This window comes from Dermacentor variabilis, chromosome 7 (assembly GCF_050947875.1).
Source record: "Dermacentor variabilis isolate Ectoservices chromosome 7, ASM5094787v1, whole genome shotgun sequence".
Taxonomy (NCBI): domain Eukaryota; kingdom Metazoa; phylum Arthropoda; class Arachnida; order Ixodida; family Ixodidae; genus Dermacentor; species Dermacentor variabilis.
In genome coordinates, this window is record NC_134574.1 from 157,397,942 (window position 1) to 157,515,802 (window position 117,861).

General features: G+C 48.0%; 3 protein-coding genes across 3 annotated transcripts in view; 1 reads left to right on the plus strand and 2 right to left on the minus strand.

The window, feature by feature from the left end:
- The window catches only part of LOC142588908 (uncharacterized), a 2,519-nt gene extending 88 nt beyond the window's left edge, over positions 1-2,431 (plus strand). Inside the window, exons 1-2 of the mRNA XM_075700718.1 lie at positions 1-263; positions 851-2,431. The exon at positions 1-263 is cut by the window's left edge and continues 88 nt beyond it. Of these exons, the coding sequence (XP_075556833.1) occupies positions 1-263; positions 851-1,612 (1,025 nt within the window). The 3' untranslated portion in view covers positions 1,613-2,431. The remainder of the gene's footprint in view (positions 264-850) is intronic.
- A 53,847-nt stretch (positions 2,432-56,278) lies between these two features.
- LOC142588909 (kelch-like protein diablo) lies at positions 56,279-86,722 on the minus strand. The gene is made up of 11 exons (XM_075700720.1): positions 86,466-86,722; positions 83,829-83,939; positions 83,260-83,479; positions 81,375-81,524; positions 79,254-79,332; positions 77,916-78,115; positions 74,310-74,464; positions 64,047-64,225; positions 59,446-59,565; positions 57,833-57,946; positions 56,279-56,484 (listed from the first exon to the last, which is right to left on the minus strand). The coding sequence occupies exons 1-11, from the start codon at positions 86,720-86,722 to the stop codon at positions 56,471-56,473; spliced, it is 1,599 nt and encodes a 532-aa protein (XP_075556835.1). The 3' UTR covers positions 56,279-56,470.
- A 7,115-nt stretch (positions 86,723-93,837) lies between these two features.
- Positions 93,838-114,222, minus strand: LOC142587229 (kelch-like protein 10). Its single transcript, XM_075698099.1, has 12 exons — positions 113,811-114,222; positions 111,152-111,371; positions 109,041-109,190; positions 107,175-107,377; positions 105,849-105,927; positions 103,592-103,791; positions 102,884-103,052; positions 100,988-101,142; positions 100,153-100,331; positions 97,598-97,717; positions 94,884-95,009; positions 93,838-93,920 (listed from the first exon to the last, which is right to left on the minus strand). Exons 1-12 carry the CDS (start codon positions 114,062-114,064, stop codon positions 93,907-93,909), a joined length of 1,869 nt encoding a protein of 622 aa, XP_075554214.1. The 5' UTR covers positions 114,065-114,222; the 3' UTR covers positions 93,838-93,906.
- Positions 114,223-117,861: the final 3,639 nt, after the last annotated feature.

Consider the following 117,861-nt stretch of genomic DNA (forward strand, 5'->3'; position numbering starts at 1 on the left):
GCGCGCGATACGACGACCTGTGGGAGCGCGTCGCGGCCACGCTGCTTCGCCGGAGGCTCAGCTTCTTCACGCTGCTGCACGAGGGCGACGTCGGAACGGCGTGCTCCGACGGGGCGTTCATCGACGAACTTCGGTGGCGCCTCGGGCTCGCCGAGAAGGCGTGCCGACGACCTGCTTCTGCCATCGTGTTCAGCTGCTGCGAGAAGACCTACGAAGCGCGTGCTGTCGCGTCGTGCTTCCCCGACGGTGCGAGCGTCGCCCAGGTAGGGATCGTGTGGGTATACGGCGATCGTATACTTATACAATCGCCCAGGTACGTACTTTGCCCAGGTATATGGCTCAATCAATGTCAACGCTACTAGAACGAAGTCACTAAAGCCAGTGAGGAGTTGTGTATACATTCTCTGACTTTCTTGTCATCTCGGCTTGTATTGTTTGTTTATATCTATATTTCGAACATTCATTGCCTTTGTTCTTTTTTTCCCTCCACGTTAATTGAAACATCTTATCTGAATTATAGCAAGTCCTTGTATATAGCAGGCCTGACGTTTCCAGCTTTCGTTAGGCTCTTTGTCTCCCAAAACAGTGCCAGGTCATGAGAGGAAGCACAGATAGACGTGATTACAGTGACAGCACCATGTGCAATGCTCTGGTCACGTAGTACCAAGCTTCTTTTGTAAATTCCTGTCGTGAATTCGGCAGGGTGCATTCAGCCCTAATCCTTGTATAGTTTGGCATCTTGCCGAACAGGAATGGCGCACATAGCGGAGTCCGCGCGTTGGACTGTCGCCTCTGACGCTGGACTCCCGCTTGAATACCAACGAGACTACAAATCGCCATTTTCACCCAGGTGGATGTCCTGTGCCCCATCCGCTTCCAGAGGCGAGGTGTCCTGGAGAGGCGCGTGGCGCGCCTCTGCGTGCTGGTGTTGTTCGAGAGGCCCGGCACCGAATTCCAATGCGAATGGCTCCCATGCGTTGGCGGACATTCGGTGGAGGGCGTGGACACAGAATTAGCCGTCTCGAGGGAGGCGGCCTCGCTAGTCATCGCCAGGCGTAGACGCTGTCACTGCGGCCCGAAGAAGGTGACGTACCGTCATCACAGGACGGGCCAGCCGGCACGGTTTGCCCTCTATGCCAGCAGCGCCTTCAATCGGAGAACGTTTCGGAGGCCACCCAGCTTGTACCACGTGGCCAGCTGCGTCCTGGGCACGACACGAGTCAGGGTGCTGAAGCACTCTCCCGGAAACCGCTACGGCGTTCCAGTCTGCTGGGGCACCGCGGTGTTCGGGAGCAAGACCAGGGCCGCATCTGTCAAGTACCGAGGGTCCGCGACGGACTTTCAGGTGTCCAGACACCTGTCCGGCGTTAGAAGTGAGTTCGGCAGCGTCGAAGACGCCCTCGTGCTTTTCTTTCAAGAGGAATTGTTGAACGCTCCCGCCACGGAAGTCATCTGGAGCGTTTTCAGTGAGGCGGCTGCCGTTCTGGGAATGGCGGCGAGTTCCTTGGCTTTGGACGTGAATCGTGTGGCATTCAACCTCGAGCCCGTCAGCGACACCGAGTTGTCCAAAAGTCTGGGGACACCCGTCGTCGTAGCCGTCCTTGGAACATGACTGCTTGACGTTTTGTCAAGTTGTGCAAGCACTCGTCGATGACGTTGGTGGAACTAAACCACATGCTACTACAAGTTGGGCTCTTGATGCCTGCTTGGCTTTCGTGAATCCATTCTAGTCGGGCGCACATGACGTAGGCATGAACAGCATTGGTCACTGCAAACAGTACCTGAAAACAGCTTGTGGCTGTCGTAGTCACATTTACTAGTTTCAAAACACGCCAAGTTATCGTGCATGTGTTGGTGATCAGTACGACCAATTTGTTTGCTATACGACGAATCAACCTATAGAGTTCCAGGTAATTCCGCATGAGAATTTCTCACCGGACACACGTAACTTTAATACTGATAACCAAGAGTCAGGGAAGTGAGTCTGGCGATTTGGTAGTACAGGATTTCTGATATGTCTTCTGCAATTACCACAGGGACTCTCAATCTCAAGCTCCATACGAAGTGATTGGCAACCGTATTTAGTCTGACCAGTCTTATACCACGAAGTAGTTTCCTCCACTGCCACTAATATATGTAATTTTTGCTGAACGCAAGTGACGCGAGAACATGAGAGCTCAGTAAAAGCAATGACTGCGGGCCTTTGGATTGCTTGAAGACCCTGGTTGAGGTACAACATATCTTGAAGCCAACCAGCTGGGGCACACAATATTCGAAACACAAGAAATCCCTGAAGTGTGTGTTTTGACAAGTCTTCTTGTTTGAAATCGGTTCATCTGTGACAGCGGCGAAAATGTAAATTGGAGATGGTTGTCGCCAGAAGTACAAGCTCTATACCACAATAAAGATTCAATAACCAAAGAAAATACCAAGCAAAATCAAAATAACGTACTCGTTTGGATCTTTCTAATGTTTCATTCAGAAGTGATGTTTCTGAGCTGCATTGTACGAGTCAGACTAATACGAACCAATCCTACATTGATGCTTTAGTGAATGAAGAGATGCCTGATGCACATTGTCGAGGCGTGGTGAACACAACCTTTCTGCGTTGTCAGGATTGGGGGCTCAATCCTATCGTTCGTAACCCGTTGTCAGGATTGGAGTCCGGCATGAATTAGAAGGTAGCTGGCCCATGCCGTCGTCCAACTTATCCACGCTGAGGACGTTGATGAAGGGCAGGACTGCTTCTCATCGAGAACGAGGATTATGGGTTTATTTAGAGTACAGGCAGTTCATCAGTCTAGCATGACTGCGAGAGAAAGTACGTCAGTCTAACATGACTGCTTGAGCGAGTCTCGCGCATCCGCACAACAGCGGTTTATAAACACTCGGTCCCTCCCCCCCCCCCCCGATTTCAAAGTGACGGAAACGTTCGTCCAGTCGTCGTAAACAAGCCGCCTCTCCGCGGGACGGTTTACACACACACACACACACACGCACGCACACACAAACACACACACACACACACACAGACACACACACACACACACACACACACACACACACACACACACACACACACACACACACACACACACACACACACACACACACACACACACACACACACACACACACACACAGGTTCACGGTCCGAAACCGACATCACACGGACTTCGTAGAACTCGGAGCTGACCCTCGCAGCGCGGCCAGGTAGCCAATGTCTTGCGCCTTGGTCGGCGCGTGGGAAAGGGTCCCCGACGACGTTCCCGCGGGAGCTCCCCCCCCCCTCGTAGCAGATCAAGTCCGCGTTGGTGGGTTCGGTAACAATAGTTGGCCCGCCGAACGCATTCAGTCACAACGGCGACGAGGCTAGAGCGTAACGGTGGCGTTCCTTGAAAGTTGACGCCGCCGTCGTGGCAACTGGCTGGCAACACTTGCACCTCAGCTGGGCCGTTCTTAACAGCGTGCAGAGGATTGTAACCACGGAATCTGCAGGCTACACAAGGCGTTGTTTGAAATAGACTCTCGCCTACGTCTTTCTTTTCCACTAATTACTGGCACTCTCGCAGTTTTTTTACCAGTATGATGAGTACGTGTATAAAAGTTCTACGCGCATATATTAAATGTTGGCAGCGCGAGACTCGCCCAGACCTGCGCAAGTGGTTCTCTCCTCTGGCGGAGGTCAGCGCACGCGTAAGAGTGAGCAGTGATACTCGGACCGTGGCCACACCCGTCACTGGCACGAAAAGCGATTCGTGCACTAGTACAATGTTTGAAGTGCGCCGGCTTAAGAGACCGTTTATAGTGTCCCTGTGCATCCTGCCACACGCACTCAGTGCTTACTCTCTCCCTTCTTCCTCTTTCCTTTCCCCCTTTCCCCACCCCCAGTGTAGGGCAGCAAACCGGGTGCTCTTCTGGTTGACCTACGCGCATTTCATGTCCCCCCCTTTCTCTCTCTCTTTCTCTCTCTCTATTTAATCCTTGCCAGCTGCTAACCTAAGATGTCGTATAGCGCAAAAGCGCTGCAATGGCACTACGACACGTTTTGCAAGACATACGCGTTTAAGCTAGAGTGTGTCGAGAATTAAGTGTCTTACACAGCGCGAATCGTTCTAAATCACCCATGAAAATGCCAATCTTCGAGTGCATATGCATATTCTTATGCCTACTCAGTATTTCATGATGATTATAATGACAATGACGACGACGGCGATCATGATCTTCCAGTCTATCCAAACTATCCACTCAGGAGTATCGACAAAGAATCGAGCGGCTTTCGTAAATGTCTACGAGGGATAAGTACAAAAATATGTGACAGCTAAAAGAATGCAAGAAGAGCAGAGGCATCTTTTGCTCGAGCAGTCAACTTGAGTGAACAGAAACAAAGACACGTCTAGAAAAGAAAGACCGAAGAAACAAGTGACAAATACGATTAACATACAGTTGGGTAGCTACGCTCATCGTACGCATATATTCGGGTTCCCCGCAATTTTTTTTTTTCCAGGCGGCTTTGTTTCCAACCCAAACGTGCGAGAAGCGGCGCCTTTCTTTCGTTCCTCGCTCCACCTCCCTCTGCCCACGCCCTCTGCGGCATTGCCACTGCAAACGCGAACGATTCCACAGCGTCTGCAACTTCTTTCGTCTTCTTCTCACGTCGAAGGCTCGAGTTGAGGCATCCACTTCGGTTTTGTATCTTCTCGTTTCTATGCGCCCTACGCGTCCGTCAGGCCTGCATGCCGTGCCGATTGGGACACGCATGCGAGCGTCTCGTCGCCGGTGAAGGTCCCCTCGCGTGGCAAGAGACACCTGGCGCTCGCAGAAAGCAGGACGCGGGCGGGAGTGGGGCACGTCTTTGGCTCGCCCAGGGCCTCACCCGACTGTGGCACACCCCGCGGGGGGTTGCCGGGCGGAGGCGCCGGAAACGAAAGGGCGATAGCGATCTCGGTCTTTTCTTCAGGTGGCAGCGCGCCGAGCTTGTGTTGTTGTGCGTAGCACGCAGCGACCACGAGACCGTTGGCACTTGGCCCCGCAAGCGTCTACACCCATACTGGCTAGCTATAACTGTCGTCCTTAAAAGGGACGCCAAATAATTTGAGCCGTATTACCAAAATATCTTTGCGCAATACCAAAACAAACAAAAAATAATAAAAAAAGAAAAGGTCGCTCTTACCGTGGGAGAACGCACGGTATAAGCCAGAAAAAAAAAATAAGCAAGATCGAAATACGGGTGCATGGCCGTGCTGTTATGCATAGTTCCCGCATGGGCCCATCATGACGCCACTGATTTTCATTGAGTCTGCCTGGGCGCGGTTGATCTTCAGTCGTTAAAGATGCGGCCGCATTGTATTCTAAAGGAGAGCCATAAGTGTGAAATCAGATAAATCTTAGAAGCTTTTACTCAGCCACAACGGCCCATATAAGAAAAAAAAAATGAAATGATGACGCCATACTGACTTTCCGGTTTTATGGTTTTGTTGTGAAATTTCCCCAGAAATGGAACTTCGACTTCCTATTTCTCCCCCAATAACGAACCTATTACGCTCAAAAATTAATGGAAATAGAGTTTTGCAGTAATGTTTTATTAGTCTATACCGGGTTCATGTTTCCCTTTCGTGTGCCCTTAAAAAGGCAAAGGAGCCAGCGCATAGATACATAACAACAGGGAAATCCTTTCAATGGGGATCCGAAGCATCGAATTTGGTTAGTTCTGTTCCGTTGAAACGAATAAGTTGAAATATACCAAATGTAGGGATAAAATTACTTTACATTCTGTCTTTGTTTTACAAGGTTATTGTTTAATGTTAGAAATTTAAGAAAAGTAAGGAAACTGAAATTTCAAGGTAAGTAATCTCTAACTCTGCGGCAAAAACAATATTTATAGGAATGTTATGAAAGAAAATAACCAATACAAAAGAATAAAGGAAGATATCAACGAAGAGAACGAAAGGGTGAAGAAAACGCCTTGAATATTTCCCGCGTTAGTTGGCCGCGGCGTCATAGATTGTAATAACTTATGGTCGCACGTATAGTCTACCTTCTAGTGAAGAATGATTTATTTAGTAGCTTTGCATCAACGAGAATTGAAGCTCAAGTAAATGTACGAGGCTTTCCGTGCACAAAGGCGAACTTAATATGCCCGCCTGCATCAAAGCGAATGCGATGCGAAAGGGCACAAGGATGAAAGAGAGAGGACTTACGAAGAATTAGAAGATTAAATACGTAAAAGAGGAAAACGCCAACGGTATCATTCATTCATCAATTACTTTTCTCTTTCATTTCTGCATCTCATATAAAAGAGATTTAGAGAACAGGGACAAAAAGAAGTTTGCCATACGGCAGCTTGACGCACGAGGCCCATGTACCCGGGTACTTGCCAGCATACAGCGTATAGAAGTTTTCATTCGTGACACAAGGGGCAAAACATGACGCGCCGCATCAAATAAATACGAAGGTTACATTACGATGCGCACGGATTACAATATCGCGCATCAGAAGCTTAAAAATATATTCAACATTGCTGCGCGCACTAATGCACATTGAAATATGTTGTTCCAAAAGAATTAAGGAAATCCAATGTGAGATCTCCTTTAATAATAAAAGATTTGGCTACCCTCGAGGACATCGTCATTTAATAGCCTATACCTATGCGATCTTAGATACTGGCATTTCAATTTCCGTGAAGGTTGTCGGGAAAGCACTGAAAGATCTATACCGCGCGGTAATGAGCCTACAAAAGTAACCAGACCACCTCAAAAAGACTGTTTTGAAAAATGAGCCATTTTTATTACTTCGCCGACCGAATGCAGACTCGGTTCGGAGGGAGTTCCCGCAAGAAAGATGTGAGCGTCGGCAACCGCGGTCGAAAATACGATCCTTCGAACAGATCACTCAAGAATAAATAAAGATGGGTGCACCACTGCACTTCATGTTGCGGCCGACTGTTTTTGACTTGTTTTCTCTTGACTTATTTACAGCCCTCTGGCGCACTCCGCGGTCTCCCTGTCGACCGCCAGCCGTCGCCAACAAAAACTTTAGGGCATGCACGCATGGACCCTCAAGATAGGCTTCGGTCTCATTTCTTATGTGGTGGCAGAATACTTACTGTGTGCCCTCACAAAGTCTTATTTATGGTACAGAAATAAGCACATGCCTGAAAAGGATGGTAAGCATGCATGGTTTAATAAACCCCCCCAAAATTAGACGAGAACAAGAAAGATAAACCAGGCAAACTTGATCTCCAAGCCAACTTCGAACTTGCGCGGCACCTTCCTCGGCTGTTTACGAGACTGTTGCGGCTTGGGGTAGCGTTAGGGCAAGGAATCCGCCAAGCCCATCGGCTGCTACGTCATCTTGTAGAACACTGACGGGAAAAGAGCTTATTAGCTTAGTTACACGACTCCTGTACGGAAGCCCACTTTATGCAGGAGCAAATTAAACGTCCGAGTTCACATCAGGGCCCTCTGTTCTCTCGCGCTTTTTCTCTTCCGCTCTTTCTTTCTTCTAGCGTTCCTTCTCTTCTCTCTCACATTCCTTCTCTTCCTTTTTGCGACATATCTTTTCCCAGTAATCTGTGAGCTCGTCCTCATAGAAACCCACTTCGTCAATCGCCGTACGAGTTACGGGCTTTGTCAACCTATGGTTATTCTCCATATCGAGCTCTGCTGCTAAGAGCCACAGCTCCTATTTTTTCAACACAATAATATCCATGCTTTTCGAGAGTTGACTACTACTTCCCCTGTATTGCCCGCACACCCGGTGGCGTTGAATCACAGCTAATTTCCCGATAGAGCCCTGTCCTTATCGTCCGGCAAAACGTAGTCGCTCAAGCACTCACCTAAAGTCGAAACTCGTGTCTCCCGGAGCCACGATCCCAGGTCCGCCGATCCCAGATCGTGGAACTGCCTTCTGCTGCTCTTTCTTCAAGTTTCGTCGGGACGTCCAAGACTCCACACCATTACTGCGATGGTTGTGCCTCCCTGAGCCGCGAAGAGGAGGTCCGCTGATCCCGGATCCGCAGAAATTGCTCTTCCGTCCGTCGTTTCCGTCGATCTTCGAAGTTCGTGTGTCCCGGAGCCACGTACACAGGTCCACCGATCCCAGATCGTGAGGACTGCCTTTCTGATCTCACCGCCACCAACGATTTTGTAGCGGCTTAGAGTGGCTAGAGGAATCTACCGGACTCTTCGGAGTCGATGGGCTTGGTGGACTCCTTGCCCTAACGCCACCCTAAGCCGCAACAAGACCCACTAATATATATGTCTTAATACCGTCGTCTTCGTTTGCATGGTTTCTGCGCAATAAACCATACCTTGCGAATTATACACCTTGCTGTGCAACCCACATAGGTAGTAAGTGCATGAAAGAGTGGGTAAGTGAGTGAGGGCGTGTGTTCTGTAATAAGGTAGAATATGATTAATTGATTGATTGATTGATTGATTGGTTGAGTGAGTGAGTGAGTGAGTGAGTGAGTGAGTGAGTGAGTGAGTGAGTGAGTGAGTGAGTGAGTGAGTGAGTGAGTGAGTGAGTGAGTGAGTGAGTGAGTGAGTGAGTGAGTGAATCGGTCAATCAAGTTCCCACAAGTCAAGTCAAATCAGATCATCAGTGAGCCACGCGCGCACTAATTCGTTTACTCATTCTTGCAGTCAGTGAACGAGCGAGCAAGATATGCGAAAGTAGAGTTAGCATTTCATAGAGTCCCCCCGCCCATAACGGCCTCGTGTCACCTCAATACACGCGTACACTGGCAGCTCCAAACGAGCCGCGCATATATTAAAGCGCGCCACTATACGACCCAGTGCCACGCATGCTCCTTCGGCTTCCAACCCGCGATCGCCTTTCGCACAAACGGGGCCTTCACAAAGCCAGCCACTCCCTCATATATACTATATAACCTTCGACTCCCTCATGCTATAAACCACTCGACCATCTAAAAAAGAAACTATACACTATAAACAAGCTCGACAACGCGAACCGCGCTCCTTTCGCGATCCTCGTCCAACCGCGCCTCCTCCCGTTATTTCAAGCCACACGAGCCCCGTGGTCGATCGCCGTCGCCAAGAAAAACCCCTCAGCGACACGCATGAGCGAGAGAGCTATCCCACTCGTCCGCCTCGTTGGCTTCAATTGTGCCGCAGAGCTTTCCGCGAACTGACGCCGAAGGCAGAGTCGCGTTCGGAGTTTATTTATACGGCCCGGGCTTTATATTTCGCCTGTATGCCCCCCCCCCCCCCCCCCGTCCCTACTGTGACGACGGCCGCGAACGGCACCCCAGCTGGAGTGCCGTCGCACGGCCACGATTGCATCGCGGGCGACCTTTCTCTCCCACCGCGTCCGTATAAATACACCGCGATGGAGGGGTTACGTGTGACGTGGCGTCTTGAGCGGAGCATATCGTCATCGCCCCACGCCCCCTCGCTCTCTCCGAGGCTTGTTCCGTGTCACTGTGTCTCCGGGGCGAAACCAGCCCCGCGGCGAGAAGCGGCTTGCGTGCCAAGCCTTGTGGCAATGGCAGCATGCCCCTTGCCGAGCCGATGCTGGAGGGGAGGGGGGAGGTTGGGCTTTCACATACGAGAATGTGCGCACCCGTGAATGAGCGGTAAACCTCTTTTCATGACCTTGGTAAAGTTTAATGAAGAGCGACAAAATTTACAAAGGGAAACAAAATGAGCAAGGAATTTCGCTATATACGTATGTATGCCGAACTGTTCCTGCAGCGCAACGGTACCATGAATCAGCAGCCGGAAGCTGCTAAAGAATATATTCTGGTCAACAAATGAGTCTTCATGTTTCTGTCATGATGGTATACACATATAGCATATTCTCCACCGTCTTACACCGAGCTGCGAGCATCTCTGGGTAACGTATACAGTGCCGTGACTTTGAGAAGACTCGTTGAACCTTGGTCAACGTGACATTGTCTGGGGCGAAACCATGGCTCTGTGGCGAGCAACGGTTTCCACGAAAATTCTCTCTTGGCAATGGCGGTATATATGGCCTCGTGCCGAGTGGACTATGGCAAGTGCTTATTTGTACATGCTTCCCAGCATCGCGAGTGTCGCAGTTTGACTTTAGAGTGCCCCACGATGTGTCCCCCGTTGACGTACGAAAGCGCACCGGTGAACCTGCGACAGCTTCCATTTTTTTTTTCTCTTTCTTCATCAGCCTTGTCGGAACCGAAAGCGGGATTTAGTACAAGCTTTACTGCAGCGTTTGCGAAAGGAAAACAAGCTATATGTTTTTTTTGTTGATCTGTCCCCAACTTCCAGCAGTCCAGTGAGAGCGCCAAGTCTCACCACTGAAAGGCGTAAGAAAATTATATATTCTGGTCAACAAATCATTGTCCGTGCCCCCATTTCACACAGAACTGTCGGCATCTCTGGAGCACTCCACAGTACACCTGTAGAGCAGACTGGGAAATCAGCCTTTTAACGAACCTAAGTTCCCGGAAACCTCGCCTCACGCCAAAAAGCCCCGGTGCCGGTGCTTGTGCAGTGCAAGGCAGTGGACCAACGAGCCAAGCACGAAGCCGCTTTCGCCCCAGGGACACAGTGAAATGGAACGAGCCTTGGATAGAAAGTGAGAGTGATGACGATATCCTCCACGCAATATGCGACGTCTCACGTGACCTATTCATCGGGGTGTCCTTATATGGACTGCGGTGGGGAAGCGTCCCTCTCCTTCTCTCTGTGACATTGGTGGAGATTGTGGGTCTGGATGTACCCAGCGTCTCCACCTCCTCAACAAACCCTCCTTAGAACATATGCTCGAACTAAAAAAAAAAGAAAATTAAAGCACCCGATATGCACATCCCTCCTCTAGATTTCGCGACTTGCCGTATATGGCTTGTTTTTTTTCATGTCCCACATTTTTGCACGTGCGCTTTCTTTAACTTAATACCGGAGCTCATTTTATCTTACTCATCCGGGTTCATGCCTATCACGTTTATTGCACCACTCGACAAACAACGACAGGGAAGATGACAGGTGTAACGTTAACACCATAGTGAGAGTGAATGCATAATTGGGCAGATGATATTCTATTTCAGAACAGCATGTGAAGTCTGGCAGATGACGTAATACATACACATTATATAAGAGCACAAGGCAAGGCAAGGAAACCAAGAGGCAAGAGGCAACAAAACAGCATTACACTCGTAGTTCGACTCACGCTCGTCTGGTTGACCTCCCTGCCTTTCCTCTCCTTGCTCTCTCTCTCTCTCTCTCCCTCACGCTTGGAGAGGCAGGAGATATTTGGCCCGCGGGGAAGAACACCCTGCGCGTGCTTAAAGCATTCGTGGTTTCTCAACGGTCGATCGAGTGATCGCAATGATACATTTCGAATAGCTTAAGTGTCTATATGTGAACGTCCGTGGCAGTACGCACCGTTCACGTGTTCGTTTGATGACTGTGTAAAATAGTGCCTTTAAAGCGACCCCTACAGTATCCCGTTAGGCCCCAAGCTAGACTAATATCTCAAGCTTCCCATGAACGTGAAAATCTCCCTCCGCGTCTTTCACGTATACGTCATTTTTGCGTGCTTTTCGTAATGTCTACCTCGAATCTTTACTTATAAACTTTCTACAACACCATCATTTCGCTTATTCCCTTGCCCACTCGCCGTCTAACACCCCGATACATTCGTCGCTTCCTATGAGCGAGAGGCATTTCGTCGCTTGTTTGTCAGGAACGTCACCACTTTAGTCCCTCTCACCTCGCCCCACACTGAACCCCCCCAGTCGCTTATAGCCCTGCTTTCGTGAACACGTCACGATCGAAATTTGACACGCCCTAACCTGTCAGCTACGCCACATTCGTGAAACGAATTTCACAGCTCAGTTTTGTAACGTTTCGTGTTCCTTCATGCCAGCATAGCAGTTTTTAGGCTGCATGTCTCTGACACGAATCTGTTAATAACGCTGCGTTGAGGCAATATGGATGCATGAGCAGACATGAAAGAGCGCTACATCGCACAGGCATCGCGATCTAATTAAAGGAGAAAACACACACACACAATGCATGCCAGCCAAAACAACCCCCCCGTCCACATGCTCTCACATACAACGGTGACAAGAGAAAGAAAGAAAGAAAGAAAGAAAGAAAGAAAGAAAGAAAGAAAGAAAGAAAGAAAGAGGAAAAAGGTTTTCCCCCTTTCTGTGTCTGTTTACGAAACCTGATGAATATCCTAAGTGGGCTATTGACATTTCTAATCAGGCACGATTGGATCTCGAGAGTAATCACATCTCCTTTCGCGTCGGGGGGCGGAAAAGAATTGAGTAACGTGCAGAAGGTAAATAAACGCGCGGCCTCTCGGCCTGTTCCGCGGGTTCTGGCTCAGAGTCGTCGCTCCCCGTCCAAAGCGTTTGCTTCTATCCTCACTGACACGGGAGCACACACAGAGACACGCGAAGGTCCTTGCGCCATCGACATTCGGCCCTGGAGCAGCACAGCGGCTCTCTCTCACACAGCGGGCTCGCGTTTTCCCCGAGACCCATGCGTCCCAGTAGGACACGGTATGTTGCCGTATAGCTTGTTGTGTTCTGCTAATTGCGTGCAGCGAAGTGAAGCTCTACACTCTAGAGATAGCATTTGTGAAGGTTAACGTATTCGCCTTTAAAATGCCTTAGCATTAGAAGTGTCAAAGTACAAGAAGAAATGTGATGTGTGAAGTTTGGTTGGGAAGCCGGTCACGTCGTGTTAGAGATGGAGGAATTCACACACACACACACACACACACACACACACACACACACACACACACACACACACACACACACACACACACACACGCATAATATATATATATATATATATATATATATATATATATATATATATATATATATATATATATATATATATATATATATATATATATATATATATATATATAAATACATATATATAGATATATAGCCGATGCTCTTCTACTTCAACAACAGTAAAGTGCGCTAAGTAATGCTAATTCGCCCTAAGTGACACTATAGGATATGCACTTGTTATGTAAGGCCTTAATACCAGTTTAGGACCGGAGTAACTTGAGGCTTAAAGTTTATACATTAAACAGAAAAACATTATACAGAAACTCCTAGCTGTCCTCCAGCGTAGAAACAAAAATTAAGGATTAGTGGTTTAAAGAAAAATATGCGCACATATATGCTGTTCGCTATTTGAACGACATATGCGCAAGGTAACTTATGTTATGGTCATTGCGTTTCAAAAACAATTCGGGGCTACGACAGGCACAGCGTTGCATCTACATTTGATGCCGAAATAACACATCGATTTTCACCGCCACTTGTAAATTGTTGTCAAATCTACTTAACAGCTTCGCCGTAAGATGGCCAAACTATTCACTACCACACGCTAAATTGTCGTTGCTTAGGCGAAGGACTATACAAATTTGAAATTATGCACCATTACGACGCTGCCATCCTCAGGGCTCATTGCTTGGGACCGCCAATGAGGAAGGTGGTTGTTGACGACGCATCCTATCCCTTGTAATATAATGTCGTAACAAACGCAGTATAAATGTCGCTCATTTCCGTTTGTGCCCAACAAAACATTTTGCGTGAATTCTTTTCTTATACACAACTACTCTTGGGCCCTAATGTCGTACGGGGTCAGGATGTTGATGTGACAGAGGGCACGATGCAGCTGCTGCTTATATATATAGAACACCGTCCGACGAGCTACCACACAATGCTACGCCTTGCTATCGCTCTAAATCCCGTATTACTTAACCTAACCTAAGCTAACCTAACACACGCCTCCACTACAGCATGCTCTGGAAGTTGCAGACGGTTGTACTAAACATTGCTTGTTCGTTCTATAAGTACACCACTTTTGCAACATCAGCAGCACATAGCGCGCTGTTTCTTCATTATACCGGAGGTAAAGTCGCCTGGATGAACACTGTAGAACTCGGGACTATCCTTTCATCGAAGAACCACTGAGACTGCCTGGGACCCTGCTCGCAGCTTCTGCAACGCTGCATCCTTTCAGCGAGGCCAAGTACACACAGCACACGATCAGTTCGTGGCAAGGGTACCCTCTCATCTCTGGTCTTCGTTAGTTTCTTTCCCATGCAATTTTTTCCCCTCGCATCGCGCATGGTTTTCATGCTTGCATGGTTTTCTTGCTTTTATAGGTCCACATACTGCCAACATTATTCTCCCGACCGCCCGCGCCGTCCCCATGGAATTGAGGCATTACCCCATCTGTTCTTTGTGGTGCTATATGCGTCTGCACACAGTTGACTGTAGTAGTGCGCCTTATTGATGCTCTCCGGAGGATTGTATCGTCTGATGAAGAGTTGCGAGGTGCTGTCTGCTAGAGGCTTCTGGAACGACAATTGCACGGTGCTGTTCCTCTGAGATGCCAGTGCGCGTTCGGCCCTGGGTTGAAGTGTAGCTGATCGAGATGCTTTGTCTGACTCCCCTAGTGTCTATACTTCTAGATGAGCAGCTGAACGAGACAACGGAGCTGAGAAGAAACTGCATGGACCAAAGGGACGCATCAAGTGTCGGGCTCTGTGGGTTTAGTTTGAAGCGAAGCTTTGGAGGACTACGTACCTGGGGTTTGGCGTGCCGTCGTTTGTCTCGCTGAGTCGAACTGAGCTGCCGCTCATTGAGACAAAAATCACGTCAATAAAGTCGAGAAATAGACATGACAAACAAGAAGTGCCTAAAGCGACCAGCAATTGCACTTCGCACCCACCCCGTAAAGACAGGACGGGCGTCGAGTGAAGGCCTGAGCAAGACTTTGCAATGGGGTGAAAATGGTTTAAATCATCGATCCGAGATCTCAGAGAGGTGCTACGTAATGCAAATGCATTTCTCTCGCATTTGCCGCTAACACGCTGCTTTCCTTTTCTTTTCTTAAGCTCTTTTACGCTTGCGATGGTAAAGAACTACAATAGTGCAAGCGCACGTGCTGATTGCCCCAATGCACTAACCGATGATGATGATGATGGTGATGATGATGATGACGACGACAACGACGACGACGACGACGACGCCTTGGCTTCTTTCTCATCTCGCGCACCATTGAGTAGCGACGCTTGCAACGCTGGCGGTGGCGCTCGTCATCATGCCCCGCATTGTCAGCCGTTAAATAGCTGCCAGGGCTGAGCAGCGCAGCAGCTGCCTCGTGCGCTGTGTCACGCCAACATCCTGAGCCCGCGTTTTCTTATAGAACACCGTCTCACGAGCTACCGCACAATGCTACGCCTTGCTATCGCTCTAAATGCTTTTCCACAAGTGTAAATATCAAAAAGTGTAAATTTGCACTTTGTAAATAATTTGTGGCCACTATGCGCTGCCCCATCCACCACTGACTACCTAGTGACTGAGGGTGACGGGAAAGCTGTTGTATACAAAGCTACAAACATACATACCCAGATATACAGCCGTCAGAAAGTGCGTAAAGTACCCGAAGAATGTTAAGGTATTGAAATAAATCAAGAAAGAAAGATAGGGACAATGTTCCAAAACTCAACCCACCGAGTGAGCCACATCGCCCTCATAGCCGATGAGCAAAGCTCAAGCCCCGATCTTGGCTTTGACAATGAGTAAAGCTCAAGCTCACCTCGGCTTGGTCGAACCTGCGCGAAGCTCAAGCCCTGACCCTTGCTTCGGCCAACCTGGTATCTACATGCCACCGATGACGGGTGCTATGGGCTATATGTTTACGGATTCTCAATTGTTGAATAATAAAACAAAAGAATTGCGGCTGCAGCTATCTCGCGATAAATGTCGATGGTACTTCGTCACCTTTAAATCGGCATAGCCACACAGCGTATTGCCGCTACCGATATGAGTTACGAAAAACAACTGACAGTCACGTTAACATGGGCTAAGAAGAGAATGAAGGCGAAAGCCTGCGTGGGCTCGTGGGTTGGATGCCCACCAAAGGTCGTGGGTTCGAGTTCCACATTCCATTCCAGATTCCCTACTCGGTCCAGCTCCCGCTCTGGCCCCTCATCGCGGCGCCATACTGCCGGTATATCACAACACATTCGGTGCCAGCGCACGTCAGTGGCGTTCCACTTGCAGCTGGCAGGGAAACATGCCACAGAGTCATTTATGGCGGCCGGTGACTCTTGCCGTACGACAAGCTGCATGTTGCATGCGTGACTGACGCGATTGGTGACTCTTGTCGCACGACAAGCTGCATGTTGCATACCTCACTTACGGCACTGGTGACTCTTGTCGCACGAAAAGCTGCATGTTGTATACGTCACTGACGGGATTGCCGGACAACGATTTCTCGTGGAAACAGGGAGAGAGGTCAGCGTCCTTCCTGCCGAGCGGCTTGATCGGCAGCGTGAAAAAAAAAGAAAAGAAAGAAAAACCGCGCCCCTTCAAGCAGCCACCAGCTCCTCTAGTTAACTATGTCCTAATTAGATTTTTCTTAACTTCGCCCTAATTAACACAATAGGTCGTGGGTTCAAGTGCCTTAATTTCCTCAAGCTTAGTTATCTGCGCGCTACTTAACTTCGCCTTTCAACCACAAAGCGTTACCAGCAGAAAACGTAGGCACAGTTAAATTAGGGTAGCGTTAATTCGGACACCCGAATACTTGACGGGAGTCATTTGGTGGGTCAGGGGTCTACCGCTGATCGCCCATTGACCCAGGTAGGCGGGAAAACGGTCAAATACAAACGTACAAGCATAGATACTTAAACTATATACCGACCCCGGAAAGATGCGTAAAGGACCCAAAGGAAGCTAAGGCACTAAAATAATTCAAGAAAAAAGAAGTGGCGATGTTCTGAAACCCACCATACCGTGCGAACCGCTTCGCCCCGTACCCGATATGAGAAGCTCGTGCCCTGATCTTTGGCTCTGGCGAAATCTGTTCGAAGCCCAAGCCCTGGACGCCTCCTGCGCACAGCCTCGGCTGCACATGCCACCGGTGGCGAGCGCCGATTCTTCTCTCAGCGCCCGCTGCCTACCAGGCCATTGGTAGCAGCTTGATGCGTGCGGCCACGGCTCCGGTGATTGAGCTTCGATTTAAACGGGGTTGTATGTTTACGCATTCTGAATTTGTAAATATTTAATTTTTTTTCTTTCAGACTTCTTTTCTACTTTCTGCGAATGTATATAGGTACAGTCGGCAGCAGTATGAAAGGGAACATATTTCCTTTCTTTTTTTAGCGACGATAACTCGCGTTGCGCGGGTTCTAACAAACAAACACATAAAAAATAGTTGTCCTGTTGAACATTTAGTCTCATTGAACACATTTATGAAAGGCACGTGCGTTTCGACCCTGTACGGTAGTTGGAGAACAAAAAAAAATGCTGAGCCCTTTCATGTCGTTGTCGACTGCACACATAAACAAAGGGCTGCAAAATTAAGATATAGCACGGTAAGAAGGAAAAAAAAAATTTCGCATGTACGTTTCAATGTACAGTGACAATATGATGAAGCAAGTTTCCCTTTACCTTCTCTTTCTCTTCCTTTTTTCTCTCTTTTTTTCTTTTCACTTTCACAACATCGAAGCCGACTGTGTGGCTTTCCAGTTATCTCGAAGCGCTCCAAACGCGCGCGTATGTATACAGCTCGTAGAAATATCTCAAATATTCGAAGACTAACATGGAACGGGCGACTTTGTGGAGCCGGGATTAATACTATACGGTGGATGGCGAGGTAGCCTGTTTGCACGAGAGATGGATATATGTGTGTGCCTCGGTGGATATAACATATTCGTGCCGCCAAAGATAAAATGTAACTCGGCCGCGGTATTCGAAGAAGCAGGCACACATCGCTTTCGATCAGCGAAACGCGATATTCGCGCAGTCTGCCCGACGATCCGGTTATCAATTTTATGCCTCGGAGCTATGTGCATACAGTCTGCAGGCTTGCCGGTACCGTGTACCTTGTCTGATTGTTTCAGTCTGGAGCGATGTGTCCCGGCGGAATGAGAGACGCTTGTAATTAGATTTCGTTTTAGAAGATCGCCGTTCGTGTCTCCGCACGAGCATGTTTATTTAAAAGGAAAAAAAAAATGCGGGCGACGTATTGTTTCTTGGTCTTGAGTGGGGCGGACAGGGAGACAGCCAAGCCTTCTGCAGGCGTTTCATTCCGTGCCGCCCACATGCTAAGATGCTGAATAAAGATTTATTTATTTATTTTAGAGCTCCAATATAGCTTCCTTCCAACCTACACTGTTGGCGTTCACCCGCGCACGATGCATCAATGACAGTGAAACTTACATTTAATTATTTATTTAGATTACTGTAGTCAACCTCGAGCAATTACTGCGAGCGAGATACAAACATGATGAACTGAAGATACAAGAAATTAAGTGACGGGCTTCCTGCACGTCACTTAATTTCGGCACTTGGTTCTGCAAGCTTTCTTGTGGTAATAAATAACCACTGAATTGTGTCGTAATGGGGACCTTCGGGTTAATTTTGACCACCTGGAGATCTTTGCCGTGCCCCAAACGCACGGGAGACGGGCGGTTTTTTTTTTTTCATTTTACCCCCATCAGAAATGCGGCCGCTGCGACCGGGATTCGATCCCGCGACCTCGTGCTTATAGCAGCGCAACCCCACAGCCGCTAAGCCACCACGGCGGGTAATAAACAACTGCCGCAACAAAACACGTGGAAGCGCTAGAACGCGTTGTCTTCTTCAAGTTGGACTGAAAAAACACGTGTCGGTTCCTGCCGCTCCTCCGCAGCAATAATCTTATACGGGCCCCCCGCAGCCATTGCTTCTTTACCGCGGCTTTGCCGGTTCTGGCCCAAGTAAATGGGCGACTGATCGTCACATCGATAACGAGGACCGCCGGCTTTCAGCCCAACTAGAGTTCTCAACACCTATTGAACATTACCTGTCCGGCACGAATAAGAGGCTTTAGATAAACTGGAACCAGAAAAAGAAAAGAAAGGAAGTTGCGGGGAAGAAGCCCACAGAAAGGTCGACGACCACGCAAGCACGCCGCGATTATAGCTTACGGAACCACGTGAGTGTGGAGAGTCCACTACACCGACTGCGACAACAATCCGCAGCTGCTATACGGACGCAAGAAAGTATAGGTCCAACGTTCTTGCACGCGCGCTTGGAAAGCGGTGGAAACGTGTTTACGCGCACCATAGGGGTGTTGACACTGCCGATCTGCGCGGCTTCCGCGATCGTATTCGCGGGGACCTAGCAGCGGGTACGTACTTCCTTTGTCCCGTGCCAGGGCGCCCCTACGTTCGCGAACCATATGTGCGCATGCGTGCGAAAAAAAGGTCGTTGTGGTTCCGGCTCGGCCTGAAATGATCCCTCATTAGTCGCGGCGGACACAAAGGCGGTGGCGCGTAGACCGCGAACGGTTGTCCCGTCCTTACAGGATTTGCAAAGAGGACGCGCCTTATACGTGCACGTATGTAGCTCGTCCCCAGTGTGGTCGAAGCTGGTAGGGCGGTGAGAGGGAAGCGCGACGCAACCTGCTGAGAGTCGAGGTTGGGGAGCGTCTCGTAACGCGATCAGTTACGGGATTAGGATTATCTCTCCTTTTCTTTTCTCCCCATTTTTATCTCTCTCCTGTCTCTTCTCTTGCGCTTGAAAAGACGTGGACACAAAGTGGGGATGCGCTTCTGTCGTCCCCGTGCAACCGACTCTCGTCACAAGAGGGCGCCGCTGGCTGTCGCGTTCTGTGCGAACAGCGGCGGTTAGAGGGCGCCGCACGGTGAGGTCCAAGTGGTCCGTATACAGATTTTCGGAAGATTAGAACGCCGCGGACACTGCAGTTAAAGGATTTTAGCGAGCAAAAAATATACCCGCGGACCTTCAAAAAAAGAAAGCGTCAATGGCACTGCGTATGCGCTTAGACAGAACTCCTTCGTAGCACTAAAGGCGTGTGGGCAAGGTGAATGTTTGTAAACAAAACGGGCGCAGTGTCGACGTACAGAGCAGGCAAAAGTAGCAGACGAATACTAACTAGCAGGCGTCGGTGCTAGCTCCTTCTGTTTAGCTCTGAGATGGGGAAATTTGGCCACTAAAACGGCCCGGTTATCCAAAAGTTATATAGCCAAGAAAAAGAAAACAATAAGACAAAGAAAAGAGAGAGAAACATTCTGAAAGAAAACTCTTGCAACAATGCAAAAAACAAACGTAAGCGCGAACAAGTCATAGAGACAATAAAAAGCATGTTTAATGCTGTTCACAAAGAATGGATCCCTTCACTGTCCGTGAGAAGTCCTCCAGTAGAGTGTTGAGCGACCAGGATCTAAGTACCTTCTTTGCACAGAAAAATTAAATCTAAATATTCACGCCAAACACATCATACATTGCAATAAACAGTGCCTTTACCCTTTTTTCAATAATTATCGTCACAGCAAGAGCGCATGTGTGCGACATGCGCTCCGTAAATGCCCCAGTTAATCGACCAGCTGCTGCAGCGACCTCTGCAGCAAGGTTCGACAAGTTCATTAGGGTTGAATTGGTTCATTGTGTGCATTGTCCATTCCAGTCTTTTTAGTTCGTTTATTAAATAGTATTTCGTTCATCAACCACTGCTGATTCTTCCTGGGGATTACTATACCTTGAACTCCACGAAGAAGCCGCGTCGCTTTAGCGTAAAGAGTGGCATAAAAAGAAGAAAGAAAGAAGGAATGAAGAGAGGAGTTGTCATTATCGTAATAAAAGAATAGGTATTAAAGACCAATCTGAATAGCGATTACGTCCCCGAGGTATGTTCGGGTCCAGGTGGCTACCCATGAGCATTGTGACCACTCCGAAGGATATCTAACCACTGATCTTCCTGTGGGCACTCATGCACTGAGAATGTGCTATACAGACAGAATCTTCGGTCGTGTCACAGCGCGTGCACTCAGATTACATCATTTTCCTTAAAGAAGATGCCAGAAGAGGTGTGTGCAGGCTACCTCCAGGCGTAATGGGTGCTATGGGAACGTGTCTATAACGAGCTTGGGTTTAGAGAAAATGTCCACCCTTCAAAGAGGGCCGAAAATTTGTTCTGCTTGCGCTGAAAGTGACAGCAGCGCCACCGCACCTTCGTGACGTGACTGCTTGCACCGATTGTTTGTGGCGCGTGGCAATATTGTTTCTGCTCAGCACAATGCGTTGGCGGGCTAGTTGGTGCGAACCCATGAATACTTTGTTTAGCGCAAAACGACAGACACAAGAAAGACGACCAAGACAAGGCGCTTGTCCTGGTCGTCTTTCTTGTGTCTGTCGTTTTGCGCTAAACAAAGTATTCATTGTTTCTGCTATTGATGCGAAAGCATCAAATGCTCCGTTGAGCGAAAAGGCCGGCGTCTGTAGCATCAAAACGGCGCCTAAATTCTGATTGGCTGCGACGCCACGTCACGTGTGCGCCTCGACGGAGCCGAGCGGATGAAAGGGGAAAGGGAACACCAGCTGTCACGCTGGCACGTCAGATGTTGCGCGAGGGGAGGGCATCGCCACGGCGCCACGTCACCCTCACTCTCTGAAGCTTGCGTTATCCGCGTGTTCCTTGTCCGCGCAAGCTCGCGCTTGTGTTCTAAGCTCGCCTCGGTAATCGCTATCAAGAAATTGATGTATAAAAACAAGCACATTGCATTCGAAAGGGAAAACGTTGGCGGTAGTGAGTTTCTAACCTGCGACCTCACGCTCAGAAACCGAGTGTACGTCTTCACCCACTGTGCTAAACCAGCAGGCCTGTGCACTCTGCTTTATGACGTCATGCTACTTGGACCGAAATTTCCAGTGCCAAGCCCGGCGTGACGAAAGCGGTGACGTCAGAATAACCGCAGCTTATTCGGAAGCGTCCGCATTAGATTATATAGCAGTCGGGAAAGGTTGCACGACCTCACGGATCGAAGCGCACTGGTTTTTGCTATCTAGGAGATGTTGGCCAATTGTCTCAACGGGCTCGCTTGGCCGCGAGGAGTTCATAACTCGATGGACTATCGTGGCGTTCAATTGGACATTAATGCTTTCGCATCCACAACTAAAAAAAAAGTGCTTAGGTACCTTCGCATTTCTTTCTTGGTATTTCCTTAAGAGCGGACACCAAACTATTTCGACCGTCGCAAAAGGGGAGCCATCAGTGTCAATTATTGTTTGCTAATCAGTTTCTTTCTTCTTCTTCATCTTATCATAATCATCATCATCATCATCATCATCATCATCATCATCATCATCATTATTATTATTATTCTTATTCTTATTATTATTATTATTATTATTATTATTATTATTATTATTATTATTATTATTATTATTATTATTATTATTATTATTATTGACAAGATACCATGCAGAGATGTTGGCGCACAATACGACGCCTGCTACTCTTTGGTAGCACATACCATTGTGCAACCTATGTACACAACCATGTGAGTGAGTGAGTGAGTGAGTGAAGAAACTTTATTGCAGGTCCGGCGAGGACGCGAACTCGTCGCGCGCCCGGCTAGTCCCACGTCGGGACCGGCAGGTCTAGCCCACCGACCTGGTCGCGGGCACGCCGGACGGCCATGGTTTGCTTTTCTGGAGCGGGGCTGCGCAGAAGCGAGTCCCACTCCTCAGGTTGCATAACCAGGTTGCACTATGTTATGTGCACATAGGTGTTGCACGTAGCTTTTTTTTTTTTTTTTTGAGATGGAGCAGAAAAACAGTCAATGCACACAGAACGACGTTATAGGACAACAGTCAAAATAACACCAAGACATTGCAACAAAACTCTCTCAAGCAACTATGCGAATAACAACGCCATCACATAACACAGCGATAGAAATGAAACACTAAAAGCGACGATAGACGAATCACTAAATATCCCATATCACATACGCAGCGACCTTTCCTTAATTGGCATTGCTGGCTTGAGCGCAGTGTTCTGATTCATTCTTGGGGTATTTCAGCGTTCTGGCCATCCTCATCGCCATGGCCGTTATAACCATCAGCAGCATTTGCGTGACTGAGAGAAAAATTCGAAAAATTTTGCACAGTATTCGGAAATAATTCGCGTATAAAGAAGGAAGAACGACAACAATTAAATTTGAGTTTAACCTTCCAATGTAATAAACTTCATGGTGTTTTGGTATGTCTGTTTAGACATTTCCGAAATAAGCAGGTCTGATTTGTAGCGCTATCTCTCTGTAACTCATCTCGTTCTGATTGATTACCTAAAAAAAAAATGGCTGTGGCTTAGCTAAGGTTAAGCCCAGGATGCGAAGCATACTAGCCTTTATTTTAGTTGTTGAACCACTGTTTAGCCTGGTGAACTGCTGTTGCTTGGCTATATTTGGTTCGGCTAGACGAAGAAACAACTCATGCGTTACTCTGCTTCGCCTTCAAGAGTGGAACGCGACAGCGTTCCCGTCGACCCGCCAAGGGGTGCAAGACAATGGGCTACGGCGCAGCGACTACGCGCTCCGCATTGGACGCGGTGAGCGTCGAGCAACGCAGCGTTCGGCGTGGCAACGAAATGTGCGCCTGAGCAAGCGACGCACGCCTGAGCCTTAGAAACAGCTCGTTTCTAAGGCAACACCGCATTCACTAGAGGCGCTTTTGTACCGCTTTGAAGCATCGTACTCGTGGCTCAGTGGTAGCGTCTCCGTCTCACACTCCGGAGACCCTGGTTCGATTCCCACCCAGCCCATCTTGCAAGAGTTGAGCCAAAGCCACCTAGAAACAAGCGCAGCTGCTTATGTATACCGCCGCGACGCCGCGAGCGACGGCGCGAGTTGGAGCCCCGTTTCTCCTCTGTCGTGACGTCACGGTGTCACGTGGTATTGAAGGCGACACCGCCGCGCCTGAGGAGCTGGGTTGAGCTCTAGTAATATGCTTCGCATAAAAAAGAAGGGAAATGTTGCCAACTATCACGTCGGCTTCTCCACAAATAATTAATTGTTCAGTGCTTAATGATTCAGTGATTATTTGCCAGTTGCTTCCTTTCAAGAAGTAGCTTTAGCTCGGGAACTCCTATCGAAATATATAGGAACGGAGAAATCGTTTTTCCAGAAACAGATTTCTTGATCAAATTTTGATCAGGCTTGTTGCATTAAAAAGAAAAGTTAAAATATAGTGATTCTGGCAAGCAGTCTGTTTATTTAGGCCTTGACTTCATTCTTACAGAAATTGGGGAAAATGGAAAAATATGGGACGGAACTTAGGAAGCTTTAGAATTGTAATGTCGTTTTTTTTTTTTATTTCTAAGTTCACCTATCCAGTGACGTCAATGATCCTACCCCGTGACGCCATCGCTGTGAGTGGCACTGCCTAACGCTCCTCGCCCCGTTTCATACGGGATGGTAATAATAATAATAATAATAATAATAATAATAATAATAATAATAATAATAATAATAATAATAATAATAATAATAATAATAATCGGCGGCGGCAGCCGCTGTTGACTATAACTATAATGGCCTAATATTAGCCACTAGAATGATGTAGTATATAATATAAACATAATATAGTAACAACCACTACAATAGCCTAATTGATAAGTAACCGTAACCTTAATTCAGATAGGTTCGGCTCCTACTTGCGGAAGGTTTCGAGTTCGTCAGCTTTCACTTCCCCCGTTTCCAGTTATTATTTCTGTGTTTTAACTAAACATAACGGTTATTGCCCCGTATGCCTTCTTTGACTTTATTTCATTTTTACTTCATATGACTGCCACTAACAAACATAAAATCTGGCCCCTTGGTTTCCTTTATTCTTATTTTTTAAAATATGTTAGTGCCTTTGTTGTTGCGCGACTAAACTTAAGCACGAGGTCGCGGGTTCAAATCCCAACCTCGGCGGCCGCATTTCAATGGGGGCGAAATGCGAAAACACCCGTGTTCTTCGGTTTAGGTGCACGTTAAAAAACCCCCACGTGATCAAAATTAATCCGGAGTCCCCCACTACGGCGTGCCTCATAATCAGATGGTGGTTTTGACACGTAAAACTCCATATTTTAATTTTGAATTATTAAAGGATGATAAGGTCTATTTTATCTCACTTGCAGGCTAACCGAGCTCGGAAAGCGGACTATCTAAGCTATCTAATCAGGCCTATCTCAACCGTCGGCCCGAAACGTACAGGCCGCGTTATAGGTTCAACTTCTCTCTCCGAATTGTAAAAGTAAAAAAAAAAAAGAAAGAATTGCAGCAGATCCAACGTAATTGGTTGGAATCTACATGGAGCAGAGCTTTGTCGAAATGCATAAAGAGTCTAGGGATGGTCGATTAATTTTTAATTGATTATCGATGAATCATTCATCACTTTAGAATTTTAATCGATTAATCGCTTTCGATGCGGGGTTTTTCATCGATTAATTGATTAACCGAAAATTTTGCCAGGCACCTTTTAGAAAGGTTGAAACACAGTTGACTACTTTTTGAGGACGCTATTTTAATGTTTGAGAGGCGGAACCAAGTTTTAAACGAGTGTATAAGCGTTTGAAAAAGTATAATTTTTACCTTGCTAAAGACTAAATATATTTGACAGTAGGGGCTTATGAAAACATAAACAATGTATGCTAGAAAATAGCACTTCGAGCAGAGTTAAATAAGATGCGTGGCACTAGTGAACCCGTGCGCAGCACAGTTAAACAAGAAAGAAGAAAAATGGCAAAAGTGAAAGGCGAAGTCCAACCGAAATATGCAAGAAATTGCAATATGCACACGGGAAGAGGAAATTTTTTTAAAATTATGGGGTTTTACGTGCCAAAAGCACTTTCTGATTATGAGGCGCACCGTATTGGAGGACTCCGGAAATTTCGACCCCCCTGGGATTCATTAACGTGCACCTAAATCTAAATACACGGGTGTTTTCGCATTTCGACCCCATCGAAATGCGGCCGCCGTGGCCGTATTTCGATGGGGGCGAAATGAGGAAACACCCGCATACTTAGATTTAGGTGCACGTTAAAGAACCCCAAATGGTCGGCTATGGTGTTGGGTTGATCAGCAGCCCAACACCATAGCCGCTGAGTAACCACGGCGGGTGGGGAACAGAAAGTTACTGGCTTACGTATATTAAACCACGGGCTTTTTTCAAGGTCAATTTGGTGGGATGTTTGGGTGAAACCAGCACCTTCTTTGAATGGCCACACAACCAGCATGCGGGAATAGACGATCGGATGCTACAGATTCACTGGAGTCGATACGCACTCCACTTTTATGTCAAATACAGGCTCCCCCCCTCCCCCCTCCCCCCTCCCCCCAATGAGCGAAGCATATCTTCCAGGAAGACATAATTCAAATACGCGGGATATGTACGAGCGCTCTAATGACTCTTTTGACTGGTTTCACGCCCTTGATTTGGGTTTAAATTTGCCTGATTATTGACTTGTGGCGTGTTTTGTGTGAGTGCTACGCTTTCGTTTTCCGGTAATAAAGAAAAAATACGATTGTGGACTAATAGTTAGAGCGTAGGGCTTCGTGTGCTGGAGAACCGAAGTTTGATCCCGCCATCAAGCATGTAATTCATTTCTTTTTATTTATTCTGAGCTGTTCGACAGGACACAGCAGCATCCAGTAGCCACGGTAGGGGAATTCCGAGAGGGTCCGCCCCAGAGCAAGCTTCGCTCTAAAAATTAAAGAAAAAAATTAAACCGAGACGCTATAAAGAAGGCGACTGCTGGTCTTCACAATGAAAGAATGCGACCCTGGGGCTGTTTGTCAACGCATTTGCGTTCGAAACGTCACGGCGTGACGCGCAAATTGCAGCAACGATGGCAGGAATAAGAAGAGGAGTAGAAAAGCAGAGAGGGGTGGGTGGTAAAGGGGGCGCTCGCCGAAAGACGCACGGGGAGGGTCCGTCAGGTCGACCGGTTTGTCTACTTTTCGCAACCTCCCCCGCCCTCCCGCCATTCCCTTTAGACACTATCGCGCAATTCGCTCAAGCCCGGGTACGGTCTCCCCGCATGTTCTTCAACCCTCGCTGCTGGTCCAGCAGTAGCCCGGCGCTCATCTGTTTATTCTATTTTTCTTTATTTCTCAGAGCGGCTGCGCAAAATTCGCAAGCAAACAGTGTGGTAGCTCGAACGAACGAGAGACCCAAGCGAGGGAACGTGGGGCAGCGGACCTATATCGCCGCGCCACAAACTGGAAGGCGAGGGGTGAGGGGGGGGGGAGAGGGGCGCGAGTGCTGGTGTCACGCCCTCTGAGCCTGCTGGACAGCTGCGAGCGGGCTGAAAGCCTTTTCATACGTACCGCATTATCGCGAACTTAAGCGTTACCCACCCTCTGGGCACCTTCCATGAATCACATTTAAAAATTAAAAATGAAGATAAGTGATGACGGGGACCCGTATTAACAAAGAAGTTCTTACGATAAAGCTGGGTACCAGTGCCAACCAATCGTTATGTCGGACATATTGGCGAAGACGGTTCGACAAATCATGAATAACTGTTGCAAACAAAAACTTTCGTGAATTCAGCGCTGGAATGCTCTACGCTAATGCGAAAAAGAAAGTATGGAGTGCCCAATCTTAGTGCCCCATTAAATTCTGCTATGCTCGCTTGGGCGATTCATTACACGTCGATCATTATTCGCCAATTTGCCCAAGCTTAAACCTCAATCAATTGATTTGAAGGGGCTGTAGAGAGCAGTAAAACGAACCTTGTGCCCCCCCCCCCCCTCTCCTATAAAAGAAATGGTGTGTGCTTTATATTGGTAGTTTTCACGTGACGCCACCGACCGAGCTTTTCAGCGTGCCGGTGCACCAGCATGGTGGCTACGATGACGTCAGTGCAAGCCATCTACACAACAATCCGACACGATAACATGAGATCCTCTATCAAACGAACGTGTCAATATAACGTTATTAAATACGGCACACACGAATATTAACACGAAAGTTAATGTGCAAATGATAACGAATTCCTGACTGCACGTGTCACTTTAACGATCACATTAATGCAAGGACATTTAAATGCAGATGCATAAGCGCGAAGAGAATAAAATACAGAAGAAAGACAAAAGCCGTCCAGCGACTACATACGCGGTCCGTGGACTCATGGATATTCCGTTCGCATCATTGCCATACTGCCTATTCACTAAGAAACCACGGCACTGCAGCTTGTAGTAAATAACAGAGCGATCCATGTTCCTTGCGAAATGAAGAGCCGTATATTGTTCCGACTACAGCCTTGATCAGAGGCCTTGAGCGAAAATGACGGCTAGTGGGATTATAAACTGCTCGCGTGCTCTTTGCGTTGCTGGCATTATAACACGTTCGTTGCATCTCATGCCCAAACGCGGGATTGGGCATTAAATACTCTTGACAGCCTGAGAATTCAGGAGCAAATACACAGCTGTTCAACTCGTGGATAACTTCCACAGACGCACCAGCAGATTAGGTTTGTTCATTACCGTGACGTCATGGCGAAGGGCCTGAAACATAAATTACTGAACCGTATCGAAAAATTGTTGCCGTAGATTGCTCCCTGGACGGCGTTTTCTGACTTCCAGCATTATACACTTCAATAAGCATCCTATAAAACCCCTCACAGGCCAAGTTCGCAGTTTCGGTTACATACAACTGAAATTTGGGACTATAGGCCTGGCGAAGCGTTCTTTAGGAAGCTTCAAAAAAGCACGAGAACATTTAATAAGCTCAGAGCGCGACTGAGAAGAGCTCACACAAAGGCACAGCCTGTAAGTAAGAGCAACCAACAGGTAGCGCCGCATTTCACTTTACGTGAATCGACTCATTGAAGCTTAAACGTTACCGAGTGCACGTATGCAAGCTTATATGCATGCAAATATGCACACTTCTGCTGCTGCTATGGATGCGTGTCTGTGCAACACGCTTACAGTCTTTGCAAATTTATAATTTTAGTATATAGCGCGTCAGGCATCGTGAAAACTTAATCACTTTATAGCTTTCAATGAGAGACACGTAATGCGTCTATGACCGTTCTTAAAGGGACCCTGAAACGCTTTTGACGATTTTCTACAAACGTACTGAGTCGTTAGAGTAGGTCCTTCTGATCATTAATTGACACATCTAAGTGCCCCGCGTAAAGCGTGTAATTTATTATAAGGTTTTAAAGATGCACATCGCTGCCGATCGCAGCACAGTTCTCGGCGGAATTTTAAGCCGCCCCTACCCATATGACCGAAATCACCCATGCGACGTCAGTGGGGCGAGCTATCCGATTGGCTGACAAGAGCGCGTGATCGATAATTTTTCCAGCTTTATGGTAAACAAATGATCTTCATAATAGTTGGAATGTTAGCTAATTTGTTTTTATGAAAAGAAAGTCACATAAAGAGAATGCACAAGAATAATTTTTCAGTACACTTGAGCACTTCCGGCACACAGCAAGTGTCGTCTGCTTGTGTTACAACGTACTCCATTTTGACGAGAGCTCCGCGGTCAGAATCGGTCTCAGTCTTTTCGCGAGCACTTTGTTGCCGCTTGTTGAGCATTCGACTTTGTTGCCTTGTGGACTGCAAACGTAGCGAGTGGCAATGTGTCAAGCTGCGACATCGTGTCCCTCTGCAAGGCAGCGTACGAGCGAACTGGCTGCTGGGCATCGGACTGCCGCTATCCGATCGGCGCCAGGATTTGCGCGCTTGTGGCCGTCACTTTACACCGGAAGATTACTAACGCAATAGCGTTTCGCGAGTCCGGTATTAGGGCAAACGCAAGCGCAAGGGGACAGAGTTTGGCCGCTTGACTGTGCCGTAACGGGATGACCCATGAGATGAGCAGAAGGGCAAATGTGAATGGTCTGCACGGTGCAGCCACCTGGTGGCACAGAGCTCAACCATACACAGTAGCAGCAACGAAGTGTTTTCTTCTTTGTTGCTGGTGTGTATTTTTTGGAGGAGTGTAATCATCAACACGTTGTTTTTATAAATGTTTAAAATGTCTTACACTTGGTTAGATCAATATTAGCGCTGTGTTTGGCTGGTTAAGCGCTGCGCCAACAAGTGTATGGACCGTGCAGACCGATCAGGCCGCTCACGTACGTCTACGCTAAAGTTCCTTCATCAACTTGAGTTTATGCCTCCAGTCATTTGCCGAAATGACCAGCTTGCCTGTGGTTACCGCTAGTGTGTGGTTAACGGAATACCAGACATGTTCGGCGCTACGACAGAATGCTCGCAACGCACGCTGCTTCGATAGCTCTCGCTTGGGGTCGACGGCCAAGCGGCTAGCGGAGAGGTCTCGCGCGGGCGGGGGCGGGCTCCAAAACAACCGGAAGTGGACGATGTGACGTCGCATCATGACGCTGAACCACTGAAGGCGGAGCTTAGCCCTGCTCGCTCGGCGAACGAGTTGAGGAGGAAAAGCATGGCTAGGGAGGAGGGTAACTTCTAATCGCTTGTAGCTCCATTAATACGTAACGCTTCACTTAAATTGTGGTGCGAATGTTCTACTTAAGCTGAACCCTACGCGTCTACAAAATTTGTCCGAACCGTTTCAGGGGCCCTTTAACTTCAACCTATTAGCAGGGGACCTGTCTTGAGCGATAATAAAAATGCGGTGCTTAAGCGAGTAATGTACAGAAGCACGGTATATAGAAAACTGCACCAGATCGCAGAGGTTCGAGCCTGCTAGCGCAAACAAAACAGACGGCGAAACAGGAAATATAGGACATCATTGTGACAGACGGAACGGTGCTTGCCAAGCGCTTCTTCAAGGTGTCCTGTCTCTTCGAGAACAATGCCAATCCGAAGTCACAATACACCGGCATTCCCGTGCATCCCACAGCGCAGCAGTGCCGGATTTCCCTTTAAGTAGTGTAGTGAGAAACTCTATGGTTCCGTCTGTCACAATGATTCATATTCTACTAGAACTGAACGAAAAAAGCTGTTTTAGCTTTATTATTAAACAAAAACATGTTTTGTTTAACTATGAGAACTCGTTATTGCATGTACAATTATATGACACGTAAATAGTGTCAGCGGGCCGCTAAAGTTGGAGGACAGACGACAAGATTCGCGCTCGCTTTGAAGCAGTTTGTCGTCTGTTCTTGCTTTTCTTCGCTTGGTCATGCATTGTAGGTGAGTAAAAATGTAATATGCGTGAACGGACACATTTTATGAAGATATTACTTTAAGAATAACCACGTTATTTGTGTAGCCAAATCCACGTTTAGACGAAGCCTCTTACAACACCAGCCAACACAAGCCTCGCAGACACATATACCGTCGTTCCCATGACGGCACAGCGCTCCTTATAAGAAACTCCCATAGACAGTGGCTCCAGATTTCCCTCTAGGTGTTATAGTGAGAAACTCTATGCCCCCGATGGTCCGGGAAACGCGGCGTGCGGTACAGAAAGTCACGTGAGCTCGCCAAGCGCAGGCACGCCCTCGTGCCACTTCTCGCGCGCTCGTCGTCATCGTCTTCCACAGCTTCCACAACCGCTCATCGTGCAAAAATGAATAGAAAAACAGAAAAAAAGCAAAGTTAACTAAGAAAGAGTTAATTCAGGCACTCGAACCCGTGACCTTCGGTGGAAGTAAAAGCCACGACGTTTGGTGTTAAGGCGAAGTTAATTAGGGCCCTGTTAAATAATGTAGAGTTAATTAAGCCACTCGAACCCACGACCTTCGTTGGTAGCCGCACACTCGGCCTTTGTTCTTAATGAGGGCGAAATTTGTTACGTTAAAGTTAATTAAAGCAGCGTAAATTCAGGCACTCGAACCCATGACCTTTGGTGGGAGAAATGTAATAAGAAGCAACAAAGCATTCGGATGAGAATGTCAAGTAATTTAATGTATGTCTCTCGAGCGCGCAGGCTTTGGCCTTCACCCTCTTTGGCGTACGCTAAAGCGACTGTCACATTTTTTTTTTTAATGACAACAAATCTTAAGTCTTGTCGATAAGCACCATCAGCAGATTTTACTACGTGTCATGACGCCGCGATATATATGTGCAGTGTCGAACGTGCCAGGTCCCGCTGCAGCGAGACCAACGTTATTATCAAATTAAAGTAGCTTAAATGACTGTGCCAGCCTTCGCATACGGGCTGCTTGCAACCATTTTGCGTGTGGGAAGAGCGTGGTAGGGCCCCTAAATGTTTTCGAAAATGAGGGTTCAACGTAGGTGAGGTCTATAACACGGCCTTCATGACGTAATTTTAGCTCCGCGATTACTTCCGGCACGTCCAGCCAGCAAGAGCCCAGCCTGCGAGAATGGTTTCTGTTATTCGGAGAAAGCCTTCACGAAAAGAGGCGTGGACTTTGATGCCACCTATTCTAAGACTATCTTATACGCAGGTCAATGAGTGCGGAACAAGTATGAACTTCAGTGCAGTCGTGAATGAGTATTCCCACCTATAGTAAAGTTTAACTTTCTTTTGTCGCCCTACGTGGTGATGGAGAAGCTGAGAACCGGGCGTTTTACGAAAGTAGCGCAACCGCTTATTCTTTTACATCACCTATCCTTTTACCACCCGAAGGTGATGGAGAAGGTGAGAACCGGGCGGTATACGAAAGTAGCGCAACCGCTTATTCTTTTACACCTATTCTTTTGACCGCCCGATGGTGATGGAGAAGGTGAGAACCGGTAGGTATACGAAAGTAGCGCAACCACTTATTCTTTTACACCACCTATTCTTGTGACCGCCCGATGGTGATGGAGAAGGTGAGAACCGGGCGGTATACGAAAGTAGCGCAACCGCTTATTCTTTTACGCCTATTCTTTTGACCGCCCGATGGTGATGGAGAAGGTGAGAACCGGGCGGTATACGAAAGTAGCGCAACCGCTTATTCTTTTACATCACCTAATGTTTTCACCGCCCGGTGGTGATGGATAAGGTGAGAACCGCGGGCGGTATACGAAAGTAGCGCAACCGCTTATTCTTTTACACCACCTATTCTTGTGACCGCCCGATGGTGATGGAGAAGGTGAGAACCGGGCGGTATACGAAAGTAGCGCAACCGCTTATTCTTTTACGCCTATTCTTTTGACCGCCCGATGGTGATGGAGAAGGTGAGAACCGGGCGGCATACGAAAGTAGCGCAACCGCTTATTCTTTTACACCACCTATTCTTCTGACCGCCCGCTACTCACCCTCTCCATCAACACACAGGACAACAAAAGAAAGCTAAACTTTACCATAGGTGAGAACATTCATTCACGAGTGCACTGAAATTCATACTTGTTCCGCATTCATTTGACATGCGTATAAGATAGTCTTAGTGAGCAACGAAGGGTGTCAGTGGGCTTGAGTATAAATGCCTGCTCCTACACTCAATTTACTCGAGTTGGCGAGGGTGAGTGGACGAGATTAATATGTATATATATGTGAGTGAGCGCTGGTTGGTGTGAATGTAAGTGAATCTGGACTCTAGACAGCGTGACTACGCATGGGCCTGAGGGTGTGTATATATATGCTGCGAAAATATTGGCGAGTGAGTACGCGGGTGAGTATCCGCTTATCCTGCCGACCCATGAACGAACTCTGGCCACCATTTCCGCCACGTTGAGCTCCTGCTGCTGAGGCAATCTATATAGCCAAATTCCGAAAGCATTAACACCTGAGATATAAGGGAGCTTTAGAAATAGGTGACCCAAAGGCACGATATCGGCCGGGCTTGTACAAAGAGAGTACAAAAGAACCCAAAAGGCGTGCAGAGGAGTTTGGGCTTTAGGGTACGCAATGACTAATCAAGAGGCCATTTCTAAAGCTCTCTCGGCGCAGGGTAATTTGTGCGGAGTTTAGAGCACCACGAAGACTCGGAGGGTTTGGTGCCTGTGCGCGTATTTCGGGGGGCCACAATGGGCAGTACTGTAGCAGACGAAGACCACGTTGCGCGCATCACAGAAAAAAAGGAAAGAAAGAAAAGTCCTTGAGACTACGGTGGTGCTCAGCTGTGATCGACCTGCAGCTGCAGTTGCAGTGAACGGGTTTACAACATGACGAATCGTTGAAGTATCCCAATCTTTTCGCCGTGTTCTCTTTCGCGTCACCCGCCATGAGCGGGGCTTAAATCCGCTTTTATGCGGTACCACAGTTCCCCCACCCCCTTGGTCTTTCCCGGCTGCCCTCTTACGCTTCACCTCCCCCCTGTCCATTTTGTGTTTTCTTTTCCCCATCCCCAGTCCCCTTGTCATTGCTGCTCTCCACACACCTTTGCGCAGCCCAAGCTATGTCTCTCCGCACCTTTATCTGCTATCTGTTAGCGCCGTTTTCCCCACTGTTCGGGCGCGGTAATTGCACGCAAAATTGAAGGCGCGAAGAAGGGAGAAGAGTGTGAGAGATGCGGAGGGGCAGCAGCGCTGTACGCATAGCAGTGCGTATGGCGGGAGGTTTCGACAGAAGACGGGTATGGGCTAGAAACGCAAAGCGGCAGTGAATTCTAAAAGCGGGCGCTCAACATCCAACGCCGCAGTCTGTGCTACCGAAGGCAACTAAAGAGGGGAGGGAGAGGGGAAGGGGCAGAGGGCAACAGTCTGCTTCACTGCGGAATAAGTTGCGTGCATTGGTGTGGCAGCCCGCTGTGACCTCCTGCTCTGCACGGAGGGTGGGTTGCTCGTGTTGCGTTTCGCCTGCGACACGTGGTTTTGCCGGCGCGACTGCGGCGGGGCGGCAGACATTTTGGCCCGATCGTCGTCGCCGCAACGCTCATCGGCAGGTGTTTCCAGGCGCGACTGCGGCGATGCGACCGCAAAGGATCACCCTCGCATTCCAGTCATTGTGCCAGAACCAGGCGCTGCGAAAGCAGGGATCATCCTCTCATTACAGTCATTGTGCCCGACCGGCAGCGCTACAACAGGGTGCTACGAGATCGTGCTCGACATGGTGCTACGGCATCGCTACAACAGGGTGCTACGAGATCGTGCTCGACATGGTGCTACGGCATCGCTACAACAGGGTGCTACGAGATCGTGCTCGACATGGTGCTACGGCAGCGCTACGACAGTGTGCGTCACCATTAGCCCATTGTACATTCACGTGCTCGTCTTTTGAGGGGTTCCTTCTTGCCCTCAACTGCGAGAGTATAAAAACAGCTGCCCCGGACGCCAAAAGGAGGGCTCCGATTTCTTCTGTTGAGTAAAGTGCTCTCCCGTCTCTCTACTTCGGTCAACCTGACCGCCAACTCTTTGCGATGTTAAAATAAACAAGTTCTTTTGTTGTTACCAGTCGACTCATGCTTTGCCGGGACCTTCGGATGCTTCCAGTGGTACCCCAGGCCGCCAGGCCAACGCTACCCTTGGGGCTTGCGACCCAGGTACAACCACGGGCGTCAGCGCCGAGTTCCCAACAGATCGTACCAGCGGTGCGGATCCAAACATCTGGTGGCAGCGGTGGGATCGCCTCCGACTTCAAACAACTGTCTGCCAGCGGTGAGATCGCGACAACGGAGGCCAGCAGCGAAGAGATGCAGTTGACTGTATGCTGAGCAGCTCAACGACGATCCGGGAGCAGTGCAACGAGCCCTGTGTGACGACTGGTTGCCTGCAGCGGAACGACTGCGCGGAACTCTTGACTGCGAGGTTTGGTGAGTGCGGGACTTTCTTCTTCTGAGCTTTGCCAGGCTTTTGTTAGTGTCAGAAACAGAGCTGGTAATTGTGGTTGTCGTTGCTGCCGGGTTAGTTTGCGGCAAGACAATAGTAAGCAGTAGAGAAAGCAGCATTCAGAGCAGCCATGGATTTGAAGTCGTTGCGCAAACCGAAATTGTTGGAGCTTGCAAGAGAGTTGGGTCTGGATGTCTCGGACAAACTCAGAAAACCAGAACTGATAAAGGCTATTCTTGAGTTAGAGGCTGAGGATGACGAGCTGTCGGAATGCCTTGAGACCATTGAAGAGAGGGAGACTGCAAAAAGACAGGAGCGCGAACTTAAAGAGCAAAAAGAAAAAGAAGAGCGCGAACTTAAAGAACAAAAAGAAAAACAAGAGCGTGACCGTCAACACGCTTTGGAAATGAAGCGTCTTGAGGTAGAGATGGAACGCGCTCGTAATGGAAGTCAGGCACACGGTGCAGGAGAACGCGTATTGTTCAAAATGACTGACCTGATGCGGCCGTTTAAGCTTGGAGAGGACATTGGTTTGTTCCTGGTTAACTTTGAGCGAACGTGCGAGAAGCAGGGGTTCTCTCGGGAAACGTGGCCACAGCGCTTGCTCACTTTGTTACCCGGCGAGGCGGCCGACGTAGTCGCTCGCTTGGATAGAGAGGAAGCAGAGGATTTCGACAAAGTAAAATCGAGTCTGCTAAAAAAGTACCGGCTGTCTGCGGAGGCGTTCCGTCGGAAGTTTCGGGAAAATGAGAAAGGCAAAAGTGAGTCATATACAGAGTTTGCGTATAGGCTTATGTCGAACATGCAGGAGTGGCTCAAAGAAGAGAAAGCGTTTGGTGACCACGATAAAGTTCTGCAGTGTTTCGGGCTAGAACAGTTTTATAGTCGGTTACCGGAGAACGTGCGATACTGGGTCTTGGATAGGCCAGACGTTTGTACGGTGGCTAAAGCCGCTGAGCTAGCCGAGGAGTTTGTGACGCGTCGGGCTCGCGGAGCTAAGGACGGTCAAAAGGGTGAATTTGGCTCGAAGTTTGAGAGGCCGAAGTTCACGCCCATGAGATTAAAGGGGGACACGCGTAGTGCGGATGCGAGTGAAAGCAGTCCGACCAAACGTAAAGAGACGGCGGCAGCCAAACGCAGAAAGCGGTTCGAGATGAGGCGAGCGGGCGTTTGTTATACGTGCCAGAAGCCGGGTCACTTTTCGGCGCAGTGTCCGGAAACAACACCAAAAGTTGTGTTTTTTTCAATAGGCAGCACTGACGAGAACATGAAGCTTCTCGAGCCTTACATGCGAGACCTCCTCGTGAACGGGAAAGAGTGCCGAGTGCTTCGCGATTCCGCAGCTACGATGGATGTAGTTCACCCGTCTTACGTAGAACCCCATATGTTCACGGGCGAGTGCGCATGGATCAAGCAAGCCGTGGAAGCTCATAGCGTGTGTCTGCCGGTAGCAAAAGTGCTTATTGAAGGACCTTTCGGAGCGCTTGAGACGGAGGCGGCAGTGTCATCTATGCTGCCCCCCCAGTACCCGTACCTATTTTCAAACAGGTCCGATCACCTCCTGCGCGAGAAGGGGCTTTTGTTTGGTGAAGCTAGTGTTCAGGCCTTAACCAGATCGAAGGTTCGGGAGCTCGCTGCAAAGGCGGTAGTTGCGGGGCCGACGTTATCAAACAACGAAAAAGGGTCAGAGGCGCAGCAAGCTGATATTCCGAGCACGCCCGAACTGAATAAACTTGAGTCTGTAACGTTAAAGGCGCCAGATACTGGAGAGGAAACGCCCGAAGCAGGAAAGTTAGAAGAGCTATCTACTGATTTGCTCATCGCGCCTACGTCAGACGGACTTGATAGGTTGCTAAAAGTCAGCCGGACGGCTTTGATAGCCGAGCAAAAAAAGGATGGCAGCCTGGAAAACGTGCGCTGCATTGTCAAAGAAGGTATCGCCAGGAAAACTGCGCGTTTTGTGGAAAGAGGTGGAGTCCTGTACCGGAAGTATCTAGACCGCAGAGGAGTGGAGTTCGATCAGCTGATCGTGCCTCAATGCTATCGTCAGGATCTGTTGCGCTTGTCACACGGGGGTTCGTGGTCCGGACACCTAGGAGTTAAGAAAACTAAGGACCGTCTCTTGCAAGAGTACTATTGGCCAGGGTGTTTTCGGGACGCAGACCATTTCGTGAGGACATGTGACACTTGTCAGCGGGTGGGCAAACCAGGGGACAAATCAAGGGCGCCGTTGAAATTGGTACCTATCATTACGGAGCCTTTTAGACGGCTCGTTATTGATACTGTGGGACCTCTGCCGGTAACAGCCACGGGGTACAGACACATTTTGACTGTGATCTGCCCAGCGACAAAGTTCCCTGAAGCAGTGCCGCTTAAAGAACTCAGCTCAGTTGAGATAGTTAATGCACTACTGTCCATATTTGCGCGAGTTGGTTTTCCTGCGGAAATCCAATCAGATCAGGGCACAGTGTTTACTAGCGCTTTGACGACAACTTTTCTCGAAAGGTGTGGGGTAAAGCTGTTACACAGCTCAGTGTACCACCCACAGTCGAATTCCGTTGAGAAGCTCCACTCCGTCATGAAGCGCGTGTTGAGAGCGTTGTGTTTTGAACATCGAACTGACTGGGAGCTGTGTCTGCCTGGGGTGATGTTTGCTTTAAGGACCGCGCCGCATGCGGCTACGGGGTTTTCGCCAGCTGAACTGGTGTACGGTCGCTCGCTTCGATCTCCGCTTCGCATGCTTCGAGAATCGTGGGAAGGTAGGGGCGACGACCCAGTCGTGGTGGAGTACGTGCTTAAGCTCCTCGAACGCTTAAGAAGGGCACAGGAGTTGTCAGGTGAAGCAATGACAAAGGCCCAGCAGAGGGCCAAGGTTTATTATGATCGGACAGCCAGGGCCCGTCGTTTTGAGGTTGGCGATGAGGTCATGATATTGCGCACATCGCTAAACAACAAACTAGACGTGCAGTGGGAGGGCCCAGCACGAATTGTTCAGAAACTGTCGGACGTTAACTACGTGGTAAGTCTGCCAGGAAAGCGGAAAGCACAGCAAGTTTACCACTGTAATCTGCTCAAACCTTATAGACAAAGGGAAGCAGTGGTGTGCATGATGGTAAACGTTCCTGAAGAGCTTCCGGTCGAGCTTCCGGGACTAGGCTCAGTGACGAACAGGGAAGACACCGGTCAAGTCATTAGTGACCTTATCAGTAAAGCACCGCTGTCGCCTGAGCAGAAAACCGAACTACACCAGCTATTACAAGAGTTTCAAGGTCTGTTCTCTGAGAGGCCTGGTAGGACTTCGGTACTTACTCATGATATAGAACTTACCTCCCCAGAGCCAGTACGATCCAAGGCGTATCGGGTGTCACCCCGCCAGAGCGATATTATGGAGGCTGAGGTAAAGAAAATGCTACAGCTCGGTGTTATTGAGGCAGGTGAGAGTGATTATACCTCCCCTTTGATTTTAGTTGAGGTACCGGGCAAGGAACCTCGTCCTTGCGTCGACTACCGCAGGCTTAATTCCATCACTAAGGATCAAATTTATCCGATCCCTAACATCGAGGAGCGCCTTGAGAAAGTTAGTAGCGCTCAGTTTATTTCCACCCTAGATCTTGTCAGGGGTTATTGGCAGGTTCCACTTACAGAAGAGGCTAGTAGGTATGCGGCGTTCATTTCACCAATGGGAACATTCCGTCCTAAAGTGTTGAGTTTTGGTTTGAAGAACGCGCCATACTGTTTTTCAAGTCTCATGGATAAAGTGTTGCGGGGACAGCAAGAATTCGCTTTACCGTATCTAGACGACGTAGCGATATTCTCCGCATCCTGGTCTGAGCATATGACACACTTGCGGGCAGTGCTAACCCGCCTGCGCGAAGCAGGCTTGACAGTAAAGGCTCCTAAGTGCCAGTTAGCACAGGCCGAGGTTGTCTACCTCGGTCACGTGATTGGTCAGGGTCGTCGCCGCCCCTCTGAAATAAAAGTGGCCGCTGTGCGAGACTTTCCGCAACCGCGCACCAAGACCGATATTCGGTCGTTCTTGGGTGTCGCCGGCTACTATCAGAGGTACATCCCTAGGTACTCTGATATCGCGGCTCCCCTGACGGATGCTCTAAGAAAGACAGAGCCTCAAACAGTCGTCTGGGACGAGACAAAGGAAAGAGCTTTTAGCGCCCTAAAGAGTGCCCTAACAAGCCAGCCTGTGCTACGATCGCCAGACTATACAAAAGGGTTCATTGTTCAGTGCGATGCTAGTGAGCGAGGCATGGGCGTTGTACTGTGCCAACGGGAAAATGGAGAAGTAGAACACCCCGTCCTGTATGCTAGTCGTAAGCTGACCAGTCGTGAGCAGGCGTATAGCGCCACCGAGAAAGAGTGTGCGTGTCTCGTGTGGGCCGTTCAGAAATTGTCATGCTATCTAGCCGGCTCGAGGTTTATCATTGAGACGGATCACTGCCCTCTCCAATGGCTGCAGACCATCCCTCCCAAAAATGGCCGCCTCCTGTGCTGGAGCCTCGCTTTACAACAATATTCCTTTGAGGTGCGTTACAAAAAGGGGAGTCTCAACGGTAACGCCGATGGCTTAAGTCGAAGCCCCTAACGTAGGAATCAGCCTCAAAATTGTTTGTTACTGATGTTTTTCTTCCTGAGGCAGGATTTCTTTTTAACATATTGCTTTTGTTTAGTGTTTCAAAGTGATGATATGCTTTCTAGTGCAATTTTTCAATTTGTGGACGCGTTCTGAGTGATGCTAGACTACTGTAAGGAACTAGGCAGTGGTATAAAAAGGGGGAAGAGCCTGGCAGGGCTTAGTGAGGGTTGTGCCGTGCTTGCTGACTGAGCGGTTGAGTTTCAGCGTAGTTCTAACGCTTGCCGGGAACGAGAACAAAAATGTGAACTCTCCCGAAGTCACTTTGCAGTGTCCCGTGCGAACCTGAACTAGAGAACGAGGCCTTCTCTGTGCGCTGCGCTCAAGAAACGTCGAGGGACGCCCGACTTCGGTTATGAGCATCATCGAGCGACATCCCTCCGGACAGCGGATGCAGTCCCCTGTCCATCGGGATCTCCTTCCCCCGGCGGGGCGGTCTGTTGCGTTTCGCCTGCGACACGTGGTTTTGCCGGCGCGACTGCGGCGGGGCGGCAGACATTTTGGCCCGATCGTCGTCGCCGCAACGCTCATCGGCAGGTGTTTCCAGGCGCGACTGCGGCGATGCGACCGCAAAGGATCACCCTCGCATTCCAGTCATTGTGCCAGAACCAGGCGCTGCGAAAGCAGGGATCATCCTCTCATTACAGTCATTGTGCCCGACCGGCAGCGCTACAACAGGGTGCTACGAGATCGTGCTCGACATGGTGCTACGGCATCGCTACAACAGGGTGCTACGAGATCGTGCTCGACATGGTGCTACGGCATCGCTACAACAGGGTGCTACGAGATCGTGCTCGACATGGTGCTACGGCAGCGCTACGACAGTGTGCGTCACCATTAGCCCATTGTACATTCACGTGCTCGTCTTTTGAGGGGTTCCTTCTTGCCCTCAACTGCGAGAGTATAAAAACAGCTGCCCCGGACGCCAAAAGGAGGGCTCCGATTTCTTCTGTTGAGTAAAGTGCTCTCCCGTCTCTCTACTTCGGTCAACCTGACCGCCAACTCTTTGCGATGTTAAAATAAACAAGTTGTTTTGTTGTTACCAGTCGACTCATGCTTTGCCGGGACCTTCGGATGCTTCCAGTGGTACCCCAGGCCGCCAGGCCAACGCTACCCTTGGGGCTTGCGACCCAGGTACAACCACGGGCGTCAGCGCCGAGTTCCCAACAGATCGTACCAGCGGTGCGGATCCAAACACTCGGTGCAGCTCTTGCAAGACCAGGTGATCGGCCTTCGAGACTTCCATGCCTCGCTTGCTGAAGCCTGCTGGCTTAATGTTTACGCGTCTGGTGGCCATTAGGACACAGCGCGCAAAATAAGTGACGGTATTATACGCTGGGACTTATTTTCGTAGAATACTCTATAACATCAATAAGTATTAAAAGGCCAATAAAACTTTACTACTGCGACTACTGCTACTACTAAGACTACAACCACTAACTACCTCCTCACTACTAATAGACTACAACGACTACTACAACAACTACTACTACTGCTGCTACTACAACTACTCTCAAAGCGACAGCTATTTTACATATGGCTCATAGAAAAAAAAAACAGAACGAAAAAAGTGCGATATAAATAAACGAGGAGAGACAGACAGCACCACGTCCCTCTTAGTATCCCGCTAAATTGCGCCATTTTCGTTCTAAATACCATGTACCGAGTAGCTCCATAGCAAACTCTCTTGAAACAAAGGATGAAGAAGAAAAAGAAAGAAAAGAAGATGGTACAACTAGGAAGCTAAACACAAAGACGTCTAGATATAGTTGTCTTCTCGCTAGTTATATCGTCCTGGGTCATTGATAAATCACCAAGAAATGAAACTTTATTCTTGAAAAGCAATGCCCCTGGGGGCTTTACGTTTGGACTCAATTGCACGGAATAACCTTTGGGGAAGGGGGGGAGGTCAGCTAGGCTGAGAGCGCGCTATGGCGAGTGTCACATCGAGTCCCCTGTCCTCAGTGGGGGCTGTCAAAATATCCCGGGTGATGAAAGGGAGCTGGGCATGTCGCATACATTAAGGAAATATGGTTGTGCTCGATAGATGTCGCTCACGAGAGCATACTGATGAGACGTAGATAATTGTATTTAGCAGAGATGGGCGCCTGATTAGTGTTTATAGCCCTCGATCAGTTTCGATTAACCGCGTTTCAAGACATCATCACAACAGACGATGGTTCAGGCAGAGAAAAATATGCATACGCAACTGAAATGAGCCACCTACCCTCCTCCTCTTTGCCTCCCTCCCTCCCCCTCTCCCCCTCAACACACACACACACACACACACACACACACACACACACACACACACACACACACACACTTGTGATGTTTCGTCAAAGTTACAGCTCTGGTAGGCACGTCATCGTAGTTTTTTTCTTCTTGTTTTAGTGGTGGAATAAGTTTCACTTGGTAAAAGATGGGAGGAAGGGCTTTGAGGTGATGGATTTACTTTGCTACAACTATAAAAAGAGATTGACCAGAAACCACCGGTAGATGATTGTCATGCCATATAGGTTCGATAGGAAGCGAAAATTGTTAGACTCTGACCACATCCGTCGCTGGCACAGAAATCTATTCGCGCATTACTGCAGTTTCTTTTTTTTTCTTTTTTTGAAAGACAATTCCATTCACGAAGCTTCCTTTAACCGCACTTTATATATAGGGCCGCAAGCATTATTAACGTGCTTCAGAATGCAGTGAACGAAGAGCAGCGTATAAATCGTAACTAAAAGGTATGCCCATATAACGCACACGTTGGAATATATGTGAAGCGCAGCATTCGCGAAGCGATTAATTAAGGCTATAAAATTAAATGCGACGCACACGCTAGTATCTATTGTCATATCGTGCGACGCGCAGTGTCCTGTCCCGCAATGTATATATTTATGGAGTACGCAGTTCGCAAGCTATATGCAAATGCTGACCGTGCAGTTCACGCGAATGTGCACTGTCAGACGTTGACGGAGCGACGACGTGCGCGAGTACGAAAGCGATGCTTGAAGTCTGTCGATAGAAGAATGGTGAGGACAAGTGCGCGACACGAACGATGGTGGTATGAGGTTGACCACTCTCACTTCGTCGCAGCTTCTGTGCCCAAATGGAAACTTTCACGAGGACCATTGGAAGGATTGATCTGAAATTTCAGGATGTCGGAAAGTCTTATTCACCGTGGATGTCAAAATGCGGGTCCCTGAGAAGCTTGATTCAGCCTCTACAAAAAAAAAAAAGAAAAAAAAGAAAAAAAAAGATCACGATATGTTGTTGTGGGGTATCATTTGTAGAAGTGTTGTAGCCTTGAGAGAAAGTTGAGTGATCGCTGGTTATTACTTCGTAATGGAGGGTCGCAATAGCCGAGAATATGGCGATCCATTTGGTTGCGCAGTAAAATTCCCCGGAAGCGAACTAACGCAACAAGCGGAACATTTGATTCCGCATTAGTGATGAAGCCGTTATTCTGGGGAGACCCCTTTCATGGATATGTTCTCTTTTACGTAACGCAATATCTGACGCAACGCGCCTCTTCTTATTGTATTCTATTATATTCATTCGACAAACACGATACTTTGAAAGTAACGCTAACCTCAGATCCTCATGTTCGCTTCGTCAGGCCGCTTTCGCTGGATGGTCCAATTAACGTGCGCTCAAAAGTAATATCCAAGGAAGTGGTCGATGGAGAATGTGCGATCAGTCATTGAAGTATATGCATGCCAGCATAATTCCCATAGATGTAAATCAGCACTACGCCCTTACTTCTAGGATCGATTATGTTTACAAGGTGCGCTGTTCCGAAAACAACAGAAGTCGCGCACGTTTTCGAATGTACAGCGAGTTAAAACGAAACAGACGACACGCTTTTTTTTTCCTTAAAGGGAGGGAGGCCGGGAAACGTCCGAACCCAATTTAGAATACCTTACCGCGAAACAGACGCCAGAGCCATCTGTCCGCGCTTCCCGCACAGCCTCAAAGCTAGTCTCCACGGCTAGCAAACGGAACTGTGAAGCCGTGAAAAACTAACCTCGCACCTCCGTGTCGATTACGCACCGACCGTCGACCAACCAACCGTGAACGCCGTGCGACACCGTTCCGACAAAAGCGCGTTTATCGTCGCCGCACCGCGCCGCGACGGCGGCCATTGCGATCAATGCGACCTCTCGCGGGCAGAACCCGCTTTCCTTCGCAGCCGCCGCACTGCAACTCGGGGGTGCGCGCCGCATTTGAAAGGTTGTTTGAAAGGTTGAGAGATCGCGACAACGATCTGGGCACAATGAAAGAGAGAGAAAGCGTGTGCCGGAGGCGTTTCCTAGGAAAAACACGGCACTTAAAACCACTCTCTCGGCGTGGCGCCAGAGCCCCCCTTGCAAATGCGCCACGAGGACCTTGTATATGATCGCCAACACGCATAGAACACACGTGTCCGAGCAGCCAGCCGCGTGTGAGAGCAGTCAACCGTTGAGAGCTCGTGAGCGCTTGTAAAAGGACGCGGTGTCGAGCTCTCGTCGTTTCGTTTTGTGTATGCGAGTGTATGCGCGAGACCCGAAACGAATGCTGTTATGCTATGCCCCTCAACTCTCACGCCTATACATACCATGGCTCACCAACCTCTCTCCGGCACCACCTCCTCCCGGCATCCGCCTATACTGGATGTTGTGAGCGACTGTTTGACGCCCCTTCGAATTCGCTGTCATACGAACGATCCGACGCCCGTTTTTGTAGACACGCGTCGCTTTATGCGAAAAAGCACTTCCTTCGGAAGTATATAGCGAGTACGAGGGACTATATACAGGAAACGTTAAAAATCCACAAAGAAGCGGCAAACGCAGAGCAAAAATATACGCAGAATTTCCCATGCGCATCGCTTAAAGCAACCAGACAGTTGGCGCTGAGACTTCTCTTGAAAGGTATAATTCTATTTAGTTGTGTTTGCTAATTTTCGCGTTCAGCATGTTAAGCAGCTGAGCCCTCTAAACAAGTATCGACATATGCTCTGTACTTACCCCATAACTGCTTTTCTTTGCGGATTATATCGTAGCGCATCGACACAAGTTTAACAGGTACGCGCATATCGCCGTCAGCGCCGCTGCGTAATGGATAATCATAACTTTCCCCCGTTGCCGTACCGATGATACGAGTATCCTAACCTTGCACCGATAGCCGCATCGAGCAAGTATAGCATTTCGTGCGCTTTGCTGATTGTTCTCAGTTGGCCGGCAAATATAGAGGCGTATATCGTGCAAATAAAGCGAGATAATTTTAGCAGCCGACAAAACAAAGCACATGCTTTGTTTTGTCGAACGGGAAGCTTCACCTTACCGTCAGGTGCGTTTTTCTGTGAGGAAATACCTTGTTGCTAAAACTCACTAACAGATAGTTAAACCACCACCATACTGGATCAAAGCATCGCTGTACTACTGATAAGAATCACGTAGCGCGGTTAAACCTTTCTAATAATTGAGCTGGCGAGACACATCCACTGCAGACTCCCTAAAGTTTCCGACTCGCACCGTCAGCAAGACCTTAGCATGAGAAATTTTACTACTTTGTTATACGCATGTGTTTTATCCCTTCATACCCAACTATTTGAGACTGTGTGCTTTGTTTCTCAATATCCATATGCGTCCATCCTGCCAGGCTTAAAGAACGGGTCTGCAGATGTGTAAACAAATAATAAAAGTATGTCTGTATTACCACCATTACCAAATGCCACTTAACCCTAGCTGAGCATGCGCGATAAACAATGTGCATGCGTACTCGATGACAGGGTGTATCTACAAGCGTCGAACACAGGCGCTACGTTAAAAACGCTGTACTTCTGCTTGTCTGTACATATACGTGAGCGTTATAACTGACGTGTCATACCCGTGACTTTAAGCGGCCCTACCGTTCACCTTATAGAACAGCGCTTCCGAAAGTGAACGGACATATATAAAGACTCGAGGTTGCCATAGCGGCACTGCATTTAGCGGGCCACCGAACAATATAGATAAAAAAAAGAAAACCCGAAGAAACTTGAAACGGAACGCGAGAAACGGAAGGGGAAGGGCTGCGCGTTGAAAAGCGATCGGTGCTCCAGACGCAGCGTGCGTTCCCTTCGGCATATGTAGTGCTCCTGCGAGCGGCCATACCTAATGGTTTGGGTATAGATTTCGGGGTTGCACGCCCCAACGCGCCCCTTGAACGGGACGGACAATGGCCAGCTTGCGCGCGCTACGCGGGACACACCACTCTACACACCTATACTCGCACCATGAACTCACCCCCCCAACGCCATGCCCCCCCCCCCCTACCTCACTTTGCCCTACCTCACTTTAGCACCAATCCCTCGCAGAAAGCATTAGCACCGGTCTCTTTGCGCGCGCTCGCGCATTCACACACCCGCTGAGCGCGCGCGCCGGTAAAGGATACCGGGCTTGAGCGTCGACCACGCCGGCAAAACAGGCAGGAGTGCGAGACCGGACGAGATGGAAGAACTATACCTGGCTCCTTTGTAATAGTTGCGTGCACCACGATCCAAATACGGATCTGCGCGTGTGTTTGCCTGTGCGGGGGCAAGCGGGGGAGGAAAGGGGGGGGGGGTAAAAGTGGTATTAGTACACACATATAGGAGTGCCAGTCTGGGGGTCCTGCAAATTTTCGTGCCCTAAGTGCGCGGAAGCGTTTTCTCGGGAGAAACTACGCAACGAACGTCTTTTTTATGTTACTAATATATTACTGTTTCTCAAACGATCAGTGTATTGTTTTGTTTTTTAATAGAAACATAGGCGAAGTGCATGCACTTGCTGGAAAAGTTATACTCGAGTCACACGGGGGGCCCTTTCGACCTTCGATCGAGCCTGGTCGGTATCGAGTTTCCCCGATCGCGTTCGGTGCCTTTGCGCGAGGGAGCCAATTAGGATCGAGACATTTCCTCCCGATATATGGCTCCATCGCGATCGAAACCGTGCGAGATGGTGTTATTACAGGGCAACCTCAACCCCTGCCTCCGCATTGGTCAACCCGCCCCAGCGACTTTCACAGTCACTGCACCGAACTATATCGGCACGGGGTTAAGTGTCGGCGAGTGCTCTGCACAGAGAGCGTCGGGTAACGTAGGTGTCGGTGCTTATTCGCGCACCGCGAGATGGGTAAAATAAAAATAAAAAATACATATACATAAAGATAAAACGACGCAAAAGTGAACGGAGGCGTGAAGGTGTGAGTTAGTTTGAGAGGTCTGACGAAGACCCGGGCTATATACGGTTTCGCTGCAATTGTGCTGCCATCCGTTGTTGTTGTGCGCGCGCCGAGAGATAATGCATCCCACGCCGTTTGTCGGCATGGGTGCGCGTCCCACGAGAGAGCGGCCGCAGTAGGTTTCATTGGCGCTGGCGGCCTTCCTAAATATACGTGTTCATCGAATGAGAGGGATTTCTTCTATACATTCGTTTTTTTATTCCTCCTTGAGTCCCCCCCCCCCTCTCTCTCTCCTTCTTTTTCTTTTTTTCTACGCTCAGGATGGTAACGATCGCGCCCTGTGAGTGCGGAAGTGCGGCTCTGCTGCAAGGCTCATCTCTTATTTATTATTTATCTATTTTTCTGTCGTCATGCAGCAGTCTGTAAGTGCCGGAAAATATCGTTCGATTGCTCTTATCCGTATGCACCGATAGTACGCCCCCTTCATGCGCCTAGGAATTGAAAAAAAGGCATTGCAGAATTTCTTTTTCTTTACTTAATTTTATGGGCGTTCCAGGAGTGAAACCTTCGCGTAGAGTCGAATAAGCCCATTCGAGAGATACGACCTTCAAATAACTAATCGAATACTGCATATTCTGATCGCTATCGAGAATACCGATGTAAACTGAAATATGAAGCTCATACGTAGAGTCCGCTCGGTAAAGAGAAGAAGGTTTATTAATTACGTTATTCTGTACACGTAATGGTCTTCACAGCTGGGCTTCCGGTTAACTAACTGGGGAGATCGCAAATGCGAAACTGAAAGATTGTCGTGCACCTGGCGCGCCATGACGCGACAACAATGTCAGCCTTCTTACGACAACAATGACAACAATGAAAACGAAAACAATGTCGGCCTTCTATTTTGTTGAACGATGAGAGACAGCAACGGCACGTGTAACCGAATGCCCGAAGGAGGCAAGTGTAACATTGCAGCACAATAACGAATGTCGTCCTATAGAAAGATACGAACGCGCTGAAATCGACCAAATAAAAAAAAATATATCTGCTAGATAAATGGCGAAAACAAATATTAAGCTGCCCGTAATTTAACCGAAAGGACACGTAGTCTTTAATCAGCGTGTACAGGCTGGAAGTAACGCCGTAACTGAAGAGTTTATGGATAGGAAGGTCATCAGAAACAACGTCAAATGCTTTTCGCAGGCAGAAGTACACGGTGCCTAATTGTATCCGGTTAACAACTGCGGATTCCACAGAATACTAATCGTATGCTTAACAAAAAATGACAGACATGTGAACATGGCTATTTCAAACACTTTTGCAAACGGAGACAAGCAGGGAAAACACGGGGCGATAAGTTTTCATGTCGCTCATGCTGCCACGTTTATGAAATAGCGCGACTATTATATTCTTCCAACAATAAGGAAAGGCAAAGGGGTACGCAAAGGAAGGCTAGAAATGTGCGTAGGGAGAGGAGCCAAAATAGAAGAACAGCCTTTGATAACAAAACTTCGTATTCGGTCGTAAGCAAGAGAATGCTTTGGTTTCAACTTATACTTACGGTCGCCGCGATATCGTGTTTGGGTTGTGTGCATGAGAGTGGGACTATGTACCCTCGCGAAAGAACAAATTTGAGGCAAAATATAATGCTCGTACGGGCTGTACGCTTTCTCGGTACCATTTGGTGTAGAACATATAGGTAAGGAAATCAATGTTCCAACAGCGTTCACGATGAACATAGCGTGCCGCCTGCCACATTACAAGAAAAAATCCCAGCAGTGACAAATAACTATCTGAAGAAAGGGAACGATATTTTCTTTCAGCTCGCGTCAAACTCTTAAAGGATATGTAATGTAAAACTAACCCCAAAAGAACTCTCCATAAGGGATCCAGCCTACATATTGAAGCTATCAGTTAGTCGCTCCAGGAAGGCGTCATACAATTTTAGTGAAACTAGCCGCGAGAAACGCGCTCCGTTTCTTAAAGGAATGTACAAAGCTGTTTAGAAGTGACCTTGATATTTCTTGCAAGTTTTCTGCACATCAAACGTATTTTCGCAGACCGAAAATACACGCGTAAATGCGTAGCGCATCCCATATGATACGGGACCAATTTTGCATAATATAGTCGCAACCAATCGTTTGTTTATAAACGCGAGCTTGGTGTAGGCATATTTGGCTTGAGTAAAGACTTGTCAAATATTTTTTTCACTAGAAAATAAAATTCACGCAGTGAGAGGTTAACTAAAGAAAATGAGTAACAGGCGCTGGAGAACCGGACAGACGAAAGCTTTGTTGTCCAGCGCTGTTACTCATTTTCTTCAGACATGTACCAAGCAGCACAAGTTAGCGCGTTATTGGAGAAGTTAACTACTCCATGTATTTGATGGTGCGTCTCCGCAACTTCACTGCCGTAAGAATTCCATCCCATACCCCAATGAACACCCCCCCCCCCCCCCCCCCCCGCCCCAATGCGACCGAAAAGTGGCTGATCCGGCCAAACAGCCTATAGGAGACCGAAGATACCTGGCGGACTATATCAGCGCTCCGCTGAACTAGGCCGTCAGCAAGATTCTAGATTGAGGCTTTCCGACTCCCTTATACTACAACGAAAATAAAATTTTCTCTCTGTCTGCAATAGAAATAATTCCGAACAGTCACGAATTGCATCCAACATTTTCCTGTCGACTCGGAAGAAGCGTTTTTATTACTTATAATCGAAAAAAAAAATAAATGAATCATCGACGATTTCCCGTCAAGCGAGTTCTATAATCAAATACGAGAGACTACATTCGTGTCGCATTCGAAATTTCGAATGTCCTCACATCACTACTCAATCTACATCCGCGGTACGCAGTCTAAAGGGTGCTATGGACCCTTTTCGTGGAGCTCTTCGCTCCGGAGGAACTAGATGTCGCTTTCGGCGGTGCTCCGCACGTTGCTTAACAGAAAGCCGTATAAATACGAAGTCCTGCTTCTGTGATGAGATCAGCCGTCGGAAATGCAACTGTCTGTTCGCTAACGCACCGTGCTCGATTCGAGCTGCAAGATATGGAGCGGTAGAGGGAATACGCGTGCTGCAGTTTGCTGCAAAAAAATTGTGACTGCCATATTAAGAAATGGAATGATTCTGTGCGACCAAGTTCACGGACCGCTGATGCACAAGAAGTGCCTGTGTTGCCAGCCTTCCGCAATGCACGGCTTTCAGCGAGAATGAAAAGATTCTCTCATCCAACAGATTTGCATAGCTAACCTCGAAAAAGAAAGTTAAGGACTTCAACCCCGGAACCTTGACAAGAGTGAGTGCCGCTCGTTACACAGTAACAAAGGGAGTATAGCGCCACTCCCTGCCATAGTAAGTTTCTCGCACGTCATTTGCACGCATCTACCCCAACTCACACGCAAACTTAAGCCCACTCTATTGCCAACGTATCAAGAATAAGTGAGTGGGGGCACACTTGAATCAATGGGTGACCCCGACTACACCGACAGCACACGAATGTTCGAAGCTGAACGTTTCGTAACAGTCCACAAAGTAAGCGAGTGACTAGCGATAATACTTCACAGGTACAAGCTATTACAAAGTACAAAATATGTACGTTGCAAGCCTTGTACGGAGCAAGAACAAATGTATCGTAACTAAGCGCACCCGCGGGCGATTAGGCAGAAAATAAACAATCAGATATAGTAACAAGAAAACTGTGCAATTACCGGCCCTGCAGCTTTGCCAAAATTACTTTAATGGTATTATACTACTTGATCATTTATAAAAAAATTTTAATACGTACCGAAGTGAAAGTTCTGTGTTGTTGAACTTTAAGGCTCCACTAAAAAGACGCGGGTACTCCCTGTATAAGAATAGCAATGGGTGACACTTCGATCGAGAACAATGCGATGTTTATGGAGCAGAAAAAAAATCCACATTGAAATTGCTTGAGTCACAGCTCAGCTTCTAAGTAATGTACATAGCCTTGCTGATATGACCTCGGCACATATTCTAGCTGCGTCCTCGACTTCGGCCAGCACATTTTTTCAACATTTGGGAGAATTACAAAACTCGCAGTTTCTTATTAAGGAGTTATGTCAAGAGCATGGATGTTTTAGCATAACGTCGTCAAATTGCGAGTAACTATAGAAAGAGAAAAAAGAACGAAAAGGAAAAAAGTTTGAAGGTTAACGAAGGACGTGGCCGGCTGGCTACCCTACACTTGAGGAGGGAGAAAATAGATAAGAAGGAAAGAGAAGAAAATAATAAAGAGTCAGTCATTGTGAACAAATTAGCTGAGGAATGTCCGCTGTCACTTCTTTAAGGCAACTGGACTGTACGCACGCTTGAGACAGTGAATAACCAGGGTGTATGGCCTTTCTGCCTAGATAAGAGCACGTTTGTATCACTTACGCTACCCGTGCCTAGCCTCTCTCTGCTACATTCCAAGCCAGTTTGTAGAAAGATGATTCTGCCATCCTCCCGCCGTTGCCATCATGCGTTACTTCTCCAGTAGTTCAGTACTTAGTATAACATTATCGTTACTGCTTCCCACAACTGCCTATGCGCAGTTGGGGGGAATCGGTAGCAGTAGAATGGTAACACTAAAACAAAATGATTTAAGGTGAGTTTGGAACTTTATCAGCCTCGTCCGCGTCCATCTGTTGCCACGCGACCAAAGAACCGCAGAACTTGATCGGCGATTTCAAACTATCGCTGAAGACAGAGAAACTGGGGTGGCAACCTGAAATTTTGCACAAACAGTATGATGTGTGGGACAGACCGAATACGGCTTTTACAATTTTTTTTCATAAATGAGCTGATGTAATTACGGCGAGTACAAACGATTACTACATTTGTCACAATTACCTTGCGAGAGAGTGTCCTTCAGAAGTGTGTTTGCGATCTGCAAGCGATACCTGAGGATGAAGCGATAGAAGTGTTGTGATGAAATTTTCCATGCATGATGCAAATTTCTGATGCTGTCATAGTAATCATCTAGCGTACAGCCACCGCCATACATAACCTGAAAAGTTAAGACACATCTAAGTGGCTTAACTTTAACAAACACGGGCTGCAAAAAGTAAAATAAGCATCGAATGCTTTGGAAGGAAGATGCATTCAGCTATAGCACATTCAAGGCACCACAACCAGAAACTTCCAGCACCCTCCGCAGATGAAGTATAAAGGAGTTTCAGGCGTGTTCAGGCTAAGCATGGCGGTGACAGTGCCTCCCTCAGCTTCTTGGTGTTAATTTGCATACTGCATTTGCATTTGTTTGTCTCTCTTTCTTTTTTTTCTGTCTTCCATCCGTTGGGGTGCTGTTGCTTACAACGGATTAACAGCTACAGACCCGTCAGACACCGTCAACTTTCTTACCGCTGATACGCGAGTACCTCCATCATGAAAACCAATTAACTGTGCTCAGTGGCATTGTCTATTTTGTTAGGTGCTATAAATACCACCAGCACGCACACGTGCTAAAAAAGAAAGATAAATGAACCACGTAGACCTGACTTGAAGATTGCGTGCGAGATTACAGCTCTAAAGGTCGAAACTACGGCGAAAAGCTGTCGTCATGAGGACACTTCCACAGAGCGCGGGCTTCGCATTTAAAATTCCATTTTTCACTGGCGATCGCCCGAACGCCTTCGAAACCACAGAAAACAGGGAGAGTGAGAAAGATTGACGCGGAGGGGTGTATACCCGTTACAAAAACAAATTTCGCACCCGAAATCTCGCACCATATACGCGCATTACTGCGAGAATATCCTAATAGAAATAAATAAAAAGAAGGAGAAAGGAAAAGTATGCGCGGCTTCCGAAGAACGAACAAAGTCAAAGACGAGAAGAAAAAAAGATCAAAACACGAGAACAGTTGCAGTGATAAGACACCCATTACATCCGATCAACCTCGAAAGCGTTTCATTATCTTGACAGGGGAGCGCGTTTCTTGGTCTCCTGTCCGTCCCCGACAATTTGCGCTCCTTCTGAACCGTTTATTCGTAGACTCGATTTCTTTTAGATAACCGTCTTACAGTTCTCAATATACATACAAACAGACACTCATATAAGTCTCTCGCCACGTCTTTCAGCTTTAGAGTTCGGCATCATGGGGACGATCACGTGGTAGCCGATATATATATATATATATATATATATATATATATATATATATATATATATATATATATATGGGCGCAGTGTTCGATTACCGGTCGCTCTATAGTCGTCTCGTCGCCCCAATGCCCTCGCGATTTCTCGCTTTCTGCCGCAAGTATACGCGGACACTTGCTGCATCCGCGGCACTTTCTAACACCCATCACTTTACCCGTGGGGTGACTTCTCGCGTGACCGGCTAGAGGGCATCGACGATAACTTGGAAACGTTGCGTACATAAAGACCGGGGACCGTAGACGGAGTTCATAACATATTAAGAGCGTCAATACGGAGAGCCTTGTTTTTTTCTTTCTTTCTTTCTTTCGGTCTGTAGGCAAGCACACAAGCGCGCAACAAGAACCAAGTAGAGAATACTTGACACGACGGCGAGTGTCGTGATGGTTGGGGGTGGGGGGCCGACGATGATCGCGTCGATAGGGCGAGCGGTTTTCAGGGCCGTGCGCGTGTCGATGGCGGTTTGTCAGCTAACGCCATCTCGCGACAAGCGGCGGAGCGTTTCACCACCGCGCCGCGGCGGCTTCATGAATTATTTAGCCGGGAACGCGCGCCGAGGTGACCGCAACGACGCACCTCGGTCAGTGTTCTGTCTCTGTTGTTTGACGTTGCTTTGTTTTGTTCAACGTTTCTTTTTTTTTTCAACGAAGCTGTTAATATTCCTGCAGGGGGGAGGGGGGAACGAATTGAACGGGCTGTAATTTCAGGGGAACGGTCGCAAAATGTCTCGCTTGCAGCCGCGCGCGACATGCGATGAACAAACGCAAGCCGTGGTACGCGGGCGTGGCAACAGTGGCTCGCCCGTGCGGTATCGGGTGATTTTGCATGCAAATTGGGGCCCCGGCCCCTTCCCCCCCCATCCCCCTCCCCCGCCCGTTCGAAAGTGTCAAGTGTCATTTCGAGCGTGTCGCGTCGCGCTTTCGTCTCGTTGTCACGGTTTTCTGTTACCCACCCGTTGCCATGGGTAGGATTTGACTTTCTTTTGTAGCGTGGCGAAGGAAAAAAATGTGGTTGTTGCCGCGGGATCATTAACGCGCGTTCTTCGTGCTACAAAACGCCCAGTGGGGGACGGGGGGCGAAGTTTCTTAAGCTCTCTCTCTCGCTGTACAAATGTGCAGGCTACGTATATCAAAGGGACACTAAAGATAATCGATAAATCAGCGCGCACTGATAAAGCATTCCTTCAGAACTCTTATTTTCCTTATTTCAGCGGTATAAGATTTTTTTTTTTAGAAGGGAAAATGAAAGTGCAATATCGATTTTGGAACTTCACGTCGAAACTTCATTGCAGGTACGTTAGTGCGACGTCACGGATTTCAAAGTCGTATTTTCGATCGTTTTTTTTTAATGTTCTTTAGCAGTAGAAAAAAGGAAGTCGTTTTCAATAAACTGGAATGCACAAATAATATTCGATAACAAGAATGACCACTACAGCAGTCTTCTCCTCAAGATAACATCAAACGTGGTGAAGCCCACTTTAACACAGAAGAACAAAGCCCGTTTTGTTCTTTGTTTTCTTTTTAATATTTTTTATGTAACTGAGCAAACAGCTGTGTACGCACGCCAAACAGCTAATTGCGCTTTAGAAAGGCTTTCGGTTTGCTTGAATAAATGTACGAACAAACTTCATTGACATCCCATTCGAAACGGGCTGGTGGCTGCCGCTACCAAGCTGGCTATTTTGACCTTTCCGCTGCATTCATTGTCAGCCTTTAAGGTCAGTGGTTGATGCTAATTAACCACGTAACTTCGAGGAAATTTGTTAAACTAACAAATAACGTTCATTCATTCTGCTTGTGTCCAGCGCTTACGCCACTACTCCAGCAGTCTCACTTTTCGCCACGAGATATTCACCTACCTTTTTTTCTCTAGGGTCTTTTAAGGGCTAATGCAACCACTTTTCGCTTTTGCAAATTAGTTATAATTCAGTAGTACATACTAACGAAGCTATCCTGACAAAAGTGAAGGGCTGGATATTGTCTATTTTATTATCGTACTTATTTAGTAGCCTCTATATTGCCCCTCAGCGGACGAAGAGGGCACCTCGTCATTTGCATATACGACGCCGATCCGCAGTAAGGAGAACAGCTTTCTGCCGATTTAGAGATACGTGGTTGCGAAATTTTTAAATATAGCGAGAAATACATGTAGTGTCCCGGATTAGCGATCCAGAATCGCAAGCTCTAAACCACATAATAATGCACAGCGCTTCAACATCAACATTCACGACACAAATACATTGACCAATCAGTTCAGAATGTGATCAATAATTTCACTGGGCAAGCATTAGATATACCACATCTACGTTAGTTACTTCGGAACTGGGAAATGTCTCTATATTCTTCAATACTAAGCACTTGTTCGGAACGTCGTTCTCTGCCGAACACTAACACATAAAACTTCACATGCACATCATTGTATCATGCTGTCAATTCATCACCTTTCTTTGGCAAGCTAAAATCAGCCAGGTGAAAATGAGAAATAAAGCTGTCAAGGTCACGGGGATAAACACTTAAGGGTAAAGTTCAGGGAAGGGGTGTGTAAATAGAGTCATTGCGCAAAAGAACGCAGCCATATACTAATCAAAGCTTTGTATTCGTGCACGAGCAGTTGTGGATTCCCTAGGTTATTCACGTGAGACCCGCGAGTGAAAGCCAGATGAGCACCTTGCAGTTCCGTCTAGAGGACACTATAGATGCAAGCCCATTGGAGGCCACGCTCACTTCTGATTTAGTTCATCGCTGCCTCCTATATATATGCCTATATATATGTATTCACGCACGCCGCGTTTGCGTCCGGGTCACTGAGTGACATCGACCGCGTTGCAGGAGAGACAAGAGCATGCAGATCATAAGCATATATTGCGGTATTTCATGCCATCATGCCACAGAACTAATGGGTGACATAGACCTGGTTCACATCCACAACCCAAGACAGAGAAATGAAAGCAGAAAAGAGATAGATAGATAAACGTTTAGAATCCCAGCGGGAACGTTTTTAATTTGATTGGGGAGGCGGGATGGATCGCTGCAGACCTATTCCGCAGGCGACGGTGACGTGGCTGGTTCATATCCACGCCTCTAGGTAGAGAAATGAGAAAAGAAAAGAAAAGGAGAAACAAACGTTATGAAAAAGACAATAAACGACAAGATAAGACAATACGAGACAAGAGAAGACAAGGCATGACCAGACCAGACAGACAAATGGACGGATGCACAAACGCTCCTTTCGAGACGCGACAAAGAGCTCAGCAAAACGGTTTGTTAACTTGGATTTGTACAACGGCAATTGCTCGCCACAGATTCAGTACGCCAGTGACAGTCACGTGGCTGATGAGTAAGTGAGCGGTGTCCTTGCGCACACCTCGATTCGGCGGCACTGAGACAAGAGCTGTGTTCTTCCGTGGACATCATAAGAAGCCAACAAACACTGACACCAAGGACAGCATAGGCAGTCAGTGCTTGTTGGCTACTTATGATGTGACTACTAAAAATCGGGCCCCTCTGTTAACCCCCTCTCTTCTCGTTCTTCCGCGGAGTGATCCAGCGAAGCGTTCCTTCGCATCAAATCACGATTTATAAAGTCGAAAGAAGGAACGCATCGTTTGCACAAACAAACATCCGGCGTGCGGAAAAAAGAATCATTTTAGCCGAAGCTGAAACAAGCCTCTAGAACCGCGCAGCAGGATCAGCAGTATCTTGATCGAGTCCTGAATCGAAGGCGCGTCACAGCGTCTGAAGCGCACGCGAAACTTCGAATGTTATTGGTTATAATATCTCAAAGCTTTATTTCATCGTTTCCGGCAATAGTCTTTCTTTTTTTCGCGCGTTGCGGTCAGTTACGGTACGAACGGAAATCAATTCTAATCTTAGCCCTCACGCATCGGGGGAGGGGAGGGAGGAAACTAATCAACACGGACATACTTGTATTTGTGCATTCAACCTTTCCCAGTAAATCTGTAATCCCCGATCCCTTGGGTCGCTTGGTGGGGGTCTCGGCGCCTTGCCGGCAAGGCAGTATTCGCTACGCTGCAAAAACGCGCTGCAGCTTTATAGCATAAAAAAAAAGTATTTACAATATGTTCGCTTCACATATAGATCCCGATATGTTTGGTTAGGTGGGCGGATGAGATTAAGAAGTTTGCAGGGACAACATGACGACAATCAGCACATGACCGGGGTAGTTGGAGAAGCATGGGAGAGGCCTTTGCCCTGCAGTGGGCGTAGCCAGGCTGATGATGATGTTCGTTGGATCAGCATTTTTTTTTTTCAAAGCGCTTTCATCACACCGAAGTGACGAAAGGTGACACATAATAACATGAGCCGGCAATTTTTCTAATTATCGCTTCACGCTCCTAACCATTACTCCCAATGGCAAACTGGACATAACTGGGATGATGATCATGCTCACGATGCTGACGACACCTACCAACGTTGCCCACGTCGCGAACGACGAAAGCGGCCGCCGCGCTGCATTTCGTGTCAATCGCTGGAGCCAAGTCCCACTTTCCGGCTTCGATGTCGTATCGCGCCACCGACGATCCTGTTAAGAGATAAAGAAGAGCCACGTAAAAGATATCGTAAGAAAAAAATAATAATAACTTATCGCGGACGAAAAACTCCTAAAGATTTATTTATGGACGATTAATTAAGACCATTCATTTATGGTGACGTTGTGTCGTGACCGTGAGCCACCACCGTACAATACCGGAAGAGTGCTTACTATCGACTAAAATGACTTATTACAAGCGTAGTTATCGTTTCGGATGCGCAGTTATCGTTTCAGGCCATAGCTCACATGCCAGTGGCGCAGGGCAAGGCGCGTCTCCAAAAAACACGGAAGAGGCCTCAGGCTGGAAACATTTCTGCAATGAGAGGCATGCCGTAGTGGAAGACTCTGACTTAGCTTTAAGCACTGGGGATTCGTTGGCGTACACCTAAATCTAAGCGGACGAGTGGTCGCGCATTTCGCCCCCGTTCGAAATTCGGTCACCGCGTCCGGGATCGAACCCGCATCCTCGCGCTCGGAAACCTATTGCCACTTTCATCGTTCCTCTTGGGAGGGCGGCGCTTTGCACTCTCAGATGCTGGTTGGAGAAGTGCCATTGTCATTGTCGTTTTGTCATTGTCCTCTAGTCGCGGTCGCAGACAGTTGTTCGGTTGGTGCGCATACGAATTGCAGCACTTCAGCACAAAGGTGGCGACGCATTGGAAAATAGAGGAACAGTAATTGCCACAGCAAGTGAACTTCAGCAAAACAGAAAAAAACGGGCGACTGTAATTCAGTTGTAAGTCGTGTGTGCTTCCTCCTACTCGTGCTTCGTTTTCTTTTTCTTTCTTTCTTTTTATTTTTTGGTTTATTTTGCTACACGTAAATATGGTCACAGTAAATGAGTTGGAAGTGAGGCGCAGTTATTGGCCGACACGCAAACGAGAGTACTCGCGTTCGGTTCCAACGCGTGCGCCTTTGCTCCTTTTTTGCATGCATGACGACGGTTCTCGTTGTCATGCCAACGTCTAGCCACGCCAACGGTGGCTTCTCTGCGCAAGAAATACTATTGCGGGGAAGCCAGCCGTCAAGCAATGAAAAGGTACGCACGCCCGGACATTTCTCGACGCGAATCAGCAGTGCTGTATTGCGGAAAAAAAACTACCAGTCAACAATCACGTACTGAATATTCCCAGCCTTCATCGCGTACATTTTTTTTCTTCATATACTCGTGCTCGCTGCTGATGTAATTATCTTAATTAAACTCTAAATCAAGTTTACTACAGATAAGAATGTGGGTAAAAACACGAAAAAGGACAAAGGAATGTATCAAAACAAAGTTGCAGGTCATGGTGATCACGGCAGTACGCAATCACATCATACTGCTGTTTTCGAGCCATATGGTAAAACCACACTTCCGGATTATAGGGCTTGCGTGTTGGAACGTGGATATTTCTGGACTGTTCCGTTCCAGTAGTTGCAAAAAAGAAAATAAGGGAAAATGGTCTGGCAGCACCGCAAGTAGTGTCAACCAACGCGTAGGCTCATCTTACCAGTATGTCCCCCTATAGCGTAGATATGGCCTTCGAGAACGGCAGCGCCAAAGTTGCCCTTTGTTAGCGGTATGCCGGGGAGATCGGAGACTCGAGCTCTCCTGATGTCCAGCAACGTCACTGGAAAAACAGAGAAGCAAAAGTCGGAAGAACGAGTCAGAAGGTGCGACAGGTCTGCAGCGACTATGCGTGAAGGCTGGTATCCTCGATCGAGCTAGTGCCGAACTCTTTTGTTTTCGATAAGAGGAAGACATGAACGAAGATCTAATCATGCCATAGTAATCAAGCCGACACTCGTATACCGTGAGAGCAGGAATTGATAAGCCATTTCCGGCCAAATTAGTAAAATATAACACATTACTATTTTTATATATATATACTTTTTGATTTACATAATACTGCCAGTCGCCTTTTAATGGCACCCAAAGCAGGGCGGGGTTACAATACATTGCAACAAAACTAAAGAAATAAGAGTGAGACAACTGACAATACGCGCGAATAAAAGTACTCTTTAGTGTGTCTTTGCATCAACCCAACAGCACGTAACTCGTAACATGTATTAGAGTTTACTAGGTAGGGGGAGTGGGTCCAGCGCGGGCTCCACGACCAAGCGTCTTTTATTCAAATGTTGGTGGCGCCACCGTCGCATTCACCAGAATGAGCGGCTCCGCGAACCGGCCGGACGCGTGTCGCGTCGGAGACTCTACCGCAGCTGCATGGAGCTTGGACAGGCGTTTCACTCTGCGGTACCTAGTTTCGTTCCTCGCTAGCGAAAACAGTGATTGCATTCCACGCGGACGTGTCGTATTGAAAGTGGAGAAAGAGCGACGGAAATAGCGCAAGCGAAGCAACAACGACGGCGCGTGGAGCAGACGACAGCAACTTGGACCCCGCGAGCTCACCGCAGCCAATGGGCGCAGCCGACACAGTCGTAGCTTCAGGATATGGCGACGGCAGCGCCACCGCAATTTCAGCGTTATAACGCGATAGCGTTGAGAGGCCCGTGTCACAGAAAATCTGGCATCAGCGAACAGCGTCGACCGTCTTTTCGCGAAAAGTAATTGCCAACCACGCATGCCCACATACGCACGCCGCCTGTGTAGTGCAGAAACGTTACTGAAAAAAATTGAATTACTCAAAGTAAAACGCGTCAGATAAATCATAAAGTATGGCTCACACACAACTTACAGGCAGGATAGCATCGGATTGTAGTGCGAATATACGAGAAAATGTAGTTGTGTTACGCGGAAACTAGAACACAAACTCCTTTTCTAGCGTTTCTACCATTCATAGAGCGGCGCGCCCGGTTTCTTGCAACACCTCCAGATGGCGTTCACCTCCGCGCATCTATGGCCCACGCGAGAGGTCGCATTTCTACAAGAAAGCTCGCCTTCGTGCATAGCTTTCGCCGACAGCGTTTCCCGGTAAACATTACGGTTACATAAGCTGCAGTTGCCGGGAAGTGTGAGAAGCAGTCAGGCATCTTTGAATGATATCGCGCTCCACTCTTAAGAGGAAGCTTTAGCTCGAGTGCTCCTATCTAAATACATGTAAAAGGAGAATTCGTTTTTCTCGGCAACCACTGCACCAAATTTGACGAGGTTTGTTGCATTTAAAAGACAAAATTAAAATCTAGTGACTGTTGGTTTCGAATTTTTGAGTTAGGTCGTCAATTTTTTATTAAAAATTGACAAAAATCGTAAATTTTCAAAAAACGAAACTATCAAGTTTACAACTCTGTAACTCAACCACTAAATATGATAATACAATTCTGTGAATTGCATCTAATAGTACATCTAAAGCGGACGAAATTGATATGTTACACATGAATATAAAAAAATTTAATCGTAGGTAAATACAACTTTTGCAAAACCGTTGTAACCAACGTAACAAATTCACGTAAGATGTAAAATGACATATTGAATTTGTCCGCTTTGAATAATCTAATGGATGCCGTTTACAGAACCGCGATATCAGTTCTTGATGCAGAGCTATGAATTTGTAAACTTCGTGCTTCTATTTTTTTCAAACGGTCAAATATTTGAAAATCGTTTTAAGAAAATTTAAGTCCTAAATCGAAATTCCGCTTCCAACAGTCACTAGAATTTAACTTTATCTTTCAAATGCAACAAATTTCATCAAAATCGGTCCAGGGGTTATCTCATAAAAACGTTTTTGCGTTTTACATGTATTTGAATAGGCCGCGTCGGAGTTGGGCCCGAGCTAAAGCTTCCTCTTAAAAGTGAAGCTTAAACGTCCGCCAATTGTTTGTTTCTCTTTTTTTTGCATCACGCTCGATCTGCGCTTGCCGTGGCGTCCACTGGAACACTCCCCCAATCTAGCATACACATATCAAAGGCCATCTACGTAGTCGTGACGTTACATAAGTCGGGGAATGAGCCGTCGTTTTTATTTGTGCATCACATTTAAGCCCAAGAAGTGGCGGCGATTATGAGGAAGAGGCAGACGGTCTTCAGAGACAAATTGCGTGCGCTCTGCTGCCTGTCACAGCAACAATACGCGTCGAGGGTATTCGTGAGAGCATTGTATAGCGACTCCGCGGGCTCAGACGCGTTTCACGTTTCATAGTTGGGTTAATCTGGTCAGTTTCGGGCAATTTGTTGCGTAAAGTTTTTCTCTTTTTTTTTTTGCCACGCGGTGGGATCGCCCCGAAAGGCCTCGAAATTGCGCACGATGCTTATCTCATCCATCAGCTGCAGGTGAGTCAAGCCCACCCTGTAAACACGATGCTTATTTTTCACATGATCAATGTGAAACATATGCCCTAAATAAGAATAAATGTCCCCTAATTACCGGTAACTGTCCCCAAATAATGCAAATAACACCAGTGATGTTGTCAAAGTCACCGATTCAGTAAAGCTGACATTATCCACTGCTATAGATGGCATCAGCGCTAAAATATTGAAGAATACTAAAAGTGTGACGAGTGTGATACTGTAGACATATGTTTCAGAAATCTCTTTCCTCTGGACTGGTGCCACAAGACTGGAAGGTGGGCATTCCGATCCCAAGCAAAGGTGCCCACAACGTCGTACAAAAATTTATTGCCCTGTATCCCTGACAAATATCCGCACAAAAGTAATGCAACATGCTATCTATTCACACGTAGTTAAATTTTTAACATCTCTTAGATTCTTTTTTTCAATGAATGTCAGCGTGATTTACAGAAAAGTGTTTCCTGCAATACTCAATTTGCGTTGCTGAACGATGCTAGCTCTGGTGTACCGGTCGACGTTCGGCCGGTACACCTGACGTAAATGTACCGGTCGACGTTCTTTCCCTAGATTTCCAGAAAGCACTTAACAAATTTCCTCCATAGACAACTGTTTCTGAAAAAATATCTTGCCTATGACCTTGATCACATTGTTTCTTAGTGGACTCATGACTTGTTAACTGCCAGCCATACGTTTACGCAAATAACCAGTCTTATCCCTTACGGCCTGTTATTTCAGGCGTGCCTCAGAGTACAGTCCTTGGCTCACTGCTATATTTATTTACCGATTTACGATTTACCGGGTAGCATTTCTTCTAACATGAGACTCTTCGCAGACGATTGCGTCATTTATCGTCCAATTAACACATCTGCTGTTCACTCGCTTCAATCTGACCTTCATCAAATGGAAACCTAGTGTAAGAAATGACTGATGCCCTTAAACAGGAGCGACACATCGCCGCTTTCCTTTCATCGCCGGCAATGCCACTCAACGCTAAAATGTCTCATTAACAACACCTAAGTTTCATCCGTAAGTGCATACGAGTATCCAGCTGTTAATTTGTCGTCAGATTTAACATGGTATCTTCCCCCAATGCACTTTACTAGCGAAGCTAACCGCGTTCTTGTCGGACGGCGTAGAAACCTTTATTTAGCAGCTCTTACCGTCAGACTACTCGCCTATCAGAGATCAATCAGACCTGAACGTAAATACGCATGCGCCGTTTTGGATGCTCCATCAATGGAGCTTTGTTAAAACGCTATAGAATCTTTGCAAAATCGTGCATCACGGCTTCTACAGATTTTAACTAAAGTCTCCTACTAACCTTGCAAGCCCTTCGTCACGCTGCTGCACAGCTAGATCGTCTGTGCCTGTTCTTCAAGTTTGATACCGCGTCATGCACATCGTGCTCTAGTCGCTAAGCCACCCCATCGTCATTCAGATCGCGTCAAACGCGGGAAAGCTATACGTACCCGCCACCTGCTCGCGCCACTGCGCAATTTTCTTCGTCTTTCTTTCTTTCTTTCTTTTTCGCTTTTCTTCTTTCTTTCTTTCTTTCTTTCTTTTTGTCAAGACAGCACAACATTGGATAATGGCCTTTCTCCTGACGTCCTACTTATCCAGTACCACCAAATTGAAAGCAACAATCGGACAACTGTATAATAACCAACTCTATCGTAATAGCCCACCCCTTGTGTAAAGCCCTTTTTGGTTTGGGCCTTTGAAGTATTCCGAGTAAAATATGAGGCACAATCTGACGGGAGCGAGTTATAGAATTGCACATATTGTCTATAGTACAAATAATAACTAACACTGTTGCAACCTTCCGACAGTGACTAGAGTGCTAACTAGCGAGTAAAGGCGTACTAGAGGACAATTGCCCCATGAAGTCGACGCCGCCGATGAGGTAGATCATGTTCTTGTGGGCGACCGCCTTGAGGCCACGACGCGGCGAGGGCATAGTCAGCACCATAGTCCAGGCGTCCGTCGACGGGTCGTAACACTCCACGGTGTTCAGAGTCACTTCACCCGTGAATCCACCCGCGCTGTGTAAGAGGGGGAGTGTCGTAATCGTCTTCACCATCATATTAAGTGTACGGTGGGGATAGCGTTCTCATCCTATAGGATCGTTATTGACCCTTGTACTGCGTGAATACGAGGACCTTCTTTATTAGGCTTTCGAAATTCGCATTTATTACTGCAGACGAGACCACGAAGACCTGCGCAGAACTGCAATGGAACAGACGGAAAACGGAAATGAAACAGATAAATGGTTTTCGGCGTTCCCGTCACAGGTCCCACCAAGGCGCCTTCTAAGTGGTACCTAATGCATATACAGTTGACTCCAGTTAGTTCTGGACTCAGCTAATTCGAATTTTCGCTTTATTCGAACGCATTGAAAAGACCCGGCAAGATAATATAAATCTTTAGCTCGATCGTTATAGCGAAGTATATAGCGAAGCGTTATAGCGGTGCGCAAGTCAAGTTTAGAGCACAGAAACGAGATAAAGACAAATGAATGAAGTCAAGACGAAGTGCTTAATTCAAAAGTTCGCTTCAACTTCAATGCGTTTTCTCGCTGTTGTTGCGCCACCCAATGTCCTCGAAATGCTCTTTTACGTTGTCCTGAGCGCTATTAAAACGTAACCCTTTCGGAAAGCTAATTACTTCCCCATTGACCGCAGCATGGATACTGTAACACTTTAGCAGAAAGTGTTCAACGGTAGTACTTCTTGTTGGTCTAGGTGGTGGAACACAACTATTAGAAAAGGGGATCAAGTTAATATACATACGCAGATGAAGTATACACAGGACAAGCACTTCCTGTCGATATACTTCACGCACCTACTGCCCGTGCCCTGCCACTACACTCACTGATGCACGTATCTCTGAAAAAAAAAAAAACAAAAAAAAAAAAACGAGTGCCCTTGACTCTCAATATATCGACCATTACGGGAATACAATATTTGGTCAAGTTATCCGAAATATTGAACTAAGAAACGCCGGGAAAATGACACAACTCAACATTGTTTTTGTGTGTATTGCTTGATATGGTCTGTAAAGTCACTGTAAGGTCGCTCTGATTGTTCGTGTTCTTAAGTGTCACGAATCGGCCACGTGCTTTGTGTATAGAGAGGGGGTTCACTTCCCCCCATGTCAGCCGGGCGACAGTTGCTGTGTTATGTGGGGTCACAGGCACCGCGCGGTGTTGGGTGACGCGTCGCGGCAGGTGCCAGGTGGGCGAGTGCCGATTCCGGGAAGTCGGCATTGTGCGCAAGGTGTTGGCAGTCCGCCGACGGTCACACGAGTCCACACAGACCAGCCTTGAAAGGGACCGCTGTACAAGGTATTGTGGTTGTGGCTCCCGAGTGCCTGACTAATTGGAGGCGCCGCCGAGGTTAAGAAGGGCTTAGCAACTCTGACCCCGTTCCGCATGCAGTGAGCATGGACCTAATCTTCTACGCGTCCGGAACGCAATCGCCAGCCTTGTTGTTGGGTGCGACTGCCGGTGTGGTGTCGAAGGCCAGCTTACAGTGCACGCTGTAGGAATGCGGTGCACACGTAAAGAGTGCATTCGGACGACGGCGTCTTGGAAACACACACTCGGAGAACTTTGTCTTGTAGACAATAAGTTTGAAGGACAAGGAGGGCCATCAGTCTCCCACGCGGACAAACTTTGAGTACGGCCGCACTACGTGGTATCGATGCCCCTGCTTCCGAGACATTTGCGGCCTAGACGCCGTTGGGATTTGAAACGGTCTAGCGATAACTTGTTCGGGCCTGGCGTGTTTTGCTGACCCCGTCACTAACTACGGAGAAATGAGAGGGCATCGGAGTTTTAGGGAAGAAGGAAAATAGCTTTGTTTTCCAATATGTTTATTTTGAAGAGTAAGCCCATCCCTGTGGGTTGTGGCTTAACAAACGGTTGACTCTGATTGGCAACTGAACCTGTGGGACGGGCCAACGGCCCTACCGCCTTTTTTTTTTCTTTGTGTAATTGGGCTATAAAAATCGGGACGACATGCTGTCCCTCAGACTTGGCTGAAATCAGGATTGCTGATAGATCAGCGAGCCTCCGTACTATGTGCGTTAAAACGAGTCTGGGCTCTAACAGTCATTGAGACAGTCGAAGAGTGAGACTTTGTTTCTCAATTGTTCAAATTTGTAATGTATTTGTTTTACCTGCCATGTATATAGAAAAGTTTGCGTATAAATATTTCTTGTACATCTGATCTGCATCGCTTCCTGTCTGCGTTTGATCAACAACTGCCGATCATCGTCCGAGAAGCTTCAAGTTCCAACGGTGAAGCGAGGACGGAGAACGAACGAAACTTTACTGGCGCAGCACGACAGGATCGGCAAGCCCCACAACGAGCAACGAGCAGCGAGCCAGGCGCAAGGCATCAGAGGGCCACCAGCGAATTCCGCAAGGGTTGCAATTCATCTGGACGAGGACGTCAGGCGGCGCCCCCAGCAGCAACGGGTGAGCGGGATTCCTTGCGTTTTGTCTAGGTTGGCATGGCTGTTGTTCAGTGAGGTTAATGGTGTTCACGCGCAGAACAGCAAACGCGATTGAGGCTAACGTAAACATTGATACTGCATTTGAACAAACAGAGGGTCAGAGACGGCAGGAGCTGCAACGCGTCGGAGAGACCGAGTCTGAGACGTCGGATACTGAAATGAATAGTGAGACGCAAGGCGCTGCTCAGACTCCGAGCACGACAGATCCAGAGGCCATGGCGGTGAGACGCCTGGAGCTGGAGCTGGAAAAGGTGCGCCTACAGCTAGAGTGCGAGCGCATTGCTCTACGGAGAGTGGAGCTCGAGCAGTCGAGCAGGCCGCCTTCGGTATCGGAAGGAAGCGATCGGCGCGGTGCCATCACGGATGGAATAGCACAATGTGCTAAAGTGCTTAAGGCATACCGGTTGCCTTGTGACGCTGAGGTTCCGATATGGTTTGATGAGGTCGAAAAGTTGTTTGCATCTTTTCAAGTACCAGCACATAGCCGTGTACATTTGATCATGCCTGCGCTGGCCGAGCGGGTTCGTTATCTGTTGCGTGGCCTCAATGACGAGGAATGCACAGATTATGAGACTGTAAAGAAGGCAGTATTAGATGAACTTAAGCTCACGCCAGCTAAATACTTGGAGAGGTTTGAAAAGGCATCTAAACGAAAGGAGGAAACTTGGGCTCAGTTCGCGTCCCGCGCTAGAACTTATTTGGCATATTACCTTCAATCTCGCAATGCAAACACAAAAGAAGCTATGACGGAGCTTATGGTCGCAGACCGTATGAAAGCCAGTCTAAGCTCAGAAGCCCTTGAATATGTTCTTTTGCGAGAGGGCGAAGATTGGTTTAAGCCAGTAGAGGTGGCGAAAGTGCTCGAGACTTTCGAGCAAGCTAAAGGTAAAGGACGAGCAACTAAGCCAGCCGCGACAGCCTCACTGCTGCAGCACGCAAAACTAGCTAGCTCGCAGAGGACAAATTTAAAATGCCACGTGTGTCATGTACAGGGTCACCTAGCCAGAGACTGCCCAAAAGCTTCAGATAAAGTACCGCAGGGGAAGGCGCCGACTGTGCAAAAACAAAGGGTACAGAAGGTTTCTGTTGTAAGTGAAGAACCTCCACCAGAGCAAGAAAGGGTGCTAAGCGCTAGAGTACAAGTCTTAGCTCAAAATGCTAGTTCAGGGAGGTCAAAGCTGGACCTCATCCCTATCGTGTGCGGGGGTATAGCAACAGCAGCTGTGTTGGACACAGGTAGTGAGATAACGGTGGTCCGTAAAAGTATGTTGCCCGTCGTGTTACAGGAGCCATCACGAACAGTAAGACTCGAGTCGGCATTCGGAAACACCATTCGAGCTAACCTAGCTACGCTGCCCGTAGGCAAGCATCGCCCGGGGGCTGTGATACAACCGCAGAGGATCGATCTGGTGTGCGCGGTTACAGACGAACTTGCAAACGGGGTTGACTGCCTGCTGTCAAAGGGAGATTGGGAACTACTACAGGCGCAGGAAAAAGAGGAGTTTGGAGGAGAAAATATTCCGCGGGTAGCCAATTCCGTTGGGGTCCGATCAGTTGAAATGGTCGATAACACTGACCCAGACTGCGGTCTAAGTTGCGAAGAAACGACAGATGAAATCCCTAAATTGCAAGGGAATAGTTTGATACAAGATATCAATGGGGTGCCCAGTCAGCGGGAGGAATTTCGAGCTGCTCAGATAGCCGATGAAAGCCTGAAAAAGGCCTCGTATGATGCGAGAAATGGAAAAGCTAGCATGTTCGAGTCAGACGGACTTTTGTACCATTGGGATTCCTTAGCGGGAGTCAAAGTGAGACAACTGGTCCTACCAGAAGAAAGACGCAATGAGGCAGTGCCGCTCCGATCCCTGACAGCGAGGGCCACATGCGAGGCTTTACTGGAAATTTTAAGTCGTACTGGAGTGCCGGGAACGATCTGTTCAGACCAAGGTACTAACTTTAAATCTCAACTGACACAGTTAATGTTAGAAAAACTGGGCTGTTCACCCAGGTTCTCCACTGCCGAACACCCTGAGGGCAACGGAGTGGTTGAGAGATGGAACAGAGTCCTCAAAAATATGTTGTATCATGTAATGGAACGGGACCGAAGAAAGTGGGACAAGCTGATCCCATTTGTTCTGTGGGCGTATCACGAAGTGCCGCATGATACCACCGGGGTGGCGCCGTTCAGGCCATTGTATGGTAGAAACCCAAGTGGGTCCCTATCAATGTTGCAGCAAACTTGGACGGGTGAAATTGCGGTGCCCTCAACTCTGAGAGAGAACTACGCCGATGCGGGGAGCCCGCTTACAGCTTTGACAAGGCGAGGGGTTCCTAATTCAATTCAATGGTTGGAAGATGCGCAGTGCGCGTTCGAAAGTCAAAAGTTAACTCTCTGTCTGGCTGTCGCCATGAACACTCCTGAGCCTCATCAGCCGTACCGGCTATTCACTGATGCGTCGGCGACGGTGGCTGGTGCCTGTTTAGCTCAAATGTCAGCGGACGGAAAAGAAAAGCCGATCGCTTTTCCTAGCCATCGCTTTAACCCGACACAGGCGTGCTGGTCGACTATAGAGAGAGAAGCCTTTGCTATTATTTGGGCACTCAAGAAATTTGACTACTGGCTTTTCGGAGCAGTGGTGAATGTTGTCTCTGATCATAACCCATTGTCATATTTGACAACCAGCACCCCGCAGGGGGACAAGTTAGCAAGATGGGCGCTTTCACTACAGCGCTACAATGTAACGGTGCGTCACCGCAAAGGAACATGTAACGCCAATGTTGATGCATTATCAAGGCTCTCGAATCGTTCATGGGAGCCAATCGAGTAAAGAGCAGAAAAGAAAGGATAGACAAAAACAGCCATGCCAGCTGGGACAGGCGTGAATGTTCCCGTTCACCCGAAGGACGTGTGCGTGGGACAGTTCAGCCTTGATGGAACTTTCTGTGGTTGTTGTCGTCCATGTGTGTGAGGGTTATAAGACTGTGGACATACTATGTATATACCCTGTATATGTCACTTTTCTGCTGTTGTACAGTGCAGCGCGTTGGAAAGTGTTCCTGTACTTACATGAGTATTTCTTTTGCATGCTCACTGCCATGAATGTGTTGAGCCTTCGCCCTTTTCTTTTATCGCTGTGAGAAAATTGTTTTTTTCTCGTGGTCCTTTTAGTTCATTTTCCTGTTCCTTACGGGCTCCGCAGCACCCGCGTTGGGCAGCGTATGTCAATTTTCTTTGACGGAACCTTCAGAGCCTTAATTTTACGATACAGCGCCCTTTGGCTCTTGTAGTATAGCTGGGCACATTGTGAGCCCAGTATACTCTTTAGGAGGGACGTGTAAGGTCGCTCTGATTGTTCGTGTTCTTAAGTGTCACGAATCGGCCACGTGCTTTGTGTATAGAGAGGGGGTTCACTTCCCCCCATGTCAGCCGGGCGACAGTTGCTGTGTTATGTGGGGTCACAGGCACCGCGCGGTGTTGGGTGACGCGTCGCGGCAGGTGCCAGGTGGGCGAGTGCCGATTCCGGGAAGTCGGCATTGTGCGCAAGGTGTTGGCAGTCCGCCGACGGTCACACGAGTCCACACAGACCAGCCTTGAAAGGGACCGCTGTACAAGGTATTGTGGTTGTGGCTCCCGAGTGCCTGACTAATTGGAGGCGCCGCCGAGGTTAAGAAGGGCTTAGCAACTCTGACCCCGTTCCGCATGCAGTGAGCATGGACCTAATCTTCTACGCGTCCGGAACGCAATCGCCAGCCTTGTTGTTGGGTGCGACTGCCGGTGTGGTGTCGAAGGCCAGCTTACAGTGCACGCTGTAGGAATGCGGTGCACACGTAAAGAGTGCATTCGGACGACGGCGTCTTGGAAACACACACTCGGAGAACTTTGTCTTGTAGACAATAAGTTTGAAGGACAAGGAGGGCCATCAGTCTCCCACGCGGACAAACTTTGAGTACGGCCGCACTACGTGGTATCGATGCCCCTGCTTCCGAGACATTTGCGGCCTAGACGCCGTTGGGATTTGAAACGGTCTAGCGATAACTTGTTCGGGCCTGGCGTGTTTTGCTGACCCCGTCACTAACTACGGAGAAATGAGAGGGCATCGGAGTTTTAGGGAAGAAGGAAAATAGCTTTGTTTTCCAATATGTTTATTTTGAAGAGTAAGCCCATCCCTGTGGGTTGTGGCTTAACAAACGGTTGACTCTGATTGGCAACTGAACCTGTGGGACGGGCCAACGGCCCTACCGCCTTTTTTTTTCTTTGTGTAATTGGGCTATAAAAATCGGGACGACATGCTGTCCCTCAGACTTGGCTGAAATCAGGATTGCTGATAGATCAGCGAGCCTCCGTACTATGTGCGTTAAAACGAGTCTGGGCTCTAACAGTCATTGAGACAGTCGAAGAGTGAGACTTTGTTTCTCAATTGTTCAAATTTGTAATGTATTTGTTTTACCTGCCATGTATATAGAAAAGTTTGCGTATAAATATTTCTTGTACATCTGATCTGCATCGCTTCCTGTCTGCGTTTGATCAACAACTGCCGATCATCGTCCGAGAAGCTTCAAGTTCCAACGGTGAAGCGAGGACGGAGAACGAACGAAACTTTACTGTCACTTTCGTGTTCCCCTTGAGGCGCGAATCAACCAGGATGCGGGGAAAAGCACTGACACATTTAAACGCTGTCTTAGCTTTGGCCTGTCGCGCTCCTGTCAGTGCCGTCGTCCGTGTGTGGTCCACAAACCTCGACACTGTCGTCAGCGCTGATAAAATGCTCAAAAGAGACAAAAGAACAGTGCCGTCTGGTGAATTTCTTGTGTTCTGAATGTTTTATTAACCACTAGGGGGACGAATGTGGGGGACGAATCAACCTGTGGGGGACGAATCAACCGAAAAGACATGCTATCGCGTTCGAACTAAGCGAGTATTCCTTTCATAGGAATGTATATTATCTTGTCGGGTCTTTTCAGTGCGTTCGAATTAAGCGAAAAGTCGAATTAACCAAGATAAAAATTAGAATCGACTGCGTATGCACCAAGTACCACTTAGAAAGCGCCTCGGTGGAACCTGTGACACGAACGCGGAAAACAATTTATCTGTTTCATTCCCGTTTTTCATGTGTTCTATTGCAGTTTTGCGCAGGTCTTCAAGGTGTCGTCTGCAGCAATACAGGCGAATTTTGAAGGCCTGAAAAAAAAGTTGGTAGGGGTGCTCGTCCTACGTGTGCTTCATCTGTCTATTTGTGTTAATTTACGCCTCTCTTTTAATCTACGTTCAATGTATTCTGCGGCATTTGCACATGCCATGCAGTATTCGAACAGCCAGGGCACCGCCTTCATCAAACTTTTTTCTTTCTGATTTGATTCCTTGCGGTTCGATACAACTCCATAGCCGACTTCCGTTGTATTGTGCCAATTCACTGTGCACTATCTGTAGACCTGACTATGTTAACCACATTTTTCAATGTCAAAGGTCACGACGCTAGCGCAATGCCTATTGGTTGTAGCTTCCACATCTTATTTTTCATATACAGGTATTTAAGATACCTAGCCGCTCATCTCTTCCCATTTGTACTGCTCAGACGTTCTTCGAAGCATATGTTGCGAGCTTCGAAGGACGCCCAGCCCATGTCTCCGCGTACTATTTAATTTGCACATTTCCCACGCGGACCCACTAGAACTCTTCAAAAAGACCGGTGATTACTACCCCTATCAAGCGGGCAAGTTAAGTGCACTTACGGAGAGTGCACTCGGTTTTAAGTGCACTTTCCCAAATCTAAGCGTCGCAAGCTTAGTGTACTCGCAGATGAGTGCACTCCGGTCGGAGTGCGTTCGCGGAACACACTTTGCTTGTCGAGTACGTAGCCTCGCCGCCAGCGGTGTCAACGTTACAAAATGTAACGCATGGAAAAAGGATACAGAAGTTAATTGTAGCTGTTGAACAGCTCTTAGCAAAATAATCAGAGCATAACTCGCTGATATTCTGTTCTAGCAGGATGAAATGCCGCCTCGTCGCGCGCCACCATGTTGTTCTGGATTGGCTAGGCATTCGTCTTGGTCGGCTTTGACTTGCAACACTCTTAGCATAAAAATACTTTCGTTTTTTGTTGAGTAAATATAGATTACGGTTGCTTTTTACTTATAATAAAACTGATGCAATCGCTTTTTAGAAGTTTTTATTTTTTATGTTAATCTACATCTTCAAAAAAACATGGTTTTAGTCTGTCGCCATTTTTTTTTTCTTTAGTACGAGTACACTGTTTTCCCGTTTAGCACCACGTAGCCTAAAGTGTCACTCAAGGTCCCGAAGTGCACTGTCCGTAAGTGCACTTAACTAGCCCGCTTGACAAGGGTATAACATCCAATGTCGACCGCAACACACAGCATGGGATGGGCAAATGCAAGCCCGGGTACCATTAGCCCTTCCCTTACACCTGTGCTTCACATTCGGTGCACCCCCGTAGAAATCAATAGAACTCTAGCAAAGTCGATGGCGGCGCCGTTCCTTGGCTGTCTCATGCTGTCCCTAGGATGACGCGGTACTACAGTGAGGCTCCGCGGCGATTCCTTAACTAAAATTTAGTGAACATCTGCTGCTCTCGACGACTACGCGTATGCGCTGGCACGAAGGCGTGCTTCTCCGCGGCAGCTCCTCATTGTGTAGGATTCACCATGCGGCGTTAATAAACGGCCTCAGAGATCGGGAGCCGGATGCGGGAAACATCACGCGCACTGCAGGTCTCGGACACCCCGGTTATTGAAGCGCAATTTGTTTTTCAGTGCATCATGTAACCGCACAAAAACAAGGGACAAAGAAGGAACACACGGCGCTGTGTGTTCCTTCTTTGTCCCTTGTTTTTGTGCGGTTACATGATGCATTCCAATAACGACCACCAACTAGCCCGCTTATCCCTGTTAAATTTGTTTTTCAGCTATAAGAAACGTCTCATTTAGGAACGCGATTACATTACAAGGGGCTTACAGAAGAAGCTGACCTGCGAGCAGCAGGCAAGAAAAAAGAATACTTCGGGGACAATTACACATATATGCAAAAATGATTGGAGCAGTGAATATAATAACCACATGATTACATTATCCAGTGGCCACGGACAAATTTTTATGCTACGTTCGACCAGAGTAACGGTGAATAAAAAGTAGCGCACTAACCGCAGATTGGCACAAAATAAAACTTGCATAAAACATCAATGGTATCCATGGTACAATGTATAAGCGCGACTGAACGAGGACGTAGAAACAGATACACAGACACAGCGCTGTGTGAAGCGCTGTGTCCGTGTATCTGTTTCTTTCTACGTCCTCGTTTAGTTGCGCTTATACAGTCTACCATGGATTCTAACCAACTAGCCAGCCAACGTGTTTTAATCAATGGTATGATGGGACGTCGTGGTACGTGCGATCTCCCAGTTTTCAAGGTTAACTAACTCAACCATCATCGTTGTGAAAACACATCGCAAAGAAATCCACCCTGCCTGAGACGGAGCAGAAGTCCACATTGCCTCGATTTCAGTGAATACATCCAAAACGCAAGCCATTACTTTGCACGAGCGACTCGAAAGCCAGTTCTTTTTTTTTTCTTAATCCCAAAAGCGACCTCACATGTAGATGCGTCCGCAGGCCGCTGCGGCGCTGGCGTCGCTGCGGACCTCGTTCATGTCGGCCACCATGGACCACCGATTTTTCTTTACGTCGTACCGCTCCACCGTCTTAAGGCGAGCACGGCCGTCGAAACCGCCCATGGCGTAGATGTGGCCCTGCGACAATACGACGCCCTGTTTAAAGAACTGCTGCGAAATATCACTTCAGCTCAGTTTGACTTAAAAAAAAAAAAGAATAAAACGAGTCATGGCGCAATCAAAGTAGTTGCGTGAAAGCATTGTAACCACACGCATGAGCAGCGGTCATATAACCTGTAGATAGTTGCTCGTCTTACTGACTTGTCCTTCGTGTAACTATGCTGAACAGTAGCAGACGACAGGCGCCCTAGTGGTGTGCCAGGAAAACATGCACAGTGTGACTGATATGACGTCAATTTCTGTATCGCACTCGGCATGAGATAATTTTTTTTCTAATAATTCTAGAAAATCACGCTAGTCCAGTTAGGTTAGTTTAGGTTATGTGAAAAGTAGCTAGCAGCCACTACGGCTGGCTCGGGACAGGCTGAGTCCGGGTGGTACGTCACTTCCTGCGAGCTGTAATAGCGGCACTCTTACATCCGGTGTCAAAGCCGTGAGTGGCGCTGGCTGACCCATTCCAAATCCGGAGAACACCGAGCACATGCTAATGCAATGCCAAGGGATTCGACCACCGAGACCAGTACACAACGTACACATTCAAGAAGCACTTGGATTTAAAGTGGACAGAAGCATGAACCGATCAGCACTCGAGATGAGCCAGAGGCGTTTGGAGCACTGGCGGGGAAAAAAAAGCATGGAGGAGATTGACACGATTGGATCATGTAGCGGCATAGGTAGCGGTAGAAGGTAGACAGAGAAGGAAGTATAGAAAGAGAGAGAGATATTAAGGAGATGTATACAACAATGCTAGAATGAATTGCCTGCATAGCATAACTGGTTTAATCAAGCAGGCTAGGGGACTATTTCTCCCCGCCCCGTTTCAAAGGGGATGCCAATAAATCATCTTCGAGGCCTCAGAGATTGGGTGCACGCGGCGCCCATTCTCGGATGCCATGCACTCGCAGCGCTAACCTTGCGAACGATCGGTCACGTGGCTGCTTCTTCGGGGCGAGTTCTGACCGTTTTTAAGCAGAATTACGCGTCATCGGTATCGAGCTCGGCTTTGTTCCGACATACATTTTACGAGCTCCTGCGCTCATCGAGTGAGCGACATGCGTCACTATACGACTGTATTGGAGCCTCTCCCCTTTTAGCGATTTACCGCTTACAACGATGTACAGTTCCCATAAATATGGCTCGTTTTTAAGAGGTATTTATCGCATCTGTGAACCGCGTTTAAGATACACGATGGACCTCATGCGGCGTCATGCTTGTTCCTCGGGCGCCATTTCCGGGTCATGACAAACCTAAACGCAACAACGCTTTTTTGCCCAGTAGTATACGTGCACGAAAGTTTGGCAGTGCGCAAACTGCAATATTATGTTTACAGGCGGAAAACACTCTGAACATACAGCAGCATTTTTTTCTTCTAAATAATCCTTCCGCGAAAAACAGCACGCAAGAAATTACCAATTCTAAAGCCTTGCGGTAAAACAAAGCGCCGCAGGACGTCGCTTCTATCGAGTGACCACCTTAAAAACGAAGGACGGGACAAAGAAGAGACGGGCGCTGTCATTGGGATGACCACCTATGACCAAAAACGAGCAGCCCGCATTTCCGCTTTATTGGGGGCGAGCTCCGCCGGTGGAAAAGCTGGCGCCACCGTCGGCGTGACGTGGCGTGAAGGATCACGTGGACACAGCGGCCGCGTCGGCTGCTTCGGAAGCGCCGAAGCGAGCTGAAAACGAAAGTTTAAAGTCCTATCTGTGCCGCGGTTCTGATTAAGTGGTGAGGCTTTACCGCCTTGGGTGTCCGCTTGACAACGTTCGAAAGTACTATAATAGGTAGTGGCTGCCTTTGGAGGCGTGCAGCACGGTAGGGCACTGCTCGGTGCCGCAGTGTCGGACGTACGCAACGGAGCCCGGTGCCAGCCTCATTCACACGTAGCCGCAGGGCAAGGAGCTGCGTGAAGCTTGGCTGGCGAAACTTAGAACCGGCAGACAGCCATCAGCTACAACTCGGGTATGCTGCAAGCACAGCCGCGAGGAAGATTTCTGATACGGCGCCGGGACTGCGCGATCGGTGAGCAGCAGAAAACGAGCGCTGAGAAGCTCGCCCGCGCCCGTTGCCCGGCTAATGTCATGACGGTTTGGTCTATGAACTTGTTGATGCTAGATACTGGCTAGTTCACTGGAACGGAAAGGGAGCGGTAAGACGCACATTAAAAGAAAGGCATGACATATGGTCATGTTTGTGTTATGAATTAATGCACTGGATTACGTAAAAGAAGCAGAGGGAAATCGCATCCCAAGACCGATAAATATACAGTGCGACGTAACTTGAGAAACAATATTGAAATGTCCAAGAACTTAGAAGACAGGAAAAGATTGAATCGTCGCGATGGCACATCACAGTCCCCGCAGGCATCGAAGTCTCTATAATGAAATTATTTTTGAACAGTTCTGATAGCGTCCACGGAACAATGGTTGCTAGTGTACTGTGAAATGTTCATATGCTGTGGCCTAAAGGTCACGGCACGGTCCAAAAACGCGTTCACAGCGAATGCAAAACATTGTGCGCTTACATGCATGCAGACGCGCATTCGGTCGCTGCGAACCCGTGCGATCGCTGCGTTGAGGCGTCATTCTGTTGTGCCCCATTTGGTTATACAGACAGCCTACTATAAGAACATATTTCACATAGTTTACTCTCAGCGTTTGCCTACCTTTCACGCAAGAAGCCGGTTCGGGAGACTCCATCGCGGCGACCGCGCGCAGTGGCGTTCACTGTACGTATTCGTTAAACAGATAGCGTCTGTAAACGGTTCTGTGCTTTCAGTTTGCCCAAGATTATTATATCGACAGTCAAAAACTTCCCTCGTTTTGAGAGTAATATACATAAATGTCCAGGAGGGCTACCGTGTGTTGTTTTTATTGAGCGTCGTAAGCGAAAGCTATGAGGAGCGCGCCGCGTGATCCCTCATACTACGCAAAGGAGGCGCTTCCGACAGATGGCGTCTCCGTAACTCCTCGCGCCCAACAGTACAGATGTCGCTACCAGCGCTGCGCTGCTGGCGCCGCATTTCGATGGGGGCGAAATGCGAAAACACCCGCGTACTTAGATTTAGGTGCTCGTTAAAGAACCCCAGGTGGTTGAAATTTCCGGAGTCCTCCACTACGGCGTGCTCATAATCAGAAAGTGGTTTTAGAACGTAAAACCCCGTAATTAAACTAATTAATGACGACCGATTTGTCCACAATGCGAAGCCGTTTCACTTATTCCCATTGTTTAACGGGCGGCAACCATCATCTCCGTATCTATTTACGCGCGTAACGTCTCAGCCAGGCGGCGAATCACTCTAACGAGTTGTCCTGGCCTAGCACAACCTGAAAGCATTTTCGTCGCCAAAACTTTATATACGTGCGAGAATTGTTCAGTGCGTGAGCGAACGACAGAGTGGACACATTACCTGGGCGGGGTGTTCTGGTTGCCCATCACGCGCCATTTGGCCGTGCGGCAGTTGTACGTGAGCATCCTGTTGGTAGTGGCCGTCGTCCAGCCGCCGAAAAGGAACAGGATGTCCTTGGGCAAGCGAGGCGTGAGCCACAGTTTTGGGGACAGGTCTAGGCCGGCAACTTCGCCAACAGCCATGGATTGCCGGGACAGCGTCTGCGTTAAAAATAAAACGTTTTAAGCAGGTTGCCCGACGAATTGCAGGACGCGCCGATTTGGCGGAAATCCGGACAAGGGCTGAAACAACAACCACTATGCGCGAAGTACAATACACTCGGTCACTGCAGACGGTTTACATAACCAGTGAGGACCCGAGTTCTTATTGCATTGACCTATCATATTTTACTCATATTCCGTTCCGTATTGGCGTGCAACGCTGTGGAAGCTACGCAAGAACCTGGGTCATCAAAATGCATTACTCTTCGGGCTTAGTGGTTAAAACTCACGTGGTCACACATGTATACGTGCGACCTTTCCCGCGAGGCTTCAGCGACGGGCTGGCAATGTGAAACCAGAAAAGTTAGACAACGAAAAGCAAAATGATTTAAAACAGTGCACTAACAGCCGCATGACACAGTTCTCTTGCCGGCGCCCTATAACCAGCATGTGAGTCAGCAGATAGCTTAGTACTCGGAATTTGAACATAATGTCACGTGATGGCACTACCACCACTGCTAGCTGCTCGCATCCATATAGGCGGGAGCGGCAGGATCAAGGGATTTTGCGGTGCGAGAACCTCGAGAGACTGCAATGTATTCTGGAAGCATGGATGGCTGTATAGCTTGACAAGGCTTCCTAGGTTCATTTACCTGTTTCGTTTTCTATGCTGCGTTCACTTGAAGAGTTCACCTGTCTTTCTAGATTTTATGATCACGAGAATCGCTAATTCGGTATTTCTAATCATCCAATCACCTGTAATTTGTGTATAGGTGCTTATAACGAAACCTAGTGACTCTGCGGGTTGCATGGATCACGTGCAATAATAGCACAGAGTCTTAATACGGCGTTCGTAAATGTACACTAATGGAGCACGACATATTGTCGACGCAGCATGCGCCAACATCCCTATAACAGCACATGCATTACATTTGCATTTCGCGTGTGCCACCCATACTAGTACGTGCATCATGCTGGAGCGCGTCATTCGTTTCTGGCGGGCGAACCTACAGCACACGTATACCTACATCGCGATCAACGCGTCACCAACTGCATGCCAATGCAACCGCAGACAGCATTGTCTCGATCAGCGAAAACATTGAGCAAGTGCAAGCTGTGCAGCAGAGTAGCAGCCGACCTGATGAATCACGTTCAGCACCTCCAGGCTGTCTCCATCCCCCTGGACTTGTTCGTTGGTGATGACTTTCTCGAAGTCCCTGCAACAAGAGGGACGTGAAGAGATAAGAATCGGCAGGTGACCCGGCTTCTGGGGGCCCCGCGTAACGCGCTACTGCAAACAACAATTTTCGAAACAATTCTAATTCCCGGCACCTAGAAGCAGAACACGTGACACACGCAAACATGTCGCCCGCATATCGAGGACTATAGTTCAGAAAGTGCAGCGAAATATAGGAAACCTACCATCGTCGCAGTCTTCGTTGTCTACGCCTTTGTGCGATAATTAACTACGAAGTACCTAACGGCAATTAAGTACTATAACATGGAGGGGGGGAGGCAGCATAAGCGGACATTCGCTCATACTTACTCACCTATATTATTTTCGCAGGCTTTATGCATTCAACCGCACTCACGTATACTCACGCTGGCTCTGCCACTCGCTTACGTTCCTACTCGCACACATTCATGCTCACCAACACTTACTGACTCGAACTCACACTTGCGTTCGCACCTTCAGGCACCCACTCACTCTCGTAACTCGCGTCCAGTCGAACTCGCCGACAGTCCCTGACGTTCATTCATCTGTCCACTCACACCCATCGTCACTCCCAAAAGTTCTATTTCAAGCCCGCAAAACGAGTGTTGCAGCGAGTATATGTCACTGCACACCGGCGAGGGAGTACTCCGGCCTATGCTTACAATAGCCGGTCTTCCTAAGGAGAGTGGCACACACAGGGCTAGCTACAGAAGCAGGTTCCACAATAAAGGTCACCCGATTATTCTCCTGCTGGCTCGCGTACAACACGCTGCTCCGAAATCTCGGCAGTTACGGCTCGTCGAAAGCATGAACCAATTATGTGTTCCAGATATGGGTGTTGACATTCAGCGTTGACGTACCGTGTTGCCGCAGTATTATGCAATTGATTTCTCTCCTTCCCACAGCAAGCATGAACCTATCAACATCCTCCTCCCTTTACCGTTTCCCCCACTGACGCGAAGAAATTGACGAAAGCCGTTTCCTAACAAGCAAATGCATTCCTACTACAGTCGGTGACAATATAAGAATTCTACAAACACCACCCACAAGAGTGTGCTGTGCCACTATTGAAAGTAAGCGGAAATTGGAAGAATGGTGGAAAAAAAGTAGGGAAACGACAAACAACGGAGGCGTGCAAAAACAAAGTTCACAATAGAGGTTCAGGAAGTTTGGTTATCGAGATTCATCGCTAGTATTTTTTTTTCATTTCTTTTTTTTCTTTAGCATAGGTGGGACATTAGGCTATATAATAACAAGAGCTTGGTGGCGCAACCCACCACCCCGTTTCAAAGGAGCCGCTCAATTCATGCATGCACGCACGCACGCATCCATCCATCCATCCATCCGTCCGTTCAGTGGCTCGACTGTGACGTCATGAAATGGAATGAGATCACGTGCGTGACGACAAAGCCGACGCAACGCGCAGCCGTCGCTTTACTCTAAAGACGCGGGGGTGAGGGTGCGCTCACGTGACAGAACACCGTGTGAAGCGCACGAGCGGCAGGAACTTGGCGAGGTAAACCGTCCTGCCGGGTACGTCGGCGGAGATCCACTTGAGAATGGCGGGGAACGTGTCCTCTAGCTCCTTCGGAGCGTACAACCGGTTGTCTTCCAGGAGGGTACGCAGCTCCTCTGGTGTCAGGGACGGGAACTGAGCGCTGTTCTTCCACACCTGCAATCGCATTGACCCTCGCCAATCTCTACGAAGGGGACCACGGAAATCCGGCTACGTCCAATGATATCACCATGAATCGCAGCATTGACAATAGTGAAAAGTTTCCTAGAAAAGTTACTAGAGTGATTTAACACTGCGGCCGTTGAACAACCACGGATAGGACGTGCAGTACGTGAATTTGTCTAATATTCGTGTTTGCAATTTCGGACGTTATCGAGTCTTTACCTTTCCGAAGTTCAAAGCAACTATTTTTTTTTCGTTTCCTATGATGCATCAAGGGAAACGAGCTTCTACGAGAATGGGAAATGCTAAATGTTGCCTTTATAATGCATTATTTAGTTGAAAATGATTCATTTCAATGCTCTTACCTCGCCGAAGTTCCGCAGGAGATAGCGAAAAGATTCTCCGGCAAGGTTCTCGTATCCGCAACGGGAGGCCAGGTGGTAAGTGTCGACGCAGCTCTCCGGTTCAAGATTCTGCTTGAGGGTGTTCAGGCAGTGATCCCGTATCCGGATTAACTGCGTCGACAAAATCGAATTGGAGGAAGTCTCTGCTGAGCTTCGGCAAACTTTGTATATAGTCTCAAAGAGCAACGTATGAAAGTCAACGAGCGTGGTTGCAAAAAACAGGCTACACCCTCTTTCTGCACACTGCTTTCACTGACAAAGTAGAAAAGAATTGCGCAGCGAGATGTGTTGTTCGTTGGTGCACTCTCAAATCGATTTGATTAATTCGTGAGGTTAATCGCCTCCAAGCCACACTGCGGCTACTTAAGTCGGCGTAGTTGATGCCTTGGGAGTAATTTCAACCACCTGACATATTTTTTTTTTATGATGTATAACTGAATCTAAGTATTTGTTCGCGCTTTTGATGTCTCAAACGAGGTCGTCGTTTTGACGCCGAGATCTTGAAGCAAATCCGTAGTTGCATTTTAGTGCACGTGAGCAAAGTTTCGGCTGTGGATAGCTGAACGAACCGATTACTCATTAGTTATTTACAATACCGATTAAGTTTTAACTAAACTAACAGTTCAGCGTTTCGTGCACAAAGAATACAAATGTGCTCCCCACTGCCAGAAGCAAAGGCGAACAAGTTGTTGCGATTTTCTTTTACGTGGAACAGTGCTTGAGCATTACAGGGCTAAACTTGACTCGATTTGTACACACGTGCCGTTTCGTCAGTCGACAACTGCAGGTGAGCCCGCGACTATGGCCCATGACGCAGCGATCACGTTCTGCTAGGTGCGTAATTGGGTGCGCAGACGTCGACGATTTCAGATGTTAATTGACATTCGCCGAAGATGTAACCACTTGAATAAGTCGCATTTATGGGCTGGCACTGAAGAAACATCGTTTCTTGTTTTACGGCAAGCCAATGACACGTCGAGCGTCTTTATATACGCTGTTCTTATCTGAAAACAAAAGATTCGGCAAAATTGGAGCACATTTTGTGCCTACTGCTACAAACCGCGAAATGTTCGTTGACCGAATTTCGAGACAAGATTTCATTTTGTGTTGCGGGTAGTACAGCGTAACACAGCATAACTCATCGCAATACTATGCTTGTCTGGTTTGTTAAACAACAGAATAGAATAGCAATAGTAAACAAGATAAATGTGACGTTGCCTTTGTTGGGGTCCCTGATGTCTACATTCGACCTCCAAGGGCATCATTTGCCGTAATGCAGGTGACACAATTGGCTAGGCGACGTTATAGACGCCATGCTTTTATAGGAACCATTCATCGCGAGTGTCTCATTTACGTAGCTTGACAAACCGGGCAAATAAGAAAGGTACCGCGTGTTATATGATCAGCATCATAACGTGGCCCCTTTCAATGCTGCCTCCTGCCTCACAGCCGAGGCTAGCCGTGTCACCTGTAACTCAAGGGTCCCTCCATCCTCCCTGCTGCACTCTAACATGATTTCAGTGGTTACACCAGGTCGCCGCACTTCCTGCGAGTTATGCAACTCCCTACCCTAATACCACGGTCAGGAAAGGTATATCTCCCCTTCAGCTAGACTTCCCACCGCGCCTGCGCAGCGCAAATATATAAACACAGGTTCAAAAGATTCGAGCTACCGTCGTCGCGGTTTGCAATCGCCGCCATTAAAGCCGCGACCTCGGCCCATGGCTTAGAACGCTGGCCGATGATCACGATAGAGGTGGGGCGTGCTAACGGCAACGGTCTCGAGATGCGTGCCATCCTCCTCGAAACGAAGACTGAGAAGCGCCTCGGGTAGCTCGCGACTGACCTTAAGCTTCTCGGCGAGCTCGAGCACATTGCCGACATTGTGCAGACCGATGTGCTCGTGCAGGGGAACGTGGTAGGCGAAGTCGACGAGCAGCTTGATCATCTCGTTGTTCAGGTCTTCCACCACGACCCGGATGGGCGGGATCGACTCGTTCTTCCGCTTCTGCTCGGGATTCACGCCTTCCTCGGCGAGAGTGAAGAGCACGTAGCAGCCCGAGTACCTGCATCGCAGAGGGACCGACATGGTGCCTTACCACAGGGTGCAAAACCGGAACAAAGGGAGTTCTGCAAACTTTTTTTTTTTACGTTATACTTGATTCGCTGCTGGAATGTTCGAGATTCGGGCCTTCCTTGGCGAGAGTGAAGAGAACGTAGCATACAGAACACCTGCACGCGAAATGACCGATAGTGACAACGTAGCGCTTCGCCATTACGTATCCGCGATGAACAGAGGGAGTTCCTGCAACTTATCCTTTTTAACCGCAGAAGCCACAATGGAACAGGAACGCCTGAATGAATGTAAGACAAACGAGCGCATAAAGACGCACGAACGTCCCTCCTTTTACCCACCTTGAAGACAGCCTGTGCACTGCGAGCACCACAGGCACTTGTTCTCTCCTCCGCGCGCCACGTGGCCTCGCATGGTTGGTCGTGCCTAGTGAAATTGTTGTTGCTGTTGTACTCTCAAAACATGAAATTGCACAAGCTACTCTGGGGGATCGATCATGAATCGGGCGGCGCAAGAGTTTAAAAAAATGTATTAATTTAAGAGAAAATAAATCGAAACTAAATTTGTAACTGGCAATTGTGAAATGAAAGTTACTAATAATGGATATGAAATATTACAATAAATACCTCTTCGTCGTCGTCTTCATTAAGTCGCCGCAACCCCCAATATTGCATTGCGTGTTAACAAGCGGAAACCTCAGTCTCAGAGCTATAATATTTTATTTAGTACTTATGCAGCCTCCGAACTTTAATTGTGCTGCTGTGTTGACGATACGCGTCCACTGCACCACTATTTCTGTAATCATGCCCTATTCGTCTTTTGTTCCCCTTTCCCTTTCCCATGTGCGGAGTAGCACGTTAAAGCGTACAAACTCGAGCCGACCTGGCCATCTTTCTACAAATTAATTCCACAACTAACAGACGCTGTTCAAAACATGGCGTCTATGACGTTCCCGGTTTTGTGATTGCTTCCGGCTCCTGCAGCCATCAAAAGCATACCATTCGCTATTCGTTTCTGCTACTCTGAGGCCGGTGATCCGTACTCGAGTTTTTTCGCATTTGCCCGGGCGTCGTCCGCATGCGCGAGTTGCGAGAGGGACATATGGGGACTTTTGCTGTATACAGTCTTTCACGAGACTCGGGGACTTTTTGCTGGGAATTCTTGCTTCTATACATAAAAAACAAAATGTGCGTTCGCCTCGGTAGTGCGGAGGAAGGCGCACTTTGCGCGATCCCCCACGTGTAAGAGCAGCTTAAACTTCCATCGAAACGGGACCATAACGGCCTGCGCAGAGTCCGTAATAGCGAAGCGGGAGTTGTTTGTTGTCAGCGGGTGGTACGTGTCACTGTGGCACACGTGACCCAAGGCTTCTCGCTTCGCGTGCGTTTTCAGTGGTCTGCTAGTACCACGGCCCTCCGCGACAGCAGAAGTAGATGTGTCTCACGGGCGCGCTCTGCGCATGCGCTGCCGAGCCATGCGCACAAACTTAAGTATAATCTGCAAATGAATATTTTCCCAGTGAAAACGAATTCGCAGCAGCCACATGTCATTACGTATTGGTCCGCGGCCGCTAAAGCGGCATCGGCAAGCGGATTAAGTGCTCTGCTTTTCATTCCTCTCTCCTTGAGTAAATGCACGCAGGAATAACTGTAGCGGTCACACACAAAGGCGGTACTCCTATTGGACGCCGTGCTATTATAGGCCCGTATAGGCCGCACATGCACAGTCAGCCACAGAAGTTTACGGACCAAGGGAACTCGGAAAACGTTCAGTTTCCGAGCAGCCTATAACAGTAGTCAATGAAACCGAACACCACAATGTTACTCAGATATACTAGCGGAGGCTGTAAATACAAGGCTGCGTTGTGAGGCTGCACAGATATTCAGCTTTTTCTCAGATCTCGTATTTCGTAAAATTTTGTGGCTGACGGTACTGTTCTACGGATGATTTGTTTCACGAAGGCCATGCGATAGCATTCGAAGATCCCTGAATGCTTCTCACTTCCCGGAAACTGGAGCGTATGCAACCGTAACGTTTACCGGGAAACGCTTGCCACGAACACTATGCACGAAGGCGAGCTCTGTGGTGGAACCACGGATTCTTGCGTGAGCCGGGGCGATGCGGCAGAGGCGAGCGCCATCTGGAGTTACTGCAAGGAATCGGGCGCCCCGTTCCGTGGCCCCCAAGGCACCCCATCCCGCCGGCGCGCATAAAACGGCGGACCCCGAAGCCGCTTTGTGAATGCCACGAACGGTTTGTGTGTGTGGAGGAGTTTGTTTGAATTTTCGCCTCACAGAATTATGTTTTGTCGTATAGTCAAATTACAATCCGAGAGCTATCATGTCTGTAGTTTGTGTGCAAGCGTAGTTTACGATTTTTATACATATTTTAGCTTGAGAAATTCAATTAGTTCAGTCAATTTCATGCGTCACATGGACGGCTTGGGTATATGCGATTCGGACATATTTTTGCCGGAGATATGTCTGACGCCGGACGCCGACACCGCATTTTCTGCGACACGGGCTGCTTAATGCTATCGCGTTAAAGGCGACACCGGAATACCGTGCTCGTATAGATACGGACGAGATTCCGACAAGTAAAAAAAAAAGTTCAGTGGCGATTCAGCAGTAAATGGGAGAGAAATGCGTTAGCATTACATCACGTCTCTTAGAGGTACCGTATCCACGACTTAAACCACGGTCACCACATTGCAAATGTTATTCAGGAGCTCACTCGACACACGTCCTGCCTCTTCGAGGAGCGAAGTGCAACTGACGTTGACGCGGAGCAGACCACCGTCAGTTGCACTTCGCTCCTCGAATAGGCAGGACGTGTGTCGAGTGAGCTCGTGCAGAGCACCATCAGTTGCACTATATACTTCTATCACGTGACCAGCCTTCCACACTTGACATGCTTTTTTTGTCACTTTGAAACACCTAATGTTCATGCATTAAAAGGCGAGTGGGAACGTCACTCACTTGGCAGCCAACACGAGCCGATGCGCCCAGATCTCCGAACCATCGGCAGCCTGGAACACGACGTCGCAGAACTGACGTATCTTCCTCTGATCTCGAAGTCCAGGCATAAGCCTGGCCACCACGCCCGGCGTGAAACCACGCTGCCGGCCATCGTCGTGGAAGAGCTGCGCTGCCTCGAGCTCCGCGGTGATCATGTCGCCATCGCCGGTCTTGCCGGCAGCGTCGTCGGCGTGCACAACTTCGACCGCGGCGCACATCTCTGTCTCACCACGAAGGATCGGTGGTTAGGGCAGAGGCTATACCAAGCGAGTGAGCCGGCCACAGGCAAGAGCCGCCCAGCCGGCCACAGATTGCCGCGTCATCGGCGCTCCAAGAGATGGCAGCACACCGGTCCGATCGAACCCACTAAGCCATTTGCCTTGGGCTTGATGGTTCAAATAGACCGCTATCGGCTATTTGAACGCGCTGCGTGGCATGCGCTTCCCGACTATCTCGTCTTCGACTTCGTTGTTGCTGGTGTTATTGGTATTGTTGCTGCCGTAGCATGATGATATAGAGAGAATTGGTCATTGTGCCAGGGTTCTGTGGCTACGTCTTTTTATCAACACATGTTCCGGTTGTTCTCTTTAGGATTCCTGTCATCATACTCGAAAAAGAAAAAGGTAGGTCGTAGTGAAATACGCTCTGCAGGATGTTTTGAGGCAAAAGCAGCAACAACTGTAACAGCTGGGTGACTTATGTTGGCCGAGATTATGCTGAAGTAGCTGCGGGATGCAGAACTGCGCACATTTTAATGCGTGACCATCAGGAATGTCAAAATGAAAAAAAAAAGTGTATGTATGTGAAGAGTGCGAAGCCGGTAACGTGGTCAGCAAAAATGTCATGTACGTTCGATGCAGCCTAAGTTGAATAGGGAGCAAGCCGTTTCGCTTAGACTTCTACAGACCAGCACATATCCGTGTCTGTCCGCTCTCTACGAGGCTTACCCCGACGTGTATCGCGACGACGCTCACATGCTCTGGGATTGCGGGTCGACATACCCCAAGTTTATCAAGGAGGAGTGGGACTCTCTTCTGCGTAGCCCCGCTCTAGAAAAGCAAATCCTGGCCATCCGGCGTGCCCGCGACCGGGCCGGTGGGCTAGACCTGCCGGTCCCGACGTGGGACCAGCCGGGTGCGCGACGAGTTCGAGTCCTCGCCGGACCTGCAATAAAGTTTCTTCACTCACTCACTCACTCACTCACTCACTCACTCACTCACTCACTCACTCACTCACTCACTCACTCACTCACTCACTCACTCACTCACTCACTCACTCACTCACTCACTCACTCACTCACGTGGTAGTGGCAGAGATGATGAGACAGCTCAGAAGAGCGTGTGTGTATATATATATATATATATATATATATATATATATATATATATATATATATATATATATATATATATATATATATATATATATATTATAAGGAAGGAAACCTCGGCTTAGACAGCAGGATTGCCAACAGCATCGCGTGCCGCAGAGGCTCGAACTTAGAAACTGCGCTGTGAAGCGCTCCACCCGTCATCGGCACTTCGTCGATTAAACCTCTTTATCAGAGAGGTGCGACGTAATTCTAACGCATTGCTCTCGCATTTACCGCTAAATCACCACTGGATTTTCTTAATTACCATTTGGTTTCGTTCAACCCATGCATTTATACAATGGGTCAGTGTGCGCGCGCCGCGGCGCAGCAGGTAGTGGGTTGGCCGTCGTCGACTTACTTGTGCCTTTGGTGACGGAAGTTCGGTGACATGCCCCATCTTCCCTTTCCCTCCAGGAGAGCTGGCGTAAAGGGGTTAGGCACGCACACACACACATGCCCAAAACTGGGCGAAGTTGTCAAAGAATGTTAATCAACGCTGTTGTTGGGAAGAACGAGGAGCCCCTACGGGCCCCATCTTCACAATGGCAGTGTTTCCGAGGATCCGCATCTGCATCTACAACAAGGAATATCCACAGTGCTTGCTTATGCGTATAGTGGGCCGATCCCCTGCAGTGGGTTGAGCCATACCCGCAGGCACTAAACCGAACCAAAATCAAACTGGGAATATGGCGCAATGAGCGTGGGTGGATTGCCCCGTCTCCTGTTAATCACTTTGGTGTTGTGTAGACTGATTCAAACAGTAAACGTGTAGATAGATATGTTTCTCTGACAACGGTAGTTCGCGTCCGTTTTTCCGCTAACCGAAGTTATGGGTTCGTACCAACTAGCCCGATCACAGTGTTTGCCAAATGACAGCTGCTGCGTCCCAGTGGATGGTATGGCCTGTCTTCTAGTAATGCTATAAAATTAAATCTATAAATCTATAAAATTAAAAAAAAAACCGAGTGCGGAACAGTGGGAGAGTATGCTTTCCAGCGTAAGCTTGAACGGCCAAAAGCGCCTAGTAGAGCGAGCTCGCGGGTTGGCCATACTCAGTGGAGCCTTGGACTCGGGCACCAACCATGTGATTGCAGACAGAAGAATCCATCAGAAGACGGAAGAGGCCGTCTGAAGCCGCGAAGATCTCTTTTCTGGAGCCCAATAAATGCTTTCCGATCCGATCTAGTAATGCTCGGCCAACTCGTTCGATGCCGTGTTTGTCTTTGCCACGGTTTACTGGCACTGTTTCTTTCTTTTCCTAAAATTGGCGGTTGGAGTCACAGTCTATACAGGGAATCTTGTAAAGGCTGTGATGACCCCATCGAAGTCACGCTCGATGGGGTCCTCCACGCGTACCAACTGGCCGCGGAGCTTTCTGCGAGGAACATGAGTCATCCACACGTCATAGTTGTTAATGCCTCACTTACACCACGCGTACACGGGACAGCAACGCGTTTATTCTCCTTAAGAACCGCTTAGCAGACCGGTCCGACGTCCCTGTTGAGCCAGTAGGTTACAAGGGTGACCTTTAGCGCTCAGATCCCGCCGTCGTCTTTAGGGACTGCAGTATATATACACGGAAAGCCCGGTCGAAAAGTGCAGAACCTATATACTGACCGCTTGTGTCTGATGGACTGCACTGAATGGAAGTCGAGCTACCTCCCGGTGTGCGTGGGCTTGTGGTACACGCTTGTGCGAGCCCTTTGTCGATATACGGTCAATAAGAACGTCCAGAAACCTAACGCAACCATTTTTTCTGTTCTTTCAGAGTGAGTTGGATACTAGTCTCTATGGAGTGGTCCAAAACTCATGTGACGTCGTTGCCGCGAATTGTGTGAAGGCAATCGCCGAAGCAGTGAACAAAAGACGCGGGAGCCGGCCCAACGGGTGGCACTGCCGATTCTTCGATAGCTTCTGACGAGATGGATGCAAACCTCTCAGACTGAAGCATCCATGACCGTTCCGCAAGCCGACTTGTAAAAGGACTTGTTGAACACGATGTAGCTGTCAGGCAAGCAGAAGTTCAGGAGATGGCACATCTCCTGGACTTTGCAGTCGAAGACTGTGCAAAGAGGCCAATGCGCGGTCACATTCCAAAACGTTTGTTGCATTGCACAGCAAGTTCGCGGCAGTACGCATCAGTGCAGCAAATAAAAGCCTTCGATCGCATCACTGGGCTGTCCAGAGGGCCCACGATGCGGCGGTCGGGCAAGGCCCGACTGTCCGAACGTGGGAGCGGCCCGCAGCGCGCTGAGTCGCATACCTCAGGACCTTATTAAAGTTTTGCATCCATCCATCCATCCATCCATCCATCCATCCATCCATCCATCCATCCATCCATCCATCCATCCATCGCATCACTCATTTATTGAAGCGAAGCTGTATTTGCCTACGTTCCCCGGCTTTGTCACGTCTGCTGGATCGATTGTCTGACTGAGGTGAGTGTGCCTGCATCGTTGACAGTGAAATAAGTTGGGGCCGATCCCCGGAGTGTAATCAGCGGTCGCGTACGTCACGCGTTGAGGTCACGTGATGAAGTCTCTACCCGGATGCTCCTGCGCTTGACAATACTGACCAGCGAATTTTTCCAGCAGATTTGAAAGAAGCAAGCGCACTCTTTGACGATCGTTACCGACTAATTCTTCCCGAATTTTTTTTTTATTCGTTTAGTTTTCCATAGCTTCTTTTTTATCTTCTTTCATATTTTTTTTTCTGCCCGCCTCCTTGCGCCATTCTTCCGTCAGGGCGAATCCGCGAACTCAGCGTCCGCTAGAGGCGCCACGACCGCCACGGCTCGCGTTCCCGAGAAGACGACGACGGGCTTGCGCTTCGCCAGGATCGAAGACGCCAGGATAGAAGACGCAAAGCCGCATGGAAGAAATTACTTTACAATCAGTGTCCGAGTAACTGGAGTGATTATAAATTCGCAGCTGCTGCGTTCAAGAGAACAGTATCGAATGCCAAATGCGAATATGACGAAAAACATCATGACTTCCTCTCTAAGCCCAGCAACAAAAAGGCTCTCTTCAGATTCCTGCGATACAGAAAATTCATACCGACACGACCGAATACTGAATCGATAATTCTTTCACCGCGCGAGATATCTGCTTCATCAGAATTCATAGGAAAGGGCTTAGCTCAACTCTTAACATCACGTTTGCCGAATGGGCCACTAAGGCCCTCCATCGCCGATGACTTTGTGGAAGTCACAATGTCAGAACTGTGTAATGTCCTTGGGTCTCTGCCTGCCTCAGCTCCAGGTCCTGACGGCATTTCCAATGCCATGCTAAAATTATTGTTTGAAATGTCTCCTGACGACATTCTGAATACGGTAAATTATTCTCTACAAAATTCGTGGATTCCACAAGAATGGAGGACAGCCAAAATTATTCCGTTGCTTAAAAAACAAGGAGCCGGCTACAATCTTGAGAATATTAGGCCTATCTCTCTTACGCCAAATATTGTAAAACTCATTGAAAGAGTTTTATATGATCGTATGATGGATCATATATACCAAAATTCGTTACTGAGCACATGCCAAATAGGTTTCCGGCCCGGTCTGTCCATTTGGTGCGCGCATGTAGATTTAGAAAGCCGCATCCAACTTGCTCAACAAAGAAAAGAAGTTAGTGCTTTAGTGACTCTTGACATCGCAAAAGCTTATGACAGCGTTGAGTACTCTCTACTGCTGGACCGTTTACAGTCCTACAATTTTCCTAGATATATAACGGCATGGATTTTCGAATTTCTACGAAACAGAAAATTTCATCGTTTTCAAAACGGTTTTTCTTCAAGGCAGTTCGATCAGACAGGAGGGGTGCCGCAGAGGGCTGTTCTGTCTCCTGTGCTATTTAACCTCTTGATGAGTTCAGTTCCGCTGCACCAGGATGTAAATCTGTATGTCTATGCAGATGACATTGCATTTCTCGCGACTGCTAGAGAGGTAAATTCTCTTCACCTGTCTTTGCAAGCGTACCTCGGTACTCTACCGACGTGGCTCCATGATCTCCATCTATCACTTAACGTAAACAAAAGTGCAGTCCTTGTTTTTCCGTTTTCCGGGCCGTTACAGTTATCATTAGTATACGAACAAAGAACCATTCCTCAGGTAGAGTCAATAAAATACTTGGGTATCATATATGACGGAAAACTTAACTGGCGTTCTCACATAGAGAGTATTGGAACGAAGGGGACACGAGCCGTAGGTCTACTACGTAGAATTTGTAACCGACGTTCTGGTATGCGAAGTGACACACTAATTATGATTTATCGTATGTATATACGACCGATTCTAGAATTTGGCTGTGTTTTATTCTCTGGAAGTGCAAAATATAAGTTAAGGCCCCTTATTCTGTTAGAAAGAGAAGCTCTTCGACTATGTTTAGGTCTCCCTAAATTTGTTGCTAATAATGTATTATACCAGGAAGCGCGCCTACCTACTCTTCACACGCGATTCCGCATGCTTACGGTTCAAGCCTACTTAAGAGCTTATGAATCTTCGCTACGACGAGGACAATATGCATTTATTAGTGAACCAAATCCATTCTTTGAGAACACGTGGTCACGGTTGCATACCCCACAAGTTGTATTTGTGCAAGCACAATTGACACCTTTAAATGTAAGCCTTAGAGAAATAATTCCGCTTCATAGCTCTACAGGATCCCTCAAAATTGAATTTGCAGACATTTTTCCTAACAATGCAAAATTTCTGCCCACAACATATTTGAATGACCGTTTACAAGAATATTTGGCCCGTTTCAAAATAAATGTTATAGCGACTGATGCTTCTTCGTGTGAAGAGAAGGCAGGCGTGGGTATCTACTCACCATCCCTCGACTGGTCTTTCTCACTTCGCCTACCAGATTACACATCAATTTTTCATGCCGAACTTCTGGCAATAGTTCTTGCCTTGAGGACATTACCCGTTGATACTACAAGAGTGATTATCGTCACAGATTCTCTATCTGTGTGCAGTGCACTTACTGCGTCTACAAAATCGACAACATTGAACACGTTTTATTCATTAGCTCCGCCTCATTTAAGTTTAGTTCATATGGTATGGGTCCCAGGCCACAGAGACATTCAAATTAATGAAACAGCCGATTCCTTGGCCCGAGCTGCTTTAACAGGCCCCGTGCTCTCTGTGCTGCCGGCAATGGCGTACGTCACTGCAGCCAGATATAGACAATTTTCTTTGAGCGAAGACAAAAAAAGCCCTGTCATTGGCAAAATGTACAGATTTTTCGCACCTAAATTATTCTTGGAACCGGAATTGGTGTCCTAACCGTAAATTCCAAGTTTCCTTTACTAGGCTGCGTTGCCGTATTCCAACACTTAACTTTTACTTGCACAGGTGTCGTCTGGCGGTATCCCCTCTATGCTGCCTCTGCAATGAACCGGAATCTAAAGATCATTTTTTATTATCTTGTCGGCGATTTTCTGTTCAACGAAAACTATGTCTAGAAATCCCTCTTCAAAATTTAGGATTGCCTTTAAACAGCACTACTATTCTCTCTCTTGGAGCAACAGTATTGGGCTATAGCCACAGGAACGTGTGCCTAGCCATTTATGATTTTCTATGTGGCCCAAAAAGAATGCCTTGTTAACAGTTCTTAGTTTCAAGAAGTGATTTATCTCTACTTTAGTTTGGAAAATTCAAAAAAGCACAAATTTACACTTTAAATTTTACTATTATTATCCATAATTTACCTTACTCAAGTTTAGGTGCATCCACCTTTCTTTCATGCTTTTTTTTTTTAACCCTTCTTATCACCGCAAGGCTTACTACAGTATTGACCAATACTTTATTTCATGTATTCACATTTTATTTTGCATCTTGGATTATTTTTTTTCCTGTGTTATTTATTTATTATCCAATTTATTTTATTTATTGAATCATATTACCACCCGATTCGTGGCCTATCCCCCACAGTGGGTTTGTGCCATGAGGATTCATCATCATCATCATCATCATCATCATCATCATCTGTCGCGGTGTTCCGCGCAGTATGACCGCCATGCCGTGGACGCTTATATCCAGGCGGCTGCACGGAGAGAAATGAGAGAGGAAAATAAAATCAGATAAGTAAGAGAGATAATGGGTGTTCGAGACGAACAAAGCACAGCCACCATAAGAAGGTGCACAAGCCACGGATGACGATTGTCAACGCAAGCGAACGGCAGAACACTTCTAGAAAGCTAATCACTTTGAAGCCCTTAATAGCGTGCATCTGTTGCAGTTAAGTATGTTTAGGTAGCGTTTGTAGTTTCAAGGCGCAATTCCGTAGAGAACTAACCGTTAGTTAGCACATCTTCAGCGGTATAGTATAGGTGGCGCCGCCATGGGAAGCAACAGTCATCTTCCCCTCCTGCAGCCGCCACAGATGGAGAGGGTAGCGGAAGAAGAGGAGGAAGGCCTTCCTGCCCGAGCGTTCCACAACAGCTTCTAAACGACGCCCCAAAATTATCCCACGACGGCATGTGCGCCCCCCCACAAGGTTTCTTTTCAACCTCCTTCGATCGAAACTAGCTACGAAGTGCTAACGCTTTCAAAGCATCGCTATAAAGCGTGCCTATTCTTTCACTTTAATTAAGCCTGTGTAGAGTGGGTTGCTTCAGACGCTGCTGTGAAAAGCTCCGAAGTTGCAGGCTGGACGTGAACGTACGTCCACGTCCTGTCCTTCACTTAAAATCGTCAGCGTAACACTGAGCGCAATATAATCGTGCCCGTGTGTTTGACGCGCATGTCGTCGTGCCGTCATCGTCGTTCCACAGTCGCCGTCGTCGTGTAGACTGCCCGTTTTTCAGCGGCAGTTCGGCCGTGGCGACGAACGAGTTATCATTCCTGCATTGCGCCTACCTCGCTGCTGCTCTAGCTAGACTCTCGGTTACCTGCTTCCTAATTATTCCCCATTTGCCCTTATTTAATATTTTTTCATCCCGCAATCATTTTTGTAAGCTAGATGATAAGGAGGGCTATGTACATGACTACGACGTTGATGACATACCAGGGTTCGGGACGTCCTGAACAATGCAAGCGGTGGAGGCGGCGCAGTTCGAGACGATGTCAGGTGCCGTGTACCAGTGCCGGGTGGCGATGTCGTAGCGTTCGACCTGCGACACGGTCGTATTTGCTGTTCGGGAGTAGAGAATTGTGGTGTAAACGAGAAATGAGATGCTACTGAGAACGCGTGAACTAATCGACGAGTACTGTAACCAACGAACCCAAGTATATCTATCGAGCGCAATCAAAGGTTCGGGTCCCACCAGAACAATGTCCATATTGTCTCACCGCGGATCGTCCCATGCACGAAATAATGTTGAAGCGAAGGTCCACTGGATCAAGTGTCGTGCACAACATGCGAATTGGAGAACAATGGACGCGACCTGTGTTCACCGCGACATCAGTTACGAGCTTGAAAATGGGCTAACTTGCCATATTTCCGCTCCTGCGTCAGCCTATTTCTCTCCCTGCACTGCACAATCGCAAAAGCTTGGTTCATACGCGTGCTTTCTTTGTCTTCAATCATGCATTCGCCTCGGAACGTGAAGTTTATCCGCGCCTTTTTAAGGAAACTGGCAGGTTAAGGTGCGCGCACCAATTGGCAGGTCAGTTAGCGTTGCGCTCGTGCTTATCGGGCGGTGCTCCAACAGTACACACGTGGTGACCCTTAGGCGCGACGCAATACGCCGGGAAACAGCTACCGCGCAACAGAAACAGCGCCCTGGCAGCTACCAGGCGTCTCACAACGCTGGCGCGACGAGCAACGCCCCGCCATGGCAGTTGCAGACATCACACGCTGATGTCACTCGAGACGAGACCGCCCGAAAGCCATCAGCATTCGTCAGCGCTTAACTCAATGATTAGATAGGCTTAGTCTGATGTCTGCGCTGTCCGTTCCGCCGAGACCAGTGGATATGCACACTATAGTGTAAGCAAACGGCAGATCAGCACGAACGCTAGCGTGTTGGATGGATAGATGGATGGATGAATGGAAGTTATGAGCGTCCCCTTTGGAACGGGGCGGTGGGTTGCGCCACCAAGCTCTTGCTATTATACTGCCTAATGTCCTACCTAGGTTAAACAAGAAAAAAGAAAAAAAAAGCACTATAAACTTTCTCAGCCAAATTTTCTGACCCCTTGTTGAGAACTTTGCTTTTGTACGTCTCCGTTTATTTGTTTTTCGTTTCCGTACTTTTCTTCCACCAATCTTCCAATCGCCTCTCACACGCGCGCACAACCAGCGCCACCTATAGACTCTCATGCCAAGCAGTGGAATGCAGGGCGCTGCCCGGTTTGCCTGAGCGATCGCTTGGCTCGCGTATCTGGAGATCTAAACTTCCGCGACTGGACTTCTCACGCGCTTTCGATACCGTGGCAGCACGGCGTCGTCAACGGTGACGGCGAAAACGTGACTCGAGTGTCCGTGTAACTGCTGTCGCAATAAAATCTTTGTTTTGTCTAACCTTGGATATCAGCTGCACTGGCGAGAATGACGTTGCGCTGTTACCGCAGTAAAAAAAAACTCGCTTAATCAGTTCTGCGGGGGAAACAGGGCCGCCTTCCACCTTCCTTTCCCGACTTGAGTTAACAGCCAAGTCAATCGTAGAGCAGAAAAATCGGCTTATTTGCAAAAAGTGGCGGGAACGATGCTTGTCGTCGACCACGCCAACGTTCACGGCTAACGCACGCCTATAAAACGAGTCGCCTCTATAAAAGAACAGTCATTGAGGTCTGGCTTCTCTGCACAGTCTCTCTTAATGCGGAAAAGCCAGCTGTGGCGACCTCGCAAGACAGTTTTCAATGTGCGTGCTCCCGTCCATATTCTCTAATAACCCATTATTTGCTAATAACCTCTTCAATGTACTTTCGCCAAACTACTACTCTGCCTTTTCCGTAGCGTCATGCCGCGCGCTGGATTACCTACGTTCAAAAGATACCCGCCGCGGTAGCATAGCGGCAGTGGCGTTGCAATGATGGGGTTCAGGTCGTGCATTCGATGACCATATTTCGATGGGGGGCGAAATGCAACAATGCTCGTGCACTTTTATTTAGGTAGTTGCTAAAGAACCCCAGGTGATCAAAGCTTCTTTCTTTTGGTTTATTCGAGGTAAATTCCGTACAAAATTGGCTTGGGAAACAAAGCGAAAAGCAGAGGAAATGCCTGATTTGGTCGTGCCATCCCAGGCAGCAAAGCAGCTAAATGATAGAGTATAGTAGCAGAAAGAAAAAAAGAACACTTGATAGCAAGCACACACTTATGCTGTACAGGTTACCAGAAAAGACTTAGGTTATGAACACAACCTAACAATGTTATGAATTTTAGACATAGTGAGGACTATCGTATTTTTCGGCAATTAGTTCTCCTATTATTTTACATAATGTTTTGGATGAAGTTCCACGCTTCAGTAAATGCAATATCGTTGGTTTAATGCAGAGTCCCCCACTACGGCGCGCCTCATTATCAGATCGCTATTTTGGTACGTAAAAAGCCCACGATTCCCGAAAACCTCGAAGCCATACTTTCCTCCAGATCACTAAAATAAAACGACTGCCATAGCGCTCAGTGCGCAGTGACATTACTACTGTTTATCGTTCCGTGTGTACAGATCGTCCTACGGACTTGCTCGCTTGGATACAAATCGGCGTTCATGAAGGGTTTCATTAAGGTAGTCACACGCAAAACGTGGTTGGCAACGCAGCCCCATTGGCCTGTCTTACCAGTGAAGCCTCCGATGACGTAGATACAGCCTTCCAGCACGACTGCAGCGAAGTTGCTCTTGACGTGTGACATGCTGGGCAATCGTGACCAGCGAGCTTTGCTCACGTCCAGCTGCTCCACTGAAAAGCGCAAATGAAAATTCGCAAGGACGAGTCACTGCAGAATGCCTGGCTCGTCTTCAGGAACGAGAAAATCAATGTTGCAGCGAAAAGCAGACCCGGAATAGCACAGAGTCCGAGTTCCTTTAAGCCTTTAGCATACACACAATTACAAAAGTGATGCCGGTCCTATACGCACATTGCTCGCACCGGTTAACACACACGTATAAACAAGTCACCTCTACAAGAGACCAATAAGCGAGGCAGGTTCTTTAAATTACTGTGTACTCCACTCTGCCACCGCGTCTTAGTGACACCATTGCTTGCGCTAACCAATCAGCATCGCTCCACGTCCTTCCTTCGCACAACGACGTCATTTCTCGCGCCAACCAGTAGGCACTACGAAACTGCCTCTCCTCTCGCCTTCCTCCTTTCAGGCGCAGCCCCTTTCCTTTATCACCACTTTAGCGTCCCTTTAAAGAGGCCGGCAGCATATCTTTCTTTTTAGGCCCGAGAAGTCCCGACAAAAAAAGCCATCTGTTTAGCCGAGACGTCTAATCAAGCCGAGCCTAAGGCCGTCGTGTTAATGGGCGCGTCACAATATGCGGCGAAAATACGCGGCCATTACGAGTCGGTAAAAGGAAGACGTTCTTTCCAAACAAATTGCGTCTGTTCAGCTGTGTGCCGCAGGAGTAAAATGCAAAACGGGTTCTTTATGGAAGCATTATATAGCGATTAGGTTGGTTTATTAAACATGTTTTTAAGGTGCTTCAGAGCTCCTTCATATATGGCCTGCAAAAAATAATAATGAAGAAAACACGCTGCGTCGTCTATTGCTCAGAAAGGTCTATAGGAAGGTTGCCGCCAACCCCGTTGCTTGTCGTGCCTTAAATAAGAATAAATGTGTACTAGTTAAGGGTAAACTGCCCCCACAAAATGCTAATATGTTGCCTAATTAATAAGAGGCCTATTACGGTTTGCTACACGTGAAATTCAGTTCCTTGCTTATAACGCTGTTCTGCGGCCAATTTTAGAATATGCTGCAATAACCTGAGACCCCTACATTAACACCTATATGTACAAATTAGAAAGGAGAAGCATCGATTTCGATAGCAAATTAGTAGACAGCTATACGAAGTAGGATACTAGTTTTATGAGCCGTATAAACTCGTAAACATTCGCTTACTAACTAAGTTAACAATCGTGGTGTGACGCGCGCACAAGCAAACATAACACATCTCACTCGATGACCGTGGAAGCTCGCTGTCCAAACGCTGGAGTGAGGAAGCGCGGCAGCAGCAACGAGCTAATTGACCTTCGTGCTGCCTCTCGCTTCAACGCGAAATAAGCGGCGAAAACACAGCGCACACGAAGCTATCGGCCCTCGGTGTGCCCAGACGCCTAGACTCTGTCCCCCCCATAGCAGATCGCTTTCTAGATATGGCCCGCGCGGCAGTGCCATACGCAGCCGACGGCGGAGTAGAACGCCCCCCTCCCTCCCTCCCTCCCCTGTTCCCGGAGCCTTATGCGAGATGAAAGACGGCGAGCTTCTTCCCCGCTTTCCTCCCTTGCTCGCATCAGATAGAGCCGCCATCATCGGCTCACCTTCGCACGTTTTCCCTCGCACGTACGGCATACGGCGCGTGGGGACCATGTTATCACCCTTGGACTTTATAGGGAACATCACGGCGACGGCGACGGCAAAAGTGTGCCTGGAGTGTCCACATAATTGCTATCGCAAAAGAAAACAGCGAGATTGATCTATAGTTCCTGTGACCGCACATCAATCACGGACCTTCTAAAAAAAGCGGTTTACCGTCAGTAACGATTTCGCTTGAAATTATTTTTCCAGTTAATAAATGGACACTACAACATTGACATATCGCAAATAATTAGTCGTTTCAGTGGTTACGCTACGGACATGCGACATTCTCCCTCAGTAAAACCATTGTTAACAAGAACTGTTACAAATATTCATTTGATATGTTAAAGCCATAACCGACTGGAACCTTTCTGATAATGTAGTAACACAGAATTCCTTGTCATTGTTTGACGCACCCATCCATTTATTAGCGGCTTTATGTGTTGGGATCTAATCGGCGCTTGAAACTCTAGCGCTTAAATTAATAATCTGTTATGGTCTTGATGATATAATTTTCTGCTATGTATATTTGTTATTGAAGGCTTTCTGTGGATATATTTTGTTTGTTTTGTTTTAATACGTTACTGTACAAATTTGTATGCGCACCTGCAATATAAACAAATAAATAAATAAATAAATAAATAAAATCTAAGCAAAGAGCCACGTGCCATGTTTCAGCACGTATGACATGCCTACTGAGGGCGAATTTAGACGCACATTTCCCTGTGCAAAATTTCAACAACATCGATGATGTCTTCTGTGCTGACGAAGGCCATACTTAGAATGGAAACGACTACAGCGAACAGAGGCGTACTGGAGGAGAGCCGCGCAGTGCCGTTGAACCCGCCGATGATGTACAGCGTGTCCTCGTGGGCGACCACCTGGAGGCCACTACGGGGCGAGGACATGGTCAACACCCGAGTCCAGACGTTGGTCGACGGGTCGTAACACTCCACGGTGTCCAGGACCTCCTGACCCGAGAAGCCTCCCGCGCTGCGCGAGAGCGAGTTTCATCATAATCACCTTCGCAGTTAAGTACACTCTAAGGATAGTACGTGTCCTCTCTCGCAAACATCCCGTAACTACCCCCGTTCTGCGGTAACTTCGCCGCACCCCGTTCTTGTTCGCCCCCCCCCCCCCCAATATTTCAGCAGTCTCAAAGCCTCCACAGCGGATTCATTTACTTTCTCCCAACTTTCTGTGAAACTAAAATCCTTGAGCAGGCTAACTACTTGCACATTTATTACTAGATATAAACCGTGGTCGTTCAAACGAGCTCTTCTTTTCCGCACGCTATGCATAAAACAGAATGTTAAATTGCAATAGATGTAGCGAAGCCTAATTGACTCATTCAAGTTAGGTGAATATTCCCCGCCAACCAGATTTTAATGGCAATCATCGTCCCAACAACAACAACAACAACAACAACAACAACAACAACAACAATAATAATAATAATAATAATAATAATAATCAGCAGCAGCAGCAGCAACAGCAGTCATTGCTCCACTCGATTAATCTAGTTTGAACCGAGAGCCGTTGGCGTTTACGGGCCTAGGCCATACAGCGAAGCTCAAGTCATAACCTGATCAGTCAATTCGCTTTACACATAGCGATTCGGAAGCCAGCGAATCCGGAAGCGACCTCACATGCAGATACGTCCTGCAGCTACGTCGGCGCTGGCGCTACAGCGGACGTCGTTCATGCTGGCCACCATGGACCACCGGTTTGTCTCGACGTCGTACCGCTCGACCGTGTTTGTGCGCGTGTGGCCGTCGAAGCCTCCCATGGCGTAGATCTGGCCCTGCCAGGAAGACAGGACGACACGTTAAGCGACAGTCAACTGGCTGCAAAACCTCACTCGAACTCGTTAGGTTAAAGATCATCGGGAGAAAGCAGCAAGAATAGCAACCACGGAGATAAATTAACAACAACGTAGCAGTCGGCTGGCTCCCCTAGCGGTGTGCCGCGCAACTACACATGAAGCCGGATATGACGCAAGGTTACACCACGCGAGGGAAGTAGCGAGAAGCCACGGCGGTTCTGGTGGGTCAGTCTACGTTCTACGTCAATTCCGTCGGGCTCTAATTGGGGAGACGGGAGGGGCTGCTTACAGTTATAGTATTAAGGGCACCAAGCTTTACAGTAGTTTCTGATGCATCTGTTCCCATTCTGCCCATAGTCTACCATTGCATCTTCACTGCATTCTCTTTGGCGGTATAGTAGGCCTTCGGGCACTTTCATCGTGAGAACTATTTACGTAGTTAGCCCAGCATCAACCAAGTGTATACCTACGCATTCTGCAGGGACCGCTGCGAATTCTGCAGGGCCAACATTAAGAAATACTCAACTTGCATGGAACAAATGCTTTTCTTATAGTATACATACGCGTTCCTCGGTTTCCCCACTCTCAATGGAGAAAGAGAATAATTGGCTGGTGCGTGGTGCAGGGTAAGGAAAGTCGAACAGTTAAAAGAAGAACACAAAAGGCGGGCGTTTAATTGTTATCGAGTTTTTCGAAGGACTGGGGCTGACAACAACTATAAAGGATCTCTTTCACGTAACAGCGGCATAACGTTCACGGTAACATACCCCCAAAAAACCTGGCTAGTTTTGTCTCTGAGTTAGATAACTTTTCCATTGTTTACACAATACTGTTATCCGTTTACCAAGTTTCAAGTCAAACCCCAACCGCAAAATTTTGTGATCTCCCCTCATATTTAGAGCCAAAATTTTTAATGCAGCAAGCTTTTTTACGCCAGCGTCCGCAAGCTAAAACGCGTGTAAGCCACTATGGCCGAAGCAACAACGTGGCCAATCGGTTTTCGAAACGACTGCGCCAGAGAACAGCAGAAGGCGCGGGGGTTGCCTTGCATTGCGGTTGGAATCATTTACAGGGACACTTAGGTTCGCAGCAAGTTTCTTAGTACAAAGCACCTTTACGAAGCACCTCTACATGCAGCAATGTGGAAGCTGATCTATTTTCTTGCGATAATCGCTCATAATAGCCACATCATTTTATTGGAAATATTGCATGCATGTTGGACTGGCATATACAGTGTTGTTCGGCCTTCCACTTAGGCGCACCATACGCAATGACCGTAAGCGTTCTAAATTTCAATGCATTTGAAAACAGAGCAGTATTCATGCAATAGCATTCATGCGTGCAACATTGCATGCGACAATGATGCGATAGCGCTAACGCGCTGCGGTTAAACGAGGTGTCGAAAGGTGTCGCTTCTATCTAAGAACGTCCGTAAAACGAGTGCTGTCGCAAAAAAGACACACAGTGCGGAATAAATCTATTTGTCGGATTCTTCGACTTAGGCGCAGTCCTTATATTATCATGAATAACGAAGAAGCCGGAACCTCTGCTTTAGCGAAGATTCCGCTACCCACACTGCTGCTGCCGTATACGTTTTTGATGCACTGTACGGCAATATACGGGTATAGCTAAAATTATAGTTCACGAGAGCTCGCGCCAACTGCATAGCTTTGGAGGCTTCGCAGCAGTAAAGTGGCTGCCTTTCTTCGCTCTCGCTTGCCTGGAGGACGGCGACGCTGACGTAGCAGCGCGCGATGGCCATGTTCGCCTTGGCGCTCCATCTGGCCAGCGGCACATCCAAGCAGACGACCGAGTGGTAGCACTCGCGGCCGTTGAAGCCGCCCACGAAGTAGATACACTGGTCGACCACTGCTACGCCGTGGTACGCCCTGCGGGGGACGTTTTTAAACGTCGTGTACCCTATCCCCCCCCCCCTCCCCAAAGTTCACCCTGCCATCTGTCTTTCCGGCCTGAAAGCTTTATCACCGTATTCTACGTAGTATGTCCTTGGTACTCCTGCAAACTTTAATGCATTGTCTAGCTATCTTCCCACGGAACTGCCCAAACGGAAAGCTTGAAGAAAGAAATACGGTCTCCACGGCTGTGCTGCCAGTGCTTGCCACTATACTCCGCAACCGTTTTGCAATCCTAGTCTGATGAGGAAATTGCGTTATGGGTTCATTACCGGGACGCCATGACAGAAGGCCAATGTGAAAGCGCACGTTCGTCGAGGCTGCAGGGCTATCAACAATTCGGAGTCGCATCACTTGTGCGCATAGAACTGTCAGATGGCGGCGACTCTTTCAAACGCGTTGCATTTGTCTGCAAATTGTTTAAAATCCCCCTTACTGAGACAACTCGAAAACATATTTGTCGCCGACCACCGCTTAACAACAATGCAACTTATAGTTGCGGGGGACAACGTTACCTGACTATGGTGTCCTGCCTGCCCATCACGCTCCACTTGGCGGCGCGGCTGTTGTACGTGAGCATCATGTTGGTCGCGCACACCGTCCAGCCGCCGAAAAGGAAGAGGATGCCCTTGGGATGGCGAGGCGTGAGCCACAACTTCGGGGACAGGTCGACGCCGGCAACATCGCCCACCGCCATGGACTGCCGGGTGAGCGTCTGCGCGATTACGAGCATGTTTTACGCATGTGTCTTATTAGCAAGACCTGTCGTCTCCCGAGACCTAGAAAGAAAAAAAGACAGACAAGGGCTAAGAAATAACCACCGGAGTTTCCGGAATATATTCCCCGGGCTATAAAAGTTGGTGAGTTGAAATTTTGCGGGGCGCCGCCGACTATCTATGGGTACGGACTATACGCGACTTTATTTCTTAAGATCGGAAGCGAGCTTGAAGAATAACAGGCCAGACTGCGCCGGCGAACACTTTTTCCGTGCTAATTCACTAATTATCAAAATCGGACCTGCAATGGTCGTCGTTGCGCAAGAGCAATATGTCCGGCTCATTCTAGCAGTTCGGGGGTATCGTTAGGTTTTATGGAGTATACGCCGTAAGATGTGACACAACGTGACAGCATGCAAGCGAATGCTGCACTTTCGCGGCATTATTCAGGCTCAGTGTAGTCGACCGTGCTCAAGAACTAAAGATCATGAAGGCGATGAAGGCATCGAGGAATCGTTCGTGGAATCCGACATGTTTGATTTATTTTGTTCTGGCAGCCCGGAGAGAATGATTTTGACGGCTTTTAGTTCTGACTACATTATAGAGCCTAATAAAGAACCCCGGCTTTTACTGTTTGACAATAAGCTTTTGCTTACCTACCGTCCACTGGTTGGAAACTAACTAAACCACCTAACTTCTATCCAATTTCCGATGGACCATACACAGGGTGCGGACTATATCTAAGAAAATCTTTCTTTCTTTAGTTTTATGCCCAAATTAGCCCCGGCGGACTATACAGCAGTTGGGGTCTATAGCCTTAAAGATACGGTAAGTAAAGCACGATGAATATTAGAGACCGTTAGCTTGTCCGTCTAGTATGCAGGGTTATACACCGAAAACGTAGACCTGAGCAGCCTCATCGAAGGTCGTAGTAACGTAATAAAAGGCTAATAGAGTCATCCTGTCGATCCTTGGTCAACCACAAAGCGTCAGAATTGTCGCGCTATTCTTCACAACGCAGCAGACGAACGGCGACATAAATTTACGATTTACGCTTGTGGCGCGTTTACACCCGCAAATTCAAGCAAATATTTGCTGTGCGCTCTAATTACGCTCTATGTCACGAGATGGCACCGCCAACGCTACTGCTCGCATTTACGTAGCAGCCGCAAGGCACGAAGGCCATCGCGGTGCAATACATTGCGAGACTGTGAAGCGCCGAGCGTCTTCACATACTGTGACTGTGACATACAGACTACTGTGACATACAGACTGTGAGCGCCTTCACGTTCAGCACATAAACACTATTAATGGACGACATTACGGACGTAGCATGCACTACTGTCTTTAACATCGCATGCTTTGTATTCTTCTTACTTCGCGAGAAGGTAGTCGCAGTTGCCGATAATATCTAAAGGTCCGACCACCGCTCAAGGTAGGTGTATAGTGCTGGAAGGAAGTAGGCCACTGGAGTAGCCGTAGCAGGGGGGCATAGTGCTTAGGGTGGTCCGAAATGTTTCTCATATTGCAAAGGCTAATTCCCTGCAATAGGTAGACTTCACGTCACGCCACGGACGGCAAATGGAGAATCCCAACGACACGTTCCAGTGCGATGCTGTAGACAAGAAGGAAACAAGTTCATCACAGGAAGGCGCGGCTTCTCACAGTGCCATAGCACTCAAATACAGCCGTCTCCACGAAGTTACTGCAAACCACGCATACGTGCATTTTACGTGCGCTATAGGAGCCATCCTATGATATTGCATCTAAATTGCGTGAAGTATTTGTGCGCGCGGGCGCTTGTGCTGTGTGTGCGTGTTCGTGGCGTGTTCTCGTGCATGTGAGTGCAAAGCAAGGTTTCTTTCAGCGCAGAGCCTACACTGCGAAATAATTTACACTCTTATAAAGCGAATAAGGGTGTAAATCGGTGTATAACTGGCAACCTTGCACCCTTATTTGATCGCGCCGTCAACCGCATGTTTAATGCAATCTTAGACAGCCACGCGCTATCAGTAATAAGAGCCAGCACCCGCCGCGTAGAGAAACAGCAGCTGACCTGGTGGATCACGCTCAGCACCTTCAGGCTCTTCCGGTCACTCTGGACTCGTGGGTCGGTGACGACTTTCTCGAATTCTCTGCAAGGCCACGCAAAAAAAAAAGAAAAAAAAATCTGCTGTAGAAAGTGAAGGGGCGCTAAGCAGCGCGAAGGCAACAGGTGACTCGATCTCAAGGTTAACGCACTTGGCGTGGTGATCCCCACGTCGCGCGCTTTGCGAGCACGTTTTCTCACGCACCTTAACGGCCCGGAGCATATCAACGCGGAACACTGTATGTACACGGCACTTCACCCTTTGGAACAGCTGACTGCACCTCGAGTGATAGCTTTATTTCTATAGCAGCGCTTCGTTATCACCGCGGCCACCGAGATCAGTGCATCGCGCAGAGCGGTCTCGGAGGTCAGGCGTGTCCACCACGCACACTGTTTCGTATCATCGGACGCCAAATCGCATCAAAGGTGAGCAATTTCGATACAGTATACGCCAACGCCACGGCTGTACAGACATTTTCTACAAGAAAGTGCATGCTTTCGCGAGTGCATTGAGTGAACGCGGTTGCTGGTTAATATACAGGCAAATCATCGTGAGCTTTACCTGCAAAATGTACAAAGAACGCCCTCGGCTTCACGAGTCCCATACAAAACAAGTAAGTGCGCGACAGCCTCCGCCTTTGAAGAATAGGACATCGAAGCCTTTATCGGACCTTGCGCTAAACCGGAACCAACGCGAAGCCTACAACGCTTATACGCAGTTTCGTCTATACGCGTATGCGAAAACGGTTTGTCGTGCTCTTTTAGCTCATGGATTCGATGCGACACGACATACGTGTAACGTATCGACTCTGGCACGACCAGTGGTGGCGCCTCACGTTTCGTTCGCGTCTTGCCGGAGGGCCTAAAAAAAGAAGAAAAACATGCGAAGCGAGAGCGTCGCTGCTCGCGTATCATAGATAGGATATGGACGCATATATATATATATATATATATATATATATATATATATATATATATATATATATATATATATATATATATATATATATATATATATATGACACCGCGTCTTCGCACTACGTCGTCGCAATATTTACGATGATCTCCATACTTCGTGACCAATACTGGCATTTCTGTTCCACGCTCATCATGTTTCGCTGCACTAGCTGTAAAATAATTTACAAGTGGGAAAGGGCCTAAATTGGTCTATTATTCCCACACTAACACCCTTTTTCGGTGTAAGGGCACGAGTTACAGACAGATTTGCACTCTTATTCACTTTTGAGGGTGCAAATTATTTTGCAGTGTATGACGTCAGGTAGGTGCGCTCACGTGACGGAGCAGCGTGCGAAGCGCACGAGTGGCAGGAACTTGGCGAGCCAGGCCTTCCTCTCGTCCACGTCGGCGGAGATCCACTTGAGGACGGCGCCGAACGCGTCCTCCACCTCGTTTGGCGCGTGGAGCCGGTCGTCCTCGAGGATGGTATGCATCTCCTCTGGCGTCAGGGCCTGGAACTGGGCGCTGCTCTTCCACACCTGCGTCACGTGTGCGTGCGTCACGCTGTTTGCATGCAAAGGCGCCGGTGGACTTCCGGTTCCACCCTCTCATATCATCAACAGTGGTATTAGCCATCCGACATGCATAATCTGTTTTTGTGTCCACATATACGTGTGTGTGTGCGTGTGTGTGTGTGTGTGTGTGTGTGTGTGTGTGTGTGTGTGTGTGTGTGTGTGTGTGTGTGTGTGTGTGTGTGTGTGTGTGTGTGTGTGTGTGTGTGTGTGTGTGTGTGTGTGTGTGTGTGTGTGTGTGTGTGTGTGTGTGTGTGTGTGTGTGTGTGTGTGTGTGTGTGTGTGTGTGTGTGTGTGTGTGTGTGTGTGTGTGTGTGTGTGTGTGTGTGTGTGTGTGTGTGTGTGTGTGTGTGTGTGTGTGTGTGACCGTTAACTCTACACCCTCTGCCCTATCTACAACGCGAGTTCTGTTTAAGATGGGTATATTATGAAATTATTAATTATTAATTAATGCTCTGCCCTGTGTCGTTCTCGTTTTCCGCATGAAAAACGACTTTGGCAAGCCTTTCGAGACGCACAGTTTACTACAGTACTCCAAATGTAAAATTTTTCATAGGAGGCTGTTCTATACCTACAACCTCTCAAACTATGTTTTTTGCCCGGCTATAAATTTCGAAGTTGCAGTTGGCTTTAAAGACCAGCTGCAACTTCCAAGCGCCTCGATCATTGTCGCTTACTTGAAGGCGAGGCGCTAAGACGTACGATTGATCCGACGCGCCGATATTTACTACTTGATTGCCAATACTAGTAGCACTGTAGATATAACGCACATGAAAGCAAGGCTATTTATGTACGAACTGATGTTAGCGAAGCTGCTGAAAAAAAGCAAAACAAAATTTTAGAAAACGTGGTGTAGGACATGAAGTTAAAATCGACGGTGATCGGTCGTCAGACGTCTGAAAACCTAAAGCTGCAAGTCTTATAATCGTATTTCGCACTTTAAACAGCTTGACTAACATTAGCTGGGACACACCGTATGGTCGTCTGGGGATGATCGGTCGTCAGACGTCTGAAAACCTAAAGCTGCAAGTCTTATAATCGTATTTCACACTTTAAACAGCTTGACTAACATTAGCTGGGACACACCGTATGGTCGTCTGGGGATTCAGCAGAAAACTACATGTTACAGGGTTGGTATATATATTACTCATCGAATCATGTCGTCCGAATTTTCTTCACTCCTTTCTTTCTCATTGCCTTTAACGTCACCGTATTGCTTCCTCTAGATGGCGCTGCCTTCCCTTGGGCGCTAAGGTGCTGAGAACCCTAAGTAGTGAGGGTGTTTGTGATACAGACGGTACAGCTGGTGTAAAGGAAGAACAGGTGCATTTCGCTGCCTACATCGATCATTCTTTATTCCTCAATACCGGCTAAAAACACCCGATGTCTGACAAAACTGGCTCTAATTTTATAATTACGGCGCGGTCTTCGTGCTTTACAAAAAAGTTGCAAGAAGAGGTTACTGTTACGCGCGAACATCGCGCAAATTTTGATTCCCGTCGCTGCACAAAAGCACTGTCATCAAAATTTTGTCTCCGGTCCCCGACAGTGAATAATTGGATAAACGAACAGTCTTCATAAAACCGCGCAATACGTGATTTGCGCTCGTGGAGAACTTCAGTGTTCGTACCTGGTCGAAGTTCCGCCCCAGGTATCGGAACGCTTCCCCGGCGAGATGCTCGAATCCAAGGCTGGAGGTCAGGTGGTAAGTGTCGATGCAGGTTTCCGGTTTGAGGTCCTCTTTCAGGGTGTTCAAGCAATGATCCCGTATGCGGAATATCTGCGTCGTAAGAAAATTATGGTCCGTGGAACCCTATGCTGAACCTCGCTGAGGAAAACTTCTAAAAAGCTTCTTTTTTTCTTTGACCTGATCAATTTCAAGGTGTGCCACTACCGATACAGGCTACGCGATCGTCCTGAAAACGTGCATGTCGTACATCCCCAGTGCAGAAAAATTCTATGCCGCATAGAGATTTCGGGCACGTAAGGGCATGCGTAAGGCCATGTGTTTTGGTGGCCCTCGCGCCATTAAACATCAAACATTCATTCATTCATTAATAAAGCTGACACTCACTCACTCATTCATTCATGTGCTTTGGTTGTAAAAGGTAATGCTTTCGCGAAATGCTCCCAGATAACACTTTCCTAACGTTGGCGAACACCGGGCAAAGAGGGGAGACAGGTTGCTGCTGGCGATTGTGGCCCACAGAAAACTTGTAGGGATGGTTTGCCGACGGAAGGTTTCGCGGTTGATTTGCAAGTGCCTCGTTGGTGTGGTGTGGCTTATTAGCTATTCGATAACGGCTATTCATAACGTTTTAATTTTGCTATACAAATGTGCATGCTTCCCGTTCGCCTTGTCTTCGAAACCCAGGTAAACGTAAAACAAAACCGCTGCAACCCCTTCATATTTGTTACGCGAGGCATAACGGACCAACAGACGACTTGCAAAATGCTGCGCATCCTCTTCCGTACAGCGGGAATACTGCAAAATTTGGTTGGAAGACCAAAACCCTCGACCTCGTCTTCGGATGAGAATTTATGCCCTACACCCCGTAGTGGGTTGAGCCATATCAGAGAGCCTAAGATCGACAAACCAACTTGCGGAAGCGTGAACTGTTTAAATACTTGCCTTCTTTAAGGAAGGCAAGAAGGCACAACGCTGTGGATCAGTGTGCTAGTGACTGTGGGATCGACCTAGCGACTGCGTGATTGACCAAGTGACCGCGTGACTGAGTAAGCGTCTCTCTTATTGATCAAGTGAACATGTGATTGATGAAGTGACTTATTAATTTGGCAAGTGACAGAGATTTTTCAAGTGACTGAGTGATTGGCTGAACAACTAAACGGCTGCGCGGGCGTCTAAGTGCCGAAGTGACTGCGCGAGCATCTAAGGAACTGTGTGAGTGACTCAGCGACTGTAACTGAGTGACTAGGCGACCGTGTGGGCCACTAGTGAGTCATTCAGTAAGCTCGCAACAAAACAGTCAAGCTGTGAAAAAGGCTCGACGACTCTCTCTCTCTCTCTCTCTCTCTCTCTCTCTCTCTCTCTCTCTCTCTCTCTCTCTCTCTCTCTCTCTATCTATCTATCTATCTATCTATCTATCTATCTATCTATCTATCTGTCTGTCTGTCTGTCTGTCTGTCTGTCTGTCTGTCTGTCTGTCTGTCTGTCTGGCTGTCTGTCTGTCTGTCTGTCTGTCTGTCTGTCAATATCTATCTATCTATCTATCTATCTATCTATCTGTCTGTCTGTCTGTCTGTCTGTCTGTCTGTGTCTGTCTGTCTGTCTGTCTGTCTGTCTGTCTGTCTGTCTGTCTGGCTGGCTGGCTGGCTGGCTGGCTGTCTGTCTGTCTGTCTGTCTGTCTGTCTGTCTGTCTGTCTGTCTATCTATCTATCTATCTATCTATCTATCTATCTATCTATCTATCTATCTATCTATCTATCTATCTATCTATCTATCTATCTATCTATCTATCTATCTATCTATCTATCTATCTATCTATCTATCTATCTATCTATCTATCCACCTCTTCCCCCGTGTGAAAGCAGCCATCGAGCGATCGAGATTCGAAATAGCGACCTCAACGTCCCTACAGAAGCTTGACCGATGGTCATAAACAGGATAGAGTTCATGCTTGCTAGCGGCAACGCTCCCACCTCCTCACCAGGACGAAGGGACCAGTTCACCAGTACCGCAGCGCTCGACTTCGTTCACCAACACCGCAGCACCCAACTGACCTTTAGCTTTTCGGCGAGTCCGAGTGCCTTGGCCACGTTGTGCTGGCCGATGAGCTCGTGCGGCGGAGTGTGGTAGGCGAAGCCGACGAGTAGTTCGGTCATGTCGCTGTCCAGGTCTGTCATCACCGCGCGGATGGGCGGCGGGCACTCGTTCATCCGCCTCTGCTCGGAACTCATGCCTCGCTTGGCGAGAGTGAAGAGCTCGTAACAACCGGAGAACCTGCAAAGCGGAAGGACCGACAGAGTGATTTACCATGTAGGATACATACGTGGAACAAGGGGACTTCTCGTAACTGCCTTCATTTTTACAAAAGTTTAAGTTCCTCTCCGACACTTGATTCGCTATTGACATGTTCGCGTACACTGCCCAACGAGGTTGGTTTTGGGGTCGTGCTACAGCGCCACTAGAATCGAGTTCATGTGAACGCGCGGAAGAAGTAAATTTTACTTGACCGAACGGCTGACTCGACCTGCGCGTGTAGGGTTTCTGTGCATCAGGCTAGAAAAGTGACATCTTAAAGTCCACTCGTAAGCTTTTGTGCACTGTTTAGCGCGGTGTCGAGGCATTAAATCCCGGCCGCGGCGGCCGCATCTCGATGGCGACAAAATGCACAAAACATCCGTGTACTGGGCATCGGGGGCACGTTAAAGATACTCAGGTGGTTAAATCTTATCCGGAGTCTTTCACTACGGCGTGCCTCGTAATCAGATCGCTGTCTTGGCACGTAAAACCCCATGACATATATACGGATAAGTGCACTGTCTAAAGGAGGTAACAACATGCTGTCTTGCGGCTAAGACTACGTAAGAATCTTAGCCGTGTTTCGTAGACTGATATATGCGTTGCAATAAGGCGATATCATGGTCAAGCAAACGGAGACATCGATCTTATTCGGGATACCCCACATTGAGAGAGCGTTAATTCACTAAGCCAGTTGAGAACGACCGTCTATCAAGTCGGGTGCACCGCCGTACGCCACGGCCACGCGAATGTCAACGCGTCTCCGAAGCTGGCAGACCATTCAGTCCAAGGTTATTATGACATTTGTAACGAACTGCGTTTCTGCTAAGTGGACGTGTCAATGCCCAGCCTCTTGGGCTGCTGGGTGACCACAGCGAGTACTGTGGTTCATTGAATTGCGGTTACTCGGTGTTATTCACAGTAAGACCACGATTAATTAGGCAAGAAAGAATTATCTGTGAAATCTGTTTTAGTCTTCTTATTCCTGTACTCTAAAACAACTTAGCATCAGTTAGGTTTTATATCGTCCTCAAACAATATTCGTCGCCAGTCTTGCCTACGTGTCTTTAGTGTATTACCCTTAGCCGTGCATTTAGCGCTGTGCGAAAGCTATACAGGATGTCCCAACTAAAATGCACCAATATTTAAATATATGGAAATGCCACTTATCTGGACAGAAACAAGGCAATGTTGTTTGCAGTTGCTTGGAGATACTCGGATTATTGTGTTGCATTCTTCCTAATCACATAATCAGTCTTAATTAGTTATTCAACTTGTCAAATACTATAATTAGATGAAAAGTGTCAATGAGAAAATTATAGAGCAACATGAAGAAGTCCCGATACAGCTTTCTGTTGCTTAATGCGTGCTACACAAAAATGTTTTTTTTCCGAGCGTGAAAGAAGCTCGCGAATACAAGCAAAAATTGACGGGCGACTTGCTGGTCGAGGCACATTCGCGGGATTTTTAACGCACGGAAAGACACTTTTATGTAGCACGTATTAAGCAACAGAAAGCTGTATCGGGAGTTTTTTTATGTTGCTCTACAATGTTATTATTGGTACTTCTCATCTAACTATAATATTCGAGAGGTTCATTATTTAACGCTACGTAATTGGGCAGAATGCAAAAGATAGCCTGAGTATCTCCAAGCGATGACAAACAACATTACCTTGGTTGGGGGTCGTGGCATTAAATTATAAGTTTTTTCAGGCTGTAATTAAATAGTTGGTAGTTTGGCGCTTCACTGTCTTCCTTTGTTCTGTCCCTTTTCAAGAAATGTATGTTGCGCCACAAAGTATACCTAGGAGATACCTTGGTTCTGTTCAGCTACTTGGCATTTGCATATATTGAAATCCTGGTACATAAAAGTTGGGAAAACCTGTGTATGCTCTCCTGCCAGAAAGGCTATGTCCCAGTCATACGCGCATGTTGTTCGTGACCAGTAAGTAGAAAGGTCGCTCAATGAAAACAGTTTCTTCTCTGACTATCAGTTGCAGACGGGTTAACGCGACTGTTGGCATTTTTGACGCTATATGTTCTAGAGCTAGCATGAACTCAAAAACCAGTTTCGAGCTCAAACACCTGTTTCCAACTCGAATCTCTGTATTTGCGTTAACTCGACATGGTCGAGCCGACTCGTCTGGACGGACCGAAATTACGTCCGTGTCTTATATGCAAACGCGTTGAATTGGGGCATGCGGGTGTCAACCCGCACATTTCGGCTCCACGCCCAAGGGACTCCGCGGCCACTGCAGGACTCGTCAATCAAACTCCGCTACTATAAGTTATCAGTAACGCGTAACAGCATTCAAATAACGTATTCGTACAAGCGCTGCAGTTGCGCGCGTCCGAAAGAACGGGCGTTAAACAACAATCCTACAAAAAGATAAGCACCGCGACAGCAGCAACACTCACCTGGCTGCCAACACGAACCGATGGGCCCAGATCTCCACGCCGTCGGTCGCGCGAAACGTAACGTCGCAGAACTCGCCCACCTTCCTCTGATCTCGAAGTCCAGGCATGAGCCCAGCCACCACGCCCGGCACGAGCCCACCCTGCCGGTCGTGGAAGAGGCGCCCCGCTTCGAACGACGCGGAGACCGCGCCGCCGGTCTCGCAGGCGGCGTTGTCGTCGGCGTCCATGGGCTCCTCCTCGATGGCACAGCGCATCTCTGGAGGTTACCACGAAGGATCGGCGGTTAGGGCAGAGGCTATAACCAAGCGAGTGAGATGGCCACAGGCAAGAGCCGCCCAACCGACCGCACACCGCCCTCACCCCCTGCCAGCGGCGATCCCAGAGACCACTGCACACCGGCCAGAGCGAGCTGACTAAGCCATGTACCACAACGGCTATTTGCACGCGCTGCGTGGCGCACAGATGACGATGATGATGATGATGACGACGACGACGACGAGTATTATACCTCATACCCACACTGGTGGATTGGCCAATAACTGTGTGCTGAAGCACTTAATCTTTTGCAGTATCACATAGTCGATTAAAACAAAAACAAAACACATACAAAACCAAACAAGTAACGAAGGAACATTCAAAAAGTTGTTTGTTTAGTTGATTGTATACATAACCGCAATTGACACCAAACACGTCCCTGTGGCTGAAAACAATAAATGACGCACGGCAGGATCGCACGCGTAATGCGAAGACGTGGGATCGTTCCCCACCTGCGCCAAGTTGTTTTTCCATCCACTTTCGTTGCCATTAATTTATCATTTTCTTTAATTCAATGAATAAGTTTAAGTAATGTCCCCTATGTTTTCGTTGGTGTCTTTGTTTGTTGGCTTCTCGTTATATGATTAATAAAAATCGGGCCCCTCGGTTAACCCCTTTTCTTCTTGTACCGAAAGATAGTATTATTTCTGGTGATAAAATTAACCCTAATTTAGCAAGCGGAATTTCTAGAAGTATTTTTTTAACAATATGTATCGGCGGCATAACAAAAGATAGTGATCTAGGGATTCTGTTTCATGGCAGTATGGACACAGAGGCGATAACGTCAGACCAGTCATGTGTAAACATAAGTATAATGGAGGGACACGGGAGCGTAATTTGGTGATCACTACTTCTGATTGTCTTTATGGACACCACTGGATTTTCCCCGGAAATTTTAGGCGCGCAGTTCCCGACCATCTTGTCTTTGTCGTTGCTGCTGCTGTTATTGCTACTGCAGCCTGATAATCGAGAGAAGTGGTCTCAATTCCAGGGTTTTGTGGCTACACTCCTACGAAAACGGTCCCGTCAGTTACTGAGCACAATCTAGCAACTGCCCGTCACGAAGCTGAAGAAAATTCTAGCAGGGGCACTTGATAGCGTCTCTGGTAGTTACATTGCTAACCAAAGAAGATATTGCCACTCCGCGGCATATGCGCAATATCCTTTGATTGAAGCCGCTCTGCGCAGCTCCCACCTCAAGACACAAGAGTGGGCAACCCAACGGGTCAGAGAGACGGCGACGAGGCAAGGCCTCGAAGTCTCCTCATGGGAGACCTGAGCCCGCGTCGTTAAACTTTGCCGAAATTTTCTATAAAGTTGTTTCCACCCACCCATGTGCATATGCAATCAGTGCAAGTGGTCAGGTTTACAAACCATAGGTAGTTATTAATGGCGCCGCGGTATAGTTGCATTTGCTACACAATTAAGTAACGGGGCCTTTTTTTGTTTACATTCGGTGGCCTAGCTGCTTTCATTGCCATTAAATAATTCGGTCACTTCTGTTCGAAGATTGTATTGTAAATACGTTGGAGAAAAAAAGAAAACAAGAAACTACAGGACCACATTGTTTAGTGATAAGACCAGCAAATAAGGCACGTAAGGCTCGTATGGTATGGTATGAAGAACTTTATTTAGGTCCTGAGGGATCAGTCTGGGACTGATGCGGGCCGCTCCTACGTCGGTACAGAGAGGCCGAGCCCCTCTGCCAGCACACGGGCCCTCTGGACAGCCCTGAGTTGGTCCGCCAGCACTTCACTGTGCAGCATTCGCTGCCACCACTGTTCACCTCGAGAACCATCACCGGCCAACGCCAAGCAGCGCCACAGAAAGGAAAAACAAAAAAACAAGAACGAAGCCGAACAACGAACACAACAACAACTATACAACATTCGGGATATATACGCGAGACGTCTCTAAGACCAACCTTATAGATATATGCAGCCATAACTATTGAGAGGCACAGGTCCAGCCAGTGTGCAATTATGCATTTGGAAAAATGAACATGTAGTTATGAACCTATATTTGTATAACGTACAGTTTGCACATATGTGCGACACAACTTAGCACGTAACTATTAATCGATTAGTAGAAACTATAGTTTATCAAAGCATTGCCTTAAGACTATCACTACTCAGCATATAGTACAATACAGGTGACGGGGTTGTATTGACTCTTACTAACTCATCTGTTAAACCTACTAACTGCTTAATAAAGGCAGCACTTACACTGTAAGTCTCAATTCTGAATTATTGAAACTACTAACCAGCTAGTAAAGTGGTAGTAATTACAGGTAAATTTTACTGACCACACCTGTTACTACTTTTCTGCAACCTTTCTTTAAAGAACGTACGTGTTTTTCAGAGCACCGTCCCCGCTATGCCCTTTAGGACATCCGTTATCAGACTCGAAACTGTTACGTTTCGCCTACGACGCGCGGTTTAGCCGGCGCGGATGCAACGGACGCCGGGGCTTCGTTCAAAGCGGCAGACATTTTGGCCCGTTCGGCGCCGCCGCTACGCCTCCCCGCCAAGCGCGTCCAGGCATGTTCCGATGCCACGTGTCTTCATGTGCGTGTGTGAGTGTATGTGCATATTGGTGCCCACGCTTGTCGAAGCGCGGCAGCCGGGGAGAGGAGCTCCCAACAACTGTGAAGCGAGGGGGTCTGACAGGCGCCGACACGACGTGTGAGCCACCTTCCCCTCCCCATTGTGCCCGACAGGCGCCGACACGACGTGTGAGCCACCTTCTCCTCCCCATTGTGCCCGAACGGCGCCGGCACGACGGCTGCGCCACCTTATCCCATTGTGTCCGAGCGGCACCGTCACGTGCTCGTCTATAGAGGGGTTCCTTCTTGCCCTCAACGTATAAAAGCAGCTGCCCCCGGACGCCAAAAAGAGGGCTCCGATTTCTTCTGTTGAGTAAAGTGCACTCCCGTCTCTCTACTTCGGTCAACCTGACCGCCAACTCTTTGCGATGTTAGAATAAACAAGTTGTTTTGTTGTTACCAGTCGACTCATGCTTTGCCGGGACCTTCAGATGCTTCCAGTTGTACCCCAGGCCGCCAGGCCAACGCTACCCTTGGGGCTTGCGACCCAGGTGCAACAACGGGCGTCAGCGCCGAGTTCCCAACAACTCGTACCAGCGGCGCGATTACAACAACCGGTGCCATCGGTGGGATCCCAACAACTGTCTGCCAGCGGTGAGATCGCGACAACGGAGGCCAGCAGCGAAGAGATGCAGTTGACTGTATGCTGAGCAGCTCAACGACCATCCGGGAGCAGTGCAAGCGTGCGTCTAATTGTCGTACAAAAATCCCTCACGTGACCTGATCCTAGGTTCCTAGGGACAGGATCGTTTAGGGACTTTTGAGAAGGCATGATGGTTGCGCCGAGCGATGCCGTGGAGTCAATAGGTGTTCTGTGGTGGAGTGTTCGTTCTCGGCGTGATCGTTCACCCCGGCTCGCGCGGACCGCGCGTTGTTCAACGTGATTGTGCTTGCGTTGCTTGTGTGTTGGTTGTAGGTATACTTAGCGGGAAAGCCGCGAGTAGTGGTGATGCGACAGTGCGGCTTTCGCCATCTGTGCTTTCGCCTCGGTGAGCTCTGGCAGTACAGAATCTGCGTTGTGTGACCCGTGCTTCCTTGACAATTGAAATGTCGAAGTGGCCTAGCGCCTCGGCAGCGAAGTTCTGCGAACCGCGATGCCGTGGCGTGCGTTGAATCTCCGGCCCACGCCGA

What these genes read in the sequence shown, in the direction of transcription:
- LOC142588909 (XM_075700720.1), bottom strand. Translation starts at nt 86,722, where the DNA reads ATGTGCGCCGCGGTCGAAGTTGTGCACGCCGACGACGCTGCCGGCAAG. An exon ending in AACCAGAACACCCCGCCCAG is followed by an intron (nt 74,465 to 77,915) that starts GTAATGTGTCCA and finishes GTATTGTCGCAG; the next exon opens with GGCCACATCTACGCCATGGG. An exon ending in GCCTGCGGACGCATCTACAT is followed by an intron (nt 64,226 to 74,309) that starts GTGAGGTCGCTT and finishes CCTCTTACACAG; the next exon opens with CGCGGGTGGATTCACGGGTG.
- LOC142587229 (XM_075698099.1), bottom strand. Translation starts at nt 114,064, where the DNA reads ATGCGCTGTGCCATCGAGGAGGAGCCCATGGACGCCGACGACAACGCC. An exon ending in TGGGGCGGAACTTCGACCAG is followed by an intron (nt 107,378 to 109,040) that starts GTACGAACACTG and finishes CACGTGACGCAG; the next exon opens with GTGTGGAAGAGCAGCGCCCA. An exon ending in CGTCATCGGAGGCTTCACTG is followed by an intron (nt 95,010 to 97,597) that starts GTAAGACAGGCC and finishes ACTCCCGAACAG; the next exon opens with CAAATACGACCGTGTCGCAG.